General features: G+C 38.2%; 3 protein-coding genes, 2 long non-coding RNA genes and 2 other non-coding genes across 16 annotated transcripts; 4 read left to right on the forward strand and 3 right to left on the reverse strand.

The window, feature by feature from the left end:
* Positions 1-15,043: 15,043 nt before the first annotated feature.
* LOC104596162 (putative NOT transcription complex subunit VIP2) lies at positions 15,044-36,896 on the forward strand. Of its 3 annotated transcripts, none has more exons than XM_010257211.3 (16): positions 15,044-15,239; positions 15,356-15,442; positions 18,532-18,641; positions 18,935-19,034; positions 19,122-19,300; positions 19,420-19,468; positions 19,572-19,790; positions 31,707-31,916; positions 32,031-32,123; positions 34,973-35,061; positions 35,169-35,312; positions 35,411-35,833; positions 35,945-35,997; positions 36,104-36,145; positions 36,418-36,562; positions 36,652-36,896. In XM_010257211.3, exons 3-16 carry the CDS (start codon positions 18,624-18,626, stop codon positions 36,709-36,711), a joined length of 1,824 nt encoding a protein of 607 aa, XP_010255513.1. In that variant the 5' UTR covers positions 15,044-15,239; positions 15,356-15,442; positions 18,532-18,623; the 3' UTR covers positions 36,712-36,896. The 3 variants fall into 3 exon arrangements, with proteins under 3 accessions (XP_010255513.1, XP_010255514.1, XP_088751772.1); XM_010257212.3 differs by having other exon boundaries at positions 35,417-35,833; positions 36,652-36,891; XM_088895646.1 differs by having other exon boundaries at positions 15,099-15,239; positions 15,356-15,478.
* On the reverse strand, positions 18,954-19,034 carry LOC148804264 (small nucleolar RNA snoR35). The gene has a single exon (XR_016081794.1). It is a non-coding gene; the product is annotated as a small nucleolar RNA snoR35 (small nucleolar RNA).
* A 10,586-nt stretch (positions 36,897-47,482) lies between the features above and the next one.
* On the reverse strand, positions 47,483-56,149 carry LOC148804265 (uncharacterized). The gene is made up of 2 exons (XR_016080802.1): positions 55,637-56,149; positions 47,483-51,754 (listed from the first exon to the last, which is right to left on the reverse strand). It is a non-coding gene; the product is annotated as an uncharacterized LOC148804265 (long non-coding RNA).
* Positions 56,150-67,111: 10,962 nt separating this feature from the next.
* Positions 67,112-67,183, forward strand: TRNAD-GUC (transfer RNA aspartic acid (anticodon GUC)). Its single transcript has one exon. It is a non-coding gene; the product is annotated as a tRNA-Asp (tRNA).
* A 3,647-nt stretch (positions 67,184-70,830) lies between these two features.
* LOC104596163 (uncharacterized) lies at positions 70,831-74,495 on the forward strand. Of its 2 annotated transcripts, XR_735000.2 has the most exons (3): positions 70,831-71,405; positions 73,747-74,080; positions 74,191-74,495. It is a non-coding gene; the product is annotated as an uncharacterized LOC104596163 (long non-coding RNA). The 2 variants fall into 2 exon arrangements; XR_734999.2 differs by lacking the exon at positions 74,191-74,495 and having other exon boundaries at positions 73,747-74,163.
* Positions 74,496-77,536: 3,041 nt separating this feature from the next.
* On the forward strand, positions 77,537-90,655 carry LOC104596164 (plant UBX domain-containing protein 8-like). Of its 7 annotated transcripts, XM_088895649.1 has the most exons (13): positions 77,538-77,736; positions 83,622-83,683; positions 83,832-83,932; positions 84,104-84,229; positions 84,338-84,420; positions 84,525-84,608; positions 84,689-84,807; positions 84,959-85,211; positions 85,332-85,511; positions 85,591-85,755; positions 88,083-88,226; positions 88,646-88,702; positions 90,336-90,655. In XM_088895649.1, the coding sequence occupies exons 1-13, from the start codon at positions 77,653-77,655 to the stop codon at positions 90,441-90,443; spliced, it is 1,566 nt and encodes a 521-aa protein (XP_088751775.1). In that variant the 5' UTR covers positions 77,538-77,652; the 3' UTR covers positions 90,444-90,655. The 7 variants fall into 7 exon arrangements, with proteins under 7 accessions (XP_088751774.1, XP_088751776.1, XP_088751775.1 ...); XM_088895647.1 differs by having other exon boundaries at positions 83,832-84,229; XM_010257215.3 differs by having other exon boundaries at positions 84,104-84,420.
* A 14,613-nt stretch (positions 90,656-105,268) lies between these two features.
* LOC104596166 (putative methyltransferase PMT15) lies at positions 105,269-109,233 on the reverse strand. Its single transcript, XM_010257216.3, has 6 exons — positions 107,848-109,233; positions 106,853-107,063; positions 106,453-106,750; positions 105,973-106,365; positions 105,802-105,879; positions 105,269-105,682 (listed from the first exon to the last, which is right to left on the reverse strand). The coding sequence occupies exons 1-6, from the start codon at positions 108,553-108,555 to the stop codon at positions 105,433-105,435; spliced, it is 1,938 nt and encodes a 645-aa protein (XP_010255518.1). The 5' UTR covers positions 108,556-109,233; the 3' UTR covers positions 105,269-105,432.
* Positions 109,234-144,179: the final 34,946 nt, after the last annotated feature.

Raw genomic sequence — 144,179 nt, forward strand, 5'->3', positions numbered from 1 at the left:
AAACAATCATGTTATCATATGGTTTATTTATCTTTTTATTTGTACATGTTTTATAACTACCAAAATTTCAACTAATATTTAAAGATGTGGCTAGTTCACGTTTTTGTTGCAGCATGCATCGTATATTTTGCCATAAATCATTAAAAAAAGGTAAATTATAGATCATTACCTTGTATTTTAGGGGGTAATTTCCATTACCCTAACTTTCATATTTTGGCAAGGACCCTAACCCCTCCATTAGCATTCTGCCATTTAACTGTGAAAAAGATTCTCATATAACTACTTAAACTTTTCTAAATTCCCAAACTATCATTTTCTGAAGGTTTTCTAAAACAAGTGTTTGGATTCAATTTAGTGTTTTTTTTTTTTTTTTGGGGGGGGGGGGTCCATTTGTTATTGGTTTAGTTGATAAAAGTTGCATGTTGTGTTTGTTGCAATTCCAAGTTTTCATATAAGTTTCTCTTTTTATTTTTATTGTAGTTTCCATTTTATAGAAGCTTCTTTAGTGGGTATTTTGATGAATCAACTTCTTCATCACTCAACTTAACAAAGGGGGATTTGTTTGAATCTAGAAGTTTAAGGGGTCATTGTCACAAACGAAAATTCAAAGGCAATTGCCACTACCCCTAAAGTACAAAATAGTAATTTACCTGTAAAAAATAGGGTTTCTAGCTGATAAGGGCAACTTTTTGCCCTGAATATCAATATTTTTTATAAAATAATTAAAATATGGTAACTTTTTTAGAAAAAAATATCAAAAAAGGGCAGGTGATACTATTCATCGTCTTCCTTTACTGCTCTCTCAAGAGGAAGACGATGGAATGATACAAGCGTGTCAAACCGTGACCCTAATTATTGTATCCTGAATCACACCGCATAACTAAACATTTCTCTCTCCAGGCCCCACCCCGCTACAAAGGAATTAAAAGAAAATTACTAATTAGATGCTTACCTGCAATAGCAAATGGACGACCGTTTGCTGACAATGGCAGCCACAAGTGTGGTGCAATCTATGTTTGTGTGAAAAGAAGGCCTGGGCGACTATAGTAGCACCCAATCAGTGGCATTCACATCCACCCCGCACTGCCATTTAACAAGGCAAAGAGATTGAGAGGTAATACACCCAAACTGCGATCTATTCGAGAAGGTGATGCTTGATTTTGCACTTGAAAAGGGTAATCATGGGGCTGGTGGGTTCTATGCCTTGCATTGTGCAGCTCGCCAAGGCAATGTGGATGCAGTTCATCTATTAACCAGTAAGGGCTACGATGTCAATGTACCTGATAGGCTACGATGTGCCTTGCATTGTAAAATGGGTTTTTGATCGCCTATTGCTATAAAATATTTTCTTGGGTGAGAAAAGAGAAGGAAGATGATGAACACAGAGCCATTGCCCTTATTCAGGGCAAAAATATCATTCCATCATCTTCCTCTTGCGAGAGCAGCAGAGGAAGACGATGAACAGTATCACGATCCTTTTTTGATATTTTCTAAAAAAGTTACTATATTTTAGTTATTTTATAAAAATATTACTTTTATTGATATTCAGGGCAAAAAGTTACCCTTATCTGCTAAAAACCCTAAAAAGTATCTAAATCATCATTACTTGATCCATTCATAACGATACTAGGCCTATTCTATAATGTGCATAGTGAAACCAATTAACTATGGTTTATTTGGTTGTAGTGGAAACTTAGTGATCAAGTCATGCTAACAACAAGGGTTTAGGGGGTATGGTCATGAGGGTTTGCTTCCCTTGTGTAGCCCTACCCCATAGATTTAAAAACTTATAAAAAAAAGTATGGAGTGATTGAACTTATTGCTTTTAGGGTAATCAACTAGTAGGGTTAAATGGTAAACTCACGTTGACCCACTATCATGTTAGGTTAAGCCAGAATTAAGGTAAACCCATAGCAAACCTGGTCGGTTGACATTGTGGCATTAAAATATTTGACTGGGTATAGATGTCCTACATGTGAGGTGGGTCAAATCAAATTCATGTTTCATTTTAAATTTGATTGGCTATAATCTTAGATCATTAGTTTTTTTTTTTTTGTCAAGTTTGGGTTGAACCAAACCCATACCTAACTAAATATATTAACATCTCTAGTTACTCTTATCATTTAGTGAATAAATCATTAAGCTAAGGTGGCCCTCTAAACAGCGTGGAAAAAAACAAAGATGCTTTTTTAATCTTCAAGGGACATTTAATAAAACATCCTATTGACTATACTTTAATGATAACAAACACAAAATTGAAGGTATTAATGTGTTTGAACCCAAAAAGGCATGCTTCTATACCTTTTTGGGCTTAAAAGTTGAACGAAATTCATGTTTACATCTATTGGGAGGTAAGAACTTGTTTCCCAAATATTGAAAATAAAAATTTTCAAAATATCAATTATGGGAACTTAAGAAATCAAGTAATAAGACTAAGGAGTTGACTACATATGATTGGGTAAGTGAATAGTGCTCATATAATTAACTAGTTATAACAACAAATCGATTAGTTAAATCTGGAGAATTTGGTCCCATATAGGAATTGACTAATTATGCTATATAAATCAACTAGTTGATCAAACTATCAAACATGAACAATCAAGTAGTCGAGTAGTTAACATAACCAAACAATTACTTTGCACGAAAAATCTCTAGTAATACATAACAACTAGTTTTGAACTTCAATGGCTCTTTCCTCTTTGGATTGGCTTGAAATTACTTGGAAATCATTTCTAAACCTCTTTTAATGTGGAAACGTGATGAACTAATGGATTTTAAAAGATCATGTTTTTGAACGTTTGAATCATATATATAAAATACTGAATAAAATATGATTGAATAAGGAACCTAGTGTAAGATCTTGACATATCTTGAAAAAGAAGATAAAAATTAAAGGAAATAACTTAAGTGAACCAAAAGTTTTATCATTTCAAAATCCCTTGACCTAGAGAGAGAAAGAGAGAGAGAGAGAGAGAGAGTTAATAATGTGCGACTGAATTCCAATGAGTCCATTGAGCTAAGCTACACATTATCAAATATTATTTGTTGAATTAGTTCGATTATATTTGATATGTTTTCATTAAAGAGGCATATATCTGTTGGTTCTTATTGTATACATCATCATATGTGAAGGATTTTGATAGCATTTAGAAGATATTTCTTGTTAGGGTTTTACAACTAGTTGGTGTTTAGTGTGTGAATACCAGTACAAGGTTAAGTATCGCCTTGAATCTATCGATTAGCTAGGGGGATTCTTTTTTGTTAGTCTATAAGTTGTGAACACCGATGGAAGGCTTGAATAGTGCTATTAAACTATTAAGTTCTAAATGGTTTTGCAAGCACCCAATTAAGTCCAACTAATATAGTGGATTGGAATTATTAGGTGATGTGCATGGGGAGAGGGTGTGGGCCAAGAGAGCAAAATAGGGGCAGAGTCAGAATTTTTTATTGAGGGGGCCAAAAGCCAATATGATTACTTAAATACCAATTCAAATAAATCTAAACATGATTCTAAATATCAAAATAATGAATTCTATTATTTATCAATTATAAAATATTTAATTAGGTATTTATCTAATTTATATATTATATCATGAAAATTTGAAAGTATAATGAATACAAAAAAAGCCTCCTCACTTTTTAAATTGGGCTCATCGCTCTTTCATCAAGTAGAAATCATCAATAATCATGTCTACCATGAAATTTTCAGCAATTTCATTCTCAATGTAAACAATCAAATAATCTGTGAAAAAACATCATCCATTCTATTGAGAAACCTAGTTTTAACAATTTTCATAACTGAAAAAGCTTGCTCAATAGTTATTGAAACGGGAAGAGTCAAAATAAGTCAAATCAATCTATCAATTAAATGATAAACTTTCGACATTCCAATTTCCACAAATCCTCGACATAAATTACCAATGGTAAACAAATTCTGCAAATTTGGATGATTGGGAACATCAAACTTATAGTCCTGCAATTGGTATCTCAACCGAATTTTTTCTTGATCAGAAAAAATCTAGAGGATAAAATTTCTCAACCAAATTACATATATCATCAACTTTGAAGGATTTATAAGCATCAATAGGATCCATAATTGTACTCAAAATAAGAATATTCGTTGTTTGTTCATTGAATCTGTTATTTAAGTCTTGCAATTGATGATTTATAGCAGATGTGAATATATCTATTCGATAATGATGCTCCACTATCATAATATCATTTTGGCAACAAGATCAAATTATATATGAAAAATGAGCATTTATATCAGAAAATTAAATATCTTGACGTTGACAAAACGACGTCACACTCTCTAAAAGAATTTTCTAACCATCATCTCTTAACTTTTGTATGAACAATTTTATTGTAGAGACTAAATGCATAACATTAAGAATGTCTTGAGCTTTTCTTTTTGCAAAATCTGACAAAGTACATTAATGATTCCCATTATCTTCTTAATCACATGTAGAATAAATACAAAATCAAATGACATTAGCATTTTCACAGCAAAAGTAACTTCTTTGTACTGAGAATATGTGGATCCTTCAGTAGTTATATTTTTGAGAACTAAGAATATTGCGCTAAACATTCTTATTAGACTACAAATTGAATTAAAATGAGAACTCTACCTACTATATCCAGGTCGTTGCAAAGTGTCAATTTAATTAATCCCTCTTTAAGTTTCAAGATCATCAAGTGCAATCAAACATGTAATTTCAACTACTTGGATAGTTTGCAACTCATCATTACGCTTACAAGAAACACTAACAATGTTAACAATAAAAGTCAGATTCTGAAAGAATGTGTGAACATCATCTATTTCTCTAGATGCAACAATAAAAGGTAGTTGCAATTGATGAGTTAAGCAAAGCACGTAATATGCATAATGGCAATCTTAAGAAATAAAGCATGCAAGTTATTCAATTCTCCACGCATATTACTAGCTCCATCAAACTCTTAACCTCAAATATTTTGAATATTAATATTATGAATAGATAAAACATTTGAAATCTCTTTTTAAGAGTTAATGCAGATATATCTTTGACATGTACCAAATTCAAGAACTTCTCTCGTGCATATCCATCTCTATCAACAAACTTCACAACAATGGCCATTTGCTCTCTTATAGATTCATTTCGAACTTTATTAACAATTAAGCAAAATTTTGCATCTCCAATTTCCTTATGGCACTTTGTACATTTCTAGCAAAAATATGCAAAATTCACTTTTGAATTGTTGGTGATGTATATTTACCATTTTGTGGAGACGCATTTTCCAAAACAACTTCACTCACTTATTCATTGTATGATGCCAAAAGTTTAATTATTTCAAAAAAATTATTCTGATTTATTGAATCTGGATGTTCAGCATATCCTCTAAAAGCACATACCTGAAATGTTAATCACCGAACAACATATATTGAAGTTTTCAGGCGTAACAATTGTTCAAAACTTGTTCTGAAATTTGCTTCTCCATCACCTTTTAAATATGACATGATAGGTTTCTTAAGTTCTCATAACACCTAATAGCATAGTTATGGGCTAAACTATCATATTTCCCTATATAATTTAAGAAATCACAATCTTCACCAATATTAAATTTTCTCAAATTTCTAAATCCTTTAATAGTGAATGATGCAGCATTTCCAATTTGTTTCTTTGCAAATAGATAACATTGAAAATAAAAGGCAACATATTTTGTAGGGGAATATTTCAACCAGGGAAAGCTTTTGAATCATTCAGACGAAAATGACTTTTTGAACCAGATAATGGATACTCAAATTGAAAAAATTGATATGGCACAAGCTTAACGTATGTCATTCGAATTTCAAATTTCATCTTGATGATTAATTAGATAGTCTAAAATTTGTGGTCATAATCTTGGATCATGAATTAAAGAAAAAGCGATATCCACATTTTCTTGTTCGGTTCTTGAAGTTTAAGAATTGTGATTGGTAGGTGGTTGCTCAAGAATTGTACTAATATTAAATGCTGGAGTTGATTCACTAAAGTTTGATTTTTGTGAATGTGTGTTATCAATATTTATTTCTTTCCTCTTGAAGAATGAATCAATTGTTTTTCTCTTAACCATATCTCAACCTAAAAAAATATAAATCAATTCATTACTATTGACTAAATTTTAAAATTAAAATACTAGTACATTATGCTATGGAATAAAAAGAATATAATATCAAAAACAATTAAACATGACTATAAATCTTCAAAACAAAAAATATATGAAAGTTTGAATCACTAATTACAATTAATGAATTAGACAGAAAACAATTAAATAAGGGTACTTTATTTTTAATATATTAAAAAGGTGATATATGTTAAGCAAGTGGTTTTACATTTTCTTTGGGTGTAAATAATGTTTTTTTTTTTAATTTCCATTATTTTCAAATTTCAATTGATGTTGCCATGTGATGTTTAATACTTTGGGGCTTTATATATTTTTCTTTTTTTTTAAATTGATTTTCTATTTATTAAAAAATAATTGAGCTTTCATTTTTTTTCCCTTTTAATAACAAGGAGGGGGGTTGCCTAGGCCAAGTGGATAGGTTGGGACAAGGGGGTGGGCCAGGTGTGTGGGCTTCCTGTGGGGTGTGGTTAAGCAAGTGGTCTAGGCAGGTGGTTGGGTGGGTGGGCTGGGCATTGGGCGGTCGGGCGCACACGTGTTGGGCACTGGGCAGGTGTCTTATGCTTATGCGTTGCGTGCGCGCTGGGTAGGGCATGCTCACGCGACCGCGACCCACATGCATGGGCGCAGGTTTCTTTTGGACCTTTTTATCGAACATATGGAGATTATATCATTTATTATTTCTATTTATTTTTGAAAATGGTCTACATTCGTCCATTTGAATTAATAATCTTACATTGAGAAAATAATAAAAAAATGCATTAATAAATAAAACAAAAATAAAAAATCAAAGAATTTAAAGTTGTACCAAATATGTACTTCTAAATCTACAAAAACAATGCTGCAATTGAATTTCAACTTTCCAAGGTTTACAGTCTGTACAATGACAAAAAAAATTAAAAAACTAGTACAAAGTACAAACTCCACTTATCATGAAAGAAAATAAATAAAAACTAGCGATTCACTATTGAAACTTCAAAGTTTCGGTGGTTCCAATATGCAATGTTGTTGACTTACTGTTTGTCTATTGCAACTTTTTTGAGAGGTTTTAGTTTTTAAAGCATTTTTTTTTAATCTTCTTTATTCTTTAATTTTAATATATTATAAGTGGGTGGGTCCAATAGGGCAGCTAAACAATTTTAGTTTTATTTTATATCTTCTTTTTTATCTTTTCTTTTATTTTGTGAAAGAAAACAATTAGGGTATGTGACTACCTATACAAATATACTACTACATTTAAGTGTCATCTAACATTCTGACTAAAATTGATGACTAGAGTCTAGCCACCCCCCCCCCTCTCACCCTATCGCACTACTAAATCATAACATTTTTTTTTTCAAAATCAGGGGAGGGGGGCATAGCTCCCCTGGGTTCCCTTGGCTCCGCCCCTAGAGTCAAACCTCTATAAATCTTTATGATATTGCTTTTACTTTTTATTGTCCACTACATTATATTCACTGTTTAGCACAACAAATTTCATCAATCTCCACACACATACTCACATTGACTTAAGGAGACTGTAGGGAGAATATTGGCGAAAGAACCCAATTCACCCCCTCTTGGGTTCAACCTCTAGGCAACACATATCAATGCCACTCTTAAACATAGAAATTCCCACATATTTTCTTAATGAGTTTATTACCTCCAAAGGCACTCACATGGCAAATTATTATTATTGTAATCGTTGTTGTTGTTATTTGTTAAAACTTAAAAGCATTGTGTATTGATGAGCTTGTCTTCTATCAACCTAAAGGCAAAATTTTCATCCACTCTAGTTATATGAAGAAGTTTCTCTAGGATATTTATAAGTAGAGATGGCAAATTTCCCCATTTCCTCGATCATTGCAGGGACCTACCTTGAATCGAGCAAAGATGGGAATGATTTTCCCCCTGTGAGGATGAGGATGAGGAAATTTTCATCACTGATAGTAGGGATGGGGCAAGGACAAGGAGAACACTCCCTATCCCATGGGGCCCCCAATCTCCACCTCATGGGGATCCTTACATATGTTTACGTACATATGTATGAACATATTTGGGTCTTTTTTAATAGGATTATAAATTTTAATTATTTTATTTCTAATTTTTTAGATGAGATAAAAAACAAAATGTTAACATCATAAAAAAACCAAGGGGAGTGGGATCCTCCAAGGGGACGAGGATGGGATAACTTTATCCCCACTAGCAGGGATATGGACAATGATGAGACATGGATTTTTGCAATGAAGGGGATGAGAAGTGGTTTTCCGTTCTTTCCCCTGCCTTGTTGTCATTCCTATATGGGAAGTAGTTTCACGAGGGAGCGTCATTATGTAATCCTTCCTATTTGGATTGGGTAGCGAAAGTTAAACTTTCCTAGTTATATTGAGGAGAACGTAAAAGATAAGCTCCGAGGTTGAAAAAGAGCTATTATCTCTTTAGCAATAAGAGATTATGATAAAATCAATTACCATGGCCATGCCTTCTTGCGTCATGAACCATTTTATATACCAAAATATCTTTGTGATCGGATTAATTTAAAGTGTTTAGGCTGTAAATTAGAGGCAAATTATGCAAATATGAAATGTTCAAAGGCATGAGGTTTAATGAGATCTAGTGTTTCAACTTTACACTCTTATCCAAGATAGCCTGACATTTTATTCATGATACCTCTTCTCCTTAGATTTCAGTCTTGATGCCAAATGAACCAATAAAGGAGATTCAATCCAATGACAATGATTCTTGGTGTTGGAAGATTGTGTGCTATGAAATGGATCTCATTTAGAAATGTGCAAATTGGAGAATTTGTGATATCTAGAGAGTTAGCATTTCGGGCAAAGCTTGGATGCCATCCCTTCCCCATAAAAAAAATTGATCTATTAGACCCACCGGTTGTCACTTTCAAGAGATTAGCGAGCTCCTACTTTTATAACCCCTTAGGTGGTATTATAGATTATTAAAGTCAACATTCTATATAAATGAGTAACATTTGGCTAATGAATAGCCATGTTAGAGAATTCCAAAATGAATGGTGTTATGCCCTAGCCCATTTGGCACGGGATTTGGAGGTCGAACTTACACAGTAATTTTGATAAGGTAATGTGGTTGATGAGCCCATTGGCCCTAATGTTTGATGCAATTCAAGTCGAGCCTTTTGGTTAATGGATCATCTTATGGTTCATGGGCCCTTGCTTGTTTTGATGACAATGTTGTTAGGCATGTTGTTACTCTACTATTACTCGTAATTTTGGAATGCAATAAACTTTGAGATCTATGATGCTACCTCTATGAAGTCTTATCACGTTATCAATGGAACATACCCCCGGTATTGGTCCCTACCTCCTTATAGTTGGACAAAGGTTAATTGTGATGCCACCATATATACTTCCACTCGTGAGCTTGAATTATGCAATTCGATGTAGATTTTGTGATATGATGGTAGTCATGGGAAAGATGGTTGATTTTAGCAATGCTAAAGCTACAAAATTGATGGTTATCGAGTTATGGATCCATGAAGTTGATTGCCAAAATCTTTTATTACGTGAAAGTTGAAACTAACTCAATGGAGAGTCCATGGCATTTGGGGCATTGATACCTTGCCATTGTCACCCCAATTCAATATTTTTATAGACATTAGCTAAGCCATGGCAAGCATTTTTTTGTAAAAAAATAGTTATCGATCAATAAACAAATAGAAAGAAAAACAAAGCAAGATAAGAAAACTATAAAAAAACAACAAACAATTACCAATCAAGAAAATAGGGACCTTCCATAGTTAAAAGCCATCGTAAAGTCATCATCCAAAAGTTGAACAAACTAGTTGAGAGTCAAATAAGGTGGCCCATACAATGTCCCACTAGATGAGGGCCCACTATGTGTCTAATTTTTGTTACAAAGGATAATATTCATCGTTGTATTGTAAAATTGGCTCTTGAATGACTACCAACAAATTTATCCCTTGTATGAGTGAATACGATTTCTGAAAAATTGTTCAACTGTGATAATGGGAAAACATAATACTTAAAAAAAAAGTATTGTAACGAATCAATTAGTATCATAAAATGTGTAACCAACCATTTTTTTATTAAATTCACTAAAGGGTTTTGATTGGTCAAAAGCCTTTTGGTGTCATAAATCTCTCATTTTTTACATATGATACCCATTGATTGGCTACAAGTTTTTTTGGCATCATGACTTTTTGGAGTCATATTTGGACTCTGTAATATAATGTCTATCAATATTTGGTTTTGATGACGAATTTAAACCAATTGTCACTATTATTTGTATTAGCATAAGAGCACGTAATTTGCACATGTATATAATATAATGTTAAAAATGTATGGGTATATATTATATACATTCTAGGCTTTGACTAATTTGTCATGTAAAAAAATTGACAGAATTATTTTTTTCATCAAAAGAATATAAGGAAAAGATTTTCATATTTAAAAGTAGATTGAGTATTAAACATTGAATCAATAATCAATCGCAATGTGAAAACAATTTAAAGTCCAAAACTTATGTAAGTTTTAATTGATCGAGAAAGATCATTAATTTTATATGTATAACTAAAATCTATAGATAGAAAATTAAATTTTCATTTCCTAATCTATACTATATATAAAAGTGGAAATACAATGTGAAATTTTTTTTATACTAAAGTTACCCTCTACTTCTTTGTTTGAGAAAATGTATAAAACCATTTTATTACAGCTTTAATGCCAACTTTAATGGCTAATAAAATGCCCATAATTGTGTATTTAGTCAATCTCTAAAGGTAAGGGTTGAAAATGTAACTTCAATTATTACTCTCCACCTCATTTAATCCTTTCTCATTAAGTCATAATTAAATTATTAATTCCCATTTTTTCTTATAAAATCTTATAGTTAAGTTATTTTTTATCAATAAATTCTATTAATAATATTTGTGTCAATATTTTTAACATAAACCCATATATTTTAAAATTGGCTCAATAACAAAACCATTCATTTTCTAAGTGGTGGCTAAAAAATTCAACCATTCGAATCAAATTGATCTACCTACGAAGTCATAATTAAGTAATAAAGAGGTGATAGATTGGTGAAAAGGGTCATTTCAGCAACTTGAGTATTTTTAGTTTTCCAATTATACATTTTAACTGTTTCCATTTCCAGGAAAGGGTTATGCCAAATACTTGAGTAAAAGAGTGATCCCAACTTGAGACACCTTTCTTTTTTTTAAGGTAATCCATACACTGAAAGAAACTTGTTGTTAAAACCATTAAAATGAGAGATAGCCATAAACACACAACACCCCCTTATCAGTAGTTGAAAACATTAAAATATGGGATAATAACAGGCTAATTAGACTGTTGGAACTTTCACTGCAATCTCCCTAATGTAGGTACATAGCGCCCATTCAAACCCTGAGATAACATCAAACATCAATATTAGCACCACAAAGTTATGAGCGAGCGACCCGCAATCAATCCCCATGTTGCGATGAACCGACAACACACTATCAACCCTGCGATGAACTCCCAATGCGTATCGTAGAACCGCGATAAACCCGCAGCCCACCGGGCTTGCTTAGCACTCGAACCAAAGAAAACATCTATCGAATTCGTCCAAGGGACTTAAGCCTACTCGAGTGTGTGATAAATCCACGCCCACCAAGGTTTGCAATAAACCAACGACTTATAAACCCACTCGCAAACTAGACTGAGAGAAACCCAGGTTGAGCCCGTGGTAAGGCATGCATGGAACTGTAACCATGTGGAATGCATACCATCAAAAGATGTTGCGAGATGCTACATAGGGTTAATGTGACGATGCTCGCCAAGCGGTGATGTCATTAAACACCACGTTGGTTAAAACAAAGTGCACGAAAGGAAGTTGCACACGTGAGTAATGAGGGATCTTGGGGAAAAGGAAAGCCGATCCTCAAGAAAATCATCTCATGAGACACGTGGCGAAACCCCAGTAGTGCACTTAATGATCGATAGCAAATCCAATATTCCCTTTTCCCAATACGATGCAAATGTCTTTATTTCCTACCTTTTAGGATATTGGGACCTCCTCCATAAACAGGGGTCCTCTTCGTATTGAGAATCATCCTGTCTTTAGCATTCGTCACTCAACACCCCCAGGTACTCTCTCTCCAATTCCCTCTCTCATAGCCTTAATCCATAAATCTTGTTCTCCCCACTCACATGCCTCTCATTGTCTTTCAAAGAGACTGCTCCCCTCCAAGCCTTACTCCACCTACACCTATCATGAATGTCATCCAATCCACAAATAGTAATAAAAAGAATAACAAATAAGAAGAATGAAAAAGGAAACACAAATAATGGTGAACCGTGCACATACTTGATTGTTGAAGACAAAGCGTATAGATGTGGAAACTTGTCTAGATATGAGAAAGAAGTGGCAAAATAAAATGGAAAAAAAGTTATTACAGTCGAAACTTTTGTGTGCATTATATCTAGAGCCTAGATCTATTTGGATCCTAGATCTATGCATGTGAAGCTCAAGTAGTTGTAACATCAGATCTACTATTACCTTGGTTGGGTCTGGAAGGGAAGACTTCAGCCCAGATGAAGATCGACCTTACCTCATCGCAGGATCCTTACAACCCATATGAGATCTACAACATGAAATAGGACACAGAGTCATAAAAACAACAAGAGGAGATGGACAAAGGATTATGTTACCTGATTATTGATCAGCGATGATCATGCAATGGTCAGAGATGGGGGTGAGAAAGTTACCGTTCGAGGGCAGAATGTAGTAGATCTCCCTTTCACTCGAAACAACAGCTCTTCGTTCAATTGAACAACACAAACATATACCCTATTTACATCGTTATCCATAGAGCATAAGTTCGTATCCAAAAAATAGGTACAGTAATGCACTCTTGAAACGACACAAAGTTGCTTGTTAGAAAAAAACAAATTTACCTTCTTAATCGATACAGTTATATATGCCAAACAAACACAAACCCGGTTACATAAGATATAGCCTATGGTACATAAATACCCCAGTTCGGCATTTATATCATAAGCAAACAGAGCCTAAGTATTTACCCAAGTAATGGAGTTGGTTTGCAGTGATCCATTTTCTTTTAATGCTATTTCTTTTTAATTTCTTAGTGGCTTAGGTTGAAGTTTAGTAATGACCAATAATTTTACAGTTGTTGGTTAGAGAAACCTGAATTGGGTATATCTGTTAGGCTCAACAAAGCTTTGATGCTAAGCATGGGTAGAATGTCTATCTGCGAAGCCCAATGAAGCTCTGATGCTAAGCATGGGTAGTAGGTTCTATTTATGAAACTCAATGAAGCTTGGAAGCTTTGCTATTTATGAGGGAATCTATTTTATTATTTATAAAGTTTTTTATGCCTTTTTGTATATCTCATGTAAATAGAAACAAAAATATGAAGGCTCATAGTATATAGCCTATGGTGTGTATACAAAGGAGGTGGATTCTTTCCAACTTCCAACTAATAAACTAGATGTATAGAACTTCATAAACTAGCACGTACTTCCTAATGTTAGCATGAGCTTGTCCTTTTCTTGGTGGTATTAATGTAGAATATCAAGGTCCTTGCACTTGCATTACATAAATATTGTTGATTATATGGACTTTTTTTTTTTTAATTTTTTATGCTGTGTTTGGTTGCAATACAAGTAAATTTGCACTGATGCAAAACCATGAAAGTGCAAATGATTTGAATGTAAATTTTGACCTATTTCTGTTTCAAAATTTATCTTATTTTGTTTGATTGCAATGTAAAACCGAAAACATAACTAAATGAGAATTTGCATTTTTTCCATTTGCACTCCCACACATTTCTACTAATGCAAATAAAATTGCACTGCAATCAGGCGCAACCTCATGTTCATTCAAGCTTCAAGTAACTTTGTTTTACCATTCTAATATTTTCCTTATTTATTATATTAACAAAGGCCGTGCATGGGTTCCAACTATGCCAATAATTATGAATAACAATAATTTGTTAACTATAGTTAATAATAATTCATTGATTTTGTTAATTTTGTTATAATTAACTAATATTGTAAGATTATACTTGGCTTGGATCAGATGGCCAGTCTATAAAAATTGGGAATTGATAGTCTTTTTGAGTCCCAACTAAATGACAATTTTCATGGGCTTTTATAAGCTAAATGGGTTAATTACCTGATTAACCCTAAATGTTAGACCCTAACCCTAAATGTTCGGGTTAGGGTCAATTCAGGTCATCCCAGAAAATAGCTAAAATTAAAAAAAATAAAGAAAAATTATATAAAAAATGTCAAAATTAAAGAAATTAACTTAAAATTCTAAATATAAAATAAAAAACTTAAACATTTAACAATTTAAAGAATAAACAATAAAAAATAAATACTTTAAAGAGTGGAAAACTGGAAATAATCCCAGTTAAACTTAACAATTTGGTCAGCGGGTTGACCCATTACCCAACCCGTCTAAGTTTTATACATTGCAATAATCCGAACTCGTATTGTAAATTTGTAATAGGGTCTCAACACCTGCGAGGTCCATGCATGATATGGAAATGAGGGAATTACAACAACATGGCTATTTAGAAAAAGGGCAGTTGACGATTGGTCTGTTGATTTGTACCGGTGGATTCTGGATTCTGTCGTTGTTATGTAAAGAGGAAGGGAAATTATTTGCTTAGAGCGGCAGAGGTAGTTAACCGTACGATTTTCTGAAGGGCTCGAGCTGGTGTTGGGAAGTGGGATTGGAATACACGTGGACGCTACAGATGTTGCATTGCGCCAAATCATCGCTAATCTGCATTGGCTTCTCTCGCGTTGCAGTAAATCATGTATCCCAAGGATCCTACGGTCAATTTTCTGTCGCAGAAGACCTCTATCTGAGTCCATTCCCATATAAACAAGATTCCCTGCTAATTAGAATGGTTGCTTGCTCCAAGACATCATAGAGCCAATACTCGACACAGCAAACTATAAGACTCTCAGCGGACGATATATTGTACATTTTGGTGGTATTGGACTCCAGGATCGTTGTCGAGGGTTTCTTGAACCATTTCCCCATCCCATCCTCTTCAAATAGAAGAATTAACCAGCAAAGGCGTACGCCATTCTCCAGATCAAGGAGTACGTCCTGTTTGTTTTTCTCTGTTCTTAATTTTTTTTCTCAGATCGCGAACTACTTTACATGTTTCATCGTTTTATTTAATGGTTTATGCCTTTTCTATCCTTTAATTTTGTAGGGCTTGCAAATTCCACATGCAGTTACTCATATTTCTCTGAAGAGGAAGAATATACACTCGTTTCGTCGTTCATCTTTCGGATTCAAGGTTTATCCAGAGATCTGGTTTGAGACTCTTAATGTGGTAGTCTTATTGTCTTCTATAGTTGTTAAAAATTTCAAATGTTGGCTTCGAATCTAGTTAACTGAGGAAGAAAAGCCAATTTGCACATATGAAATCGTACTATGAATCTTTTTTTTTTTCGGTTATTGGTTACTTATCTCGGGAATCACTTTCCCCTTGATGCTTTACCAGATGAGTCTGCAATTCTAGGATCTATTTACATATTTTTTTTCCTTCCCGGTTTGCTGCTGTTGAGTTGATCTTGTGCAAATGCATGAATTAATATTGTTAAGTATATACATCATTGATTTGTGCTTTACCTTTGGTTGCGCATGTTTCCATGTAAAAAGGATAGAAAACAAAATTTTAGCTGTAAAAGTGCCAAAATACAACTGTTATTTCGTAGATTGAAAAAATTTTCTGCCCTTTAATGGTGAAACAAGTAGAGCCTTCGAAATTTATCATGCTTCGTTCTGAAAGGTAGTATACTGTCTACTGGCACAAAGCAAAAAAAAAAAAAAAAAAAAAAGACGTGGGGATCTATGTTGCCTCTTATGCTGTGAGTACTTACAATGAAACTTAACAAATGGTGTTAGATATATATATATATATATATATATATATATATATATATATATATATATATATGGATTTAACAAATGGGATATCCTAACAGCGTATATTTTGCAAGGGGTCCATTCACTCCATTGCTTGGTGCAATGGAGAAATCCTGGGTTGACAAGAGTGAGAATGTGGGTTTGGGACTGAGTCCTACCACTTTGTGCAAAAAGCCAAAGGCTAGGTCCATATCCAACACACCTCTTGGAGTACTCTGGATAGATGGGACTAACATTGTGTAATGGCCCTTTTTATATGGAGTGTTTTGCTAGTGCAATGGGAAGCTGATAGGTTGACAACATTTGATGCCAAGACAGGGAATGTGTCTACCTATTAATGAATGATAATTGCTGTTGTTGTCATTATCATAATCACTATTATAAGTTCATTTCGAAATACATGGTTTGGTTGAATTCTTTTATGTTTTTTTGAACTTTAACACCAAAGCTCTTAGATGTTTTTTGATTACTTTCTTAAGTATTATTGACTTTGTCATGCAGTAGTTGAGGCCTTTTGGGTATTATGGAAGGATCTTATAAAAGCTACTTCATTAGGCTGTTCTATGATGTTAATGGTGAATGTTTCGCACTTCATAGAAATGACCTAAATGGAGACGTTGTAGTTGGTTCCTTGGATATCCCCTTATTCTTTTTTGATGGTATTGTGCCTGCCAAGTGAAGATGTAGATATGTTCGTGTGTGTGTGTGTGTGTGTGTGTGTGTGTGTCTGTGGAAGCTTGGAGTTTTTGGGTGTGGAGTTTTTTTTTGTGGCAGTTTTAGCCTTTTGTGGAACACAATCTTTGTGTTGTTGTGCTCAGTTGTAGATGCATAGTTCGGTATCTTCAAATTCTGAGGTATATGATGCAAGGCATTCCATTTTCTTGAAGCATGATAAGCCTCACAAGCATCCATTTTTTAGATACACACATCTTTTATATAATAAAACCAATGTTTTCAACCCGCTGTTGAATCAGTTGGTCGAACCGTTTGAACTGTCACCTTGCCAAGATTCCAGATCCGGTTCAGTCAGGATCCGTCAGATGGTAAAAAACTGTTGACTTGGTCAAGAACCGTTCAACCCGGCCGGTTCGATCGTTGACCCATTCGACCTGGTCAAATTGAAAACTTTCGGAGGCCATAACTTTGCACTCTGATGTCCAATTGGGGTGTTTATTTTATTTTATTTTGGGTAACATTTCGAGATCTATGCATCCTAAGGAGCCGTAGACGCCTTGTCCTACTATTTTTGCTAAAAAACCCTTTTTTTGGCCTCAATCTGCAATTTTAATAATTTTTTATAAATAAAAAAATTAAAACTGAATTAAAAAACATAATTTAAATATAAAATAATACATATAACATATTTATACACATACACACACATATGCGATGATGTGGCACGGTCTTAACTGTTTGACCCGGCCAGTCGAACCGGTGACCCACGACCTGGAGGCAAAAACGGTTTGGCCTCTGGGTCGGTTTTTAAAACATTGAATAAACCCCCCGTAGTTGAATCTTGTACCCTCGATTGAGTAAGCTAACTACTGGTGTCTTTGGTTCGATGCTTGGACCCTCCAGTGATCCCTAAATGGTCTTTAATGGTTCCTAGTGTTCCCTCCAAACTTATAACAGAGGGGTTTTCTCAAGCCTATAGTGTCAACTCTCCAATCTCCATTGATGTTGGTAAAGTGAAAGGGTCTAAAGGTGTTGATAATTGATATTTATATGTTGTTATAACTTTCAATTATTTATATATTGATTTGGTGTAATGGTAAAATATCGGGCTGTCAAGCGTACGAATGCAGGTTCAAGTCTGAGAACAACCACTTTGTGCAAAAAAAAAGGACCTTATCCAGTATTATGGGTATAAGAACTTTGGTTAAACAATAATGATTATTTGAGTTAAAAAATAAAAGATAGTTTTCTTAAATGAAATATGGGTGTATTAATCTTTCACATAAGACTTGCACATATCTGGCATGCTTGATGCTTATGCCTGACATAGAGGTCTAATAAACTTATGCATAACATATGGGCCTTGGGATTAAGGAATGCTTTTCAAGGTTTAACCTCGTATACATCTGAAAAGAACGGTAAGGGTGTATGGTCTAGTTAAGTTGAGCATAGGAAATTAATGTTACTGTGCTGTAAGAGATTGTCAGCTATCTCATATCATTTGGAAAGTCAGGTTATTAACACAGTGTCAACGTCTTCTTCCATTGCATGCTGAATGGAGACTGAAGATATTATGAATGAGCTTGCAAAATCTGGGTTTTGGATATATAATATATAAGTGGGCATCGGTGATGTTGTTATCCAGCTATTTGTGTCGGTCTTTTTGTATCCCTTTTTTGCTAAATCTGAGCTTATGCTCACCCACTAAATAAGTTCAAGAATGATGTGAAGAGATTTTTTGCATTCTGATTCTAATTGGAATATCTTGTTTTCCCCTTTCAGACAGGAGCTATTCTTTCAAGAAAATTCAGGGCAAACAAGGCTTCTTTTCAGTGAGGAATGCTTTCCTGCAAATCTGTTTGATATTTTCTGCAATGGCTGGGATTATTAATGTATTTCCTCTTCTTCCAACCTTTCTTTTGACATTCTCAGACATTGGAATTTTGTTTTTGTTTTTGCTTTTGGATGGTAGGGGTATACTTTTGGTGTCAGTGGATAGTACAATATACATTAAATCATGCTCATGATGGTTGCTTTGAACTTTTTATTGAGTATTTTGATTTATGCTGGACTCAATTCTTTGACTTAAAAAATGTTCTTTTAAGCTACTTCCTTCGATGTTTTTGCTAGCTGCTTTAAATATTTTTGTTTGTCCGCATAAAATACATGGAATTTATGATTGCAGTCAGGGTCATCTTCAAATCTTCCAGACACCACTGGACGACCATATGCAACATCCTTCTCTGTTCAATCTGGTTCTTCTGGTCCTGGTTTTCATCACACTGGTTAGCAGTTTATGCTTTACTTGTTGTTTCTGTATATTGTAATATTTGTGATAACACTACATAATTGCAAAACATTATTTGTAATAGGAAATATGCAAGGATTACATAATATTCATGGGAGCTTTAATATTCCCAGCATGCAAGGCACACTTGCATCAAGGAACTCATCAATGAATGCTATTCCTTCAAATGGTGTTCAACAGCCTGCAGGAAGCCTCACAAATGGAAGATATACATCAAATAATCTTCCTATTTCTCTTTCTCAGGTTCTTACTAGAATTCTGCATGCTATGGAAGCCATACCTTGATCAATTTATTAACCAGAGAACAATGCAGTTTTAAATCCTTGTTTATAAGGGTACACCTTTATGCTTTTGGCATGCAGATATCTCATGGTAATTCACTTGGACATTCAGGGGTCACAAATAGAGGAGGTATAACTGTTGTAGGAAGCTCTGAACCTTGTAGCATGCTTTTATTATCTTTATGAGACCCCCTGAACTTCTATTGCCACCACTAACGGCTGTGTTTTTGCAGGATTGGGAGTTTCTCAAATTTTAGGAAACACAGGTCCTCGAGTTACCAGCTCAATGGGAAACATTGTTGGCAGCAATAGTGGCATGGGAAGGAGCTTAAGCTCTGGTGGATTGTCTGTGCCTGCTCTTGCTTCACGTATGAATTTAACAAGTGGCAATGGATCTGGTAGTCTTGGTGTACAAGGACCTAACAGATTAATGAGTGGTGTGCTTCAACAAGGTAGTGGCTTTGATCTCATTAAAGGCTGCCATTTGGTTTTGGATCCACTCAATACCCTATTGTTGACCCATTCCCTATTAATAGATTCAATTGACCATATGTTGATAGTTTGCATTGTAACTGTTGGTCTTTCAGTAATTGGTTGTGTATTGGAAAATTTTGAAAATATATATTGTGCATGGTACAGAGAGCCTTTTAATAATTTTTTACCTTTTAATATCTTGGCAAGTTTTTTTTCCTCCTCTTCTCCATAAAAGAGGTAAAATGTGTAGGCACTCATCATAAGATTACCACCGAGACAGAATCTGATACAACAGTATAGATGTGCTTCTAAGGGAGATTGAGGAATTGAGGATCAATTGTAAATGAGGGAATCCATTTGACTCACCTGCAGTTCATTGATGACATAATTCTATTCATAGAAACAAGCAGATACTTAGTAGCATTTTCTCTATATTGTTACTGGTGAAATGTCACTGGAAAGCTCAGTTACAGTTGTTAGATAGATGCTTGGTTGTACAGAGGGTTTGTTCCTTGATGGGCAATACAAGTTTGGAGGCTTGGTTATCTGAGATGCTAGAGCCATTGGAGGGGGCTCTTTCTGTTCATTTTGAACAAGAATGATGTTTATTGAATTCTCAAGAAAGAATGGCTGCTGGAATTTTGTGTTGATTGCTGATCTTGATCGTGGGAGTGCATCAGAAATGATAAAAATTCCACCCTGATTTGGATCAACATCGCTTGTATTCCTCTTCATGCACAATGTATCCAGATCTTCAAGGCAATTGGTGATGTATATTAGTGTTTTATTGCTATTGATCAGAAAACATTTCTTGGAATCATTGGAAGGGGAATGATTTTTATCTAGGCAGAAGATATGTGTTCTGTTCCTTCTGAGATGGATTTTGTTTTCACTGATGAAAATTATGTTTCAGAATATTGGTTGAAAGTGAAGTTCTTTATGTCTATTCGAATTACTTTTTTTAGAATAAAAAATAAAGAATTAAAAAAAAAGTCTATTTGATTACTTGAGTGGTGGTAAAATTTTAGATTAGGAGTAATCTTACGACTAGGGTTATTCTCTTTGTGGAGAATTTTGAATTGCGGGACCTCCCTCTTCAGCAAGCAAATTTTACCTAGTCAAACTTCCAAGAAAGCCCTAACTGTTGTTATTTAGATAGATTCCTCTTTACAGTGGATTGAGAAGCCGAATGGGGGATTTTAGGTGTTACAACATTGCCGAGACCTGTTTCAGATCATTGCTCAATCAGGTTGTCTCAAGAAAGAGTGGGTGGAGGCCCGTGCCCTTTTAGGTTTGAAAACATGTGGTTACTTCATCCAGAGTTTCTAGCTAAGGGAAAAGAATGATGGGAAGTGGACCAAGTGGAATTCTGGTGGAAGGGATGTTTTACAAGAAACTACAACTCTTGGAAGATAGACTCAAGATTTGGAACAAAGAGGTTTTTGGTAGAGTGGAGGAAAGGAAAGTGGAAATCAGTCGGAGAGTGTAGGAGTTAGATACACTAAAAGCTGAAAGAAGGTTGGGGGAAGAAGGTAGGGTGGAAAGATGGAATTTGAAACATGAACTGGAAGATCTTCTTAGGAAGGAGGAGACAAGTTGGAGGCAAAAATCTAGATGCAAATGGCTAAAGGAAGGGGACAACAATATGAGGTTTTTTCATTCGTTGGCAAATGGGAGGAGAAGGAAGAATTTTTTTATCAAAATTGGAGTGGGATGGGCAATTGCTGACAAGGGAAGAGGATATAGCTCAAGCTTTGGTTGATCACTCCAAATTAGTGTATGACAACCCAAGGAGACCTAGTGAGAGCTTAGAGGACTTGGAATGGAGGGTGGAAGATAGTGTCTCATCGGAATCTTTGGAAAAAAGATTTGAGGCCCAAGAAGTGAGAAATGAAATCTTCTCCATGGATCGATCTAAAGCTCTTGGGCCTGATGGTTTTTCGATGGCCTTCTATCAAGATTGCTGGGAGATAATTGGAGAGGATTTGTTGGAGGTTTTTGAAGAGTTCTATGAGAGAGGCAAATTTAATTCAAGAGCAAATGCATCTTTTATGGCCTTGGTTCCTAAGAAGAAGGACGTTCTCCAACCAAAGGATTTCAGACCTATAAGCTTGGTGGGAAGCATGTATAAGGTCATCTCTAAGGTCCTAGCTCTAATTCTCTAATCTCACCGTATCAAGGGTTCTTTGTAGAAGGAAGACAAATTGTTAGATCAAATACTTATTGCTAATGAATGTGTTGAGGTGAAGAGGAGGAGAAAGGAAAAGGGTCTGGTTTGCAAATTGGATCTTGAAAAGGCATATGACATGGTGGACTGGGACTTTGCACTAGAGGTTCTCAAGCGTAGAGGGCTTGGGGAGAGATGGTGTAGATGGGTAAAGGGATGCATTTCTTCATGTCATTTCTCAATACTAGTGAATGGTGTAGTTAGTGGTTTCTTCCCTACAAAAAAGGGGTATTAGGCAAGGAGATCCATTGATTCCTCTTTACCCTAGTAGTTGATGTTCTGAGTGCCATGATTTTGAGGGCTGATGCTAACAATTTGATAAGAGGTTGGAGGATTGGTAGGGAGGAGGTGGTGGTCACACACTTACAATTTGCAAATGACATCATCTTGTTTTGTGATGGGAAGGGGAATTACGGAATTTAAAGAGACTAGTGCTTCAATTCGGAAGGAAATCCAATCTTAAAGTGAACTAGGGAAAAAGTTGTGTGCTAGGGCTCAATTTAGGGGGAGAGGAGGTGGATTCCCTAGCTAGGATTTTGGGGTGCGAAGTGGGGGACTAACCTTTACAATATTTAGGCCTACCACTGGGAGGGAACCCAATGGTTGAGAGTTTTTGGTACCTTGTGATTGAAAGATTTTCCAAGAGGTTAGCAAATTGGAAGTGGAATTACATCTCTTTAGGGGGTAGGATAACCTTAATCAAGTCAACCATAGCCAACTTGCCAGTTTATTTCCTATCTACCTTTAGAGTACCAATGAAAGTAGCAAACTAGTTAGAGGAGATAATGAGGAATTTCTTGTGGGAAGTAGGGGACACTAAGAAGGATCACTTAGCGAAGTGGGAGGTGGTTTCTAGGAGTAGGGATGACGGAGGCCTTGGGTTAGGAAATATAAGATTAAGAAACACGGCTCTGCTGCGGAAATGGATTTGGAGACTACTGATAGAACATGATAGACTTTGGTCTAGAGTGATTGTTAGTATTCATGGATTGACAAATAACGACTGGGATGTAGGACATGACCCTAGGGCTTCTTAGTGTTCTCCTTGGAAAGCTATTCAAGGTATTTTGCCTCTTATGCTCCCATATTTCAATTATGATGTCTGCGCTGGAAATAAAGTCTTGTTTTGGGAAGATGTTTGTGTTGGTGAAAACTCCCTTAGAGATAGATTTCCTTCTGTTTACTCCTTGTCTGAAAACAAAAGAAAAGTGACCTCTTCAGTATTTGTTGATAACTCCTGGGATTTGGGCTTGAGAAGAGGTCTAAGGGATTCTAAAATGGGGATGGTTGATGATTTGATCACTCAGTTAGGGGAAGTCTTTTTTTATCAGTCTTGTAGAGATAGCAGAATTTGGAAACCTTCCCCTTCTGTTTTTTTCAATTGCTCTTCTTTTTACAACATTTTGCTTTAGACCTCTAACCCTGTAGGGAGCTTTCCTTCAAAAGAGGTGTGGGGTAGCCTTGTACCTATAACAATTCAGACCTTTTGTTGGGAAGTGGCACTCCAAAAAATCAATACCTTGGATTTATTGTAGAAAATGAGGCCAAATATGTGCCTCTCCTCCCATGTTTTGTAGTCTCTGCTTAGGTTCTAGTGAGACAATTCCAAACTTACTAATCTCATGTGCCTTTGTGTTCTTCATTTGGTCTTGGTTCTCTTCTCTCTTTGGCTGTAGGTGGACTCCCTCCCCCCCTCCCCCGAGTGTGGTGAACCTCTTTGATCCATCTTTTTGTAGGCAACCAAAGGTTCATGGAAGGCTTATGTGGAGAGCCACTAGAGCTGCTGTATTGTGGTTAGTGTGGGAGGAAAGGAACAATAGGATCTTCAAAGGTAGTTGTAGATCCAAGGAAGAGGTTGTGGAGGGAGTAACCACTAAGGTTATCCATTGGTTGAAATCCTGTGATCTTTTTAAGGTTTTCTCAGCTGAAGACATTTATGGAAGTTGGGGTATTGTGGCAACTACTACTTCTTCCAAAGCTATGATATAGGAAGTTTGGTCCCCACTGGCTCAAGAAAGGGTAAAATTGAACTTTGATGGAAGCTCTATAGGTAATCCGGGCCCATCTAGTATAGGAGGTGTTTTCAGAGATAATGAAGGCAAGATAATGGCTTTGTATTCAGGTCGAGTAGGACTTGGAGATTCCTTAAGAGCGGAAATCTTGGCACTACATCAAGATGTAAACCAGCCAAACAATTGGGGCTACAACAGATTGAGATAGAAGGGGACTCCAAATTGGTAATTGGGTGGATGCAATCAGGGAAGTTGGGCCATGTTTGGTAGTGCTTAAGTTAAAAACAAGTGCTTAAAAAAAGAATAAGCACTTATTTGCATTTGGCACCCAACTTTTTCAAGTGCTTATTTTTTAAAATAAGCACTTATTTTATATTGGGTGTTTGGTAGTCTTTTTCTCTAATAAACACTTAAATAAGCATTTGTGACTATTTTGTCCTTCATTTTCTTTCAAAATTTCTGAAAGCACTTTTATTTAATTACTTTTATAAAAACACCTTTCATACAAATGCTTTCATAAAATACTTTTATAAAATTCAACTAGGGATAATTTTATAAGTGGTATTTTAAAATTTAATTAGGAATAATTTTGGAAGAAAAAATTTGAATAAGTGCTTATACAATAAGCACTTAAAAAAGCTGGAAATTTGGGCTTAAAAAATGAGCCCTTATTTTTAAAATAAGCACTTATTTTGGGCTTATTTCCAAATACCAATAAGTGCTTAATGGTCCAAATAAACACTTATTTTTAAGCACTCCCAAACATGACATAACAAGGGAGGTGGGTGTTTGTTTCAAGTGGGTAAGGAGATAAGCAAATGGTTTTGCTGACACCCTTCAAAACAAGGGACTGTAAGGGAGAGACTTTACTGGGCAGTGCTGTAATGTTTGATGTTTATTGGATCAACCTTTTCTAATAAGGGTTGACTTCTGTATTTCAGTTTTAATTTATCTCTAATGAAAGTTATCGTTTCTGATAAAAAAAATAGATTAGGAGTTTGGGCAGGAGATTGAAGATGAAGTGTTGGTACTCGATAGACAAGGCTAAAATCAGTATTTCAAGGAAGGGACATGTGGAAGGGAAAATAATTTGAAGGAAAGCAATATGTGTTGGGGTCAAAATAGGCATTGGTTGGAACTTTGATAATAGTTATATATTGGAAGATAGAAACTTTTTATGGAAAATTGGAAAGGGTGTAATGCAGCATTATTAACAGGTATTGGGAAGGGAGAGCTTGGTTTGGAGATAGTTAATACGCTGCATTTATTAACAACATTTTTTATAGGAGGAATGCCTATGGCTGGTTCCACAATAGTAACTTATTTGGTTATGGTAAAAAGTTATATGCATATTGATAGAGATAGTAGTCAGCTGATGGTTAGGTTGCCCCATGATCAATAAAATCATTTTAATCCAGGACATGAATGCCTCAACTGGTTTTGGGATACCACTAGTCTCCCCCAAACCAAGTCTTTCTTTTCATATCCTTTTCAAGACATTATGCTTTAGCAAGCTTGAAGATTAATATCAGGGAAGGTCAAATACAGGTTAATAGGAGTGCTCTTTTGTTTTTATCCCCAATTTTGCATGACATAGGTAAGGTGGAGGATCTTGAAGAATGAAGATGGTAGAAGGAACCTTAAAGGTCTGTAACCTTTAGGTACTGTCCATAGGCAGTGGAAATGGAAAGGAGAAAGAAGCAATAGAGGTGAAAAGAAGACTATATTGAGGAAAAGGGTGATAGATCCATTTTGTTGAAGAAATTCACTAGTAAAATAACAAAGAAGGCATTTTTGGTGCACCAGAATACTTGGTCACAAAGATAAATAATGAAAATCAAAGCAGTTAGGAAGAATTGAACGAAAAGCCATGCTAGAAAGTAGGGGTGTAAATGGATCAGATCATGATCCAATCTGAATTTGAATTTGATCATATTTTGTTGGGTTTGGATATCCCTATGTCAGATTTTTTGGATTGGATTGGATTGAATAATAGGATCTGATTAAAACCCGGATCGAATTTGGATCACCCCAATCTGGTCCAAAAGATTTCGATATGATCCGATCCTATATATTTATATTATTTATAATGTTTCTATTGCATTTTTGTAATGTTTTACATTATTTATTTATTTTATAAAATGACATGTATACATGATAAAAATAGTTGAAAAAAATGCTTGTATTGTTTGTTTTTCTTTATATAGACTGTTATGCCTTTTCTTTTAATAATTTGTTAAATTTTACGTAAATTAAATCGGATTGGATTAGATCTAGATATCCAACATCCTTAACGGATTCGAATTCGAATCGACCTTTGTTAGATCCAATTTGATTGGATATAAGATTTATATTATTGGATTGGATTCAGATATACCCCAATTTGAATCTGATCCGATCTGTTTGCATCCCTACTAGAAAGTGACAATGTTGTCAACAATTGACATTCTTGATCTCATGGGAGTTGATTTGTTTGAGGGTGTTGACCTTCTAATGAGGGAGGGGAGAGGCAACAACCGTTTCCCTGATGGGAAGAATTCTAGTGCAAGAAAATGTAATGGACTGAAGGAGATGAGGGATGTTTGTTAGAGTCACCAATTGTTTACTTTTCCTGTTTCAAAAAAAAAAATGTTTGTTAGAGACTTAGAGGTATCTTAACTCTCAAGAGGGAGGATTCCTAACTGCTGGCAAAGGGGAGTTCTTGGGCACTGTATCTGGAATCTGAGTCTGCTCCTCACAGAGCACACCTCACACTGACCTCACAGGCACATTCCACCATGTATCAGGAACATCTCCCATACTTAATGTGTTATTATTCATGGGAGATGTTCCCAATGCACAGTGGGATGTGCCTGTGAGGTTGGTGTGAGGTGCACTCTGTGAGGAGCAGATCCCAATTCCTGTACCTGAGGTCCTTGGGGGAAAGGCTTGAAGGTTGATTCAATGATTAAAGACTTTAGGTACATCAATATGTTATCCATAATATTGATAGGAAAAATTTCTTGTATCCATTAAAAATAGGAAGATTTTCCAAAACCTATAGAATTGTAAAGCAAAATGTTGGGAAGTTTTTGAGTTATTTGTTGGCAGGATAGAGGTGGATTTTGGGGGCAAACAAGGAATTCATATTGGAGCATAGCAATGCAGGGATTTTAGAGGTGACCTATGAATGTATTACCACTATTAAAAATGAGAATGATTAATGGCTCTTCCTTGAACATCCTGATTTTTATTTCCAAATTTACCCCTATTAATAATACAAAATTATTATAGCCCTAAAAAGATGAATACATGGACATCCAAATTCTCCACGTAATGGTTACCCTATTAAGGTAGTCATAATGTTGGTTAAATTTTTATCAAATATCAATGTGGCTGAACCATGGTTACTGGACTGGAAAAAACAGGTATCAGTCAAGTGACTGGTTCTGTTTTACCCTAGAACCGTTATTTCTCCCAAAACTATAGATTTGGTCAGCAAACTGCTGACCCGGGTGGTTGAACCGTTCGAACCGTTCAACGGTTTGGCCGGTTTTTATTTTTTTATCAGAATGGGTTGCTCGATCGTTTCAAATGGTCGGACCGTTCGACCCGGGAATCGGACCCATGACCGGTTCGTTGTTCAGGTCAGTTTTAAAAACCTTGGGCTGAACAACTCTCACATTACTCTGGATTGTTTTCATGATATTAAATGGAATCAAATCATCAAGATAAGTTCAAAATTTCTCCTTCAAGGATAAACTTAATTGATAAGTTGAATGGATGTATCTCCCCATTTTTATAAAAATGTGATCATATTTATAAAAATCCTCCAAATTTGAACCTAAATAGGGGTGTAGTATGTTATAGGATTTGAATGCTATTTCGTTTTACACAATCAATTTAGAATCCAAAATAAGAGTTCACTCAACAAAGTAGTTAGTTTATTATTATTATTTTTTTATTTTGTCTAAAATTCTAAATTTTGATTTAACTTGCACTCTCTTTTGGTTTCTCTTTTATGCTGATTTTTTTGGTTAATTTGTTTTGGGTGTATAGCAGTTTATATGAAGAGAAAGGTGATTATACAACCCTATAACTTGCAACTGAGATAGTGGTTCGACTCTTCACTTTTAAACAGCTTTGGGAAGACTACTATTTCTGTTTTGACATGGTAGTTTTGGGCTAGTCTATAAGGAATGCTTTCGGATGGAAGGAACATGCTATTAAATTAGATCAAACAAGAAAACAAGAAGAGGAGTTTAATTTTTTTTTTTTTTTTTGTAATGAAGAGGAGTTTAAATTAGAGAATGATCGAAAATATTTGAACTTACATTTTCAATTTGTGTTATTTTTTCATGCTCAATTGTTAGGTGGTGCTGCTGAGTCATTTTCGTTATGTTCACTTGCTAGCTTAGTAGCTTTGATTGATTATTGTTCAAATAATGATTATAACGCTAAAGTTGGATTATAAATTCATAGTGATTTAGTCATTATTATTGTTGTCGGGTTGCTTTTGTGTATTATTTTTTTGGTATTTGAAAATCAATTCTTTTTTTTTTTTTAAATCACTTCAATTCAAATATGTTATTTTGACTAGCTAGGGGTGTTCGTTATACGGTTCAAATCGCAAAACTGAACCGAACCAAACCGAGTTTGCGGTTTGGTTTGGTTTGGCTTGTACCTATAAATGGTTTGGTTCAGTTTGAGAATTTTCTAAATTACGATTTACAGTTTTGGTTTGGTTTATTTAATTTTATAAACTGAACCAAACCGTAAACTGTCAACCGAAATTATATATATATGTGTATAATATGAATATGTGATATATAAATATTATATACAATATATCTAAATGGAATACGTAAAATTATAAATATATAATGAACGCTTTATTTTATAATAAAATAATAAATAGAAGTTTTTAAGTTTTACTTTTTAGGGGAGCTATTTGGGCTTTCTAATTGGGTTAAGCCCAAAATAACATAGAATGGTCCAAAGTCCCCAAACCGTATTAGAAACCGCACCAAACTGTAATAAAACGGTTTGGTTCGATTTAGAAAATTCTCAAACCGTAATTTACCAGTTTGGTCTGAGATTTTCTCTAAATCGCACTGAACTGGACCGTGAACACCCTAATTTTGGCAACTGAAACATACACGTGCAATGCACGTGCACCCCCACTAGTATCTTGAAATGAAAGATGGAAATGTGGCATCAATAGACTGATAGGAGGGGGTTCAAAATATTGTTGTTTGGTTTACATTTCCAAGGTGTTCTCTAGATTGAAGAGTGGGTTTTGTGGTGCAAGACCTTGCAGAAAATTTTAGAAATTTTATAAAGAATAGGATCGATGATGCATCAATAATTTAACAATGGACATGGCACTGAAGAGAATGGAATGGCAAAACGGTGTAGCTGACCCCATATAGATGGGGCAAGGCTTAGATGATGATGATAAAAAGGATGGAGACTATATTGTCTTATTGGCTGAAGGTAGTTCAAAGTAAATCTTTGTATGGATCACATTTGTATGTCTGAGCTGTTAATAATCCATTGTGTGAAGAATTTTAGTGAAATAAGATTTGAGGTGGGGATGTTGGTTCTCACTGGGCTGAAGATAGTTCAAGGTAAATTTTTATATGGAAGCACATTTGGACATCTGAGCTGTTGATAATCCAGTGGTTGTGAACAATTTCTAAGAAATAAAATTTGAGACAGGGGATGTTGGTTGCACTGGGCTCAAACAAGGATTGGGGTGTCTCACTTTTTGTGATGAGACGACAGAGGATGGTAACCATTTCCATAGAACTCTACTGTTCTTGAAGACTCTGGAGTTTTAGATGATGATGATGATAATGGAAGTTAGGGAAGAAAGGTATTAAAGAGGAGCTTGTACAAGAAATCTATTTGGATGAAGTTTCTGAAGTGTATAAAATCAAGGACATAGAAGTGGTGGGTGAAAAAAGAAGTTCAAATTGGAAAACTGTAAGGACCATTTGGTAAACTGGAAGCTGGTTTGCAGAAGTAGGAAAGAAGGGGGCTTAGGTTGGTTACTAGTGATTTTTCCCTGCTAGGCAAGTGGATGTGGAGGTTCCATATTGGCTCGATAGGTTATGGCACTGGGTGAAAAAAGAAGTTCAAATTGGAAAACTGTAAGGACCATTTGGTAAACTGGAAGCTGGTCTGCAGAAGTAGGAAAGAAGGGGGCTTAGGTCTAGGAAGGTTGGTTACTAGTGATTTTTCCCTGCTAGGCAAGTGGATGTGGAGGTTCCATATTGGCTCGATAGGTTATGGCACTGGGTGAAAAAAGAAGTTCAAATTGGAAAACTGTAAGGACCATTTGGTAAACTGTAAGCTGGTTTGCAGAAGTAGGAAAGAAGGGGGCTTAGGCCTAGGAAGGTTGGTTACTAGTGATTTTTCCCTGCTAGGCAAGTGGATGTGGAGGTTCCATATTGGCTCGATAGGTTATGGCACTGGGTGAAAAAAGAAGTTCAAATTGGAAAACTGTAAGGACCATTTGGTAAACTGGAAGCTGGTTTGAAGAAGTAGGAAAGAAGGGGGCTTAGGTCTAGGAAGGTTGCTTACTAGTGATTTTTCCCTGCTAGGCAAGTGGATGTGGAGGTTCCGTATTGGCTCGATAGGTTATGGCACTGGGTGAAAAAGAAGTTCAAATTGGAAAACCGTAAGGACCATTTGGTAAACTGGAAGCTGGTTTGAAGAAGTAGGAAAGAAGGGGGCTTAGGTCTAGGAAGGTTGGTTACTAGTGATTTTTCCCTGCTAGGCAAGTGGATGTGGAGGTTCCGTATTGACTCGGATAGATTATGGCACTGGGTCACGAAAAGTGTTCATGGTGCTCATCCTAATGACTGGGACGCAGGTCTGAATGCAAGAGCTATGTTAGCTTCTCCTTGGAAATCTATATCTTCTTTGCTGCCCTCTTTCTTGATGTTCATCAGGTATGAACATCTTTCTTGATGTTATTGGACAAAATGCCGGCTTTCCATCTCTTTTTCTGATTTTTGTATCTGAAGCAACTGGTATTGCAGTTTTGATGCAACTGTCTATACAGCAGTCACTTTCTTACCCTAGAAAGGGTTTTCTTTAGCAAGGAATTCTAAATCTGGGTTGCAGTCCAATTGGTCACCATAAAGGGGAAATACATGATAGTTTTGTACTTTTGTTGCTACTAAAATTTAAGCAAATCTGAAACCTACTATGTGGTTTATATTGGTATTGATATGATATGCTTTCATGATCCAAGCTTCTTGACGTTATGTGAGGATCAGATGATTTGGTCAATATGACATAGCTGGCCTTTATGTTACTTAAACCTGCTCCCTGCAAGACTTGTTTTCTTGAAACTTTCTTCTCTCATTTTTAGTGTGTTGTACTAGCTTTGAAACCTTTGTTAGTGAACTGGATATTTAGCTTCCAATTCCTGAATGTATCATTCCTTTGTGTTTTAGTCACTAAGCTTGCTATTCTTTTAGTTCTTCTATTCAAATATTCTTTTATGTTTTCTATCTTTCATAATGTTTGTTGGTAAACTAATTTGTAATGTATTTTATTAGATGATTAAACTCTGATTCTGTGCATGATTTGGTGGTTATTATGCTGATCTATTATGTGTGCAGTATTTATCTGCTATAATAAATGACATGTACTGAATTCAGCACCACAGGTGATATCTATGCTAGGAAGTTCTTATTCTGCTGCTGGAGGTACACTGCCCCAAAACCAACTGCAAGCAGGGAATAATCAGTTAAGATCTATGGGAATACTAAATGATGTTGGCTCCAATGAGAATTCTCCTTTTGACATCAATGATTTCCCTCAGTTGACTGGCCGTCCTAGTTCTGCTGGAGGTCCTCAAGGACAATTAGGTAGTTAATAAGTTAAATTTTTATTGATCAAAAAATAAATTATTTATTTATTTATTATGGGATGCTTGTCTGGAGTTTCTTCTCCTACAACTGAATGTCAGAACTTACTTGCAGGTTCACTGCGGAAGCAAAGCCTTGGTGTTGTCCAACAGAACCAAGAATTTAGCATTCAAAATGAAGATTTTCCAGCTCTACCTGGATTAAAAGGTGCTTATTGTATTTTTTTTTGGATCTAGAGTGAAAAGATGTTGTTTTTTGGATCTAGGTAGGGGTGTCAATCGATTGGTTTTGGATTGGATCCAATCCGATTCAAACCTTATCAAATCGGATTTGGACGGTCCATTATAATTATTGGATTGGGCCAGTCCAAAATAAATTGGTCCATATTCTTATTGGTCTGAATTGGACCTAAACCAAATTTCCAATAATCCGATCATGAGGTCAAATTCTTGTCCAATTTGAAACCGATCAAAACTGAAGCCAGCATAAATTCACTTTTATGAACGTACTTTTACAAAAGCACTTTTATAAAAATAATTTTATGAAAAGTACTTTTATGAAAGCACTTTTATAAAAGTACTTTTACACGAAAGCACTTTTATGAAATCACTTTTACAAAAGCACTTTTACAGAAGTACTTTTATAAAAGCACTTCTACGAAAACACTTTTATGGAAGTACTTTTATAAAAGCACTTTTATGAAAGAACTTTTACGAAAGCACTTTTATAAAAGCACTTTTACGAAAGCACTTTTATAAAAGCATTTTTATGAAAGTACTTTTATCAAAGTACTTGTACGAAAGCACTTTTACAAAAGTGCTTTTTCAATGCCAAAATGATATATTTTTGTAATTTTTATGTCCTGTTTTTTTTTTTATAATTGTTGATATTTCGTTTAGTTTGGATTGGATCCAATCCAGCCCATTTACATTTTAATGGATTGGATTGGATTTGGTTTGTATTGGATTTGGACTGGGTTGGGTCTAGTCCATTTGTAAGTGGACTCACATTGGAGTGGATTGGGTTGGACCAAATCCAGTCCAATTGACACCTGTATCCATAGGTGTTTATTACTTTCAGAATGCGCTTTTGCCACAAAATTATATCGCATTTATGGGCTAGTACCTTAGGCATTTTACCTTCATATTTGGAATATGATATCGTTGTTGAGTGCTAAGTGCACATGAAGGGGTAATTATCTAACAGATGTCCATTTGATGATAATAAATCTGCTTCCTTGAATGAACAATAGTGCACTTTTGCTATGGTTAGATAATGCACTAGTTTCAAAAGAACAAAAACTAATTGATATCGTCGGAATATGATATTGTTGTTGAGTAGGCATATTAAGTGCACATGAAGGGGTAATAATCTAACAGATGTCCATTTGATGATAATAAACCTGCTTCCTTGAAGGAACAATAGTGCACTTTTGCTATGGTTGGATAATGCACTAGTTTCAAAAGAACAAAAACTAATTGAGAGGATTGAGAGGCATGCAGAGAATATACATTATGAGTTTGATGAATCTTGCATGATTGTGACCATAGGGATGAGGTCCCACTTGGGGTGGAGGATGATCAAGCTGAGACTTAATGGCCACTTGATAGAGAACCTAAGTCCCTCATGAATAGGTTGTGATTTCCAAGATGAGGAGGGTGAGATAATTGTGGTGTATTTCGACCCCATCGGCTCAGGAGAATCAGGGCAGATATTTAGTAGTTAGCAGCTGGCTTTGCAAGGAAGAGATTCTGGCACTCCCTCAGGGTCGAGATTGATGCCAACCAACTCTAGAGCTTTCTTGAGTGGAGTTGGAGGGTGACACAGATTGTTATTGGGTGGTTGAGAAGGGTGACTGAGGATCCCTAAAACCTGCTATACCACATCAGGTAGGCAGGCTTTGGCTTCTAGAGTAGACTCCTCATTTGGATGGATCCTGAGATTAGCTAACTCCTTGTCATACAGCTTGGGTAGGGGTGGTATTGAGAGGAGAGAGTTGTGTTGTGGACCAATTTTTCTGAAATAGCCTTTTGGGTGAATGGGTTGATGGGTGTTATTCTTTTCTTTTTTTTTTTTTTCAAACTGGTCTTAGCCGGGTGAATTTTGTCTATGATTGGCTATAGCAGGATACTCCAATAACAGATAGAGGGAGGGAGGGACAGATGGAAAGAGGGATATCCATAAACACTATGGTGACTAAGAGCATCAATAAGTTGCATATAGGCATTGCATTTTCAATCTGTATTTTTTTCCTGTTATTTTTTCAGGTTTCTTGGAATCATTTGAAAAGGGTACAAGAGATATCAAGTTTTGGCTCTGTTCCTTATGTAAATCTGCTAGATGTTTTTTGACTGCACATGCATATTCTTTACACCTTTAGCATGATAGAGCTTCTTACTCAGCATCTGCATGGCCAAATTAGCCCATTTTCTATGGGCATGAGGACACATGCCACTTTTGTAGCTAGCATCTATAGGTGAATCCACAGTTCTATGTTGACACTACAACCATGAACCACCAAGACAGGTGGCATGACATAGAAGCGAGTGACGATAAATGCTGCTTTAGTCTTTCCCTTTCTCAACATTTTGAAAAAAAGTCCATGATTTTTTTTTCTTTCATTTTTGCTATAGGAATCAGCACTTGGGACATAGAGCAATGTTTTCTAAATTATAACAAAAAAAGTCCATGCTTTGTTTTTTCTTTCATTTTTACAGTAGGAATGTGCACTTGGGACAGAACAATGTTTTATAAATCGTAACAAAAAAAACCTTTTGACTACTGAATGTGTCTGTTGTCGCTGCTAATTTGCCCCGACACATTTGTTGCTGTGGATCACATTTGTAGATTATGTGCATATGATGGTATGTTGATGTATATTAGGATCTTCTGTACTACCATTTTGTTCTTTCATTTTTTTTTTTTTTTACTTTTTAGTTATCCCTTAACTCTTGATACAACTTATTTGTATCTCAATCACATTTGGAAGACACGTCTATCTTTCCTATGGGGTAAGTACTTTTCATTGTTATTGAATAGTCTGAATTGTTGTGAAGGTGGGAATAATGATTATGGAATGGATCTGCACCAGAAAGAACAACTTCATGACAATGCCATGTCTATGATGCATTCACAGCACTTCTCTGTGAGTCCTGTTTTTATGTGGAAAATTGAGGTTCCTTGTATATTGGAATTGATCTGTTCCCTACTTTTTCCAAGTCCATCCTTACATGCTTTTCTTAAATTATACAGATGGGGAGATCCCCTGGGTTCAGCTTAGGAGGGACGTTTTCATCTCATCGCCAACAAAATGCTGTATCAGCAACCAATCAAGATCTTTTGCATTTACATGGTTCTGATCTGTTTCCACCTTCCCATGCAAATTATCACTCACAGGTTCAGTCTTTGATTTATATCATATATTCTCACATCTGTGGAGATAAACCCCATAAAAGTTGTCTGTTTTGTTTGTAAATTTGTTTTTCTTGCCATAGGTTCAGAATAGTGGCCCACCAAATATTGGAGGAAGACCTATGAATTCTCCAAATTCAGTTTCAGGTGTAGGGTCATACGATCAGCTTATTCAACAGTATCAACAGCTTCAAAGTCAGTCCCAATTTCGATTGCAACAATTTTCAGCTGTGGGTCAGTCATATAGAGATCAAAATGTGAAGTCAATGCAGGCAGCGACTGATCGATTTGGATTACTTGGTTTATTGAGTGTCATAAGGATGAACAATCCTGATTTGACTTCCCTTGCTCTAGGAACTGATCTTACGACATTAGGGCTAAATTTGAGTTCAACAAATGACATCCACAAAAGGTTTGCCTCTCCCTGGTCTGATGAGCCTGCCAAGATACAACCTGAATACACTGTTCCAGAGTGTTACCATGCTGAACCACCACCTGCGTTGCATGTGAGCTGTTTTGATTGTTAAATATTAGTGTGCTTCAAATCCTCCCCATGTGTACATGATCGGATGAAAAAAATGAAAAACTTTCTGACCTTTGTTATGGTGTGGTTGCAGCAAGGGTATTTTGCAAAATTCCAGCCAGAGACATTGTTTTACATCTTTTACAGGTGTTCTCTCTCTCTCTCTAGACCTCTATTTTTTCTGATGTCTTTAGTGCTTTCTCCATGACTCAATAAGTGATGTTTTTTTTATCCTTTCCTGTTGTCATTGCAGCATGCCAAAAGATGAAGCCCAACTGTATGCTGCAAATGAATTGTATGTTCTTTGAGGTCTATTTGGTTTCTCTGTGTTCTGTCATTGACCTCTTTCTCCAAATCATTCCTGTATGAAGGCTCCTTTTCACATTGTATTCCTAGTATTCTTATATCGATTCATAAAGAGGGGTTGTATTGGTTACTTCAGTAGCTATTTATGCCATTGAAGTGAGGAGTCCCCTTTGTGCTTGTTATAATGAGAAATTTTCCTTTTTTCATATTTTCATTAAGTTGCAGTTACTAAGAGCAGCACTTTACGCGTTTGCTTTGTAGGTACACAAGAGGGTGGTTCTATCACAGAGAGCTCCGACTATGGTTCATAAGGGTTGCAAACATGGAGCCTTTGGTTAAGACGAATGCATATGAAAGGGGATCTTATCTTTGTTTTGATCCAAACACATGGGAAACAGTTCGCAAGGTTTGCACACACCTGCATGTTGGTTTCTATATTTTGAATATTCAGAACTAGAAGCAATTATCTAAGTCTTCGATGTCTTTTGGTTGCAGGATAACTTTGTCCTCTACTACGATTTGTTAGAAAAGAGACCAGTTCTACCTCAACATTAGCAGACTATAGTTTTTTCATTTTTTTTTTCTTATTCTTTAAGATGTAAATCAGCTTCAAGTGGGATTCCATTTTTTCCTGGTAATTTTGCATTTTGGTTAATTGTTACATTTTTCAAGCTGCTTTGGCTTTATCTTGGTAGCAATATCCAAAAGGGGATTGTGGCCAGTGGCCTTTTTCTTGCCTCCACGGCTCTAGCTCCTCAACTTACCATTGCGATCAATCAGGTTACATATAACAACAGAAAAACAATATTCAAGAATTTCCCCCCGATTAGCATTAGAAGCATCCAAGCTGCCTCTCTGCTGGTTCATATGATGGTGTCCTTTAGGCTCGGACCGCCCAGTTTGGAAGGAGTACAAAACTACAAATACAAATATGTACAGTGCAAAACCTTACATTTTGTATATTTTGTATGTAATTGTAAATTTGCACTGTAGTCTACATATTTGTATTTGTACTCCTTCCAAACTGAGCCTTATATTTATGAATATAATATGAGAATCCGTTTATTTTTGTCCCAACTGTACCCACCCGGGCTACCCCACCAATTGTTTCTAGATTGGAGATTTGGAGTTTGTCCCGACTCCTGAGCTTTTTGATTAGTTTTGACGTTGCGGTGGCAATATGTTGCATTCCGGCTGGACCGGCTGGTTGCTTGGGTCGTGGCTATAGCTGGGCATATTTGTTCCTGACAATGCCATCGCATTCTTCTGGTTGGCTTTGGCTGGGTACATTCAATGCCTCCTGAAATCCAGGCATATTCAGGCTCGGAACCAAAAACCTCTGGGGGCGAATTTGGTTGATTAGGCTTTAGCAATTCATCTCGAGGAGTCAAGGTTTCAGGATCATTCTGTAGTAATGGTACCAAGCTACCATTAAGGACTCGATGGAATTCAAATTTGTTTTTACAATGACATACATTTTGAGGTGGAAGGTGATAATGAAGTTCTAATTAATATAATGAAAGGTATGATTCCTCATCCTTGGTCATTTCTTACACTGTTAACATAATCAAATTCTTTGTTGATAGAATGGATGTTAATTTTCCACATACATTAAGGGTAACCTGTGTTCTGATTTTTAGGCAAAGGCATTGATGAAGTCATGAAGAGTCATTCTCTCTTTTCTGATGATTGTCAGCTTCCTCTGGCTTTCTCTAGGTTGATTTAAGAGGATTTTATTAACCTCCCAATGCTTTGTGTTGACTAGTGTTTTAAGTTTTTTTATTTGACGATGATTTTTTGTTTTTTGTTTTGGTTTGGGGCAAGGTGGGCTATGTCCTCCCCTGTACTTTTGGATCTTCCTTTAGTTTCATTCATAAAATTTAAGGTGGCTTTCCCTCCACCTGGAGTAAAGTTTGGGAAAAAAACTACCAATTAGGACTGAAATACCATGAGCCCATAATGGCGAAGAGACTGAATCCATGCTAAACGCCTAAAGCTGGAACCATTTGTTTTTAACATCCAACGTCAAATAGGCTAGAATTTTTGGGATGGTCGTAGGCTGAACTGGTTTACGTTTGATTATTTCCATATGGATGTTTAGATAAATTTCCCACTCCCGTGAATATACATGAATTTGAAATCCTCTTCCTCCATCCCTTTCAATATGAACCAATTCAAGGATGAATTGGTTTAAAATTGATTGCTTCCATTATTCCATATGAAATTTGTTAGATTTTGATGTAATTGCTGAATCGCATACACATCTGGTTTTCTCATTTATATAAGTATACTTCATACACATATTACCTTGTGTGGATAAAGTAAAATCACTTTGTCATGCCACGAAGGTTGCAATGAGTCCCCAAAAGAACTTCCAATGACCCTACTTTGTCGTGGTTGAAGTGTGACAAGTAATCCTTGGGTGATGGTAGAAAGTTGACATTGAGAGAGTTGCAAATTGGTCCAATCTTTAGGCTCAGTTTGGAAGGAGTACAAATGCAAATATGTAGAGTGTAAAACCTTACATTTTGTATGCATTTGTACTGTGCATATTTGTATTTGTACTCTTTTCAAACTGAGCCATAGGCTCAATTTATTTACACTTTTACAGTGTATATTTCATTTGAACTGGTGTAAATTTATAGAAATGCAATTTGGCTGAGTGTAAATTCCAGTTAATCATTCAATCTCTTATTGTGGGCTCATGTATTTTATATATTCCATCACAGGTGTGGGACATTATCAGTGGTTCAACAGCTCTACACAGCCATTGGTTCGGCTAATCTGAATTAGTAGTAGTATAGTAGTACTATGTAAAGTTGTTACCTCATTAATTAGCTCTTTGCATCTATGCATTACATGAAAACTGTGGAAGGATGCAAGGGGTTAATTATTGTGTAAATTACACACTGTACTTTGGGGGGGGGGGTGATGCTTTAAGGACCTAAACATTTTAGGGAAAAGTATGAATACACACGATGCAGAATTCTGAATTCCAGTCACCCCCTACAACTAGCCCTCTTCCCCTATAAACCACATCCTGTCCGTGAATTTGGCATCAATTTACGGTCAGGATGCATTCCCCCTGTACTTCGTGGCTAGTAAACTCTGAGCTGGGCTGATCGGTACTTCTCCCAACATTTTAACTGCAACACTTTAGCACACTGAACTTTCAAGTGCATCTATACACTCAAATCCAGCACCGTTAACAAATGTTAAATGTGTGGTAAAATTAAAGCACCCACCATCTATGAATTTATTCAAGATCAATGCTATAACTATGGTTTTAAAAAATTACCCAGAAATGAAATTATTCTGGCCACTGGTTTTCGGGTTGACAGTCCGATCATTCAGTTCGAATGGATGGTCTATTCTGATAAAAAATAAAAATAATTAAAAATAAAAAATGACCAAAAATCATTGAGTGGGTCAATGGTTCGACTGTCAGAGCCAATGGGTCATTGACTTTTTCAACAGTTGTTGGCCAAAAATCGGGTTTGGGGTCAAACGAAACTGGTTGCCTGAACGATTTTCGGGCTGAATGGCCTGACCGTCCCAGTCAATGACGGTTCAAAAACCATGACTATAACTTTGGAAAAAAATAAACAGATTATAGAGCCAATTTAGGAGGGCATAGTGGTTGTACTGAGATCGGAAACACAACTCTAAAATTTAATAATCTCTAAGAATTCTGAACTTGGGAGTGGAGGTTGCATTTATTATTTGTTAGTTTCAAACAAGTCTCCCATTTCTCATGCTCTCTTTATAGAAATAGAGACACGGATAAAAGAGAGAATACTTCATTGTTTGGATGGATGCAAATGAATTGGACTATATTTGAGTCGGTATATCTGAATCGGATCTAATAATATAAATCTCATATCCAATCTGATTTGAATATCTAATCGGATCTCAAAAAGGTTGATTTGAATTCGAATATGATCTAATCCAATTTAATTTCTTTAAAATTTAATAAAGTATTAAAAAGAAGAAAACATATCAGTCTATATAAAGAAAAACAAAAAATACAATATTTTTTTCAACTATTTTTATCATATATATATGTCTTTTTATAAAAAATAAATAATATAAAAAATTCTAAAAATACAATATAGACATATTTATAAATAAATAAGATATATATCGGATTCTTCCAAATCGGATAAGGGTGATCCAAATACGATTTAATTTTTAATTGGATCCGAATATTTGATCCAATTCGAAAATCTAGGTGGGGGTAAATCCGATAAAATAGAATTGGATTTGAATTCTGGTTTGAATCAGATCATGACCCAGTCCATTTGCACTACTAATTGTTTGTTGCTAGAAAAGGGGATATAACTACACAACCATTGTGCACAGTTTGTTCAACACTAAGAAAGAAAATGAAAATGAAGGTTGATGCACAAATCATTGTGTTGCTTCAACACAGAACTAAAATGGTAAAGGAGGGGTAATTTTAGGATTTTAAAATGTTTAGTGCAAGATAACCGATAGAATGCCGACGTTTAGAGTTGAGTTTATATTATGAAAGGGTTTGACTATGATATGTTTAAGATATGATATCTGAAAATATTTTGACCAATCAACTAGTATCATAAATGTGATAGCCAATCAAGTGTTATTTATCAAAATTCATGGATGGATTTTGATTGGTCAAAACTCTTCCCATACCATATCTTCCCCGCATCACAAATTTTCCCATTTGAAAAAGGGTTCAACTATGATATGAAAAAGATATGATATCTGAAAATATTTTGACCAATCAACTGGTATCATAAATGTGATAGCCAATCAAGTGTTATTTATCAAAATTTATGGGTGGGTTTTGACTGGTCAAAACCCTTTAACCTTTTAAGTGTCCTTACCCCCAAAGTGCAAAGTACCTAGAGTCCAATAGCTTGTTCAATGGCTTCCCATCAGCCTGAGCCTATCTCTTCCCATCGGCCTGAGCCTGTCTCTTCCCGTCGGCCTGAGCCTGTCTTTCCCCTGTTACAAAGACTCTTAGTCCTCACAATAGCTTACAAACCCTCCCTACGCACCCCGCCCAACAGTTAAGTCCCTGTTTAAACCTCGAAGCCCTGAACTGTTTGTATCACCTTGTCGTCCCATTCAAAACAACAGTCCTCTACACCAGATGGTTGCAAAGGATAATAAAGGAAAAGAAATAATGGTGGCGGATAGGGGTGATCATTTCAGCCCGACTCGGCCTGGAAATTTCATGCCTGGGCCTGGATCTTGTGTTCAGGCCCGGGCCCACATTAGGCCTAATTCGCATATATTTAAATTTACACATTTTGTGTATAATATATATGTATATATATATATATATATATATACATGTTATTCTATATTTTATATATAAATATTATAACATGATATATATAATTTATATATAAAATAAAAATTTATATGCATATTATATCATTTAATATAAAATATTATGGATATATAATGTTTTATATATAAAAGATATTAGCCCGGAATCAGGTTCGGCCCGACTCAAGCCCGTGTAGACCTGGGCTAAGGCTTTATATTACAGACCCGGAACCCCAGGCCGAACCGGACCCGAACCTAACCCGGCTCGGCTCGGCCCATAATCACGATAGTAGACAGAAGGGCAGTGGCGACATTACTCAACTTTTTTTGCACATGCAGTTATAGTGATAGCTGATCAGGAATATCCCTCATTTGACCCGGTAGAAGAAGTAGTTAATGTCACCAACCTCACTCTTAAAGGTCGTATATTCCCCAGAGAACAGGTAAACCAAGAAAATCTCACTGCCCATGTTAAACACCTATGGAGAATAACAAATGCTTTAGCAGTAAATTTTGTTGAGGGCGGAAGAATTGAATTCATTTTCGGAGAGCTAAACGACAAAACCAATGCTCTTAATGGCGGTTCTTGGTTCTATTGACAAAGCTGGATACCGATCGAAGAATGGAAAGACTCGAATACTGGAGTGGTAGACCAAATATGGTGGAAGATGCAAGAATCACAATTTCTTAGCGGCATTTGCTGGCAAGGTTTTATCAAATCAGGAAAAGACGTGTATAGGGCATCTCATCAGTTGCGATAGATCTGCGAAAACCTTTGTACACGAGTCGTCGCTTCATCTTCTATCAAGGCAAGCCACAAGCCAGTTTGGCTCCGTTATTGTTATGAACTTGTGCCAACTGCGGACTGATAGGCCATGCATGGACGAATTGCAAAAGACTGGGCTCTCAAGTACAAGATTACAAGAGCTTCTTGGAGGGTCGTTCTATAAGATAATCCGGGTGAATGGCTGCGAGCAGAGTATCGACCAGAAAAACCATTGATAATCCCCACATTCTCCTATGAAATCAAGAGCATTGAACCATGCAAAATACGTCATGGTGACCATGGATCTGATAAGGATTCTGAAGACGACACCGGAGGACACAAACCAAGATGCATAGAACAAGCCGACAACAGCTACAGGTTCTCACCTACTGGAGTTGCGACTGAGTCAACAATGCAAACTACCGAGTCAACTCGCCAAGGTGACACCATCATGCATGCTACACGTGTACTTCATGCAGATTCACATCGACGTGGCAACACTAGCATGCATGCTACATGTGTAGTTCATGCAACCACAACTACTACAGGTGGTTTTCATGCACAGAGAGACAGAAAACACACCTAACATGCAGCCAAGGCAAAAGCATTCAATCACTCTCTTCGGAAGCCAAATGGACTCAAACAATTGCAATCATACCCCATTGATCTTCGAACAGGAAAGAAAAAAAGAGGGTGAGCCCTTTTACAACCTTGCCGGGTGAGAATTCAAACAATATTCTAATGGTGGAAAATGGTGCTCTAGTAAATTATTCTCCGGGTCCAGCAAAGCATTATGATCAAATACAGTCACCTACAGAGCATCATTATTATCCTATGTGGCAATCAAACGGGTCACTACTCGATGGCAACAAGGCTGATACAAGCATGCCAACAGGGAATCCGGAAACTGGTGGGCACAATGATCCGAATCTGAACCCGAACCTAGAACCGGAGCTTTTCTACTCCATCTACACAGGCCAGGTATCATACTCATTTCTAGTTTATTTTTGCGAGTACTTCATTTATATTGAATTTTCTTTTATAACAACTGTACCACTACTCGCTCACCCCCCATAGATGATCATCTCTTCTCATGGAACATTAGAGGGGCAAACAAACCTCCAAATTCCGACACCTATGAAGCGAAAGACAAGCCAGACTTTTGTTTCCTTTGCAAAACAAAAATGGACAAACCTGGCGCCACAACTTTGGCACAGAAACTCAACTTTCAATCTTTCTTAATTCAGCCATCCATTGGGCAGTCGGGTGGTCTCCTCTGTTGCTGGTCCAACAACATTAGAACCAAAACATCTCGTACGCAACAAAATTTCATCATTCTCCAAGAGGAAACCTCCCCCACAACCAACCTTGGATCCTAATGTTTCTGTAGGGACACCCACAAAAACACCAGCGAAAATACATTTGGGCCCAGTTAACCATCATACTGCAGCAAATATCCCTCCCATGGCTATTGATAGGTGATCTAAATGACTTACTCACAAGCCGGGATAAAAAAACTATAAAAACCAAACACCTACAAAATTTCATCCAAACTTTCAACCTGCACGACATAAATTTTGTTGGCCCACAATACAACAAATGGACAACATGAGCCAAAATTTTGGAAAGATTGGATCGAGCCTTTGGCACGACTTCAGGGTTAGACCTGTACCCGGATTACTTGGTACATTATCTTTCCATAATATCCTCGGACCATGCTCCCATCAAATTGTGGACAGAGCCCATTTCCATGTACATACAATCCCACTTTCATTTTTTAGTAGACAAATTATCAACTCGGCCTGGTAGACACATCACAGGATCCCCTCAAAGAATGTAAAAAAAAATCTGCAAGGCTGGAATCACCACACATTTGGGAAAATACAGGATCACCTCAACAATCTGAAAAGACAAATATCTTCCCTCCAAATGCAAGATGAAAATCCTCATTAACTCCAAGACCTAGAAGCTCAATATTTGTATTGGTTGAGAAAAGAAGAGGAGATTTGGAGACTAAAATCCATAGAGCTTTGGCTCCAAATAGCTATAAATATATAACCCTACACTAGTTATCAAGTAGTATAATAATATCGTTCCCACGGGGATTTAACAAAATAAGTATTAGAATCACAGTTTGGTGATCACTAATCGAATATGCAAATGATGAAATTGCTAGGACTTTTGGTCCACCTAACCAATGTAATGAATATTGATGGGCCCGATTATCCAAGACTAATTGTCATTCCCATAAGCTGAGATTTTTTCAAATTTATTTAATATTCTCTCTCGAGATATACTAAAACTACGTCCATCAGGTAACCCTTCGATTTCTCGAGTAGAACTCTCAAGATGGAAGTGCATTAAGTCCAAGAAAAGCATTAAATTCAGATGAATCATGTATATATATCTCTATATACCATTCAATTCACATTATGAATTATTCTGTCAATTATGTGAATTCCTCTCTCGATTCATTCACATAACTCAAATCAATTAAGAGGTGGCCAAGCTCTTAATTGCATTAAGCATAATAATTCATAAACTATATGGAAATCACAATCTTGGATAAATCATAAAGATAAAAATATATTCATTAACATAATTAGGCTTTCCTCAGCCCTAGCAAGAAACAAATCAGTTCATGATAGAAGAATTAAAGCAAACAAAGGGAAAGAAAGAACTCATGAATTCGCCCATGGTACTGAGATCTCCTCTTCTTGCCGCCACCTTCTTCTTGAAGTTTCTTGAATTCTTTATCATTTCTTGACTGATTGCTCATTGCTTCTTGATTCAATCCCCAAGATTGAGTGATGCCCCTCTAGTCTGCCCCTACCCCTTTATATAGCTTAAGGGGAGGGGGTGGTCTCCTATTCTTTCTTGAAGTTAATCTCTCAAGATTAGAAAGTCATAGTCTAATCCTACTCTTATCTCTTTATCTAATGAACTCAATCTCTTTATCTTTCAGGGATTACATCATAAATTTAGATCTGGTAGGACTTCTCAGTTTCTTGTTCTTGGATTCGTATTAGACCTCCTCTGCGAATTGGGCTTCAGCTAGGCTTTTCTGCAAGTTGGGCTTCAGCTGCGGATTGGGCCTTCTTGCGAATTTGCCCCGACTTCGGGCCCGGATTTGACTTTGATGCAGGCCGAATCTGCGAAAGCCCAAAACACGAAAGTTGTGGCTTTTTCTCTTATCTTTCCAGTGGGTATTGAATCAGCCCAATCGGAGTTCGGATACGCGAGTTAGGCCCAGATTACTGAACAGTGCCGAAATTGTGAAAAATCATCCGAATTGCCTTTCTTTGCTCCTGATGCCTTCTTTTCATGTTCTGAACCGAAATACAAGACATATAAGTCCAATTAAGTACTAATTAGGTATGAAAGACAGAATATTTATGGATAAAAATATGATAAAGTCTACTCTCATCACAAACCAAAAGGTGGTACAGAGCAACCTTCATCAACTCCATGTATGAAGTAGGAGCTCTCAGTGAACAATTGGATATGAGGCTTCTATCCATGATACCATGTCCTACTCTCACAGACCAGCAAAGGGACACTCTCATGCAACCCCCAAGCTTTGAGGAAATATCCTTGTAGTAAAAGAAATGCACCCCCACAATGCCCTAGGCCCGGATGGGTTCACAACGTTCTTCTACCAGCATTTCTGGGATATTGTGGGTCAAGACATCCACCAAGTGGTGTTGCACTTCTTTTCTTTTGGGTATCTTCCCAAGGAAATCGACAACACAAACCTGTGTTCATTCCCAAGACCCTTGATCCTACGGAATCCTCACATTTTAGATCCATCAGCCTCTTGCAATTTACTTCACAAAATTATCTCTAAATGGTTAGTATCTAGAATGCAGCCTCTCCTTGAGGAGATCATCTTTCCTTTCCAATCTGGATTTCTCAAGAACAGGCAAATTACAAACAACATTATACTAACCAAAGAGATACTGAACTTCATGAAACACCAAAAAAAGGGAAAGGGTCTCATAGCTCTGAAACTAGACATGTCTGAAGCTTTTGACAGAATGGGTTGGCTTTTCATCAAGGAAACACTCAACAAAATGGGCTTTCCTATCCAATGGATCCAACTCATCCACAATGTATCTCCACTCCCACTTTCTCTGTTAAATTAGGAGGTAAATGTTATGGACATTTTAAATTGAACCGAGGCTTGAGATAAGGTGATCCTCTCTCCCCTTATCTTTTTATCATTGGCATGAAAATACTAACACAAATGTTAGTGTGTGCTGAAAACGAAGGCCTCATTGAAGGTGCCAAAATCTGCAGGATAACAGAATCACAACACATCAATCCCTAGTGGACCAGATGATGCTCAAAATCACTGCCTGGAACTCTAGATTCTTATCTCAAACCGGACGTACAATTTTAATTCAATCAGTCCTTCAAGCCATCCCGATTTACTCCATGCAGTCCACCATTCTCTCGCAAGGTGCACTACAACTAGACAAACTAATGAAGGATTTTTGGTGATATGCGGGAAACAAAAAAACAACACATACAATCTCTTGGAAAAAGGCATGTTAATCCAAGCAAACTGGAGGACTAGGTTTCCGAAAAAGCAAGGATATGAACAAGGCGGTTTTCCGGAAACGGGTATGGAGACTCATTTCCTCTCCTAATACTCTGTGGAGTCGAATCATCAAACAAATATACTTCCCAAATCAAAGTTCCTTCAAGGCAAGAATCACTCAAAAGTCATCTACATGGTGGCGTTCAGCACACAAAACTCTCAAAGAACTAAAGCCAAATGTAATGTGGCAAGTATGCATAGGAAGGGATATCTCAGCCTTTTCGGACCCATGGATTCCAACCATGACAGGGGGCATCCCAAAGCAAAAAGACAACACCATCGAGATCAGCAGCTCCCACTATGTGTCATCACTACTAAACCCAGATCGGAGTTCGAACCAAACTATCTTTGTCCCAGCTCTTTGATGAACCAACATGCTCACACATTCTCCAAATCACTCCCAATACAGATTCCTTGCAAGATAATATCTTGTGGAAACGTAATTCTTTGGGGATTTATACAGTGAAATCAACATACAAATCTTTTGAATCTCAACACCCATCATCCTCCCAAACATACTTCCCCTGGATGAAACTATGGAAACTAAACGTCCCATTCAGATGTATAATACCAATCTGGAAAATGCTATGGAATGGACTTCTCACCGAGTACAAATGTAAGAAGTGGCTTCCCCCATCTGAAATGAATTGTCCCTTTGCTACATCATGTACTAAAATGGCTCAACATATTTTCTTTACATGCCCATTTACAAGAGCTGTTTGGTGTGAAGCACAAGTTGGATTGAATCTAGAGGACATCAGAGAGGAGGAAGACATTTTTTATCTCCATTAAAAATTGGTGGGAAAAAGTGAAAAGACACCTACCTCCACATGAGGCAAACCAGCTCATTGGGAAAGGTTGTATAATGCTATATGATGTAACCGTTTTTTGTCACGTACCATTTTTTGTGATGTATAAATTTTTGGCTAAGTACCTCGTTGTTTGACCCTGTGGTGACGTGCCTTGGTGATGAGCTACTTGGTGGCGAACTCCCTGGGGGAGAGCTCCCTGGTGGAAAGCTACTTGGTGACGAACTGCCGGGTGGCGAACTGCCTAGTGGCAAACTGCCTGGTGGTGCTCCCTGGTGGCGAACTGCTTGGGGGCGAACTGCCTGGTGGCGAACTCCCTAGTGGCGAATTGCCTGGGGGCGAATTGCCTGGTGGCGAACTCCCTGGTGGCGAACTGCCTGGGGGCGAACTGCCTGGTGGTGCTCCCTGGTGGCGAACTGCTTGGGGGCGAACTGCCTGGTGGCGAACTCCCTAGGGGCGAACTCCCTGGTGGCGAACTGCCTAGTGGCAAACTGCCTGGTGGCGAACTGCCTAGAGGCGAATTGCCTGGTGGCGAAATGCCTGGGGGCGAACTGCCTGGTGGTGAACTCCCTGGTGGCGAACTACCTGGTGGCGAACTGCCTGGTGGCGAGCTGCCAGGTGGTGAACTGCCTGGTAGCAAACTGCCTGGTGGCGAACTGCCAGGTGGTGAACTCCCTGGTGGTGAACTGCTTGGTGGCAAACTTCCTGGTAGCGAGCTGCCTGGTGGCGAACTGCCAGGTGGTGAACTCCCTAGTGGCGAACTGCCTGGTGGCAAACTGCCAGGTGGTGAACTCCCTGGTGGCGAACTGCCTGGTGGCGAGCTGCCTGGTGGCGAACTGCCTGGTGGCAAACTGCCTGGTGGCGAACTGCCTGGTGGACTCGTCACTTGACTTGCTCCTAGGCGGCCTGCAACTCAGAGGATGGTGGAGCTCCCTGGTGCAACGCAACCCGACTACCCTCCGCGTGAGGTGATTTTCTCTCCTTTGTAGGCGGTGGGAGCTGAGGGACCTGCGAGAATTGAATCAAAGGACTCGAGGGTATTTTCCTGGCGGGGACTCTCCGATGCCTAAGTTAGCATTCTGATTACAGAGGGCTTGGAGAGAAATGAGAGAGCTAGAGAGCGGGGGTTACCATCCTTTTTCCTCCCCTTTGGCTTTGGGGGTCGGAGTCCTTATATAGTGGTGCCCTCGCGGGTTAGGTGGGTGAAAAGCCTTCAAATGGTAAGACATCATATCCCGTCAGAACCGGGGTACGGTGATGAACTCCTCGAGGTTGTCAGGCTGGCGCTTGTGACAGGCGGCTAGGTCGGCGCCTGGGCCAGGTTGTCAGGTCGGCGCCTGTGTCAGTCGGCGGGTCGGTGTCCGGGCCAGGTTGCCATGACGACGCCTGTGTCTGTCGGTGGGTCGGTGTCCGGGCCAGGTTGCCAGGTCGGCGCCTGTGTCAGTCGGCGGGTCGGTGTCCAGGCCAGGTTGCCAGGCCGACGCCTGTGTCTGTCGGCGGGTCGATGTCCGGGCCAGGTTGCCAGGTTGGCGCCTGTGTCCGGGCCACGTTGCCAGGTCGGCGCCTGTGTCCGTCAGCGGGTCGGTGTCCGAGCCAGGTTGTCAGGTTGGTGCCTGTGGCAGGCTGATCCGGCCAGGTCGCACAGGCCGCGCCAGGCCGTGTGCAGGTCGCGCCAGGCCAGCCAGACCGGTGCCCGGGGGGGGGGGGACACCAACTTGGTAAGTTGTTGCTTGGGTGTTTGCCTAGTTGTCACGAAGTGCCACGTGTCACAATTTCACTGGAGGGCCAAATCTGCCCTCATCAATTGCCCCCACTCCCGAGCTGAGAGTAACTCAGCGAAGGGAGTAGATTTCTTTTGGCCCATAAGTCAACGAGCTAGTAAGTTTTGATCCAATTCCTTAGGCTTTGGGAGCTGCCTGTATGTGGCGAGCTGCCAGTAAGACGAGGGGGTCTCCGCCAGTTCAGTAGTGTAGCCCTTAGGCTCTGGGGCAACTTATAGTTCACTTTTGCTGATTTTGTTCCTTCTGAGGAAGCGACTGGATATTTAGCAATAGTGTGGCCCGCAGGCTTTGGGAGTGACTCGTAGTCTACTCTTCTTTGACTTTTGCTCGTGCCGGAGAGGCGACCGGGCCTTAAGCAGTAATGTGGCCCGTAGGCTTTAGGAGTGACTCGTAGTCTACTCTTTTTTGACTTTCCCGTGCCGGAGAGGCGACCGGGTTTTAAGCAGTAATGTGGCCCGTAGGCTTTTGGGAGTGACTCGTAGTCTACTCTTTTTTTTTGACTTTTGCCCGTGCCGGAGAGGCGACCAGGTCTTAAGCAGTAATGTGGCCCGTAGGCTTTTGGGAGTGACTTGTAGTCTACTCTTTTTTGACTTTGCCCGTGCCGGAGAGGCGACCGGGTCTTAAACGGTAATGTGGCCCGTAGGCTTTGCCTGTGAGGTGTCGAACTATGGTTGTGCTGCATCAGCTTCGTAATGCCGGTCACCCACTCCTACAAGAAGCTACTAGGAGCTCGACCTTCGGGGGCAGCACTACTAACTTTAGGTCGCCAGCTCACACGGGAGCCTTGGAAGGCTCGACCGGTAAGGGCGCCTATGTAGTCTGTTGGCCGTCAACTCCTGTGGAAGCCACAAAGAGCTCATCTTTGTAGGGGGGACCTTGCGGAGAGGACTGATGAGGCATTATCTGAATTGAAAGTAAGGTTGGTAGAGCTACTTAGTCTGTTAGCTCTGCATAGTTTTTGAGTTCATAAAAAATGTAAACTATAAAGTGATAGCTTCAAAAAAGTGAGGACTTAGCTTTGGTAAGATGAGAACTTAGTTTTTCGTAGCGTGTTCCCACAGACGACGCCAATTGATGTAACCGTTTTTTGTCACGTACCATTTTTTGTGATGTATAAATTTTTTGGCTAAGTACCTCGTTGTTTGACCCGGTGGTGACGTGCCTTGGTGATGAGCTACTTGGTGGCGAACTCCCTGGGGGAGAACTGCTTGGTGGCGAACTGCCCGGTGGCGAGCTCCCTGGTGGAAAGCTACTTGGTGACGAAATGTCGGGTGGCGAACTGCTTGGGAGCGAACTGCCTGGTGGCGAACTCCCTGGTGGCGAACTGCCTGGTGGCGAACTCCTTGGTGGCGAACTGCCTGGGGGCGAACTGCCTGGTGGTGAACTGCCTGGTGGCGAACTACCTGGGGGCAAACTGCCTGGTGGCGAACTGCCTGGTGGTGCTCCCTAGTGGCGAACTGCTTGGGGGCGAACTGCCTGGTGAAGAACTCCCTGGTGGCGAACTGCCTGGTGTAGAACTCCCTGGTGGCGAACTGCCTGGGGGCGAATTGCCTGGTGGCGAACTGCCTAGTGGCGAACTGCCTGGTGGTGAACTGCCTGGGGGCGAATTGCCTGGTGGCGAACTGCCTGGTGGTGAACTGCCTGGTGGCGAACTGCCTGGAGGCGAACTGCCTAGTGGCGAAATGCCTGGTGGTGAACTGCCTGGTGGCGAACTCCCTTGTGGCGAACTGCCTGGTGGCGAACTGCCTGGTGGCAAACTGCCTGGTGACGAGCTGTCTGGTGGCGAACTGCCAGGTGGTGAACTCCCTGGTGGTGAACTGCCTGGTGGCAAACTGCCTGGTGGCGAACTGTCAGGTGGTGAACTCCCTGGTAGCGAATTGCCTGGTGGCAAACTACCAGATGGTGAACTCCCTGGTCACGCAGGCCGCCCGTAGGCTACGTGCAGGTCGCACCAGGCCAGCCAGACCGGTGCCCGGGGGGGACACCAACTTGGTAAGTTATTGCCTAGTTGTCACGAGGTGCCACGTGTCGCAATTTCACTGGAGGGCCAAATCTGCCCTCATCACTATATATTTTATAGCGGGCTAGGAATGAAATCATTTTCGAACATGCACACATCACTCCTCGTGATATCTTACTTCGACATCAGGAACAAAGGACATCAATAGCAAAGGCACATACACCCAACAAATATAACCAGGGGTCCTTCCACCTCATTATTCATTGATGGATTCTTTGACTTACAATCGGGTCTTGCAGGATGAGCTTTCATCATCGAATGCTCCGGTGGAGGCACAACACTTTTTAGAGGAGAACCATGCTGGGCCATCGACAGTTATGATGTAAAAATCAAGGACTAAAAGCAGCCAAACAGATGGGAATATCAAAGTTAAAGCTACACAGTGACTCTTTGCAGCTAATCGAGTTTTTGCAGGATAGAAGCCAACCAGCTATCCACTTTTGAGACACTCGATTTTGTACATATAAATAGAACATATAACAAGGTAGCTCATACGTTAGCCTACTTAGCATGCAAAGGGCAGGTTAAAATATAATACAACCCAGCACTATCTACTAATGTACAGTTATCGGTTCCTTAATGAAGCGTTTTGGCTGCTTCTCTTTTGCAAAAAAAAAAAAAAGAAGAAAAAAGTGCAAGGTACCTATTTATAATTTACCCTAATTTATTTTGAATTCCTAATAAAACTTGATTGAAATGCTTTTAACATCCCACTAAAATCTCTATATGCTCTCAATAAGTTGTGAACGTTAATTGCCTAAGCATCTCCTTACTGTAAACAAAGCCTAGGCATCCCATAATAAGCCCCTACATAAGAAAGAAGTCATTTCATTATTATTCGTGCAACACTACTAAGAAGTATTGATTGTAATTGTTTGTGTAAATTAAAGCATAGGTCTCTTAGAAAGTCATTAGAAGTGGTTATTAGAATGGTGTTTGGTATCTCGTAGCCATTTTCTCAAGAAAAACCATCATATTATTATTATGCAGTCATTTTAAGCAGTTTTTTATTTGGTTAATTAATATATGTAAATAGTGGTTTCAAGTATGGTGATGTTTGGCATTAATGATGATTTCTCTTTGATGATTATCCAGAAATCACATCAATGATTTTTGAAAAATCATAAAAAAATTGTTGTTTGATATCATTTATGCCATTGAAGCTGATTTTTGAAGAATTGGCTGAGTCTGTTGGTAACGTGGTAAGGCTATGGAGGTTGGTCAAGTCTCTGAATGTTTGGAGAAGGCGGCGAGAAAGAGAGAGGTCATGGGGAAGAAAGAGGAATAGATGAGAGAAAGGAGAGTCCCCTCGTGAAAAGCCCTAAGTCAAAGCTATATTGTCTCGTCTCTCCACTAGGGAGAGTTATTCCCCTTTATATAGAGAAATCCCTAAGGTCATAAGGAGAGGGATCTAAAGGAGACCTTTCCTATTAGAAAATGTGATCTTTTCTTTATATTAATTATTAAGGGGGCATTATTAGGGTTTTATCACGTGTCCGACGAGATCCTTCAAAGATAGGGTTTCCATTCCCTTAAGAATTTTCTACGTATGCTATTTCTTTTTGTGACCCTTTATACTAACGTAGTACGGGTGAAGTCGTTATTTGTATTGCTCACTTTTACTAGGCCCATGAGGCATCCTGTCACACACATAATTTAAAGACACGTGTATAATTTAAAGATGCACGCATAATTTAAAGATGCTCTGTGAACTTTACGTACATAAAATTTTATTTGGGTATATTGATAGCCCCCCTACTTATTGACAAGTTCATAAGCATTCTAATATTCAACTTAGTAATGTCCTTGGATGGGAATTGGGAGTGCTTGTTTTGAACTAACTTTTATTCATTTTGTGATTCAACCCCCCTATCTTTTGATAAGGTGTTATTTGTCATGTTCACTCGTACTTGTTTTCTAGGTCGCTTGAGTCATGTACAAAATTTTTGAAGATGCAAGTGATGGTAAAATCATAGGAGTATTTTGTAAGGTATAACTCAATACTTCCAATATTTTAATCCCTCTATTTCTCGATAGAAGTCATTGTATCAAGAAACAAGTGAAAGTAGTTGGCTAATTTAATGTTCAATCCCCATGTATCTTGATAGAATGTCTTTTATTAAGAAAAACTAAAGTGAGGTTTACTAGGTGTGCAACCTTCGCCATCCCCCTGTGTGTGTGGGGAGTGTTGCTTTAGTAGAAAGCATAACTAGTAAAGCATTGGGTAGGTAAAATATGGCACGAAAGAAAACCCCCTATTTATTGTGCAAGATTTTGAAATATACTAATGTTGATGTGATTTGAGCAGCATACTGATATTCTTGTGATAATATCGTGGATCATTTATTTGAACGTGTAGTGATATGAGGTGTGTTATATGAAGTCCTTTTGGATTGTTGCAACTTGACTTGGTTATGTCATTGCAACTCGGAGTACCAAGTGTTTGTGGTGTTCCCTCTCCTTTGGGTTTGCCAAGGGTTTTCTTTTCCCAAGGTCCGCTAGTGTGGCTAGGATTGTCGAATCTTTCCTAATCTAGCCAGGACATGTCATTAGACTTGATTATGCTAAGTATTGAGATTTATTGTCATGTTTATTTGCCGTTGTTTTTCATCGTCCTCGAGGTTTTCGAGGTCTTTAGTATTTGCCAAAATGTTTTAACACAGTCGAGACAACTAAATGTTATCGTATATGCGAAAATTGGGTGTTATTACTTTCGGAAAAGTTAAATGTGACCGCATATGCAAAAGTTGAACGATATCGCAACCGAGGGTTAATTGATATTGTATTTGAGAGAAATAAACATAGGTAAATATCATCACAAAAAAGGAAAATTAAAGTTTGTTGTACCTCTGAAAGCTAAGTATTGGCAAATCTCATCGCATTTAAAAAAATGTTTTTCTAATAGTGATTTCAACAATCTGACACATCGGTTAACTAGTCCTATTAATACTCGGATGGGAGAAGGGAAGGGTTAGGCACCTCTCTCCCATGTCTGATAGTTGGGGCCCACATGAGTGAATCTAACGCAAACAAATTAAAAAGGTGTTTACCACTAGCAACAAAAATGAAGTAAATGCATAAAGATGAACCATTTGAGAAAGACGAGTTTCTAATAATACCCAAAAGAGATTGTACACTATAAAAATTATTCAAGATAAGTAAGGTGACGAAAAATATAACTAAAGATGTGATCATCAAGTGGCCTAAGATAGATAATGAAGCAGAACAAAACAAGGAAAGTTCATATAATAAGAAGTAATCTCACTAAGTGAAGCTAAATCACTAACACAGAACATGCCAAACAACTCTTCGTTACACTCAAGGAACATAAACCTTAATCTGAGATCACAATTACCCCCTTTCATTAATGAACATTACGGAAGATACACAGAAAACATCTAATTGTCTTAAAAGGTTCTTCCGGATTTAAGCAAGTGAAAATTGTCAAACAACAAAATACCTGGTTTTTATCACATAGCCAATCACATTCAGTGAGTTTAATAGTAATAGAAGGAAAGAGGTAAAACTTTTACCCCTTTATTGTGCCAGAACCAGGAAAGAAAAAACAGTTTGACCATGACTATATTGGCCAAATAAAATGATTATTGAATGGTGTGAACATCGGAAATATCCGGCAGTTCACTTCATGGCCAGATAAATGAAGTCGCCATCCATCAGAATGTGTGACTGGGAGTGATGGGCCTCCCTCCCGTATTTAAATTTTGTAAATCCTTTAGGATTACAGTGACTCCATACTAATCAGTCAGGACAAGGCTTATCTGGGGAAATTGAGAGAGAGAGGGAAGGGGTCAGGCACCCCTCTCTCTTATCAGTGTGAATACCGATTTCTCTAGCTTCCTTTGGATTGGATGTGAGAAGCCGGGTTCTTAGTGACTCAAGAGGATTCAGGAGCTTCTCTCTTTTCCTCCGAACCAACCCCTTTTGGATGCAGGGGTCTAAGTACAAGGATGAATTCTCACCCATTTTCTATCAGACCCCCACCTTCGGACTCAGTCGGTTGATTCATAGGGTGAAAAGAAAAACTCCAAATCCTCTCGGATGCTGAGGAAGGTTCTCACATTCAACTTGGACTTTATACGAATGCCCAATTAGCACAGATATTAACAGTTGACAAAGGAAAACTTCGCATGAAATTGAAGAAGATGAGGTAAAATATCTTACCTCTGTAACCTAAAGACAGATGATGATGCTGAACTCGTATGCAGAGGTTCAGTATATAGTTAGGCGGCACTGAGGAAACCCAGTTCAGAATTGCTAGGAGTGGCGCTGGGGTTTGAAGAAGGTAAGATGGATGATAGCGGTCGAGGTGGCCGATAGAAGCAAACTAGCGGCACCACAATGAGGCTGACGATGTCAACACAGCAGCCACAATAGACGAGACGGCATCTCTGGTAACAAGGAGCAGTGTAGGAAGGCCAGGTCCGTCTCTGTCTCTGATTTTCTCGGCCCTCCTCCCTTTCGCAGCTTTTTATTACCTTTCTGAGAACCTTTTTTCTCTCCTCCACCGTTCGGCAACTTCCCAGAGGAAAACCACGAATGTTAAAACTCCCTCTCTCGAGTTCTCTCTTCTCCTCTTCTCTTCAAAAAGACCCCCTTCTTAATCTCCCTTCTTCGACCCCCTGTCAATGTGAATGGAGCTTATTATTTATAAGGAGAGGGAAGGGCGGTTTTTAAACAAAAACTGAGAAAAAAAGGGGGGTTACGGTAGGTAAGGTAGGGTTTGGAGGGTATTGACTTGGTGTTTTCGGGAAACTTCGGGTAATTTGGGAATTAGGTCATGCGGGATTTCCCATAACTTGGTCAAGGGTATTTTGGTAATTCTGGTACTTTTGGAAGGAGGGGCATTTTTGGGAATTTTGATAAAAGGCATTTCAGTAATTTTTGGTAGGGAGGGTATTTGGTTAAGGGCATTTTGGTAATTTTAGTAGGAAGGGTATTCTAGAAATTTTGGGAAATGGGGTATTTTGGTAATTTTGGCAGGAAGGGTATTCTGGGAATTTTGGGAATGGGGTATTTTAGTAATTTTGGTGAGAAGGGTGTTCTGGGAAATTTGGGAAATGGGGTATTTTGGTAGTTTTGGTAAGAAGGGTATTTTGGTAATTTGGTAGGAGGGAGTATTAAGTGAGAGGGTATTTTGGGACCTAGGTCGAAGGGGCAGTTTGGGTAATTTGGGTCAAGGGTATTTTGGGAATTAGGAATTTAGGATATTCGAAATGAAGTGTATTTGGTAATTTTGGTCAAGGGGTATTTTGGGAATTGGGAATTTAGGGTATTTGAAGTGAAAGGTATTTGGTAATTTTGGTCAATAGTATTTTGGTGATTTTAGGAAGGTTTTAAAAAGAGGGGCATTTTTGGGAATTAGGTCGGGGGGTAATTTGGTGGGAGGGGTATTTTTGTAATTTTGGGAAAATGGGTTAAACTGGGTTTAAGGGCGTCAGGCCGGGTTTCTGGTCCAATGGTGGAGTTTTTTTGGTCAGAAAATGGAGGGTTGAGATGGGTCTAACCACAGAGGGGGTTTTGTGTCCATGAGTTAACGAGATTGGCCAAAATAGAATCGTTTTAGATGAAAGTGTAAATGTGGGTATTTTTGGCTAAAATTTGACAAGGTGGGGTTTTTGGGGATTCTGGGTTGATTAGTGGGGTCAGATTGGCCCAATTGGGCCCAGATCAGGCAGATCTGGAAAGGGCTTGATACGGCTAATTTAGAGCCTTGGAATGGAATCTTTATGCGATCGAGGGGTAAACAAGGTTTATTTTGGGTGAAATTTCAGATGAAGGGGTTTTAGCCGTCTGATGTGATTGGTAAGGTTAGATTGAGCCAATTAGGCTTGGATCGGGCAGATTTGTAATCTAGTCAATCTGAAACCTTGAAATAGAGTCTTGGTGCGATTGAAAGGGTAATAGAGGTATTTTGGGTTGAGATTTCACAGGTGGGTGCTTTGGGAGGTATTGGGTCTGATGGTTGTGTCCAATTCAATGGTTGAGGTGCAAGTGGAGGTCGATCGGGGCCCTCGAATAGGTGTAGGTTTAATGGTGGATCTAAGGGATTTCACGGTAAAAGTTAGGATTTTTTGGTATTTCGGAGGGATCGGAAGGGTCTGATCGAGTGTTTGGGGTACCTTAAAGGTTCAAACGATAGACCGAACAAAAATTGAGTGTTGAGAAATGAAAATAATATATTAAGGGAAAATTAAATTTAAGATATTAACCTTAACCGTCTTTAGAAATGTTTGAGAAGATGCAAATTGTGGAATTAATCATGCCAATTAAAGAACCTTTACTAACCAATCTATTCACTCACTGACAGCAACATAAATGCATTAAAGAGTATATGGTCTGACTATCTAAATCAGAAAAGAGGAAAGAGGGAAAATAAATGCAAGACGAGATTTAAGATGTATTATTTTGCCAATTTTAACTAATTTAAATACTATACAAAATATTTAAATACTATACCAATTTTAACTAATTTATGGGGGATACTTTTCTTCTATTTATTTATTTACTTTTATTATATTTTTATTATATATATATATATTTATATTTTGATATTGATTTCTAGTAACTAACGCCCCCTTTTCCTTTTGAATGCCAAGGACGAGTGTTTACGTAGCCAAATTCATCCTTACTAATCTACAGAAATTACCATATTTTGTGTTAATTCTACCGATTCTTGTTATTTTATCACTAACAACGTATTAATTTCAAAAAAAAAAAAAAGGAGAAAGAAAGGTTAATTGAACAAACAATGACTTTCTAAATAACAATCGTCCTCCGACTAAAATTAGGGTTTCATAACGGCAGAACCTTCAAATAACAACATTTTTCAGTATTTATTGGAGATCATTCTTGAAAGGCGAGATGTACAAACATTTTCAACACTTGTTTTGCGAATTATGTTTAGAATCATTCGAATTACCTAATTTAATGGGATTTAATTTAAAATAATGTTTAGAATCATTCATCGTTCAGATCTATTTAAAACCTCATAGTTGTATCGTTATTAGTTAAAATATTATTTAATTTACATGGTTTAATAATGCTAGCTCACTAATGTCAAGTAATCATCAATATCAATAGCTATTAACAGCAACCGTGTATGACACGGTAAGACTCAAAACTGTGTACAACACGGTGGCATAATCTTTAGATTTTGAGGCGGGTCGGGCTCGACCTGCCAGGCATTTAGCAAGAACCGGTCAGCACCGACCCATCTCCTATCTTCTTCTTCGCCCGATTGGTGAAGATAGGCTTTCTTGCAACGTCTTGTCGTTGTATTGTATTTTGATTTGCTTTTTTTATCTTTCCTTTTTTTCGTAATCGCACCTATAGCATATATTCAAATCAGGAGATGGAAGGATACTTGAGTTTAGGATTCAACGACGATCTTCCCGCAAAACAGTGTCCTTCTTCAAAACGGTGCCTTCTTTCCTTAAGCCTTTGGTCTCGATTCTACAATGAGTCCTCCTCGTTTCAGATTATCTTCTCGAACGATTTCAGTAACTTCAAGTCATACGCATCACGGTTTCGATGGAGTAGTGTTGCCAGTGTTGGGTGACAATGATTTGCAATCATGTCGGTTATGTGAGGCCGAGCGAGACAGGGAGTTTGATGCCGAGTATTTGATTTGTCACTGAGATGTAACAGTTCGATGCCGAATTCTGCTTGTGACTTCAGGACCCGTCTGCTCAAGTGAACTTGATGAAAAGGGGACCGGTTCGGACTCAGGGGATTGAAGACGACCAGTCGGACCTCTGGGGGGATTTCTCGTTGCCATCGTCGAAAGAGGACGACGATGAATAGTGCCCCCTCTTCGGTCGGCTGGTGGAGGGGAGAGAGACATCACCGCCCTTGTTCGGTGTTGAGAGCAGGAAGATGAACAATAGAAAATTTGGGGATTTCGTTTGGCCCTTCATGAGTCCACCAACCGGCACTGCACGAAGAGGATGGTCCCTTCTTCGCTGGAAGAGGAAGACGACGAATAGCGCTCCCACAACGGATGGTTCAGAAATACTCGCTAGAACGTGCGGCTCCGTCGTAGGCCAAAGCGGCCTCTTCGGCGGTGCCGAATATGCCCAGCCGATGTCTCACTTCGGTTGATGGGTCTCTCTGCTGCGTATCGTCCCTATGACCTTCTTCTTACGCCCAAAGACCTCTCTACACTTTCGTGTTGCTGCTGCCTTCGAAGCTAAAGTGTCTTTCATGCCAAAACTAAAGATCGGATAACAAAACTAGAGATTCTAATGTTGGTAACGTGGTAAGGCTAAGTCTCCAAAAGTTGGAGAAGGCGGCCGGAAGGAGAGAGGTCGGGGGGAAGAGAGAGAGAAAGAGAGGAGAGAAGGGAGAGTCCCACCCTAGGTCAAAGCTATATTGTCTTGTCTCCATTAATGGGGAGAGTTATTCCGCTAAGCCCGGTCACAAGGAGACGGATTTGACGGAATTGAAGGTGCAAGGAGGAAACCGGAGACTTCCGGGGAGGAACCCGGTTGGAACACTCTGAAGCTCAAGTTAGTGCTCTTGAGAAAGCAAGGGGAAATAAAGGATTTCAAGACCAGAAAGCACAAAAATCACATACCCCCTTCTTTGGGGGAAATGGGCCTTTTATAATCACCCTGGTACACTCACTCCCATACCTCTGCTAGATCGGGTATTGTCACCTTCGCCAGATCGGGTGTCATCACCTCTATCAGATGCCAGTTCGGGTGTCATAACCTCTGCCAGATGCCAGTTCGGGTGTCATAACTGTCACTGTCTTCCTTGTCAGGGCCGTCTCTGCCACGTCTGAGATGGCGGTGGCAGGTGGCCGTTGGAGGGCGGCTGTCATGTGTCGGACCCCTAATCAGTCAGGCGCGCCGCCTCCGTGTACGGGCTTCCTTGGCATCAGGTACGGTTGTTCAGTCAAGCGACTTGGAGTCGAAGTGGTGTGCGATGTGAAGTCTTGAGTTCGGATAGAAGTGTGGCCCGAACTGCCCCAAGGTGGGTCAGCTCGGGTTTTTGCCCTTTGCGCTCCTTGTAAGGCTCAGGGCCTCTAAGGGAGAGCTCGGGTTCCTCCTTGGGGAGCTCGGGTCGTGGGTTCCTTTTCTGGAGAGCTCGGGGCTCCTTTTCTCGGAGCTCGGGTCGTGGGCCCGCTGTCGTGCCAAGCTGGCGCTCCCGCCAGGTCACTCTCGGTTGCTTCCACGTGTTGCGCGGCCAAGGGGTCGGGCCAAATCTCCCTCCATCAATTGCCCTCCACTCCCCGTGCCCAGGGTCCTGACCCGGCGTGGGCAGTTCACGGGATGATGGGTGGATTTGCCTCGTGACGCTTTGGCCTTGGTTTGGAGCTTCTCCGGTCTAACCTGCTTGTGCTTTCGGCCCGATCATGGTCGGCTTGGTTCGACCAGGGGTCAATCCCGGGTCACGTGCAGCTCACGCGCGGACGTCAAACGATTATAAATTTTCGGACGTAAAAAATTCACGCTAAACTGACTTCACCTCGGGGGGCGCGTAGCCGGTTTTGCTGGGAGCCGTTGGATGGTTTTGATCTTGGCCGTTGATGCGCGAGTACAGTGGCTATAAATAGTGGGGGGCCCCTAGTCACTTTCCTCCGCCATTCTTCAGCATTCATTCCTTGAGCTCGCGTCCAAGGCTGTCAGCTCGCGTCATTCTTCGTAGTCCGGTAGCTTTTCCCCGGTGAGTCCTCAGCCTTCTTTTCGATTCAATGTCCAGCTCGGGTAGTTTAGTTAGTCTTCTGGGGGGGTCAGATGCAAGGTCCACGAACCGAGCTACTGCCCCTGACAGCCTTAGTGAGTTCGAGGCGGGGCCCGAGGTAGAGCTCGAGTTCGAGCCCGTCGGCCGAGTCACCTCGGGTAGCTTGGCATCCACCTCCCGTTGAGGTCGGATGCCAGATAAGTTCGGGCCTTCCACTATGACGCCCGAGAGACTTCGGTCCCTTATTGCTCAATATAACCTGCCCAGGGAGTATACTTACATTTTACCCTCGGGCGACTTCCCTTGGGAGCACGGTTCGGACGAGATCGTGATATTCCGGGAGCAGCTTGTTGCCGGGCTGTGCCTTCCTTTCCATCCCCTTATCGTCGAGGTCATGAATCACTTCTGCGTTACTGTCGGTCAGCTCCACCCGAACTCCATTCATAACCTTGTCGGGACCATCTCCCTTTGTTGCGAACACTGCCTTCCATTGGACCTAGAAATCTTTTCCGCCATTCTTATGCTCAAGAAGCAAGCAGGTCCCCTGCCTGGGCGTAAGCGGGTCTACTACTTGTCTCCTCATCCGAGGTTCAAGCTTTTGCACGATCTTCTGAATAAGGTCCCGGCATGGAAGCGAGACTACTTCGTGGTTCGAAGTGCTATGGGGTGGCCGTTTCCTATCGAGTGGGGATTGGCTGTTCTTGATCTCGATGCCACGTTAGATAAAGATACGGCGAAGGGCCTCCAAGACTGGGCCCGGCTTGGGCTCGAATGCCAAGTCTACCTGACGGAGGCCAAGCTTATTCAGGCCGGTCTGAGTTCGGGTAGGTTTCTTGCTCAGAGGCTTGCTTTTGCTTTGTTTTTATTCTCGTCTTTTGACGCCGAGCTCCTTTTTGCAGGTGTTATGGAGGCAGAGAAGACTCGAGGTGCGAGCTTGTTTGATGGTATGAGGAGGAGGAAGCGAGACGCTAAGCGGGTCCGTGCCGATCCTTCCCGGGTTGAGGAGCCCAAGGCACCGAGCCCTCCGAGAATGGAGCCTCCTGGGGAGCTCGAGGTGGCCCCTCCAATTTAGGAAGCGGTAGGGGTCCCTTATGCCGATACTGCTTATACCCAGGCTGTGCCTTCAGGCTCGGGAAGTCAGGATGGGGTTGAGAGCGTGCTAACGCCGAGCTACGCGCTCCGAAAAAAGTAAGAAGGCTATTTGCCCTAAGGAGGTCACGGCGTGGGCCGATCTTCCTCCGAATCACATAGGCGCGCGTGCTGCTATTCACGCCATGGTGGTAAGTCGAAATAGTTTTTTTTCATTTTTTTTTCTTGTCGGGCTGATTTGTTCTCGTTTTGGCAAGTGAACTCCTTTATCCACGCTCTAACAATCCAGGCGGAGAGGGGCTTGAAGCGAGTGCAAGCTTCCGAAAAGGCTTCCCGCGCTGCGCAAGTCGAGCTAACGAGGTCTCGGAGGGACAACGAGGCCTTAGGATTGGTGGTGAAACACATGGCGGACCTGAAGCTGGACCTAGAGCATCAGGTCGAGTACCTTCAGGATGATATCAGGGAGAAGATTGAGATCCTCTCTCAGGCCATCGAGGAGGTGAAGGTGAAGGCCGTTGACGATTACATCGCTTTGCCGCGCTTTGACGACATGATGGTGGGCTCGTACAGAAGGGGTTTCAAGTTGTGCCGATGGATGATAAGGAATACGTACCCCGAGCTCGACATTAGTGCCATAACCACTTCGCGCATCACTCCGGAAATGGCTGCCGCAACTGATGATGATGATGCGGATTCCGAAGACGAAGCGGGACCTTCGGGTATTGTCGAAGTCCCTTCCGAAGGTGAGGAAGATGTACCTTCGGGCCTGTGAGCTCATTGCTGTTGTTGTTTGTTTTTTTTTTTTTTTTGGAACGAAATGTAAGCAAAATTATTCTGCAATGAATAGTCCCCTTTTTTGGTTAAGTGTTGGGCAGTCATTTTCCCTTTTCGCCGAACTGCTAGACTTAGGCCCCGAGGCGAGTTAACATAGTAAGGCTATATGCCCGATCTGTTCTCCGCCTGGGCTATGCACCTCGGGATCCATACTTGTCTAGCCTGCTTCGTTGATGAGGTGCCGAGGTCATCTTCAGCTCGGCATTCTGGCCCTTACGGTGCCGAGGTCCTTGTTAGCTCGACATTCTGGCCCTTAGGCTCTGGTAGTGGCTCATGGCCTGCTTAGTTTGATAATTTATAGGTAATATCGTCTTAAGTTGACGATGTTCCCAGTTCGGCCTGAGTTTGCCAACGTCGGGCTCAGGTACCATGACCTTGCGGAGAACCAGGTTGCCGACGCGGAAGTTTCATCTCTTAACTCTGGCGTTGTAGTACCGAGCTACCCTTTGCTGGTACGCTGCGGTCCTGATGTATGCGAGGTCCCTCACCTCGTCAAGTAGGTCGAGGTTGGTACACAGCTCGTCGTTATTAGTATTGTCGTGGTATGCTTCCAACCGAAGTGAGGGGATTTCGATTTCGGCTGGGATGGTTGCCTCCGTGTCAAAGGTGAGGTTGAAGGGAGTTTCTCCGGTGGCGGTTTTCTCTGTAGTTCGGTATGCCCATAGGACGCTGGGCAGCTCGTTTGCCCATAACCCTTTATCTCGGTCTAGCCTGGCTTTTAGTCCGCAGAGGATAGCTCTGTTCGTGACTTCTGCCTGACTGTTTGCTTGTGGGTGCGCAACCGACGTGAAGTTTTGTCGGATTCCCATGTCTTGGCACCACTTTTGGAATTTGATGTCCTTGATCTGCTTGCCATTGTCGGAGATCAGCACCCGAGGTAGCCCGAAGCGGCACACTATGTTCTTCTAGAAGAAGTTCTGGACGTTTCGATCTGTGATGGTTACGAGAGTTTCAGCTTCAACCCACTTGGTGAAGTAGTCTACTGCCACTACTAGGAACTTCCTTCCTCCTGTTGCTGGCGGGAATGGCCCGAGTAGGTCGATACCCCATTGTGTGAAGGGCCATGGGCTGGTGAGGTATTTGAGGTCGGCGGCGGGCTGGTGGTGAATATTGGCGTGCTTTTGGCACTTCTCGCACTTTCTGACTAGCCTGACGGCGTCTGCTTTCATTGTTGGCCAATAGTACCCCTGTCGTAGTGCTTTCTGAGCGACGGCCTTGCCCCCCAGGTGTCTGCCACATAGGCCTTTATGAATGTCGCAGAATACGAGCTCGGCTTCGGGAGGCCGCAAGCAAGCAGGTAGGGGAGCGTGTAGGATCTTCGGTACAACCGTCCGTATATTATGACGTACTTGGCTGCCTGACGCTCTACCCTCCTGGCGGCGTTGCGGTCTATGAGGAGGGTTTCATGTAGCAGGAAGCTCGCGAGTGGATCAATCCAGCTCGGTTCTGCTTGGGCGACAGGAGCGACCTCCTCTGCCCCCCGGAGAATGTTAGGGCAAGGTAAGTCCTCTATGTACACAGTTCTCATGGTGTTGTCACTGGTGTTGGCTAGCCGGGACAGGGCGTCGGCCTCAGTGTTCTTTGACCTTGGGATTTGCTTGATGAAGTGTGACTGGAAGCTAAGTAGAGCCTCTTTTACCTTTGCCAAGTAAGCGATCATAGTTGGCTCGCAGGCTTCGTATTCTCCTGTAACTTGGTTGACCACAAGCTGGGAATCGCTACAGATAACAATGTGTTTTGCCTTTACCTCTTGCATCAGGGCTAGCCGGCTATCAACGCTTCGTATTTTGCCTCATTGTTGGATGCCGCGAACTCGAAGCGTAGCGCGTACTCCAATTTCGTGCCACTCAGACCGTGAAGAACTACACCGGCTCCGCTGCCCTACTGATTTGAGGAGCCATCTACGTGAAGGATCTTAGGCTCTTCATCCCAGTTCGCGCTCGGTCAATGGGGACAATGATTTGGGATTGTTTTGACGGAATGGGGACGAGAATTAATAGGAATCCCCATTTTGGGATGGGAATTGAGGTCCCCGCCCCGCCCCGACCCCGATTATATATAATATTAAATGTTATTTATATTAAATATACTATTATATTATTTATATATCAAAACATATTTAAAATATTATTTATAACTTAAAATGTTTATTTATTTTATGTAAATTTATTTTTAAAAAATATTGTTATTTGAAAACATTTCAGGGATTTGGGTCCCCACAGGAAACCCATCCCTATTAGAGATTGGGGATGAAGGACAAATTTTATCCCTGACAAGAATCAATGACGAGAATAGGGTTAATTTCAAAGTCGAGATCAGGAACAAAGAATATGATCCCTGCCCCGTTGCCATTCCTATATCCATCTTCTCTTTTTTTAATCAAAAAGGATCTTCATGACTAGACTAATGTCAATAAAGTCTAAACCCAACCTGATCCCACTTAGATGGGTTAAAATACAGAAAAAACCTGTTGGAGGGAAGTGCATTAAACCGAGCCCTGAACAAAAAAGCAATAGATACACCGATAAAAATCTTAGAGTGTAGGGTTTAAGTTGTGTCAGAAACCTGAAGGGAGGTGTAAGAATTTGTGAGAAACCTCAGGGAAGGTTTAAGCCTTTTACCCTAAAATCTAGTACTTACAAGTGCCTGCCTTGTCGAGGGCAATCTTATCATACCTTTTGATATCCCCAGGGGTCAGGGCAAATGGTAGCTAATTCAGAGGCACGATTCTCTCATTTGACGAGCAGCTTTGTAACTTTCTCAGTTTGTACGTTGGACCTTGATTCCATCTGCTTTCAGATCCAATCATCTTATATATTCAGTTCATAATATGCAGTAATTCGGTGAGTAAACAAGAAACTGGTTCTCTGTATCATATAAGTGAATAATACAAGCCTACTGCTCCTCGGATTTTGCAATGGACCAATGAGGGATACCTTTGACAAATTTTTTTCCTTGGCCAATGATATATCGGTTATACATCCACACTCATGATTCTCGCTCGATATACATTGTGGGTCATGTCGGGTTTGGGGTTTAGGTTCATGGGCCAGTATGATTGAGTGGGCCGTGTCATTTATGGCCTGTGGCATGGCCCATATATATTTTTATATATTATGTATATATAATATATGAAAAAGTACGGAAGGCCCAATGCAAAATTTTGAATTCTGTTGTAGAGCTATAAACATTCAAAATGTCAAAAACCCCTATTTTATACACTAATACTCACCCGTGAATTGGCATCAATTCCGAGCTGGCACCTACCCCAACTGTACTTTGGGCCTAGAAATTCTGACCCTAGGCTGAACCGTCATTCTCTCTTTAATATATTAATATATTAATATATATAATTTTATTTTCAATTTTATTATATTATTTCATATATAAACAATTATATGCATTAAAATTCATATAAAATAAAATTTTAAAATATTTTTTAAAATTTTGTCTATTTTTTAATTTATATTATTTTTTTTTCAAAAATTTAAAAAACATGACTTAACCCAATTTACGACTCGATCCATGAACCAGCCTAACCCGCAACACGATACGAATCCACACAAACTCGGGCAGACCCCTAATAGCTAGGCCTAACTCAACCCGTACTTTACACGGACCGTGTCTGATTTACACCTCTATGCACGATGACAGATAAGTCTTCGTCCATAAAGTCTCAATGGTTGGCTCGTATCTTTGGACGCTCCTTCCTAATTAATTGGGAAGCCATTCGTCTAATCCAAGCAACGTTGCTATGGTTAGTACATATGGATTAAAATGATTGTCTTCCGATGACTATTCCTCGCTGAAGAACATTCCTGGAGTGGATCATATAGTAATTATTGAGAAATGAGATATATGCTTGCATTGTTTGATCAGATTTATTTTTTGACCAAGGTATTTCAGAAACATTATTCAGAGTAATTTGATTAAACACTCGAGGGAAGATCTTCAGTACTGAAATGCTTTCTTATTATAGATTTATCGAAAATAAATTCAAATTAAATGACATTCGAAATGTATCAAGTCGTTGTAGTATAGTGGTAAGTATTCCCGCCTGTCACGCGGGTGACCCGGGTTCGATCCCCGGCAACGGCGTTGTAGTTTTTAAATAGATACTGGAATAGTATGCATCATAGATTAGCAAAATCATCCCAAGAGAAAAAGAAATTATAAGTTTTCGCCACTTGGGCGTATGATTGATTGATTGATATGCGAACAGCAAAATCATTCAAATTAGCAAGTAAATCCATGCAATGTATAAAGTTACTTAAAAATGGGAAAATTACCTTGCAGTTCATTGCAGAATTTTAAATTCTATTGTAGACCTATAATAATTCAAAATGTCAAATACCTACATTCTATACATCAATACCTATCCGTGAATTGGCATCAATTCTGAACTGGCACTTACCCCAAATATACGTTGGGCCTAAGAATTGTAACACTAGGCTGAACCGTCATTCACCCCTTAGAAATTTGGTTAGATTTAGGTTTAATGCCTCAAGACAAGGCTGCCCAATTTGAAAAATATCAACTATATTAGGTTTGGATCATGGGCCAAATTCATGGAGAGATGCTTGTTGAAGTCGTGGCTTCGATTCAATGACAACATCACATTGTAATATGCAAGGGTATCTTTGGCGTTTGGAAGGAGTATAAATACAAATGTGTACAGTGTAAAATCTTGTATTTTGTATTATTTTGTATGTATTTGTATTTGTTCTCATTCCAAACTGAGCCTTTGGTACAATTTCCAACCTCCCTAATACTTAGGATAGGGGTGTTGGGTGCAAATGGATCATATCATATTTGAATCAGAATCTAATTCAATAGTAGAATTCAAAATCCGATTTATTTCCAAAGATTTGATCATATCTCATAAATGGTGATTCAAATTCGAATCCGTTAAGGATGTCAATATCCACATTTGTGTTAGATAAAGTATGTCCTTATATCTAATCAGATTGATATACATATACATTTATTGTAAATGAATAAATGTACATTATTGTTTCATGTTGACATTGGTATGTTTCTTTGAAATTACCCCTTAAAGTAGACACTTATGAGACTTGTGTTAGTTTAGAATGTTCTCAGCCATTGGATAAACTTGGGGAGTGTATCCCGCCAAGGCTGACACCGATGTGTTGCCAAAAAAGTTGGGGCAGCTTGTCTCAGCTGCTAGGGTTAGACCTAAAGCACATGCAATGTGTGTTTGGTTAAAACACTTAACCCCGACCATTTTCCAATTATGCCCTGGACCTTGGAGATTGATGGGCAAAACTAGAAACTTAAACATAGCCCCTATACTTGATTATGACACTACAGTAGGTGTTGGATTGTGTTGTCTTTGATATGCCAATTAGTAAAATCCATTAAGGGTCAAAACCTGAATATGTTGGGGGAGTCTAAGAATTCACTTGAGTGGGTGATCGTAGTGATAAGATTGGCTCTTTTATTAGACAAAGTGACTGATAGGCTTACACTCCTCTGATGGAAACCTATACTACTTATAGTGGATTTCAACTATGTTTGATATTTGGTTTTGCAAAGTATATTTATATAATATATATTAATGTTGATGTAGTGCGATCCAGTCACTCCTAGCTGGCACTCACGTGGCTCCTAGAAGGTACTTGAGATGAAGAAGAAGAAGAAGAATCCCCGGGGGCTTGCCCGACGGGAATACTCCGATGTTTAAATTAGTACTCTGTAGGAGAAGCAAAGAGAAAGCGAAGGCTAAGAGTGCTAATAGCGCATTACCACTATACTCGAGAGATTAGAAGTCTCTAGACGTTCCTCTTCCGCCCTGGGGGCTTTTATAGGGGCATTCTTGTCAGGTCGGGCATAACCGCCACTGGGTTCCTGCCACAGCCGTTACTTGCCAGGGCTGCGCAGGTGGCTGATGTGACGTACTCCTCGTCTGGGTGAGTGACACGTCCCCAAAGTGGCAGGCACGCCTTCACCTGCTGAGTGATGTGAACGCAGACTGTCGAAAGGATATGGATTGTGCCGTCAGTAAGGGACGTGGCGCAGTCTGATCGTATGGCCTGTTAGATAAAAGTTTCCTGAGGAGTGCTCATGCGACTTATTCGCGAGCTACTTTGCAGCGAGCTCGGAATACTTCAAGATTACCCTTAATAGAATTGGTCTTTGGGATGACTTGTCTGCTTGGGAGCTCGGGCGGGCTAGTTCCCCTAGCTCGCGAGCTAAAGTTGCATCGGAGTATCCCTTCAAAGGTAGCTCGGGGAACCTGGAGCTCGTGTTGTGGCGAGCTCCTCCTTTTGTGAGCTACAACGTAGCGAGCTACTTTGTGGGCCCATCACTTGGTTGCACTAGGCTACAATGTTGAGTTGTTGATCGTGTTGAGTTAGTGTCCACGTGTCACCGTTTCTTAGGTCGGGTCAAATCGTCCTCTATCAAATGTTTTATGGAAAAATGTTTGCAAAAAGGTTTTAATTCCTGAGCTTCGTCCAAGTAGAGAGTGTGACATTGTACATTACAGCTAGGGGAGAGGTCCTTTCCTGTCAGACAGTCTTTGACCATTATGGGCCGAGAGGTTAAGTGTAAGAGACCATTAAGGGCTAATTACCTGATGGTATGGTTGAATTCAATGATCATAGTATGGTTGAATTCAATGATCATTTAAGTGTAAATGTTGGGTTGAGCCCAATAATGATATGCTCAGGGGTTCACTGTGTTTAGTAGTGAATTCGACCAAGCCTTTTTATAAAGGTCGGCTGAACCTATGTGGACTTATGTGAGATCATTGGCGGAAGGAAGAAGATAATGAGTATTGCTTTTTGGGAGTGGGGGTATTTTAGGCATTATAGAAGTTTATTAAGGATTGGTCCATCATATTTTTTTGAAGAAAAAAAAAATCTAACTTGAAGTCACTTTTTTAAAGAAATACTTCTTTAAAAAGATATTTTTTCTCCACTTTTTTATCAAACACCCATAAATACTTAAAAATCACTTAATGTGTGGTCTCATGTCTTAAAAAATATATTTATTAAAAGAAATAATTCTTTTAAATGTTTTAAAAGAGGCCTTAACCCGAAGTGATTCACATCGTTCGCTCCATAGAGCAATGACCGGGTGACGACAACATATCAGGGGCGATTCGAACGAAAAAAATAAACTGGTTTATACCTCATCTAAATAATACATAGGTGAAACAACAATAAAGTTTCAAATAAATGGAGAAAAATAAATGAAAAATAAAGAAATATACCTAGTTAGCAGATCAAAACAGTCGTTTAGTGGAGTTCAGTGGAATTGAGCGGCAGAGCGTGTGTCCAAGTGTGATGAGAGCGGAGAGTTCGCTTAAAGCAGTACGCTCACCTCCAATCCAAACTGGCGATGAGACAAAAAAAAGGCTGGTCAGAAGAAAAAAAAAAAACAGGAGAAAAAAAATAGAGGAACCAATAAACGCCGCGAGCGGCATGAGCAAAAAAAAGCAGGAGAGAAAAACAAAATAAATATAATGAGCGACGTGTGAAAAAAAAATCGCTAGACAAACCTGTATGAATTTTGTCTTCATCTCTTTCGATCTCTCTATGACTTTGTCTACACCTCTCTTAATCTCTCTGTAAACATATAGTTACTGTATGAACTGTATGAACTCTATCTACACCTTTGTCGATCTCTTTGTTACTCTTTCTATACCTTTCTCGATCTCTCTGTAGTTTCTAACTATTATAAGTTAATGGTCGTAGGAAGACCTCATTGCAAAGGTATAGTTGGTGGTTGTTGAGGTTGAGAAGCGTGAACAAACAAATAACCGAGAGATAGGCAACTATCTCATCAATTATGACTTGAGCAAGTACATGAATGGGTGGGAGAGGAATGAAAAGGCAAAGCCATGACGATGTGGCTTAATAGGAAGCGAGGATAGGAGAAGGGAAGAAAGAGTGAGAGTGAATGAGAGACTAAGAAAGGGTAAGGGAGAAAGGAGAGGGGTTTAAGGAGAGAAGAGAGATGAGGGAATGGAAGAAGGAGAGCAGTGGTGATGTGGAACGCAAAGACGTTTAGACTTCCAAAACGTCTCCCGCCCTATCTTCCCTTTTGTTTTTCACCAAGTCTCGAGGGAAAGGACCTGGAACGAGATCCCTCTCTCTCACCTCCTCCATGTGTCTCTCTTTGTTCCATCTCCCTATCCTCTTCTCTCTCTGTTTCGTTTATATTGATTTCTTCTTTTCAAGGTTCTCTTAGGGTTTGAGTACTTATTTGGAATGTGCTTCATTCAGGGATTGTCTAAATTGGCCAAACGACATGCAGGGCTATTGGTTTTTTGAAAAGTATCTTTGGCCATCTGGTGGGTACATGAATGTTTTTGTTTTCTTATTTGCATTTATTTTGTTTAATTTCGTTCTGTTTTCTCTTACAAGGAAAAGAGGGTTTACTGATGACAGAAATGCTAAGGATTGCACGAAAATGGATGATTATTCAGTTTTGTATGGATTTGCCTTGGAGATGTCGATTATTAATTTTTTTTTTTTTTGGATGATTTTGCATCTTTTTTTCTCTAACGAGATTGTCTCTATTGTCATGGTTGTGGTTTTTCTTGGATTTGATGGGATTGGCTTGCATGTATAGTACTTGGTTTATGCGTGTTAGGGTTAGTCATATTAATTACCTTTTTTGTTTTTCTCAAGGGTTTAATTAGCATGTTTTCAATGACGAGGTTATTCCCTGCTGTTGTCTTGGTTGTGACTTCTGCTGTTCAATAGGGTTTGGAGACTTATAGTTTGGTTAATCCTATTCGGCTTAGAGATGTTGATTTTACCCTTTTTTCCTGGTATTTTATTACCGATCTTTTGTTTGATTGTTCATTGTCTCTTTTTTTTTTTTTTTTGCAAGATGGGTTTTGTTCATGGTTCAGCTATTGATCAAGCAGACATGGGTGTTTTTGATGCCATCAATTTGATGTTTGTGTTGGGGTTTAGCAGTGGCTTTGTTGGTTTCAGTGATGCTCTTTATTGCACGGTGACAATTATGTTTTATGGGTGGTGGCTATGTAGGTTATCCAAATGTTGATTGGATTAGCTATTTTGTGGTGTGAGTGTGGAGGTTCTATGGTGGATTACGTGATTTGGTGTTGTTATTTGGGAGTGGTTTGGTGGATTATTGGATTGTTGACCAAAATGACTATTTTTTGTGTGGGTGTGGAGGTTCTTTGGTTGATTTGATGATTTTCTACAACTATTCGGGAGTGGAAGGCGATTACCAGAGTCTGGTATGTTCAGAGCTTGGTGGTTGGTGTTTGGTTTGAATCCTGTGGTGGTTGTGGGGGCTACCGATGTTTGGTTTGGTTAGATTTTAAAACCAATGTTTGTTTCGTTATATTTAAAGTGTCATCCTTTTTGTGATGTTATGTTTATTAGATTTATGAATTTTTATTTTCTTTTTTTATTATGATAGGAGTTTAGTCTGTTGTTATTTTTTATTATTTTCTTTTTTGGTGTTGTTGTCATGCTTACCAAGTTAGTTTTGTATATTTTGGTTTCTATTGTTCTTATTTTTTTTGCCAATGTTTCCTTTTGTGGTTCAGGTATGTGGCTTTGCTATTTGATCTTTATTTGGTTAGGGTATTTTCTTTTTGCTGCACTGGTTAGGATATTAAGACATTTCTTTGTTTCCCTATCTTTATGTTTGGTAAATAAGTACAATAATCATCAATTGTAGTTTACACCAGATTTGTTACTTCCATGGACTTCAGTAAATCAATAAAATTGCTCCCATAGGTAAAGAAGCACTTCCCATGCTCATATAATACAAAATTTGTGCCTTCACTTGGAAAGATGTTTTTTTTTTTTTTTTTTATCAAATATGTTGCTTGCTTTGCAAATTTAACAAAGAACCCAACCTATATAGGACACCCAATATTGAATTCCTGTCTCCAATTTTTTAAATCAATGGTTAATTCTTTGCTATATATACAATATAAGTTTCATCAATGGCAGACACACAACAAGTTGGTTGGGTTTTTGGATGTTTTAAAGGAATAACACATCTTTATGTTGTTACTGTTCAGTAAGTTGGTTAGTATTTTGTTGGTTTCTAATTTTTCTTAGTTGTGTAATTGGATTCATATTAGTGTCTTTGAAGCTCCCTACCTGGCCCAATATGAGTGTTTTTTTTTTTATTTTTATTTTTTGCATTTATTCTATTTTCTTAGAAATGTGATGTGCTATTACTTGGGGATGCTTTTGAAAATGTCTTATTTTGGGTATTTCTATCTTTACTTATTTGTCCATAATAAATTAGAAAAAATGAAAAACAAAAATGAAATATGAGGTAGCTAGACTTACCCGTAATAGTTCCAAATGGACAGGACAAAATAGAGCACATTTTGGTTTAAAAATTTCTATGATAAACCAATAACCAGGTGAACACTTGCAGAGTTAGAATCTCAATTTGACGATAATTTCTATAATAAACCAATAACCAACTCCCTTAAGCTTATGAGAAGCAGGAGTCTTATATTTATATCATTTTCTTTATCACATTTATTTGTAGATATTTAATGGTAATTTACAGTTTTCAGTTATTTTTCTTTCATGGCATAGATTTGCGGTGAGCAATATGTAGAATATTTGAATGCTTCATTATAATTGCCATTCTAATGCTTTATGGCTTGTATGTATTGCAATTAGCTTTCAGTAGAAGATAACCATAGACCTATCAGAGCTTAGGTACTTGGAGGATGAGGAGAAGATAATTAAAGGTGCAACCATGGGTTAAGTTGTCGATACCATTTGGGAAATCATGCACTTGGTAATATTTTCCAGGTGTTGAGAGAACCGTTGCATTTCCTAGATTGAAGACCATGAAGATGACAGGATAGCTATGGGCTGACCTTTTCTTCAACTGGAGGAGTTTGTATAGATTTGGAGCATTTGATACAGAATTACAGGATGAAGAGATGGTGGTTTTGATGTTGGAGTTTCTACTTTGGTCAAATATAATCATTTATTCCCTCCACAATTGGTATGTAGTCTCCAATTTGTAATATACAATAAAACAGTATAATCCAAATTAAGTTGCTCTAATACTAACTTTGCACATCATCATTTTTCTTTTATTTGCCAATTTTATAGGAAATTGCACATCATCAAGGAAATTGGCCTCTCACCAGGAGATTGAATCTCTTGAAAGCAAAAAACGTTCTAACACTTAAGAGCATGAACATTCAACCATACATTGGGAATATTTCCGGTACATGTATGCAGGTGGTGTTCCTGTTGTATGGTTGGATGCCCACACTCTCAGTTTAATGCTTGGATTGTATTCAAATTGATTTGGTTCAATTGAAATATAATATTGTTGACTTAAATAGATTTATGGTTTTTTCATTATTTTTTTCTTTAGACAAAATGATGTAAGATTTACATTTTCTCTTAATCACTTACGACATGATATTGGATATTGGGCTTTCCTGAGCATCACACAGGACCCTGCGAGTATATATATATATATATATATTAAAAAAGGAAGTCTGAAATTTTCTCCTTTTTTTTGAAATTTTTATTTTTTTTAATTTCATGTCATTAATGAGATGCACTTTCTCAATAACCTAAATAATTTCTAAAATTCTTCTTAAATACCTCCCCCACTTTCTCCAAAATTATTTATCTTCTAAATTACCCCTAATTCCTATTTATCTCCAAAATGATCTCTAATTCAGTAGAGTGTTTCTCTCCTAAATTATCTCTAATTCCTATTTATCCTCTTCCCTACTTTTTATCTATATCTATCTAAATTAAAAAATTTAAGAATTATTTAAATATTGTAACAAAACTATATAATAATTTTAAAATATTTATTAAAAACACAAAAAAAATTTTTATATTTTTACAAAATATATCACGAAATTATGTACTAAGGATATGTAATAACTTTATATAATAAAATTCAAATAATAAAAAAATATTAAATATTTTATAGATTATTTAAATAACTAAATATTTATCATAACTAGATTTTAAATAGTTAAAATAACAAAATTATGTAATAAATTTTAAAAATTTATTCAAAGTAAAAATAATTATAACATAATATTGAAATTACAAAATAATAGTATAAATTATGATTTTATGGATAATTAAATTCAATAAATAATTAATATTTTAAAATTTAAATATTTTACATATTATTTAATTATTTAAATAAATAAATATTTTATAATAGAATGTTTAACATAACTAGATTTTAAATAGTTAAAATAAAGAAATTATGTAATAAATTAAAAAAATCGAAAAGTAGAAAAATAAATATAACATAATATTGAAATTAATAATATTTAATATTTTTACATAATATTGTAAATAACTAATTTCACTTATATCAAGTAATATTTCGAAAAAATAACTTTCAAAAAAATTAATAATTATTGGAGATTAAACTATTATTATTAAAAATTTTAAATTTAATTTATTGTACTTATTGTATTTTTGTTATAACTTATTGATTAATATTTATTATAGATTAAACTATTATTTGCGATTATACTATTTATTGACTAAGTTTATATTTTTAGTACATATTGTATTTTCATTATCAATATATTTTTAATAATTGTGTACTTTTGCTATAAATTTTCAATAATTATTGGAGATTAAACTATTGTTAATTATCAGAGATGAGACTATTAATTTAGCTGAAATTATGAGTGTTCATGAGTTGGTTCGATTCGGTCGTAACCTATTTGGCCAACCAAATTGACCTAGTTAGGTTGGGGAGTTGGTCAGATGAAACCGACTGACCTTTTGTGAAAACCAACCCACTCAAGTTATATCGGTTTGGGTCGATTTTTTGGTTTGGTCAGTTAGTTCAAAAGATTTAAACTTAAAAATTAAATTAAATTTTAAAAATTATAGTGCAATTATTGAAAAAATAAATTTAAAAATTAGATTTATGATATAAAACATTTTAGACCAAGAAATATGGGAAATTTCCTACTTTTCCATATTTAAAATATAAAATATTAATATATATCCATAGTTAGGTCGTTTGATTTTGGTCGGTTTACAAATGACCAAAGTAAAATTGATCTGACTTGGTTGGATTGGGAAATTTTTGAACCAAAGTCGACCTAAAATACTAGAAAAGCGACCAACTCGAGTCAAGTTGATCGGGTTGGTCGGCTTCATCAGTTTGATGAATAAACCTAACTGGAATTAACTATTTTTATTTTTGTATTATAAAAAATTTATTAAAAATAGTATATAAAATATGAATAATTATTAATTATTTAAAAAGTTGAAAATATAAAACAATTGTATACTCTTATGTGTTTCTATTAGGGTCATTTTGACCAAATATTGCCAATAGAGTAGTTTTCCCGTGTCTTATTAAGGGCAAAAATGGTATTTTTATTTTTATTTTATTACGATTAAATTTATATAAATGAACATTAGGGTCAACACTGTCATTTTTCACTATCATCTAATGGAAGATTGATTATTAAATCTATTGCAAATTATAAGTGATGTTTTAGTAAAATACTAATTATAGGGTAGATTTTAGTAAATCCATGAAACTATAAGGGGTATTTTAGTAAATGATCCTTTCTATTATTTAACTTTCTCTTAATAAATCCCGTGCATTGTACAAATTCTCGCTAGTAATAGTATAGAAGATTAATAAGAATGCCTATAATTAACCACTGCTATTATTTGTACAAACTTTCATTGATACAACTCAAAGGGGTTGGTTTTGAGGTGGGTTGGACCACCAACCTCCCAATATCTATAGAAAACATTTGGGAGAATGACGGTTCAGACAAGGGTCAGAATTTTTAGGCCCAAAGTACAGTTTGGGGTAGGTGCCATCTCGGAATTGATTCTAATTTATGGGTGGACATTGGTGTATAGAGTGGGGGGTTTTTAACATTTTGAATGTTTATAGGTCTGCAGTGGAATTCAAAAATCTGCATTGGGCCTGTTTTTACTTTTCTGAAAACAATTTTAGCCCAAAAAATCCAACCCGCCCTCCGAAGCAAGGTTCAAAGTATCGATACGATATGAGTTTTGATCGTATCATATCGGCACTTAAAAACTGCCAAAACTCTTTTTTTTTTAGTTTTTTTTTTAAATTTGATTTTTTGGAAAACTTATAGCCTGTTTTTTATTATTAAAAAAAATTGGGAAAATAGGCGTTTTAGACCGTATCATTTTCAAAAGATATGATAAGATATGCCTATGGATACTTTGAACCTTACTCCGAAGCAAGAGGTCCAAGACCAGGGTTGGGTTATGTTCGGGACAGGTCCAAACAGCTCAAAATACTGAACTGGGACCGGCCCGACCCGGGTCTATCTCTGTGCGGAATACGGCATCGGCATTCGGCAATACGCACCGAACCGTCCTAATTCGTAATTCCTGAATAGGACTCAATATTAATCTAAAATTATTCCACGCTCCACGTGTATATATTAAGACTCCAGTTCAACTCCACACCAACTCAAAATATCAAAGTTTCCAGATTTCTTTCCGCACATCCTTGTGCCTGTCCTGAATCTAGGAACCGGTTCTATCTCTGTGAATTCCGACTCCAATAAAATGGCAAGAACCAATCAAGAGGCAGTGGAGACTTTCATGAATATCACCGGTGTCTCCGAGGCAGTTGCCTTGCAGAAGCTTGAAGTAGGCCTTCGTCTCTGAATTTTGAATTCCTATGTTATTTTTTTTGAATTCTTTAGGGTTTCTGGATCAACCACGGATCTTTATCCATGTCTGCTTGCTCTTGACTCTGACAAAAAATGTCCTAATCTGTTATTAGGGTTTACGTTTCGTTGAAACTTTGAATTGCATGGGAATCAGGGAATGCGATGGTTTTACTGCGTTAAGATTCGGGTTTCTAATTTTGATTTGCCAATCTAGGTTTATCTGACGTAATAAATTGTCTGCACGAAAATCACAAACTTGTATTCATATTTTTGAACATACTAGAAAATCCATGTGGCGGATTCTCCATCTTATTGCAAACGGTCAGGTTAGCACTATATTTGATTGGCGAAGTGGCATCTCCTACAAAAGATAGGAATAAATATGGGAGCATAATTAATTCTGAGAAAATTGATTGGGTGTTTAGCCGTATAAAGCTATAAGTGAATGGAACTAGAGTTCTTTCCTGACTGAAGTTTAAAATTTGACTTTATGATTCCCAAGATCAATCTTTCATGTATAGGTCCACGCTTGTGGTGGCTAGCCCTCTCCGTGATGATTAAACTGCGTAGGAAGGTGATAAAGTGGGTGCCTTGAGAGTGTTTACTGACTAGCATAATGGGATTCTCGCTGTCTGAGAAGTTGTGAAGTGGTTAGTGGTCCACTTGGACATCATAGACGTAGGTTGTCTTTAATGACAAAGAAGGGATGCCGATGTGGTTTCTTTTAGATGTGCAATTGCATTTGCAGTCTATTTTGGATGGTTACAATATCTTTGACAGGTATCTGCAAGTATGCACAACTTTATGTGCAAATTTCCAGATTTGATACAATCCATGGGAATCCAAATTATATATTTCGTATTGATGGCCAGATCCTGGATTGCCTGGTTCTCTTGTTATGTTTCTATTATCCATTGAATGAGCATTTTTGATGTTTGCTGCAATTGTATGCTGGGTATGTCCAATAATTTGAACTTTCTCTCAGATTATATATTATCAGCCATAATGAATATTTTTTGGCCGAACAATGGTAGTCTCTCTATTCTTCTGTGTAAAATGTCCTTACTTATTGGACAATGGGCCATGACTGAAGTATCTATTGGTTTTCAATGCAATAGGATGAAGGTTTTTATATGGTTCTTCACAATTACAAAGCCTGAAGCCCAAATATATTTTTTCACCCCTGAATTTAAAATTGCATTAAATTTCTACTTACTCCATGCACTTAGGGACCAATTGATTGCGGATCAAGTGGCTGAATTGAATGTCTTATTGCTTTGTCTTTTAGTTAATAGGTTATTAAGTAGATTGTGAGCTCCTTAATGGTTGAGTGACATGTTGGTTGCTTTCTAATTTCTACATCCCTAAATATTTTATTATATGACTATCAAAAGACTAAGGTGGTGTTTGTTTGTTTTTGTTTTGAACTGACCAATGAAGTTTTGAAATATGACTTTTCAGAGGTTGGTTCTTGTTTGGTAGATCGTCTGAATAAAATTGCTGAAGATAGAAAATGCTTCTTAGTGGCTCAGTGATGTCTCCTCTTAATGCAATCTGTGATTTATTAGATTATTTTTCCCAAAAATTATTTCCTCAAATCTCTATTTGGCACATATTATCCTTATTTGTCTTCACACAACCTTTCCCAAAACCCTTCTCTTTCATGAACAAATTCTCTTTTGCTTGTGGAGACCTAATGACAGTGACAAGCATGTTCAAGTGATATTTCTAGCTTTCCATGAGTGATTTCTTCCATCTGAACTGATTTTCTATTGCTGTATAAATTCTATTTTTTTTTATTTTAACTAGATATTCTAATATCACAACTTTCAAATTTGGTTTTCCTCCGTTACAAATCTATCCTGTCAACAGTGAACAGAGGCAACCTAGTTTATATTTCAGCTTCCCTTTTTGTCCTCTTCCATTTATTTTTTACTCTGTCTCAAATTTAAGTATATTTGTGGTGTATCTTGATTGCATCTAGAAATTTTTATTCTTCTGTTGTATTTATGCTTTCTTCTTGGTTTTTCTTCTTTTCTTGTGTTTAAGTATTCTTTGTGATGTCATTTTTTTTTAAATGAAATGTTCATTATCAAACTTTGTTCCTTTTTGGTGACAATGAAATGGCTTAGCACAGGCTGGAAGCGAAATCTGAATCCAACCTTGTTGATAATCTCAGTGTCATAAGCCAGACCTTGTTTCTGGAGTAGCACAGCTTGGTCTAATTTGTAATTGATAGTTCTAGATCGTCAAGTATTAGTTTCTGCTTTTTCCGTAGATCCTAATTTTTACAGGATGCAACTGGTACTTCTGGGGTTCTCCCCTTAATAAAGATGAGAGCTGGTTTCAATACTCTAGATCATGCTTAAATTAGCAGGAACCACACTATCTAGCCATCTAGATGATGTTTGTGAGGCACAATGGACCCAAAGGAATATTTTCCTTTGGTGATTCTGCTCCTGCTTTTGGGTGGACAATTGAACAGCTCATTTAAGTGTACCAATACCACACCAAGTTTTGCAAATGTCATGGCTGATGCTCTGGCAAAGACAGAGGTGTCTAGGGATGGTCTTCTTTGGGGAACTCCTGGGCCGGGCTTGAATTTGTAATTTTTGATTGTGCTTGTTTTATTAGTTGCCAAGGCTTGCTTTGTACTCTTCCTTTCTGCTTTATTTTTTGAGCAGCCTATGAATGAATACAATTTACATTATTAATAAAAGAAGAAAAAAGTTCGCTCCTGTTTTTCATATGTTGGTTGTGTGGTGGTTGCATTTGATAGGGAGAGTTGTGCCAAGAACCTGCTTGTAAAATAATGCTTGGGAGAACTGACTTGATTCTACATGGTTGTGGTTATAAACCTTTACACGCTCATATTTATATCAGTGGAAGCATCTGCTGGAAGCATAGTAGTAGTTGGCACACAAATGTTCTTGATTAGACACTCTTTGTTAAAAGTTCATCATCATCAACCAAGCCTTATTGAAATTATATGGGGTTCACTATGCCATATCCATTGTTAAACTATTAGTGCTTAAATAATTTCTTACTACTTTGTCCATGCCCCCTTTTGCTCTATCCTTAGTCCTTCTGCCCCCCTTCAACTTGCAATAATCCACTTCTTACAAGAGCTATTGATGGTCTTCTATGCACATGGCCAAACTATCTTAGTCTACTTTCTCCCATTTTATCACCTATTGGAGCTACTCTTATATTCCTTCGAATGATCTCATTTCTGGTCCTATCCTTTTTGGTTTTTCCACTCATCCATCTTAGCATACACATTTTTGCCACACTCATTTTTTGGACATGTTGTTGCTTAATTGTTCAACACTTTGCTCCATACAGGAAGTGAAGGAGTGTATCTTAACAATGGCTATCCATTGGCTGAAAACCCTAGATTCTTTTAATTCATTTTTTCTTTGATGACATTTGGAAGAGTTGGTCAGTAGTAGTTAATATAGAGCTTTGTCAGTTTGGACACCACCTCTGGAAGGGTTTACTAAACTGAACTCTGGGAAGCTAAGGCAATTCGGTATTGTTGGGTGTAGGAGAGGTTTTGATCATGGTTTGTACTTTTGATACTGATAGGCATTTTTCCATGTAGAGATGGAGATATCTCGGAGATATTTTGCTAATTTCGCTAAGATATTTGGGAAATCTAAAAATCAATGAAGTTTTTAAAAATATGGAATTAGTTAATAAACCTTTAAGGAATCATTAGAAAAAATATAATTGCACATTTAAGGCTCAAAAAACCATAGCAAAGGACTGTATAAATCAAATAGAAGAAAATTAAGAGACTTTAATAGGTACCCTCTCTATCTCCCTTGTTGCCTTTTTACCATCTTCTCTTCATTAAATATGTCAATTACTTGCCACTTTGACTCTGCCTTTTTTTGTCACTATTGTTTTTATTAATTGAGAATGCTCTTTTATAGTTATATGCATTTTTCTACTTCTTTTGAATTATAGTGGCTTAGTGAATCATATGAAAATAGTAAGCCAATTATCCAGTCACAAATTCTCCGTTGGTTCTTTTAGGAAAATACTTTTAAAAAATTATGTTGGTTGTAATAAAATATCGAAAAGTTTTTAATAATATTCAAGTTTTAAACCTTAAATATATAGTTTATTAATGAAATCTGAAATATCGCCGACATATCGGAGATGTTTTGAAAAAACGATTCCTGGAAATTTTCGTATCACAACTTGGCAAAATGGGATACATTGGGGATTTTTCACTAAATATCTCTGATATTGCGAACCATGGTTTTGATAAATGTGGACAGCAACATCATATCCTTATTCTCAGGCCTGGTGAGAATAGGTGATTCGACAAGGGGTTGGGTTATTAGCTGCAGTACAAGGGATTCAGATTGCCAACCAAGAACCAACTTGGGGTGGAGAATCTACTAATTGAAGGAAACTCAAAGGTGGTTGTGTGATGGTTCTTGGACCCAGATTCTGTCATTTGGAGTTATAGGATGTCATAAAAAGAGTTAAATGGTTAACAAGGCACATGACAATTAGACTCCATTGGGTGGGCAAGTCGACAAATTCAATGGCTGATTTTCTTGCTAAACATGGGACTTCTTGGGAAGTATCATACCGGGCAGCTTTGTAATCTTTACTTTTTGAGAACATTGCTTTAGGAGAGGTCACCTCGTGCCCCTCCAAGGGATACTTGTAAAAGTTTGTTCTCTTTTATTAATGAAATTATCAAAAAAAAAAAAAAAACAAAACCCACATTGCTCCATACAGCATAGCTGGCCTTACAACTGTTTTATGGAATTTTCCTTTTAATCTAGGTGGAATTCACCTATCATTCTTTTTAAAAATTAATAATGTCAAATATAGTATGACTTGAAACCAAACCAGGGAAGGCAAGGGATATATGATGTCTCCTTGTCTTTAACCTAATATTAACATTGATAATGCTTTTCTTAACTATACATAGATGAAAACAGAATTGCAAACAGAAACTAGATGGTACTCATGTAGGGAAACTCAAGGCATGGCTGAGATATCATATAAAACCTTAATGTAAGGGGGTCTGGTAGGGTAAGGCAGTCTGGAACCTCTGAAAGTGTTGGGTGAGATGCGGTTTGGGCTTGTTTTCTTGGTTTGAGGTGCTGGGAAGCTTGTTGTTGCTATGTACTTGTTTGGGAACTGAGTTTCCTCTTGTATTGGTGATCTGAGGGCTGAAAAACTGGACTGGATGGGGCTTTCCCCTGAGGTGGGAACTAGTGGGGGAAACCTTGGGAAGGAAGAAAGGGAAAAGGGAGAAGGGAAGAGGAGAAGAAAGAAGAAGTAGGGAACTGAAACTGAGGCTGGGATGCTCTGTTGCTCGGGACACCGAATGGGGGAGTTCTCCATCTGTTTTGGGGATTTGTTTCCCTTTTATAGCTGTTCCGTGGCTATTGGGCCGAAGCTTTTCCAGAACTCTTGTTTTCCTGGAAAATTTTCCCTTTGTAGTTTTGAAGCATCTGACATTGTATGTCAGGATGTTGTCAAAATCTTACAATTTACAATTTGAAATCTAACATTATATGCCTGCAAAAAGGGGTCTAAATTGTTGTCTTTGTTACCAAGTAAAATTTGATATGAAAGATGCCATTCATCTTGAACATTATCTGTTCATCTATGTCATATAAGCTAGGAGATAAAAAGGAAATGTTACATAGATGTGTCCTCAAGAATCTGTGGACTCTAATGCATGCCTGATATGGAGACGTTATTCATTTTTAAGAATCCATGCAACACTGGCTGCTGTATTCTTTTCTTATTCTTTATGTTGATTGTATAAAACCCATGCATTCTCTTTAAACATTTCTGCTGTCTTATACATTAATTGATAACCAGGAACATGGTGGTGATCTGAATGCAGCTGTCAATGCACATTTCAATGAAGGCAACAGAAGCATGTATGCAATACTGAAACTACCTTTTCCTTTTTCTTCTTATTTACCAGTCGCTTTGCACTCTCTGGGAGTGCTTCTTTTCAGACTCTCTCTCTCTCTCTCTCTAAATTTAACTTGGATTATTATAATAAATTTCCTGGTTGATGTGCAGTGTGCATCAAGCATCTCCGCCTGCTGCTCAAAATGATCTCATGGTCATTGATGATCCACTTGAAATTGAACCCCAGGGAATCTCTTCATTTTTATCAGCTGGTAGACATTTGAACTCATTCTCACTTCTTGACCCTAGCTTCCGTAGAAGTTCTTTTGAGGGAAGGGGTGCTTCTAACTTTCCCAGCCACGAACAACTTGTTTCTCATCCAAGAGAAGTCAAGGAGATTCCCATTGAGGTAAAGGATGGGGGTAATCATTCTGGTTTTTCAGGATCTGGGCCTATCATTGAGGATGCCACTGAAGCTGTTCATGCTCATGTCCCCAAAATTTGTGGCAATGTTATAATTGATGAGGAGGATGAAGATATTCCAACTGCTCTTCCTGCCAATACCTCAGGTCAGAATACAAGTCAAGACAGATTTTCAGGTGGCAATGTTCATCAGAGAGATCATAGACCTAGTGCTCTTGTATTAGACAGTATGACTGATTATAGCAATGATATAGAAGAAGAAATGGTACAAGCTGCCATTGAAGCTTCTAAGTGGGAGGTTGAAGAGCGTAACTCAAATCAAAGAAGTGCTCCAGATGTATGTGAAAGTAATCCTCATCATCATTCTCAACTTCTTTAGTTCTATGTTGGTTTATGCTCCTTGTCTTCCATGTATTTTGATCCTTTTGCATCTTTCTGCAGGATTCAACTGGTATTGGTACTGAGTCAAGGCACTCTAACTTGGAAGATGCTGAATTTGAACGGGCAGTTTCATTGTCCTTGAAGGTTTATAATCCTGCCAGTTTTCATTTTCAATTTCCTTGTTTCTGTACTTGTGCACTCCTTTGAACATGATTTGATTTTAGACAGCAGAGCAAGAGAAAGCAATGCATATGCAGGAAGAGCTAGTTGGAGTGGAACAACCAAGTATATGCAAACGAGTTAATATTGAAGAATTGGGAGAATTAACAACAACAAATGGAAGGTGTGTATCTTTTTTTGCTGTTGCACTTATGTGCATGTATGCACATGCATGCATGTAAACATAGTCATGTAGTCATGTAACATCTATCTATATGCATCTTGGCTTGTTGGAATGTGTTCTTGATTTGTGGTTTTTCTTCCTCCTGCTGGAGGCAAGGATCTGGTTCTTTTAACAGGGGAATCTCGGATCAATTTAAGTTAGAGGCAGGAAGCTCATATGTTCAAGATGAGACTGAAGATGCAGAAGAGCAACCATTGGTAAGGCATAGATCAGGACAGCTCGCATCAGGATCTCTGGGTTCTGTAAAAGAGGTTGTAGAAATTGCTGATAGCCCACCATCAAGTCCTGGACATGCTGTCAGCACTCAACCCCTACATACTGAAAATGGTTTTGAGTCTGATGAGGTAGCATCCATATGCACATTCATTTTCACTATCCAATTGGAGTTTCATTTTTTCTTCAATTTCTACATGCACTTACACTAGATGACTGTTGTATATTCTTATTATGATAATTTGATAAAGTGGGGAGGTATTTCTTCAAATGAACGTGATGAAGCAGTAATGCTTGAGGCTGCACTTTTTGGTGGAATTCCTGAAGGGACTACTTATTGTTTTGGTAGAGAAATGGGCCTTTATCCTCGGCATGTACCACGTCCTCCATCGCCCACTTTGGCAGCCCAACGTTTACTACGAGAACAGCAGGTTTGTCTTTTCTATTGAGTGACAATCTGCAAACTGGTATCAATCCATTGGATCATTAATGCAAGAGACAAGCTTGCAGGATGACGAATATCTTGCATCATTACAAGCAGACAGAGAGAAAGAATTGAAAGCCAGGGAGGAAGCTGAAGCTCGTCGTTTAGCAGAGCAAGCTGCCAGAGAAGCTGCGCTTGAAGAAGAAAGACGCAAGGAGGAAGAACATCAGAGGAAATTGCTAGAGGAAGAGGTAATGCAAATTAAATTTCTGGATCACCCATCACTTGGTATGAATGGTTATTTTTAAGGATAATTTTATTTCTTATTTTTTTTTACCAAGAAAATTAATCTTCTTTTAGTTTTTTACTCTTTTCTTTTTGGTTGTTTTTGGGGAGGGGAAGGGAAAACATTTGTGTGCTTGTGATTGATCCAGAACTTGCTAGTTTGTAGAATTTCTGTAGGGTGGTGTGGTGAAATTTCCCTCTTTGAAAGGAAACAAGTCATGACTATCTTCATTTATTAGCTCCTTCACACAATTATTTACATGCATATTTCTTTACTACCTTTTTTGTAAGTAAAATTTTACCCTCTTGGGAGATGAAAATTATATCCCATTGGGTTTCATAATTTGAGAATGAGTGGTTGCACTGTCTGCTGTCATCCATCTCAGTGTTTAAATTATGAAAATTGTTGTGCCCTGGACTTGACATTGAAAAGCAGTTATTTTTTCTACAGAGAGAACTCATGACTTTTCAACAAACAAAAGCGACTTGTGGTGTCAGTGTTACTACTTCGCTACTTCATGTGTTTCTTCTTGATGAGTTTGTAATCTACTGAAGCAACATTTTTCTGATCAGTAATACATTTTCAAAAGTCATTTTTAGCATGTCATACAAGGGGATCCCCTTCACTTGGAGCTAATCAAATGGAGGGGAGAAAGAATACACCAGCTGGAAGTTGCCCTCTTTCCTATTGTACTTTTTGTTGTTTTCTTTTAATAAAATTTCTGTTAATTATCCAAAAAAAACTGATCTGACAATGTTCTGTTAATTTCTTTTAATGTCTACCAAGCAAAATTTGACTATGTTCTGAATTCTGATAATGTCTTCTAAAGAAGGGACCTTTAACCATACTGAAGGCTATTTGAAATGTCTTGACATTCTTCTGATGCACTATAGGTAGGGGCATAATGTTGAATTTTACTTTTTCCAGGATGTCATACTGGAGGAGTTAACAGAAGAACTGCTCCTTGACCAATTGGTACTTTTACAAGGGGTAACATTATCTAGGATAAAAATTGAGCCATTGCACAATTGAGGAAATGACATGTTTCCTGAATTTATTTGGGTCTTATGCACAATTGAGCCATTGCATAAACTGTTCTTAAAAACCAGAAAGTAGAGAAAGAAGACCAAACAAATCAAAACATAGATACACAGTAAATGAAAAAAAAAGAAGAAACTAAAAACAATTTAGTCTGACTTCTGCTTCTCCATCTAGTTTGCAATCCTACCAAGCAGTTACAATGGGAGGCGGACACTGTGGGAAAAAACCTTTAAATGACTACTGGTGCCAACTAAAAAGAAAGGAAAACAAGATGCATTCTTCAAACAAATTGGAAAGTAATGACGAATGAGGTTTGTTGGACATGTATTTCCTAGGGATGAGCAAATAGGTAGGTTCTACCTGGAACTTAATGGAACTGACCTCAAATCAGCCTTGCACTGACCCTACCCAATCTGTTAGCAGTAGGGTCTGGTTCTAAATTCTTGGAACTGGCCCCCACCCATGTCGGTTCTAGGGTCCTTGGGGTTTAACCTACCCAATCTGTTTAGTGGTTTGGTCATTTTTCTTCAATTTAATATTTAAATGTGTAATAAATAATGTGGAAGTTAATATTTACAAAATTTGAATTACAATGATAAGTTTTGCTTTTTGAACTATATTATTATTATTATTTGAAAATCAAGTTTTTAAAGAACATGCTCCATTTTTTTTTCTTTGGAGGTGAAGGGTAAAGAAAGAATAGGTTCCATGGGTAGACCCTGGAACTGATCTTGACAGGGTTGGTTCTGGTTCCAAAAACCTGGAACTGACCCATACAGGGTAGGTTTCAAGTTCTGCCTTGGAACCGAACCGAACCAACCTATGCTCACTCCAACTGTTTCGAACTAGATGATAGTTTTCATCTCTTTTTGTACGGGGTTCTTGTTTGCGCAGACATTGTTTAGCTTCTGAGTTGGTTTTGTTGGTTGTCTCGGAGCATTTTACTTTCTACACTTATATCATTACATGCCCTCATTTTATTGTCTTTTTTATTTGTTTTCGGGGGGGGGGGGGGGGGGGGTTGCCAAACTATGTGGGAACTAAGCAGTGTACTAAAGGCATGGGAGGTGTACTCCTGGAAAACCATACTTTGTACCCCATGCTGCTTCCTAGTTCCTCATACTGCTTCCTAGGGTATGCCTGGAAAACCATATTTTGTACCCTATACATCTCTTGGAAGAGAGATGTACTGTCTGGTATTCTTCATTGGCCGCATTAAAGATGTTTAACCAAGTTTCTCATGAATGGCAGGAGCTTGAGAGATTTTTAGCTGCCAAAGAAGCTTCTCTTCCTCAGGAACCCCCTGCAGATGATGAGAATGCTGTAACTCTTCTTGTCCGTTTGCCAGATGGAAGTCGCCATGGTCGTCGCTTTCTCAAGTCTGACAACCTGCAGGTAGCATCTCATGGAAATGATTTCTTTTTGCCTGTATGCATTAGAAACTACCAATGGCTGCCCGTTGAAAAAAAATGATGTTGCCTTGCTGCCTCAAATTTTGGAGACAAGGAACATCTGTCTTGTAACTTCTGTGATATAAAATGATCAAAGTATCCTTAGTTAAAGCAATTTCCTACGTTTTGTGCTTCTTTCTGATAAAAGGAAATAGCTTCAGGGCTTAAGAGTGCATTTTAGTTTTTGTTTTCTTCACTTCTCAGTTGCAATTGATTGTTAGACTTTGAGATGGTGAATGGTCACCATCTTTATGACATAGATGGCTGCAGGTGGTAATGTGCAGATCAGAAATTGCTTTAACTGCCTCATCGCTTGTCTCAACCTGATTACTTCTTTCTTCTTTCTTTTTTTGTGCTTTGCAGTTGCTTTTTGACTTTATCGATGTGGGTAGAGGGGTTAAGCCTGGCACTTACAGATTGGTAATATTTCTTCCGTTCTTCCCTTTCTATTGTTTCTATATTAAAATATTGAATAGCCAAAGTCGCATGTTGTGTTGGCATGTTTATCATCTAGGTATCAGGTACTGCACACATTCACAAACATCATCCTGGCACTTTGTTATTATTTATTTATTTATTTTTGGTGAAGAGCATTTGGTACTTGTTTAGTGCTCTATTTTGCATGGTTTAATGGTGCATCATTTTCATGCTAAACCTTCTTTTTATTTTTTGGGGGGCGGGGTGTTGGAAAAAGATACTCTATTGAATTAAAGCCTGAAAGCTTTAGGTGCCTGAGGGGTTGTTTGTTGGTGCAATGGAAAAACCTAAGGCAGAAAACGTGAGAATGTGGGGCCAAACGTTAGACCTGTATCCAGTCCACCCTAGGGCTGCCAATGGTTGAGTCTGACCCGATGGACCCAAACCGATTGTACTGCTTCTGGTTCCAGGATCTGTATGGATGGGTCGGTTCCAGTTCCTGATCTATTGTCCCAATTGTTATCGGTTTGGAACCAGTTCTACCTAGTCCTGAACTGACTCAGACCTGACCCAAGCCATATATATTAAATGTATAATATATTAAATGAATTATTATATATTATTAGATGTATAATGTTTTCAGAAGGTTTATTATAATTGGGTCAGACCTGAGAACTGATCGGTTCGGTTTCAGTTCCTCAATATTTCTTGTCAGGTTGGTTCTGGTTCTACCCTGTCCCGATCTGGACCCAACTGCCCAACCTGGGTTTTTCCAAATTTTGGCCTTGTCCTGGGCCCAAGCGGGGCCAGATCATAGCTTCATCCTGATCCATTGTGAACTGGCCTGGCCATACATGCATCTATTCTTGACTAATGCCTAATAGGCACAGGACCAACATTTACGGTACCTAGCAAAACTATAATTTGATTTGATTTGTTTATAAAGTCAGCAGATTAAAGACAGTAAGGAGTCAAGGCAGATATAAAAAATGTATAAGCTGGATTTTCCAAGCACTGGAGGGCTCACAAGTAAACGCATCACCTTTTTCTCTTGATGGGCGACACTTGTTTTAGCACTGTTTACTTTGTAATTATAAATTAAGGTGGTATTTTTTTTTCTCCAAGGCTCCTTTGGGAAGAATGCAGATACAAATATGTTCAGCGCAAAACCTTATATTTGGTATTTCTAGACCTTGTATTTGCACTCTTCCCAAACTGAGCCTAAACAAGTGTTTCATAAGCGGTTATAGGATAGTGTGTGGGAACTCCTGTCTCCCATCTCTGGAAGTGGAACTATTATTGAGTCTAGGGAGAAACAGAAAATTGAGGGAAAGTTCTTAAGAGTGTTTCATAAAATTTGTTAAGATCTTCCCTCAACTTTCTGTATCTTTTATTTTCTATGAAACGAAATATGGCTTAAATCAATGTGTTCATGTTTTCTTAATTACCATGCTTTAATGAGGTTGTGTCTCAGAAAATCACCATCACTTTAATAATTTGAATATGTTGAATTATAGAAAACCATGCATTTCAATGGAAGCTGAAACGCACGTGTTTCTTTTCAGTAACAAGTTATCATTACCGGAAGTTGTTTATTTTTAATGTGACACCTTTCCTCAATCTCCATGTTTGGCAGGTGCGACCATACCCTCGGCGCGCATTCGGCGATGGTGAGAGCAGTCTGTCTTTGAGCGAACTTGGTCTAAAAAACAAACAAGAAGCCTTGTTCCTAGAGCTGATATAGAATGTCAGCGTTTAGTTGGAAGATAAAGAAAAAAAAACTTGTATCAACAATTCAAATAGATGGGAACTGGGAAGTCTCATTTAAATTTATACATGGAGTAGGAATCAAACTCAACTTTGTGTCCCACAAGAAAAACATACATTTGGCAGGAATCAAGAGGGGATTCTTCACCCGAAACTGAAGAAAAAATTGAATATGAAACTGCTTCTCAACGACCTCCCACGCTTCTATTTCTGCATTTGTGGTCTATAGGATTTATGGTTCGTATTAACGGTGTTGTTGGTTGGTGGATGAATCTGTACATACACCAAAGTTCACTATCAAAATGTTTTGCCGGTAAAATGGAAATCTATGATTTGCAGTGGCATCTTTATTGGCCTCTTTCTCTTTGAAGTTGGAGTTTGAGCATTGGCAAGGTAAGCATCTTTGTGTACCTCAGGTGTTTGATATGGTGTACAAAAACACACCCGAGAAAGGGGTGAAAGCAACAATTGACCTGAGGTTGTCAATGGATCGGATGTTGCTCCGGATCTAATCCGAATCTGATCTTGTTAAATTGGATTTTGATTTACTCTGTTATTTAGATCAGACCCGATTCGAATTTATTTATGTAGTGTGATATCAAATTTATTTATTATCGCCTCCCTCGAGACCATCAAGCACAAGCATGTACAACATAGTCTTGAACTTGATTATATCGTCTAAGTCTTCGGGAGTTATTTTAGCATTTATATGTATATACCCCACACACATACAATGGATTGCTGGAATATCTATTCTTAAATTATCGTTTTCCAACAATTGTCTCCCTTGCTATTAAAGTCTGTAAGTATTTTGCCACATTCTGTTCACATGTGGTGTAACGAATAGATTTTTTTATTTTTATTTTAAATCCAATATTACCTTTTTGTGACCTTTCTTCAAGATTTTTATTCCTAAAAGTCTTCAACTGATCAGCTCTTCACCAAGCAATCTCAGATTCATAGGTCACGACTATGTAGAGGATGGAGCTGTTTCGCGCGCATAGAGGACTGAAGAAAGGGGAAAAACAAAAGAAAACATATAAAGAAAACAAAAAAGAAAAGAGAGAAAATAAGGAACCCCAGAAATTTGCCAATCGGACATCACAAAGAAAGTTCTCGCGGCGGGACACTAATACTACTCAAAACCCGCTGTTTATGTTTCCACATCTACTTGTTCCAAAGGGTTTGAATCATCTAAGTTCATACTGATCTGCAAGTTCCATGAACCTCGTGCTTAGTATCTGCCTCGGTTTCAATTGTTTTTCTCTCCTATGACTGGACTCGGTAGAGCTGCCTTCATGAAACTGTGAATCCCTTCATTTTCTAGTATGGCAGATTACGGAGGAAGCGCTAGGGCTTTTTCCACAGATGAAATCACGCAATTGTGCTCTTTTAGGACTTCCACTTAGGCAAAGTCTAGTAATCTGAGGTTGATTTGAGTAGACTTCATACAAAAGAAGAGGATTTGAGGTTGGTTGTATAGTCAAGTTGGTTCTATGCAGCTTAGTCTTCCTCCCATTCTGAAAAAGTAAAAATACAGCAGGGTTATTTTTATTTTGAAAATTTAAAGTTGAAGGGTAAAATAATATTTTCAATCTATTTGTTAACGGTAACCAACAATTGTCAATTGTCAGTTAGATAGTGTATGCCCTTAGCTCCAATCAGAATGATGTACATTATGACATTTATTGTAAATGAATAAAGTACATATTTGATTCATATTATTATGGTATGTTTCTGTGTAATACCTTTAAATTGGACACATATGAGATTCGTGTTAGTTTAGAATGTTTACAGTCGTTGGATAGATCTGGGGAGATTTATCCTAATAAGGCTGACACTGATGTGCCGCCAAATTGGTTGAGGTAGCCTGTCTCAACTGTCAAGGTGAGATCCGAGGTACATGAAGTGTAGGTTTACTTGAAACACTGAACCAGACCAGAATTCCAGTATTGCCCTAAACCTTGGTGATTAGTGGGCAAAACTGGAATGTTACACCTGACCCCTAGACTCGATTATGATACTGCACTAGGTGTCGGATTTGATTGTCTTTGATATGCCAATCAGTGAGATCCTTAGAAGGGGTCAAAACCTAGGTATGTTGGGACAGTTCGAGAATTCATTTGAGTGGGTGATCATAGTGATAGGATCAGCCCTTTTGTCGGACAAAGGTAATGATCGGGGATGCACTTTCTCTGATGGAAATCAAAGCTGCCGGCAGCTGATTTCAATCGTTGAAATTTGTTTTTTGCAAAATATATTTATATAAAGATATACATATATATTACGGTTTCAAAATGTTTGCAAAAATGTTTTAATTCCCGGGATCCATGTGAGTAGAGAGTGCAACACTGTTCCTTGCAGCTGAGGGAGAGGTCATCTCTTGTCGGGCAGTGTTTGATCATTATGGGCTGAGAGGTTAAGTATAAGACTATTGAGGATAGTACCTGATGGGCTAATCTTGCATCTGCCCACAATCCCTGGGTTTTAATAAGATGGCTTGGCCCAGGGACCACTTAGTGTAAGTGTTGGGTCCATTAAGGGCCCATGGTGATGGGCTCAGGGGTTCACTGTCCATAACAGTGAATTCGGCTAGGCCTTGTAACAGAGGCTAGGCTGAACCCATGTGGCTGATGTGTAGATCAATGTTTGAGTCCCACGCCATACAAGGAAACCCAACTGGGCAATAGTCTGGAAGGTCAGTGAGCACATGGACCTGATGGGACTAAAGCCCAAATTGAACTGATCTAATTTGATTAGTTAAAGAAGGGGCAGATCTGGGATTTGGATCAGTAGATAGGATAGGGAGTTATCCCTATCCACTCAGAGAGTCCAGATCCAAATACAGATTTGGATTTGGAAACTCCTAATAAGATTAGGAGGGTTGATCTAATCTACAGATAAGATAAGGGCTTATCCTTATCTCTTAAAGGGAAGTCCTGATCCAAATACAGATTTGGATTATGAAACTCCTAATGAGATTATGAGCTCTCTTTAAGGCTATAAAAGGAAGAGGAGGGCGAACCTCCATTTATCTCAACGATCAGATCTTAGATCACAAAAAGAGAGAAGACAACTACAGTAAGACTACACCATCTTCTGCTCTTGCGCCCTCCTCCTCTTGCTGCCATTGCTAGTTCGTTCTTTACTGTAGGAGCAATCAGAAAGGGTTTTTGATATCAATTCTTGATATCACTGTAGGAGCGATCAAAAAGGGTTCACATACCCTCCATCGAAATCTTGCTGAAGGATTCGGTTCTTGTGAAGAACCTGCTTATTCTGCTCCACCCTACACTGTGTCATCTTCAGTGGAAGCAGTCTTTGGAGTTTTCCTTTGGTGTGAACACCTTCATTGGGAGATATTGTTTTTTCGTATCAGGTACTTCCCTCTCCTACTTTTTGGTTTCAGATCTAGTCCGGTTTAGGTTCAAGATTGATCATTGAAAATGTAGATTTTCTAAAACCGGGAATGTGATTCTCACATAGGAGAAAGAGAAATTTTTGAAATTTTGCCCTACCTACCTGCAGGATTCAACTATCCATATGATAGATCTCTCATTCTTTCAGTCAAAAAATTGAGGGATACTTTAAGCCAATTTTTAAACGGTAGGAATGAATAAGTCAAACCTTAGAGATACTTTCAGAAATTTGCCCAAACTAATAATACTGAGCATAGACATGAGATGAACATATTTCCAAAAGTGAGAGGGGAAGTCCCATGAGCCTTCTTAGCCTGTTTTAACTAGTTTCAACTTGTATTGCTTGTCATGGCTTTTCTTTTCTACTACTAATAAACTCCTCAAAAGAATTCCTTACAGATCCGTCCAAGTTTAAAGAATGATATTAAACTTAGTCCACTGAAGTGACTGATCATTTGGTGAGGCCTGAGGGATCTTTGGCTGCAGTGCGAATTTATTTGCATTAGTACAAATGCATGGGAGTGTAAATGAAGAAAATATAAATTCTTGTTTAATTTTGTTTTGGATTTTACTTTATTCTACTTCATGTCTTAATTTATTTAATTTTTACTGCAATCAAACAAAATAATTTAAAATTCAAAACAAAAATAGATCAGAATTTACAATCAAACCAATTTGCATTGCCATAATTTTGCATCAGTGCAAAATTATTTGCGTTGCAACCAAACACAGCATTACTGACCGGTTAACTAGTAAGTCCGTGACCCAATGAGAATTTGGGTTTGTATCCAATCCGGGTCCGACAACGTTGTCCTAATGAACTTTTATAAAATAATATTAAAAATTAGAGCAGAATAACAATCAGTTACTATTGTATGCGTATCTTACTAGTATTGGTGAGTTTTTAAATGCGGCTTCTCTTATATAATTTCTAATTGCGTGCACATTTCTTATTTCTTTTGAAGATGTTAAGTGGGCTCCACTGCTCTATTGACAATGTATAGTGGATGAATTTAGGTATTACCTGAATTGAAAATAAAGGAAGGTTCTATGGCTCCACTTTTTTTTTATTGTAAAATAAGTAAAAAAAAAAGTTAAAAACATCAATTTATAAAATGCCAGTTATTACTTCTATCTACTTTACAGCCATAACTTTATTTATAACATCCTTTACATAAACCATCCTAAAGATATCTAATAAACTTGAGTTTTAATTAAGACCTCCTTAATAACAAGGCCTCGTTTGGCACATTTTTTTGTGCGGACTGTTGATCTTTTAGAAGTTTGGCAGTTTGTATTTTGGTCTTTTCTTGTTTGATTGGGAAAAGATTTAGTCATCGAAAGACACAGCCTCGAAAAGATGTGGAAAGTCAATTTCAGGCTATTTTTTGGAAATTTCAAATGAAGATTTTCTCCTTTTTTTTAATTCATTTTTGTGCGAAAAGATGTGCGAACAGACACACCTTAACCAAATGGTCTTCAAACTATTAAGATCTTGATGCAAAAGCTCACACCATCTTTGACTGTTAGAGCTTTCAACCGATCTTTCAAAAAAAGCTTGCCAAATGGCCCTATAATTATTACGGACTAGACCTTTTCATGAGTTGGGTTTCGAGTCCAACATTACACTGTTTTGAGCTTAGGGTTCAGGCCGGGCCCATTCAGATTTTGGCAAAAATTATGCCTGAGCCCGACCCATGAATAAATATATTATGAACGCAACTCATAATTTAATCTTATAGTAAAGTTGGTAGAGGTAGAAGGAAAAAAGCCATTTAGTCTATAATTCATTCTAGTTTTGTTGCCAACCCTAACGTTTTGGTTGCACTTAGATTTTCATTCATGTAACCTTTAATTATAATTTATGGGTCATTTACATCGATATCCTTTATAGTTTCACGTATTTATTAAAACATACCCTATAGTTTGCATAGTACAATGCACCCCTATAATTTTGTTTTCGCTTTATCTATCACTGTTTTTCTTAGATGGGTGTGATGTTTTTGACTTTAATGTCTATTTGATCAAATTAATCAAAAGAAAAAAAAAGGTTGATTTTACCCCAGGTGGATATTTTTGGAATGAAAAACTCTAGGTCCATGATCTTTCATATTTTCTACTCATTTTAAGCGGTAATGTGAGCATTCACAAACGAAAACACAAATTGATGGAAGGTTAGCTAAGCAGTTGCAAATTATAGGGGGTGTTTCAGTAATATACGCACATACACTATAGGGTAGGTTTTAGGGAATATATGAGACTAGGAGTAGGGGTGTAATTTGGGCTGGGTTAGGCTTGGATTGAGAATTTGTTAAGGGTCTGTTTGGTTTACAGTCGGAATCAGAATCAAAATCAGAATTAGAATCGAAATCCCTTAAAATCAAAATCAAAATGATTTATTCCCATAGTCTATTTGATTCAGACAAGAATCAGAATAGGAATTGGAATCGGTTGAAATGGGATTTCATTCCCAAGGGAGGGAGAGGGAATGGCCATTCCCTCAAATGGGGGAATGTCATTCCACCAGGAATGGGAATGAAATTCCGATTCAATCTAACCAAACAATTGGACATTCCAATTCCAATTCCAAACCCTTATTTCTGTGACCCAAATGGGCCCTAAATTTTTAATGAGCCCAAACCCTAACTTGATCTTTATATATATATAATTAAATTTCTTCAAATCGAGTAACCCAACTGAGGGGTGTCTTAAGTAAATAACCCTAATTTGTAAATACTTTTACTCTTTCTTTTATACTAGTCCACGTTTACCTTTGTGTTCTAGAAAGTATATAGGAGAGTGTGTGTAGAGGACATAAAGGGAAATAAGATAACTTAGGGGTTTGAAAAAGGAAAGGCTTTTTTTTGTTGGAGGAAAGGAGGAGTGTTTGAGAGTAGACAGAAGTGGAGTGAAAATAAACTCCTTCAAGCTATTTTTTTTGGAAGGTAAACAAAAATATATTAAAAAATAGAAATATGTACAAACTGCTCAACTCTCGGGATCCCATCAGGATAGTCATTACATTCAAAATAAGGCAGAGGATGAGTTTTTACCTATAGGGAAACCTTGTGAGCAGGAATATTAAAAGTTCTTTTTGCATGTTGGAAGGTAACATGAAGATTTAAAAGGAAAATTAAATTCTTGGTTCTTTGCAAAAGCCAGTGGAAGAACCAAGGTAGAGGAGAGTCCTTATGGAGAGCTTGTATAACTTGTAGATTAATAGAGTAAATGCAAATTTCTTTTTGCCTCCAATCTTGTAATTCCAAAAAGACTTGCAAGATAGCAAAGAGTTCTGCTTGATCAATAGCAGAAGGATGAGATGTTCGTCCTCCAATAATTTTTAAACATTGAAGATTTGTATTTAAAATCACAATGCCAAAGTAAAGGAAAAATAAAAAATTTTGCCTACATCAGTGAAAATGACTACTTTAGTAGAATAATTGATAGACAGATTTAAAATATTACTATGAGAGGGAGAGTGCAACAGATTTTCCAGTGAAGAATTATGTGAGGAATTTTGAAAAATTCTATTGGCTATAGAGAGGATTTGCAAGGGAAAAATTTGTTTATTTTCAATAATCTTTCCATTCCTTGCATACCAAACATAAAAACACGCAATTGCAAATCAATTTAAAACTTGGAGGAATAGCTGATTGTTTGCAATTTGATTGTAAAGATTTATAAAGTATGTAGTCCAAGAATGTTGAGGAGTAATGCTTAAGTCAAGATTCCAAGGATTACTAAATAAGACAGCTCGAGTAAAAGAGCAACTAAGAAAAAGATGAGCAGTAGTTTCTTCAGATTGACCACAAAGAATGCATACCTTGTCATTAGGCTAAAAAGAGAGAAGCTTTCATAGGAATAAAGTTATTTAGAACTCGCCAAAGAAAAAGTTGATACCTTGGAGGAATTGACAACTTCCAAATTTTAGAAAAGCAGAATTTAAAATCATATGAAAGTTGAGGAATAGAACTTTTCTGTTTAATTTTATATTCCTCCTTAACTGTATACTTTCTAGAATGATGTTGTGTCCAAATCCAATGAAGATTACTATTGAGAGGAAAAATGGGAGTTTGTAAAATTTCCTTAGCCTCTTCCCTTGTGAAATGTTGATGAATTATTAGAGGATTCCATTGACCTTCAAAAACGAGGGAAGAAATATTAAGATTTCTCAGGTGAGGAGAAATGGGAAAGGGAATCCAGTGGAATGTTTGATTTTTTTGGATCCAAGGAAAATTAGAGATTTGGAAATCAGAATTTTCATTGACCAGATATCCTATTTCAAATGCTAATTCTCGAAGTTTTGGACAGATGGATTTCCAACAAGCAAAGGCAGTAGATGAAGTGGTGTAAGGAATTATATTCTTTGGTTTGAGATATTTGGATTTTCAAATTTGTGCCCAAAGTTTAAGCTGTTCATTCAAGAATTTCCAGGCAATTTTCTTGAGGAGGGCATGATTTACTAGAGTTAGATTTTTGAAGCCCAAACCACCAAAAGCTTTTGGCAATGAAAAGAGTATTCCAAGAGCAATGAAGTATTCCACCAGAAGTTTTTAACTATTTTATTTATTTGATAAATAGATTTATGGGGGAATTGAATGTGACTCATTGAGTGAATAGGTAGGGCTTGCAAGACGGATTGAATCAAAATCTTTTTACCAGCTTGATTGATAGCAAACGCTCTCCAATTATTTAACTTAGCTTTCAAATTATCCAGGATATAACTAAGTTGGGTATGTCTATTTCGGGATCAAAGAAGAGGAATGCTTAGATATTTAGAGTGCTGATTGAGGGGGCCTATATGAAATTGTCTTTTGATCATTTTTTGATGCCGCGTATGAATATTTTTACTACATAGACTCCAGATTTTTCAAGGTTTATTAGTTGACCAGAGTCTTTTTGAAATTTAGAGAGAATTAGATTCAAATTATCTAAGTCTTCTCTATGAGCTCTTAAAAAAAGCATAACATCATTTGCAAAGAAAAGATATGAAAAAGTTGGAGAATTTGAAGATAAAGTTATGCCTTGAATTTTGCCTTCAACCTCAGCTTGGAATAAGAGACGACTCATCCTTTCCATTGCTAGAATAAAAAGGTAAGGAGATAAAGGATCTCCTTGTCTTAAACCTCTAGTGAGATAGAAATGACCTTTAAAAGTACCATTAACAAGAATGAAATAAGAAACTAAGGAGATACACTCCTTAATGAGTTGACAGAAATCCTCAGAGAAACCTAAGGAAGATAGAATATTTAAAAGAAAATTCCAATCCAGGCAGTCATAGGCTTTTGACATGTCAAGTTTTACAATAAGATAGCCTATACCACGCTTTTTATATTTTAAATAGTGAAAAGCTTTTTGGGTAAGAATGGTGTTGTCAAACATGTGACGAATGGGAATGGAAACTACCTAATTGGGAGCTACACATTTATCGAGGATAGTACGAAGCCTAGAAGCTAACAATTTAGTAGTAATTTTGTAAATGGCATTACATAAGCTAATAGGCCTATAGTCTTGGACTTTAGTGCAATCAATCTTTTTAGGAATATGACAGATAAAAGTGTGATTTAACCTTTTGAGCAATTTCTTATTCCTAAATAATTCCTGAACTACCTGCACAATTTCTGATCCCATAAAATCCCAACATTCCTTAAAGACTAAAGCTGGCATCCCATCTGGGCCAAGGGATTTTAGACTACCAATACTGAAAAGAATTGATCTAATTTCCTCATCAGAAGGGATCTTTAGTAACATTGAGTTATCTTCTTGAGTAATTACTAGAGGGAATAGGGATTGCAAGTATTCAATCTCCTGGGTTTCTTGGGAAGAGAAAAGGTTCGAAAAATAGTCTTCAAAAATATTTGCTATCTCCTGATGATTAGATTTCCATTGATTATTGTTATCCATAATTCCTTCAATGTAGTTCTTTTTCCTCCTACAGAGAATACTTTTGTGGAAAAAGTTGGTGTTTCTGTTACCCAAATGAAGCCATGTATGGCGAGATTTTTATCTCCAAAAGCTCTCTAATTGTCAATTTGCTTATTCTAATTGTTTGTACAGACTATGGATCCTTGGATAGTCTTCTAATTGCTCAGCTTGCATAATATATTTCTCCAAGTTATCTATTTTTATTTTTGGGTCAGCAAAATGAATTTTCCTCCACTGAATTAAATTTTTCTTGATTTCATCCAACTTTTTTGTCAATCGAAAAGCTGCATATCCATTAACTTGATGATTCCATCATTCCTCTAATAATTGTTTACATGAATCATTTGATAGCCACATCTCAAAAAATCTGAAAGGTTTGGGTAATTTCTGATGTTGAGGGTGGAGGTTTAAAAATAATGGGTGGTGGTCAGAACTTCATTTTGAACCTAAAGTAAGAGTGGTATTTGGGAAAAGTTGAAGCCAGTAAGGAGATAAGATATCTCTATCTAAGGTTCTATGGATGTGACCCATTGTTCTTTTATTTGACCAAGAGATACCACAGCGTTGGAGGTTAAGTTCTAGAAGGTTATGATTTAAAATTAAATTCCTATATTGAGATGATGTGAGATGATTAATATTAGAGGTAGAAGAAGGATCAGAAGTATCTATTGAGGCAGCTTCATTGAGATCACCAATTAAAATAAAAGGAAAATTAATTGTTTGTAACAAGACATTTATATTCTCCCAAAAAGCATTTCTTCGATGTTTAACTGAAGAATCATATATAAAACCTAGCAACCAATTTTCGAAGGCGGAATGAATTTTCAAGAAGACATACCTAGAATTTGACCAAAAAACAGAAGCATTTATTGTAGCTTTCCAAATGATTGCTAATCCGCCTGTTCGGCCTTCAGGATTAATTATAATAGAGTTAGGATAGCGCATAGTATTAATTAAAGAATTTAATTTAGTTTCTTGGATTTTAGTTTCACATAGAAAAATAATATATGGGTTAAAGTGAGAGACAAAATCTATTAGCCCTTGAACTGCCTTGGGACGAGAGGCCCCACGGAAGTTCCAACTCATGATCAACATGGATACTGGTGGGGCTGAATCGGGTTGGCCACCTCCGCCCATGGAGATAGTAAAAAGAAAATAAGGCAGAAAGGAAAATTTACTAGTGCCTAAGGTTCTGTATCAGAGTCCACGTCTCAAGGCAAAGCATTGTCCACAGTAATGATACAGGCAGAGGAAGAAGAAGGTTCTGACATATCATGCCGATCATAAGTAGGGATAAGATTTGGATCAATATCAATCTGCAGTCCTGATAGCAGATCTACGTGAGGCCTTTTACCTCGGACACTAGAAGAAGGGCCAGCTTGATCATCCAGAATACGGTTCAAGAGAGATTGAGCACTTTTGTCTAAGTGAAAAGTAGCAACAGAAGCTCTGATAGAAGATAGGTTGGAAGATGAGGCCATCGCCAAGAGATTTGGTGACTGAGTAGTTGGAGAAACATGATTCAGAACAAGAGTCACAAAATCAGTTGGCGGTGTAAAGAAATCTTCATTGTGAAGGTTTGTATTTTGGGGTGGGGTGGTAGGTGGTAGTTCGACAAAATCACTGAAGTGCGGCTTTTTCCATGTTTTCCGAAGGGTTTGTTCAGCTTTCAGCCATGATCCAGGGTGATTCATGGTTCTCCTGTTAAAGTAGTGATCATAGGATAAATTATTTGTATGAGGAATTGGTTGCGGACAACGTCGAAACTGATGGCCAATCTTCCCACAGATATAACAAACTCAGGGTAAATCCTTATAATGGTAAGTTACCCATTGATGAATGCCGACAAAACAGACAGTTTTCAGAGGCCTATCAACTGAGATGGTAACCTTAGCACATATGAAATTTTGAACTATAGAAACGAACCTAGTGGGTCCTAAGCATTCAAACAAAGGACGACCAACATCTAAACAAAGAGTTTTAAAGGGTAAATTGTGAAGCTGGACCTAGATCTCAATTTGCTGAATATTCCAAGAATACTGGGGTCTACCAGGTACCAAAGGCTCCATTAGGATCCACTATTCGTTGAGAGTCCAAGGACCATTGTTTCGGACTCGATTATAATATTCTTCATAACGAAAGTTTAAGCGAAAATGACCTCTGTGAAAAGGGGCTAAGAGTAATTTATTAGCATTAAGGTTCTAAAGATCATAAAGGCCCTGAACAACTTCTTCAAATTGATCGGTAAGTCTAGGAAAAAGACGACAGATTAGGAAAGGTTCTAGGCCTCATGAACAGTAGGAGGGATCAAAGGTTGGATATTAACGTCTATATTTCTTGGACCATTACCTTGGAGTATGTTTTGAAAGGCCATGCTGAGAGCTTCGATATTCTCCATGATAAAAGGAAGAGGAGCACAGGAGTAGACAAGAGATAAAAGAAGACAAGAAAAGAAAGAAGCAGGAAAGCAAAACGGAAGAAAGAAAGAAGTAAAGAAACGATTTAAGCAGAAAGGCTAACGAGAGCAAATATCTTAAAGATTTAGCCTTAATTCTGTAGGTTTTGCATGGGAAGCAAGTGCAACGTGTCCAACACGAATATCACATTAAGTTCTTTCTCCCAAAGTGCAATACAATTATTGAGGGGTATTAAATTTGACCCATAATTTTCGATTTTGACTTGAAAGCTAGGTAGAGAGACAGAGATTTGTCTTAAGTCTCAGGCATTAGATCATTGGATGTGAAGAAGTATGCAAGCTTGTCAAAAAAAAAAAGAAAATATAGTACCAGAACCGAAGGCAATCAACATCTGCCATCTGTCTGGTTCAAAATCACACCTCACAAGGGAAATCTAAGATATCAACTTCAACTAAAATAATATAATTATGTAATCAGAAGATAATTCCAATGTCAACTTCAATGGAATGGAGATGCCTTCTAGCCATCAATTTGATGGGTTTACTTTATAGAAGAAGAAAAAAAAAAGAGACAAATAAAGAAGACACAAAAGTAAACAGTTTTGAGCCCAACACTAGACAAGTAGACAATTTAGAGTTTTGTAGCAAAGAGCACTACTTGAGTAAATTAATAAAGTAATTTGCAGAAAAAGTTCTTTGATCATCGTGGATCACATGCATTTGGTAAATGGTGCCTTAACTTGGGCAAGTAAGTTAATAAATATTCTCAGGCTGTTTAGTATTTCTGTATGAGGGGCTAAACTCTAAAACAGAAATCTGGCAGTAAAAGGAAGCATATGTATACTGGAGTTTTATAGATTAAGCCTTTTTTGCTTATTTTACAATAAAATTAGAGCTTTTGATGAGTTTTAATTAACCATCTTTGGTCTTTGGTAAGTGGCGCCATAATTAACTAGACCAAACTCTGATATTAAAAGCAGCTTTAGTTGTTGGGCCACATCCTGAATTTGTCAAAATCCAAAAATGCAGAATAGTATCCAATTTAGTGCCTGCCCAGAATGGGCCGGGATGTCCAATTTGCGCAGAATGTTAAAATGAAACTCTTAGCATTTTTAATTTCATTTATCTTTGGTGTCAGATCAGATTTAGCAGAATTAGAGGATCAAAAAATCCATGCACGTACGGTAATTGATTAAGCACATTCAATGTCCTCCTCACAAAGGAAAATTTTCTTTTATTTTATTTAGTCTCTTATATATATCCCACTTTTGCCCAGTCGGTCACATATCATATTGGCTAAAGAAAAAGGAAAAAAAAAAAAAAAAACGGAGAAGTACGAATACACCCGAAAGACTCTGACTCTGATTTTATTCGGTGATCCCTCCCACGGGCCACGGCTAGCTCCTCATGCAGTAGCTGTCCATCAAATATAGAAATATAGAAATATATATATATATATATATATATATATATATATATATATATATATATATATAAAGTTAGTCAACTTGAATATGTTCTATTTTATCAAATAAAAAACTTGTAGTCTGGAGATTTTGGACCCATCATCGATCATACAATAAATATACTCTCTGAAAGCCTGAAAATACTTACGACAAGTCACGGGTGAGAGATTGCATTGAGCAGGTAAACGAGAAATAATTTGGAGAGTGGTGCAGAGGCAGTTCTGGTCAACTCCGTGGAGGGCGTTGCAGCATTCAACGCTAGGTGTAGGTGGCGACGTGCGCGGCACCGGCACAACGAAGGGTGCACACGCAGTAAGGTTACTGAGCTCGTTGGCGCAGTTTTGGGATCGGCCCATCTGGGTCTGGGACGCCAGAGCCATGAGCAACAGCAGCATTGCAGCTCGTGAGCCTAGACAGACCAGACACTTGACGCCACCCATGTACTCACTCCTACCTCTGTCGTCGATTAACTGCTTTTTTTGGTATGTCCGTCAGGCCAGGAAGGTTGAACTTGTAGCCCCTTCCCTACTTACTACTTATAGGGTAGGAGGTAGGCAACGGCAAGTTAATTTGGATGATTCAAACTGCCCCATGCACAATCAATTATTGTCATCTTTGGCATGACTTACCTACACACTCTACTACCTACTTCTTTAACCCCACCCAATCAAATGAACCAACTAACTTGCAGTTGCAGGAGGAGGCCTGATCAAGTGATGATCGATGTGGGGCTACTCCTGCTTGGTCTTGGTCTCTATCTAGCTATTCTTAATTCCCAACCGTCTGATCCAGCTAGAATGTTGCATTGATCATTGAATTATCAAGATATCCATTTGATCTAGTATAGTAGATCTCCCCCTATATGATGGATGGAACTCTAAAATCTGCCAATTAAGAAGAATAAAATATATGGCCCTAGCCCTTAGAGATATTGATAATGAATTGAAGTCATATGCACTCTGACCACCATCTATGGGAAAAAGTCGGGTTCATGTATATAATTTTGTTCTTGGGTCGTCCAAATTACCACTACAAATCTGCTGCATGCACCGCCCCACTGAAAAATTGTCATGGCCACCAAAGTTGAGATATCAAATATGTTGCGTCTGAGTTCATCTACCTTAATTCATCATCAAATAGACAAATACGCTGTGACATTGGACAATGAAGCGTGTGTTAACTTTTATAATAACCATCAAGATGACCTTAGACCTTGGATATAGGCAATTGAAAATAGATTGTATTAGTTGGGTTTTGCTAGCTTTTGCATGAACACTTGGAAAGCAACAGCTCTCCCACATTTCACCAGCAATCTCTGACTTTCTTTCCTCTAGGCTCTAGCTAGCTAGTTTCAATCCAATAGTGGGTGTCATGGGACCTTTTTTTTTTTATGCAGAAGCAGATTCAATGGTCACCGGCCTTGCCATATTACGTACGCTGTATGAAAAGCAACACCACTGAACTGAAATCGGTATATATATGGATGTTTTCAGAAAATCAAGACCAATCAATCACTAAAAATTAAAAGGTAGTCCCCTTGATTTGGTGAGGTTGGACCACGTCGTTGAATTCCCTGTTGGGAGTAAGCATCCGTATTTATTCAACAATCTTATAACCTAAGCAAAAAGAGGCTTAAATAAATCGTACATATTGAAAGAATTAATCAGTAGTGAACCAATCAGAAATAAATTAAGGAAAACAATTGAGACAAGAAATACAGAATAAGACGACAAAATGGTGTTAAGAAACCGTTTTGGGGTCTTGTTGATCCGAGGCAGGGGCTGAAGCCGTCCAGTACCTCTTCACTGCAAACAAAAGCTTCTCCCTTTGATGGGGTCCCTTTTCATGGTCCACAATATGGCTATCCCAGTTCATTCCATCCGTGATGCTCTTGGTTGTCACCAAAATATCAACATCATCTCTGAAGATTACAGTACCTTCAGGCCTTAGAATTCTGTCCATCTCCAATAGAATATCTTCTATTTCACATCTGTAAGTGTTACACGGTGTAGTAGTACATTGACTGTAAGTACTAATTAATTAAGGACTACTGATCATGAACCATCCAAATGTTAAAAAAAGCATTCCAAGTGATGATGTGGGTTTTACCTGTCCTTGTAGAGTGTGAGCACTGAATCGGCATGAATGAGATCGTATGTCCTTGGATATGTAGACATGGCTTCACACCTTCAATTCAGGGGAACAAGATCACCATTTGCATCTCGTGTCGTCAGTTTTACTTTGAATTACTGGGAATATGCGATAGAGCAGAGAGCTTACCAGTCCTGATATGTTCCTATCAATCCACGCTCGTAAATTGCTCCAAGTGTGTTGATCTTCGCCTCTGTTGGAACAACATTTATGACCCACACCGGATCATCGATGAGAGCAGCAGCAAACCCTCCCAGGTGAGCATTCATATCAAGCAAATTGCGGTACCTTCCCTTCTGAGCTAGCTGATTGCTGACTGCCTTGTAATGAGCTACTCTCTTCTTCCAGAGCTCTGTATCTTCCCTGAAGGTCTCTGCTGTAACTCCATCTAGGCTTCCGCTACTAATCCTAGGCGGGACTGACTGTAATCTGTTCGGCCATTTTTCCAACTGTCCACCGGCAATTTCTTTTATGTCGGACACCTCAGGCAGGGGAGTTAAGCATGTCTCCATCTTAGAGTACCTGCATTGCCCAATAAGCACAAATTCAGCCACAGAGTAAGGTGGAGAAACTACAGAACAACGGACAGAGAGCAACAGTTTCTTTTACCAGGCCCTGTCAGGATCCTGCGCCTGGCAGAACTGTGGTTGCTTGAAGACTTTCCGAGTCTTCTTACAGTAGATATGATTGGTGGGTTTTTGCCAGATTGCAATGTCACCTTTCTCTACCAATTTCTTCCAGCAGAGGCTTTTAGCTACGGCCTCGATGGCGGACTGTTCGGCGGAGAGATCTTCCTGCGTCCTCTGCCATCCCTTCCAGTGTCGCTTCCAGTTGATTGGGGGACCCGACAGAATCCAGTACCCACCTGGGCGAAGAATTCTGTCCACTTCGATTAGGTAAAGCCCATCTGTTGCGCATTCATTCAATTCAATCAATCGTTAAAATCTAAACCATGTTTCATCAATTGAGATCCAACACTAGAGAACAATTTTTGGTCCAACTTATTCACCATAGACTCCCCATGGAATGAGGCAGCGAGAACAGTGAGCCATGTCGAACGCCCTTGACGGGTAAGGAAGCCTCTTGGAAGCAAGTACTCCTATCAATGCCGGAACCCCTCGTTCAAGAGCGAATTGCACCTGCGCTTCATGGGTATCCCTCGGCGCAAACGATATTGCTAAAATGTTTCGAGATAGGAGGTAAGCTCCCCAGCTTGCAACCTGTAGGATTACCAACCGGATTTCAATTCACTCATCAGCTGCAGGGGATCGCCAAACGCCAAATCCCCCTGATCAAAACTGTCTTTGGCTCCGAGTGCATTTACAGAAGAAAACAGCAAATCAAAAGGCACCCCATTTTTTGGGAGAGCCGATGATGGTGAAACGTGGAACACTTTCCAAGGACAAACAGTATAAAGATGGAGGGTAAAATGGGTAATGGGCGTACAGGATTTTTTTTTAATAGAACATCGTTACATCGGACATGGTTTTCTGGTTTCCCCAGTAAATCAACAAGCGGGGTTTGTTTCTTCTAATTCTGACCAAGCGTGAAGCGACCCCGACCAGTCACCAGCTAATCCTAAATCTATTCTTATTAATCAAATATCCCGATTTTTTTATTAAAAAATTATTTACATTCTTTTCTAGAAGAAGACGACTATTTTTCTTCAATTCCGAAAAATTGCTTTCTCTTACCATCCAGTTGCCATCAAATAATTCAAGAAAAACAGGGAAAAAGAAGAAAGAGAGAGAAGGAAGAAGACCATCATGGGTACCCAATACCCAAAGATGGCCGGCACGGAACTGCAACACCGGGGGAAGCCAATAGCTCTGGTCGGGTAATAATCTGAGAAGGTTCTAGGGAATTGGAAATTGGAACCATCCTACACCGAGAATTTCAACTTGCCGTCACCACTTTGACCAGTTCGGTCTGTTGGTGAATATGCCGGACTCAGTAGTAGTCAAGAAATAGGCGAATATGCAAACAAACTAAATACTTGCTTACCCCACAACCTGTATCAATGGCGGTTCTAATAGACCCATCTCTGAGATTGATCAACTTGCCGATTTCATCAATATAAGCATCGGCACCATTGGGAAACATGGTCCCACCACCGGGAAATCTAAATCGGTCCCCTTCGAATCTAATCCAATTCTGACCCGCCTTCTCCACCGTCAATTCCTTGTGTGGCACGTTGGCGTACCAGGCGAAATCGCGACTCTCCGGCCACGTAAACGGACTTTTGTAACCGTATGGCGCAGGCACACGACACTTGAGTAGCTCTGCTTTCTGGGGACAGTGTCGTTCTCTGTAGATCAACCTATCCCGTTCAAACTTCAAGGACCTCTTCGTGTCCTCGCAAGGTGTGTACTCGCTATACTTGACATCGCAGGCAGGGAAGTACCTCGGACCCCTCGGCGGCGGCAGGGTGATCGTATCTTCCGCCGCTTGGTGGGTTGAGAAATCTAAAACCACAGTTGCTGTCGGAAGCTGGGTGGCGTTTTTCATCTGAGCACATCGGATTGTTCCAAGAAAGTCGGTGGGGGAGGCGGTCATGACGTCGGAACCACCGCTGTGTTTCCATACACCGAAGAGGTAGGCAGCAGAGCAAAGAAAGGTGACGCAGACCATCTTGAAGAGACTGGGTTTTTTCAAGTAAGGGTTGTAGGGCCTGTACGAAGCAGAATAGGATGGTGGGTTAAGACTCGCCATAGCCACCACCGCTACAGAGCACTGGCTCTCTTTCTCTCCTTTTCTATGCTTATTTATTATCTTGGTGGGTTTTGAGATTGGAGTGACGAAGTCAAAAAGATTGATTGGAGAGAGAGATGGTCATGTGGGTCGTGAGAGAACCCTCTGTGTTACTTCTTTTTGAGGGAGAAAGAGAGAGGGGAATTAATATAATAAACAGATGTGGCCTGTGGGTCTTCAATTGCTATGGTAAGGGAGGTGGTGAAGACTGAAGAGAGAGGGAGGGGGGGTCAAAGGAGGATGAATCATAAGGTGGAGGTAGTATTCGGCTTCATGTTCATCTAAAAACAAAATGGGTGGATAATCCACGTGGCCGTAGGTGGGATTTGGGGGGTGAAGTACTTGCACAACGTTTGGGTTGTCGTATGTATTCATAAAATTATTGTGGATTTCTTATTTATTTTTATTTGTCTTTCTCTGCGAATCTGCCGCTGGTGGTGGTGGACTGGTGGCGGTTGTGGTCTCTGGCATACGTTACAAAATATGTGGAATATATATAGGAAGTGAAGTTTGAAGTTTCAATCGGCTCCTTCATAGAAAGAGGAAGAAGAGGAATGCGATTTGATGGAAAAGATGAAAAGATTCGGGAAGCTTTTCAGGCTTCAATTCTTTAATGGGTTTCAGGTCCTATTAACTCTAAAAAAGAACAACAGTTTCACAGCCAAACTGGTGAAAGTGAATCGAGGATTTGAAGCAGTAGGCTGGACAACTGTTGCCGTGTGCCATCACTGGGTTTTCCTTTCTCCACTCGGTGCGTGTGCGTGTACTATGAACAGTGTGAGTGTGACAGTGAAGTCAGAAGTGTAAGGGTTTACCACCAATGAGATGGAAATCAGGGAATGAAACAGTTTGTGGGTCTAATGGGGCCACATTCTTTGATAAGTAAGGTTCAACGTCTTCAAATTGTATCGTTTACATTTTGTGGTTCAGGCTCCATTAAGCCCACTACTTAATGAGCCCTCCTACTCCTATGCAAGAATCATCATCGTCATCATTGATGATTTGTTTTTTATTATCATCTACTTTAATTTTAGGCCTATTCTAAACAACTCAAGCTCACATTCTCAAATATCTTTAGGTTATGTCTCGAATATCTTTTCATCCCTCAAAGATTTATTTAGGAATTCAACATTAATCCGGATTTTCTCTGTACCTATTTCACAGCCCTTGCAATCATGTATTGGAAACTAGCGGGGACCTGTGTAATGTATGGGAAAATCTGAAAGATTGAATAATTTTATTTATTATTAATTAATGAATTAATAAATTAATAATTAATTAAAAATATTCAAAGTTATTGTTATTATTTAAACTTTTAACAATTGTATTTTTTATTTAATGTTGATTTGCAAAAAATAATTATTGTTAATTTAATATGAATAAATATTTTTTAATAAATTTAATTTTATTAATCATTTGTAGTAATATTAATAACTATTATTATTTTCATTATTTTTAAATATTTTTTATTGGCTTTAAATAAATAAAATAATTACAAAAGATGACATTTTTTTTAGTTTCATTAATAATTAAAAATTATATAAGAATGGCAACAGGACGGGACACCCCATCCCTGTCCCTGCCCTGTAATCAAGACACTCTACCCCATCCTTGCCCCGTCCCTAGTGTCAAGCGGGTTCGGGGAAGGATACCACATCCTTGTCCCCGCCTCGTAGCCAAGGCACTTTACCAGTTTACCCCACCCCGCCCTGTTCCCAATGTCAGGCTAGTTTAAGGCAAGACACTCACTCCCTATTAGGGATGAGGAATCCTTGAATTTTCCCACCTCGTCCTTAGTGTTAGGTGAGTTTAGGGCAAGGCACCCACTCCTTGTCAAGGATGGGGAATTCTCAAATTTCCCCACTTCATCCCTAGTGTTGAGCGGGGCCAAGGCAAGGCACCCCCGTCAACCCAATATTCAATTTGATGACAAAAATGATCTAAAGGATATACTGAGTATCAGACACATGGTAAATTTCTAAAAGTACACATAATTTGTCTTTAATTTTCAAAAATGTAATTTTATGAAAATTTTGGAAATTTTATTCAAATTTAATTTTAAATTGTTATTAAATAATTTATTTTCTTTATAAATGGTTTACTTTATAGAAGTACACTAATTTATCTTATATTTTCTAATATAAACTAATCAATAATTTCCTTTTTCCAATATTATACTAATTTATCTTAATAATTTGTGTAATTATTGGTTCAAATTACAGTTTTCCAAAATCTATCAAATGTAATAAAATTTCCAAAATATTCCAATAATTTCAATAATTATTTAATACATTTTAAATAAACTTTCAAAAATTTTCCCAAAGTACAATATTATATCTTTTAATTTCCAAAATGTTAATTTATGAAAATGTAGTTTTATGAAAAATTTTGAAAAATTTATTACATTTGTGTAATTATGGAGATTTATTGAAAATTAGTTTAAATTGCTATTAAATATTTATGTTTATTAAGTACCTTACTAACAAAATTACACTAATTTATCTTTTATATTCTAATATAAATTAATTAATAATTTCATTTTCCAACATTATAATATTTTATTCCCCATCTGCATTCGATTATTAACTATAATAGTAGCCATAACTAAAATTTTATACTTTTTGATAATTGTTAAATTTAATTCTCAATTTTATAAAAATTAATTCAAGAGTTTTCAATTTCTATAAAATATTGTTAATTAAGATGAATATAACAGTATTTACCTAAAATACTTTAAAAAGCCATGATGAATTAATTAATAACAGTAATCGTGGGACGAGCCAAAACTGGGAGGCAACCAGCAATTTAACCAAAACGTGCCTAATAAGATATATAATTCTTACTTAATTAATTAAATAACTTGTTTTTACTTGAAACCAATTGTAAGGGTATCATACCTAAACGTGCCTAATAATACGAGTAATCATGGGCTGAGCCAAGTTTCTATTTCTATGAACTTATATAAGATATATAATTCTGGGCTGAGGCTTGGTTTAGATGGACACAAAAACTAGGCCCAAGCTCAGAAATTTACAGACCAGGCTAAGAATGATCTTTCCTTCCTAAACTCACATGTTTGGGCTCATAAGTCTTGAGTCTTAACCTAGCTCAGGTCATAACTCATAAGCATGGGTGGCAGGTATTTGATAGAACGTCACATAAGTTCAGATGCTTGTTAGTAACAGTGATTTTTTTTTTATATAGATAAAATCAAAATATTTATTAACTCAGTCCAGCATTACAACCATCATTCAAAATCAGCTCTCTTCTCATGTCTAGGTATAAGCTTAGACAAAAAAATCCAACTCGAGTAAATGAGATTTAATATTAAGATGAAAGGAGCTCAGCCATCGCTCATTCGATTGTTGAGGTAGTGGGGTCTGTACCAGCACCCAACAATTCCTACCAGGACATCATATATAATACATGCATGCTTTCCTAACTCAAAATTGAAGAAGGATTGTGAAAAATAAAATTCTAACTGTAAAGGTATCATAATATCATTGTATTTTATCAAATAAAAACATAATATCATTGTAACTGTTTCGAATATATTTCTAATATGCAGTTAAAATATCTGCAAGAAAAAGAAGATGAATCAAATAAATTGGTGTTTCCTCCCAAGAGCAATATTGTTTGTGTTTCATTAATTATGAAGAAATGTAGCTTAATCAATTATAATTTCATTAAAAAATTAACCATATGTTTAATTATAATTCTTAAGGGATGGAAAAAGCTAACTAGCCTATCCAATCATAAAATATGCATTGGCAATAACTTCTAAATGAAAATATAAATAATATATTTTTTCTTGTTTAAATACTATTTATTTTTTATTTTCAAAAATTATAAAAAAATAAAAAACATTGTACAATATATAAAAGAATAATTATTGAAGAAGAAAACAAAATAATTTTTGTTAGTTTATATTTTTCCTATATATTCTTCATAAAATTTCCATAGATCTACTCGTACCACAAAAAAATGTGATTTTGAATATAAGAAATATAAATCAACATAGATTTAAAAGATTTAAACATTTTCAAGCATTCAAGCAAAAAAAAAAAAATCACAAGATATTATGAAAAATTGAAAAAAAAACTTACCTATTTTTGTAATATTTTTCAACACTTGAAAAACTTCAAAAACATTAATGATTCACACTTGGGGGGAGGGTGGGGGGGGGGGGGGGGGGTGAAAGAAGGCTTATTTCAGGAGTATGGATTTCCTACCCATGGCAACTCTACCCACATATTATTGCAGCCATACATAGAGAACATTTCATTCTTTTACATGTTATTATGCATGGTGAGATGTTCCCAATTCATGGAGGTAGCGATTTGTGGGTAGGCATGGATAAAGTTGTGGGTAGGAGATCTGAAGTCTTATTTTAGTGGAAAGAAGCTTCTTTTCCCTTTTTATTTTTTTATTTTTGGTTTTTGTATGTATATTTTTGTAACGTATCGACTAATACTTGTTATAAAATTTGTATGTCACTAATTTTCCACTGTATCTCGTATCGGATATTAAAAGATACAATATGATACACCTTGTATTGGGCATATTGTGTCAAAATTTGAAACCATACTTTTACTTGTTATAAAATTTGTACCTTTTGTCTCTCTTACAGTTACTAGCAGTATAAATTTTATATCCCAAAAACTGATGCAAAGTTTGCACCATCTTCCTCCTACCTCAATTTTTTATCATTTAAAGTGGAGATCATATCATCTTGCATTCTCCCTTATTTTTAGACAGATGACCCTCTTAGGTCTGTCAATTGGTTGGGTCTATCTGACAGAATTGAACCCACCGAACCAGTTATGGTAATTAATAATTTGGGTTGAGACTAGGTCTTACTGTTTTGAATCAATTCAGACCTGAACTCAATTGTATTATTAAATAATATATATGGGTCTCCTGTTTTTATTGTATTTTTTATCACATTTTATGTCCAAAAGGGTAAATTTCATAGATAGCATAAAAGATAATTTTGGTTAAAATCATTTGTTTAACATATAAACAGTTTACTATTTTATTGTTATTTTTATTAAGGTTATATTATCAAAAATAAAGTTCTGAATTGTTATTTTCATAGGTAATTATAAATTTCAAATATAATTGGGTTAGACCGGATGGTTTTGGGTCTAGCATATGGAACTAATTAATAATTGGTTTTGGACTGGTATACCCTGTCTCTGACCAGATCTGACCTATGGGCAGCTCTGATTCTCTTCCATTTAGGCTGTGTTTGGTTTGAAAGAAAAGGCATAGAAAAGTATGCCAAGTTTCCCCACCTTTCTCTATGTTTGCTTTCAAACCAAACACAGCCTTGAAGTGGAGGCTACTTGCCTATTTTACTTTTCACAAATAAATAAGACAAAGTCAAATATGGAATTTTGTGGTAACAAAATTTATCCCTCTATATTTATATTTATTGATAAAAATGAGGGAAAATAGGGTAATTAGTTTTTGATATTAAATGAATTGAAAAGAGTTCATTTCAAGATATTCAAAGCATTCAATTATCTCTCATTAAATCCAACATTTAAGGTATTAAATTTTCATTCACATTCATTGAATCATATATTTAAGGCTTTTTTTGTTTCTTCTCATTATTAAATTCTATAATTAAATACATACATAATAAATTAATAATTTCAATAACATAAAAACTTATACTTTTAAAATCTACCTAGAAAAAATAGTGTTTTCATCTAGGTGGTGGTAAGAAATTAAACCATTTGGGTCAAATGGGCCAATCCATGTTGCCACAATTAAATGATAAAATTCAAAAATATATAAAATACAAAAAATATAGAAATAAAAAAAATGGGAACATTTTTAACCTCATATATTTTACATATTAAACAATAATAACTATGATAAACAATGTTTTAAAAACCTACCCAGAGGCCGATCTGCTTTTGCCTTCGGGTCACAAGTCACCAGTTCGAATGTCAAGGTCAAATGAGTAAAACCACTCTGCGTCAACACTATGTGTGTGTGTGTCTATATAAAGATACATATTTTATCAATAAATAGTATAATTATGTTTTACATATATTACATATAATACATGTATTATGTTACATTTATTTATATTTTTTAATTCTGTTTTATATTTATTATTTATAAAAAATATTAAAAATTGCAATTTGGGGCCAAAAAAGGATTTTTTTCCACAAAAATAGCAAGACAAGGCACATAATGCCCTTGGGACATATAGATCTCAAAAAGTTAATCAAAATAAATAAAAAACATAGCCCCAATCTGACATTGGAGTGCAAAGTTATGGCTTCCAAAAATTTGCACATGATTAAGTGCGCAACATGACTTGGTTACTAGGTCGAATGAGTCAATGGTTGAACCACCTAAGTTAGAAGGTTTTTAACCAAAAGGGGGAGTTTCAACAGAACCAAACCTAAAATCAAGGCCGAGTGATGGTTCAAACGGTTCAATTAGTGGCTAGATCAACAACAAGTTGAAAACATTGATGATAAATAAGAAATGTTTTTATTAATGATGGAAATGAAATGTAAAAATTAAAACCAATTGGAAGTAAAACTATTTTCCTATTACCTCTCATTAAATCCCATATCTAAGGTATATTCTCTTATTAAATCCTATATTTAAGATCTATTTTTCTCATCATTAAATTGTACTAATTAAATCCACAACATTAATTTTAATAATATACAAATAAATATTTTGAAAAATAATTTGAAAACAAAACTACTTTCTTCCTTCTCGGTGGTAGGTAAGCAATTTAACCATTTGGGGTCAAATCCGTTAATAAATAATGCCATAATTAAATAATACAAATTAAAATAACTAAAATATATAATAAAAAAAATAAAAATAATTGGGCATGCCATTAATATTGTATGTTCATTATACTGAACAAAAATAAGTATGAAATGTGAGAAGTATTTTTATAAATGATGAAAATAGAATGCCAAAATTAAAATCAACCTAAAAATGAAATGATATCATAGTCAAGTAATATAACTTTTATAAATAGAAAATACAAAGAATCACAAAAATAAATATTATACATAAGATATAATGTTATATATTTATAAAAAATAAAATATTGGATACATATATAATATTATACATTTATTGAAAAATAAATAAATATTATGCATAAGATATAATTTTATCAATAATGGAAACGTAATACAAAATTTAATGTCAACCTAGAAATCAAACTAGTTTTCTTTTTGCGTTGTGGGTTAGTGGCTTGGGTTAAATGGATTAATCGATGATATAATAGTTAAATAATAAATATTATAAAAATAATAAAAAGTATAATTAATAGTTAATAATAATAATAATAATAATTGTAATTTAAAATTTCTGCAGGTGCACATTTGGTACAAGTATTAAGTTTATTTTTAACTATATTGTTACTTTTATTAATTTTCAATTTCTATCCTAACTATGATATATCTAAAATTCAAGTAATTAATATGAAAAAAATTCATATGTACAACGCATGTGATTAATTACTAGTATGAAGTAAAGTATAAACCAAAATTTACACTTATCACAACCATTGTTTTTGTTATTAATTTTCAATGATGATTCAATCTTACAATTGAGTTGATCATTCCATATGGTAGAATAGATTTTCAGGGTTCAAAGTCTTTAAAATGTGTATATTTGAAAAATTATTGTCTTGAGAAAAGAAAAGGATTAATATGAAATTATTTCCAATTCTAATAAAATTAAGGGAAGAGAGAGAGAGAGAGAGAGAGAGAGAGAGAGCACTAACCAGAGACAAAAGATTGATTTGATCATCACTAAATGAAATGCCAATCATAACATCTAGAAAATCCTGTTGCTTTGGAGTGGGGCAATCAATTTTTTCTATGTCTTCTTACTTCGATGATGTTCTGCCATAGAAAAAAATTCTATCCATTGATTCCAAGGTCTTCTTGCGTAGACTCTGAAGATCCGATCCACTTAAAATGGGATAAAAACATCTAGATTTGGAACTGACACCAATTTTGCTATTTTCCTCATAAGTTGTTTCATCTCTCTACCAACAGTCTCAACCTCCAATTGAATAAAATCTTTTGAGATCAAAAGGTTATTCATTGTGTAAAATGGTATAGAAACAAAGTATTTGTGAATGAAAATGTTGTCTTTGCATGAGATTCATGTTAAATATTTATAGACAAGATTACACGTATAAACAACCAATTGTACATTTTCGACAGGTTGTAACTAATGCTAACAAACTCACAAGGAAGTTGTTTGGACTAGATAAGGTAAATAAATTGCGATATGCATTTGAGGCCTGAAAATCATGTAAATGGAGTGCAAAGGAAAGTTTCACAAACCATTGTCTTGAAGCTGGCTTAAGACCATAAAGGGAGTGCTAGAGTTTGCAAACTCAAGTATCACCATCCTTAAGTAACCGAAGGGGGGAGCATATAAACTTCTTCATGTAAATCTCCATATAGGAATGCATTATTTACATCCATTTGATGGATTTGCCACTTATGAACCACAACAATGGATAAGAGACATCGTACGGTAGTAAGCTTGGCTACATGAGCATATGTCCCATTTAGTCAATGTCTTCATTTTGAGTACAACCTTTTGCTACAAGCCTAGCCTTGTACCGTTCTATAGTTCCATTAGGCTTGAGCTTGACTTTATACATCCATTTGCATCCTATGGGTTGTTTGCCTATAGGTAATTGAGTTAGGTCCCAAGTATGGTTGCTTTTAAGAGCTTCAAGCTTACCATTCATTGCTTGACACACTTTGGATATGTAATATCTTGAGTATTATGAACGATGTTCAGTGGTGTGTAGTAGGAAAGTAGTAAAGGTGAATGGATGCTGTTCAACAAGGCCTATCAATGGATGGGGTATAGCAAAATTGGTGGCTAGTAAAGTGGGGAAAACAAAGTCTTGAAAATTTTTGGGAACTCAGGTGGTCCTAGTAGATCTGGGATTTAACTGGGTGAGTTCAGGTGGCCTCAAAACATGTTGAGGTGATTCAGGTGGAATTGGAATAGGCTGAGTGGTGTTCTCAGTATAGGACTCAGTTGTGGGTTCAATGGATGAATGAGGAAGTTGGGTGTTATCCACAAAGATTGGATTAGGATTTGGGGGAGCAGCCATGTTGGGTAGATTCAATTCAGCTAAACTTCCATCCTCAAGAAAGGGAAACTGGACTTTATAAAATTGAACATCTCAGGATGCAGATATTTATTTAGTGTCCAAATCATAAACTTGAAAGCCTTTCTGAGCACGTGGATATCCAAGAAATATGCACTTGGTTGCTCGTGGGGAAAATTTATCATGAATGTGACCATGAATCTGGGCATAACAAAGACATCCAAATACATGTAAATGATCATAGTGCAGTGGTTTACCAAATAGCATTTCATAAGGTGATTTACTAGTGAGAAGCAGTGTGGGCAAATAATTGTTTAGGTAGGCTGCTGTCATTACACATTTGCCCGAAAACTGGATTGGTAAGCCTTCATGGAATCGGAGTGCACGTGCCATTTCCAATAGATGTCTATGTTAGCCAGTGGGTCTGGGCGTCGGACCATTGGGAGTGCATATCTGGCAGGGGGTTTCTTGGGTTTGGGCCCTATAAGTGAAGTTGGGTTGATTTTCCCACCCAAGGTTATATGGGCTAAAGAATGGCTTAGCATTGAGTTGGAAAAATCTATTGGCCGCATGTACTTGGTTTGGATTGACTGGTTGACATGGGCCTACCACAGGGCACTGGCTAATATGATGGGTCGGGCTTGGACAGATGGAACATGATGGATAGGATGACAATGTTGGGTATGGGCCACTTTGTTGACGACGTGCAAGGACTTCGTCAAGTCTTTGGGCCATACCATTAATCTTGTTCACGTGGTTCCAATCAATTTGTGGCTCAGGGTGGAAGTAGTTTCTCATTCCACAAACTCCAACCATTGAATTTATTTTCTCTTATTTTGTTTTAACCCCCTTTCTCTTCTTCTTTTTTTTTTTGAAATTTAAATTTTAAATTTTGAATTTTAATTTCAAATTTAGATTTTGAAATTTAAATTCTGCAATTTAAACTCAAATTTAAATTTTTAAAATTTTATTTTATTTTTTGATGTTTTTTATTTGAAATTTAAATTCAAATTTAGATTTTGAAACTTAAATTCCTGAAATTTAAATTCAAATTTGATGTTTTTGAAATTTAAATTCAAATTTAGATTTTGAAATTTAAATTCAGATTTGAATTTTTTAAATTTTATTATATATTTATTTTTAAATTTTAAATTTTAAATTTTTTAAATTTTTATTTTTTTTTAAATTTAAATTCAAAATCAGATTTTGAAATTTAAATTCCTAAAAATTAAATTCAAATTTGATTTTTTAAATTAAAAAAAATGCAAGCAAATCAACCACACGACCTAGGGGCTGACCTAGGGTTTCCTAAACTAATGGTTCAACCAATGTGAATCCTCTTAGGTTCACTTGGAATTACACCACTTCCTTTGGTTAGCCAAGTAAGAGGTGGGGATGTGGGCGGCTCCCCTTGCTCTCACAAGGACCTAATTAAGTAACCACAAACCCGCTTAGGCATAGCTGTTTAGCCTCTTTCCTTAGCCACAACTGCCGGTTAAGGAAAGTAATTACAAGCTTTCCTAAAATTCAGCACACATTTGAATCAAGTGTGAGGCTTCCCTAAAGGATCTTGCTATCCAAAATTTAAATTAGGGTTAGGGTGAACCGCACGTAAGGGTGGTGATTTTTTTTGGGCCAAGGAAGGGCGATGAAATCCCTACCTTATCTTATTTAAGTTGGATGCCCTTAGAATGGATTAACGGAAAGAAACAAAATATACAAAGCAGATACAACTAATTACAATGCATGCACAATTATTTCTAAAATGCAATTCAGCAATATAACATAAAAGAATAAAATAAACTAAGCACAAGAAACAATTAAAATAAAAACAAACCTAGCACATTCATAACTAACAAAATAATTTCAGCAATTAAATAATCCTATATGATGCATGCTCTAAAACATATCAAATCCTAGATGTTGGAATGCAAATGCAAAACTTTTAAAGTATTAATTATTTTTTCTAATATTCTTTTCGATTTTTTTATTTTTTTTGGAAATTCAAAATTTTAAATTTAAATTTCGAAATTTGAAATTCAAATTCAGATTCAAATTAAAATTTAGATTTAAATTTAAATTCAAAATTTAAACTCAAATTAAAAATTAAAACAATTTCCTATTTAACGATTAATTATTCAATTAAATAAGTAAAAGAAAAAAAATTAAATAAAACAACAAATAATAGTTGCAAAAAGAAAATAAAACAACAATTAATTGTGCTAAACAAAATTAACTACCAAAAATAAATTCTAACAAACTAATTGCTAATCTAAAAATTAAACTGAAAATAAAATGATAAAAAAGAAAATTATGCAAGAAATAGATAAAATAAAGGAAGAAAATGCAAATCTAAAAAAATTAAACCCAAAATAAAATAAACAAAAGAAAAAATATGCTGAAAATTTTTTTGTTTATATTTTTCGTTTTTTTAATAAAATAAAAACACAAATCTAAAAATTACTACAAAAAAAATTAACGAAAGAAAAATACGCTGCAAAAATAAATAAAATAAAATAAACGAAAATTTTTTATTTATATTTTTTGTTTTTTTATCTGAAATAAAAGAAAAAATGAATCTAAAATTTAAATAAAAAATAAAATAAACAAAAGAAAATTATGATGCAAGAAATAAAATAAAATAAAATAAACAATTTTTTTAAATTTGAAATAAAAGAAAAACACAAACCTAATAATGCAAAAAAAATCGAACAAGAAATTAAAATAAAGAAAGAAGAATAGATCTAAAAAAAATGGAAGAAAAATAATACTAAAAAAATAAATAAATCAGATCTAAAAATAATAATTAAAAATTTGAAAATCACTATTTAACAAAAAATAGAGTTCGAAAATAAAAATAAAAAAATCAAAATTAAAATGGAACGACTACACCTGAAATGCAATCCAATTTTTCTTCTCTTCTCTTCCATCCCGCAGTCTTGCAACGCTCCGGTACCCTTTCTTTCAATATTTCGTCCTGCAAAATCAAAGAGAAACAAGAATTAAACTGAGATAACAGATCAAGTAATAAAACGAAAAAGAAAAAATTATGAAACAGATCCCGATAAAGCAAATAAGAAATTTTCTTCGTGCTTCCCCAGCAACGACGCCAAAAACTTGGTGTCGTCGGAAGCGCATCGTTAAACACCTCGGAACACTAGTTTAAATATTTATAAATTTTAGCAATTCTCAAACAAATACAAACGCAATAAATGGGTGAGAACGGGTTGTATCCACAGAGAAGTAAGGGAAAAACCGTTACGTACTTAGATCCGGGAAAGAGAATACAATCGAGAATTGCAGAAAATAAGAAAATAGAATCTATTATTACTGAAATTAAATGTTTCAAATTTAAATAAGACAATAAATAAAAATTAGAATTTAATAAAGTATGGGAATCAACAAAGGAAATAAAAGAAATAAAAAAAATGACCTAGAATCCAGATCCAGTGGCAGTAGCTGCAAATCCACCAGACAGGTTGCAGAAAACCCTCCTGACAAGAACCAGACGTCTGTCCTTTCTACAACCCTCGAACCCCTCGAGACAACTTAGCTTTGAACTGAATGAATTTAGATCTGCAAAACAGAGAAACAAACAAGAATTAAATCCAAAAGATTGCAGAAATAAAAATAATAGGAAAGAAAATGAAGAAAATAAAAAAATGGTTGATAAGATCCAATGACGGTAGTTGCAAAATGGTTGAACAGCTTGCAGAAACCCCTCCTGACAAGATCTGGGCGTCCTCCCCTTCTACAACCCTTGAACTCCTCAAGAAACCTTAGCCTTGTAACTGGGTGAATTGACCAACCCCTTCTCCAGGGCATCTCGGGTCCTTTTTATAGAAAATGGTGGATATAACTGGAATTAGAGAGAAAGAGGGGGTGGAAGTTGGGTTTTAGCAAAAATATGGGTGCCCTAGGGTTTAGAATGAAGGGTTAGGATGGTTCTAGGGTGATCCTAAAGCTGGGAAGAAAAGGAGAAGGCACCCAATATTATATAAGGCTGAAATTAAATGGTTGAAGGTTGAATGGTGAAGATTAGAAGTTAGGTGGCTCCTAGGGTTAGAATGCTAAAAAGAGAGTGCCCTATAATGGATTGTGGAGATTAGGGATGGAATGTTTAGATTTAGCAGTTAGGTGTGACTAGGGTTTGTTAAGAGTGAAAAGAATAGGTTAAAAGGCGCCCTAGGGTTTGCTAAGGCGTGGGGAGCATGCTAATACAATAGGAGGAGTGCCAAATTGGGTTTAGCAGCTAGGAGGCACCCTCCTATTTTTAGTTTTTTACAAAACACCCCCTCTCTCAGCTGGACTTCACACAAGCTTCCCAAAATTTGTATTTCTGCTATGAAAACTTTTCAGTTTTCTCCAGAATTTGCATAGAGACCCTTAGAGGCCACAACATTGCATTTAACTAGAAAAATGACACATCTTGACTATAGTAAGGCTGAAAATACCCTTGAATTAATGCCTTTAAGGCATCAAAATGCAGAGTTATCACCAACCCTCCATTCTTTTTTGACATAGTTGCCTTACTCATTTTTCTAGGTAACATGGGTTGGTTTCTTGGGCTTTGCCCCATAGACTCATTTGATATTGAACCATACTGCCAATTACAACTTTAAGTAAAGTTATTCTCCCACTTGAGGATAAGGTTCTACTCCTCCACCCTTCTAACTTGCTTTTTACATTTTCAGTGCATTCATTAAGCATTGACTTCATTACCCTCCCACTTATCAAGGGGGCACCCAGGTATTCAAACCTCACCCATCCTACCCATTTGCCACCCTTATTATCCAATAACATCACCCCATAGATTTAATGGCGAATCCAAAAGGTTTCTTTATTTCCTTTTACCATTTCCTTATGACTCAAAAGATGCATAGAAGAGATGGGATTGTGTGGCATTTGATGGAAAGAATTGAGGAGAGATTAAGGAATTCCATCTATAGTTACTTATAAAGGAAGTGATGGTGTTATATGATTTGAGAAAACCTGAATTCTGTGAAGCCATGTTTGGTAAAAAAATTGGAAAGTCAAAAATAGGTTTACATGAACCGTAAAATCAATTTTCTATTGAAGCTATCTAAGGTAGCTTCTCCAACTGATTTAGTCAATGCAGCTTGATCAATGCAAAAGCTCTCTCAAATGGGCTTCAATCTAATATAGTTTTTGAAGCATCCTATATAGGAATTTGAGACATCTCGAATCTAGGGATGCAAATGGATCGGATCAGATTCGAATTGGGATATATCTGAATCCAATCTGATAATACAAATCATAGATATGATTCGATCTGAAGATCCTATTGGATCTTGCAATGTTAATTTGAATTTGAATATGTTAAGAATGTTAGATACCTGAATCTAATATGATCTAATTTAATTTTTAAAAAAATAATAAATTATTAAAAGGAAAAAATATAACAAAAATAAAAAATATAAGTATTTTTCAACTATTTTCATCATGTATATACATGTATTTTTATAAAAAAATAATATAAAAATTACAAAAGTGTAATAATATATAGGGGTGATTGGAATTCGGTTTGGATTTTTAATCATATTCTATTATTTGATCCAATCCAAAAATGCAATAGAAATATCCGAATATGACAAAATAGGTTTAGATTTGAATTTGGATCATATTGGATCATGCATTTTGCACCCCTAGTCGATTTGAAGAAATAAACCCAAATTTGTTTTTTGGTCTTAGTGGGCCCCATGAAAAGAATGAATTTCGAACGGATCATTTACCTGGGGAAGTAATACTCTCCTCAAACCTGAGTAAATTACTTACACATGCACGTTGAAAATCACTAATATGTGATGGGACAATGGGACACTACTATCCCTTCAATAATGTCACTTTTTTGGATAAATTGATCATTATACACATTTAGTTGGGGAATAGAAGAACACTGGTAAGTGCTCTTATTCGGATAAACGTTTCTCAAAAAACACTTGCTTGGGTAAAATACATTTATCTAAGCAAGTCATTTATCGAGATGTAAGTGAGGCCTAAATTCTTTCATTTTGCATCAAATGTAATGTTGTTGGAGCATTTAAAGAAAAAGACCAAGTTTACATAATTGATTTTAACATAAAACAGGGTCTTCAATGGCTTGGTCTGTAACAGAGTTTGGCATCTAGGCCTAATCCTTCGAGCCATGTGAGAATCACAGGTATAACTAGGGGTGTAAATGGATTGGCTTTGGATTTATCAAATTGGATTTGGATGGTCCATTTTAATTATTGGGTTGGACTAATCCAAAATAAATCGGTCCATGTTATTATTGGTTTGAGTTGGACCTAAATCATGACATCAAAACCTTGTTCTATTTGAAACCGATCAAATCCTTACTATTTTTATTGTTCTTTCTCATGGATTTAATCGATCAAATCCTTCCTATTTTTATTGTTCTTTCTCATAGCATTGACCAATCAAATCCTTCTTATTTTTACTATTCTTTCACATGGCATTCTCTATTTCTATAGGTAATGGTGGTTTTACCATGGTTTTGAAAACCTGATTGGACTGGATAGTCAGTTCGATTGACCTGAGAACCAGTTCCATTTCACCCTAAAACCGCTCTTGGGCCAAAAACCGTTGGTCAACAACACACTAACCTAGATGGTCGAACTGTTGACCCATCGGCTCAGACAATGGTTTTTGGCCATTTTTTATTTTATTTTATTTATTTATTTTTATTTTATTTTTTTAGTCAGAACAAGCCATCCGTTTGAATCGGATGGTCAAACCATTTAACTTGGAAACCAATGGCCAGAGGAGTTCCGAATTCGGTCCAATTTTTAAAACCTTGGGTTTTTCTTTTGGAAAGAGTTTATACATATTGGGCTCAAATATGTATACTTTTTAAAAGTTCAGTTTTACACTACATTAAAAAGCCCAATATGGATTTTCTGAGCTTTCTCATGACAATGGACCAGATATTGGTTCAATCCAACCCAATCCAATATAAATTCATTATTGACGGTTCAGATCTAATCCAATCCAATAAATACTTTGGACTATTAAATCTGGATTGGTCCAATTCAATATGGTTGTTGTTCCATCCAATTCGTCCAAATTGATTTTGGTTTGGATGGGATCCAATCCAAAACTGGTCCATTGACACCCTTAGATGTACAGTTATGCGTTCAGTCTCTTGCTTTGAATTTGATTTGTTGGTTTGTGTTTTTTTTAAAGTTATCATGACAAGCTTTCAATATCTGCATGTTTGTGGAGAATGTAAGGAGTCTAGGGTTGTTTAGCATGGTTTTATTTTTGTGAGTTTAAGGTTCTTGATACATAGAAATAACAAATTTAAGAAAACATTTTATGAAAAAGTTTTGATTTTCTTTATTTTAATATATTTTTATGATTTTTAATATATTTCTATAATTTTATATTTTTTGGGTTTTTTATATAATTGTTTATATTTCACTCGGTTTGGATTGAATTGGTTCCAACCCCATCCATTTACATTTAAATGGATTGGATTGGGTCCCGTCCTTTTATAAATGGACTTATATTGGATTGGATGGGATTTGACCAAATCCAGTCCAATTGACAGTCCTACCCAATGACAAGGAATTGTGATCCTAATTCTAGTGAGAGGAGTGGGCCATAATGTTGGGCTAAATGAGTAAGGCCATGTTTGGTAGTGCAAGTTAAAAATAAGTGCTTATTGTGCTTAAGAACAAGTGTTTATTCGAATAAGCACTTATTTGCATTTGGGGCCCAACTTAAAATAAGCACTTATTTTATATTGGGAGCTTGATAGTCTTTTTCTCTAATAAGCATTTGTGACTATTTTGTCCCTCATTTTCTTTCAAATTTTCAAAATATACCCTTTGAAAGCACTTTTATTAAATTGCTTTTATAAAAACACTTTTATGAAAGCACTTTTGCAAAAGTATTTTTACAAAAACACTTTTATAGAAGTACTTTTAGAAAAACACTTTTAAGAATGTACCCTTACGAAAGCACTTTTATTAAAGCACTTTTGTAAAAGTACTTTTATAAAGTATTTTCGTAAAAGTGCTTTCATAAAAGTATTTTTTTAAAAGTGATTTCGTTAAAGTACTTTTCTAAAGGCGATTTTGTAAAAGTACTTTCATAAAAATACTTTTATAAAAGTGATTTCGTATAGTGCTTTCATAAAAATGCTTTTATAAAATTCAACTCGGGATAATTTTATGTGGTATTTTAAAATTCAACTAGGGATAGAAAAAAGTTGAATAAGTGCTTATTGTATAAGTACTTAAAGAAAAGCTGAAAATTTGGGCTTAAAAAATAAGCCCTTATTTTTAAAATAAACACTTATTTCAAGCTTATTTCCTAAATACCAATAAGTGCTTAATGGCCCAAATAAACACTTATTTTTAAGCACTCCCAAACATGGCCTAAGAGTCAGATGAGGCTTCCTTCCTAGTTGGAGAACCTTGCCTATGACGACAGGCCATGGATATAGACCTGGTGGAAGAGGTGACCCTTGAAATGAGGGTGAAAGTCTAATAATGTGCTTGATATAGAAAAGAGAAAGAGGGAGAAAGAGAAGACTGATTTGTTCTATTGCAGGCATCTCCTCCATATGGGTTCTAGAGACAAGGGCAAAGAAGTAAAAGTTACTCTTTTGCTGTTTAATGTAAAATCCTAGTTAACAATTTACGGGAAAATGGTGCTAAAGTGAATTGGCCAGTGCCAACGCTGGAATCAACAATTTTGCAATCCAATAGCCAGTAGCCTCTCATAGGGTGATGCTGCTACGAATTTGGATTAGCTGAACACGATGGCTGATGAGGTTCCATACCAGTAATAAATTCATGGGCCCTACTGTAAAAGGTGTGGACTATGGGTACCGATTAATTGATATTATCAAATATTCAAATTTCACTCTCTTTTCTATTCTCCATTTCACAGTTCAAATGAACACAGTGAAGTGTGGTGATTGATCTTTTGATTTGTGCTATTGCAGGCGCCTCCTCCATGATATCCTAGAACTGTAATATTTTTTGGGCCACCCACAGTATGGTGGGCCATGCCGTATTGGTATGCGAGCCATGGAAGGCCTTGTATAAATTTGTCAAGAGGAGATCCCGTCATTAGGAGTGTAAACAGATCAAATTCGAAGCAAATCAAGATATATCCGACTTCGAACTCAATTGCATAAATAAATATTCGAATTAGATTCGATATCCATCGAATATTTAAAATCAGTAACTGAATTTGAATTTGAGTGAATAATCGAATATTCGAACGATTCGAATTCAACTGTTTAGGTTTGGCATAAAACATAAAATTCTAATTCTAATAAAAATAAAGAAATTGGGGATAAATGAAAGATGAGCACTTGAAGCAAAATCTCGTTGTTCCAAACCCAAAAAACAAGCTACCTATTTCAGTTTGAGAATTAAAATACAAAAATATTACTTAGAATCAAAATATGGTAGCTACAATTTTGACAAATCTGAACCTAAATTCGGCAACCATTCCCATAGTAAAGTTTAAGCAAAAGAAGAAATAAAAAAAAGCTACAAATACTAGAAAATTTATAGAAGAGAAAGCAAAAAGAACAAGTCGGAATCTGACCTTAGTTGATCGATTGATCTACCATTGCTGCTAATGCTCCTTGTCGCCCATCACAAGTCGTCGACAACAACTGTATCTTAGACAAAAACGACCTCAATGTGGACATTGATCTTTGCTGAAAAGCTGCTAATAATACTGAACTTTGTGAAGAATGTTGCAGCAGTAGAGGTTTCTCCAACTTATTCATTCACCATTTTGCTTGTGCAAATGTATTAGCACTAAACTTTGTGAAGGAAAGTTGCAGTGGCAAGATTTCTCAACTGCTGTTGCCATTTTGGCTTTTCAAAGAATACAAAAAAGAGAAGTACAGAAGAAGGCAATGATGAGGGTTAGGGACTTTCGGTCTTGGGTTTAGAGTTGGATTTTCAAATGAGAAAGGAGATTTCTTGGACAGTTCGCTGATTTTTTTGGGGAAGGGGATTTGTTGGAGGATGTGCTAGATTTTCGAATGGTAGAGAAGATTTGTTGGAATGTGTGTAGGGAAAATGGTTTTATCTTTATACCCTTAAACTATTAAAGAAACATAGATACAATGGGGTTACGCATGTAAATTTATATAATATATTAATATATGCAATTACAATCGGTTCAGACATATATCGGATCGAATCAAGTCAAACGGATATGAAAATTAAATTCAAATTCGACTGTTTATTTGATTCAAATATCCAAATTCGATTCGTTTAAGTTGAATCTCGAACTCGGCATCGAATTTCCTGATACCGTTTATAGGCCTACCCGGCATAGCTGTGTTGGGTTTGGACCAGATTGGTTCAAAGGCCTATTAATAGTTTTTTATTTACTTATTTGTTTTTTTGTTAAGTAAAAAAAGGAAATTTAAAAAAATTAATAATGAATTAATAGTATAAACTTATCAAGATAAGCAATAAATTTAAAAGAAAAATATAAAAATTTATTTCATTTGAATTTAATGTGTACAACTGATCATATATCAAACAATAAATTGTATTAAAAAATTACAATAAAATTCGAATAAAATAGTATAATAAAATTTAAAATGGTAATTTACAATGAGGTTGTAAAAAATGACAAATAACTTTCAAATAAAATTGAAAATTAAAGTTTACAATAACATTAAAAAATCATTGAATATCTAGATGCCAGCAACTCCCTTAGATTCATCGAAAACCAAACACCTAGCTTGTGTGAATAATTTGGGATAGAAATAATGAACATTACAAAACCACGTGTCTTTCTTAGATTGATTATATGGATTTCGTTTTGATGATATGAGAAAGAAAGGAAATGACTATGTTTGTTTAGAGCTTAACCGAACCACATTTATATCGAACATACCTGTTGTTGAATTCAATCCTATTACTACCTTTAATTAAATAATATTTTACTTTTTTTATTATTTTAATTAGTATTTATTGTTTATTGTGTATAGGGAAAATGGGAAATAAAGTGCTTTTATTTTTAAAATATTAAAAATCAGTTTTTATTTATATGCATATCTCGAAAAATTACCCAAAATAAAAAAAAAAATTCACCTCAATCGGACATTGGGGGTGCAAAGTTATGGCCTCCTGAAATTTGCATACATAATTAATATTCAACCTGTGACCCAGTCACCAAATTGACCGGGTTAACGATCCAACCATGTGGGGCGGATGGTTTTTGACAAAATCAATGGTTTTGACATTTCTCCGAGTTTTACTCGAACTGAACTTAAAATCTTGACCGAGTGATGGTTTGAATGATTCAACCAACTAAATCAACAATAGGTTGAAAACACTATTTGATCAACAGCCACAAAAGTGGATTATGCAAACTCAGACTATTGGATCAACTCTAGGAGAGACGCCTTTGATAATGAAATTGTACCATCATCACTTGTTGCCAAAAAATCAATCCCAATGTGAGGATCACTTAAAGCCTAAAACTTAGGTTAATTCTAATGGATCAAGAAAGATCATTTTATAAGTATAACTAAAGTTTATACAATATACAGAATTTAAATTCACTAGAATACCATGCTTTAATTATTTATTTTTTTAATTGGTTTTCATAATGATTTTGAATTTATTATTATTATCTGAAATTATCCTGTGCAACGCATGCGCATATTTACTAATAGCCTATGGAGCTTAAAGGAGATCCAAACAAAACTCTAAATAGTTTAGATTATAAATGGATTTGATTTATGAAACTAAAATCCAAATTCAAGCCCCATCTGAAAATTCGGTCATATTTGAAAATTTCCAATATAATTCAAATTTAATTTAACTTTGCTTCATTTTTTAAAGTAAAAAAATTAAAAATGAATTACTTTCTAACGTGTATATATATTAATATAAATATGAAACATTAAATTTGTTATATATAAATTTATATATAATATAATATAATATATAATTATATAAATTTCATATATTAAAATCAATATATATTATAATTTAATTGAATTCAGAATTTAATTTAATTGTATGGATTTAAATCTGCACCAATAAAATACATGGTGTAGAGAGATAGGCATTAATTACAAAATAGATGAAAAATACATAAAACCGAATTCAAATAGGGTTAAATGAATATCCAATTCATTTGCAGTACCCTTGGATAAGGCCTTTTCTTATTTTTATTTATTTATTTTTTTTCAACTGCAATGGGTAGGCCCTTATTTGCTTATCTGCCGCGTTTACCAATTCACGTCCATATCTATATTTCTGTACCATTTATAAAAAAAATGAGGATGGTGATAACGTTTCATAAAAAAAGCCTGAGTTTTTACTTTTCATTTTTACCCTTATCATGTTTTGTATTTTAAAGCTTATTTTCACTTTCTGTTTTTATCCTTTGTATTATTATGTTTTTATTTTTCTAATTTTATTTAATTATACCATTTATAAAAATGATGATGGTGATAATGTTTAATCAAAAAGCCTATTTTTCACTTTCCATTTTTACCCTTTATCATATTTTTATTTTAAATCTTGATTTTCATTTTCCATTTTTACCCTTTGTTATATTTTTTATTTTTCAATTTTATTTAATTAACGGTTAGCACTTGTAATTGGATAAAGCAAATAAAATAATAATAAGACTGTTGAGGAACCTACTCTTTGTCTTATCTGATCTTCTCTTGAAGCACCTATTTGATGAACCTCTTCATTGATTAGAGCCAACACATGTCAAGTATTGAATGGTTTGCCCAAACCACGAATTTGAATTGAAGGGAGGAATGAATTTTTTCAACCTATCTCTTTTCATCATGGAACAACTGATTAGATGATTAAATGAAGCTTTTTTCTTTTGTTTTCTCCCTGTTTTTTTTGTTTTCAATTGTCTCCGTTAACATAATAAGTTGTATTGGATCAGAAAATACTCTTATCATTATATTGATTCATTTTAGGGTTTTTTTCTCAACAATATTGGGCCAATATGATAATCGGACACCCTACCAACGTAATACCGTAGGGGTTGTACTTGGTTGGACCATAGGGATTTGGAATGCATTTTGTTGGTACGATATCCAGACTTCTATATAAATCAAATGGATGTTCGATTCAAATCTAAATATAAATGAATCAAGATCAACCTACCTATATCCTGATGCTAGTCATTTGATATGTAAATAACAGCCCCACCATTGACGAGCAGAACGGTAAGAGGCCAAAGGCCAAATGTCATCATTCACACATTAAGCGAAGACATAAATTCTAAAACCCCAGTTTTCTCCTTTAAACCCCTCTCTTCATAGTGTATATCTTATCCATTTTAAACCCGAGTTTTCTCCTTTAAACCCCTCTTCTCATAGTGTATGTCTTATCCATTCCCCCCACGTTACAGCAGGAAGGAGGAAGCGGAAATTGCGTCTTTCTTATCCTACGCACCTTTCTCCTCAAAATAAAGAAAACAATATAAATTACAAAGAAATACACAAAAAAATTTACAAAAAATATAGAAAATCATAAAAATTTCTATACCATACTAAAAAAATGAGAATGTTGCAATTGGTTTGGTCAAAACACCCTAATTTTAATTTTCAACTTTACTCTCGGCTTTCTATTTTTCCCCATTGTATATATTATCATTGCAAAATAATTATGAAAAACATAAAATGAAGAAAATAATATAAATTACAAAAAAGCAAAGAAATACATAGAAAATTTACAAAAAATATAGAAAGAATAGAAATTTTTATACCATACTAAAAAACAAGTGTTGCAATTGGTTTGGTCAAAACACCCTGATTTTACTTTCCAACTTTACCCTCAACTTTCTATTTTTTCCCATTGTATATATGTCATTGCAAAATCATTATGAAAAAACACATAAAATGAAGAAAATAATATAAATTACAAAAAATAAAGAAATAGAGAGAAATTTTATAAAAAATATAGAAAATCATAAAAATTGAAGAAAAAATAAATTACAAAAAAATAAAGAAAAACCATAAATTATAGAAAAATGAAAAAAAATTGTAGAATAAAATAAAAATTTATATCTACTACCATATATAAAAAATGAGAATGATTCGGTTAGTGTGGTCGAAAGACCTTGATTTTTCATACTAATTCTATCCCTTAGTTTTTTTGTTATTCTGACATCCCAATTCTATATGAGGGTGCACGATAGTTGTTGGCCCAAAAAAAAAAAAAAAACATTGTCTTTTCTAAAAAGAAATCGGGTGGGTTAGGTATTTAGGTTTGGGTTGAGCTTCAACCCAACCCACTTGACCTATCAACCCACTAATGACCCATTTTTGGTTCAACCCAAACCTACCATAACCCAACCCAACCTGCCCAATCCATTAATTTTTCACATAATACGTAAATTCTAGAAAAATATAACTATAAAAAATACACAATATATAAATAAAGATATAAAATGTAGAAAATAACATAAATTGAAGAAAAAATAAAAATTACAAAATAATTATAAAAAACATAGAAAATGAAGAAAATAATATAAATTACAAAAAAAACAAAGAAATACACAAAAAAATTTGTAGAAAATCATAAGAATTGATGAAAAATAACAAAAATTACAAAAAACAAAGAAAACCATAAATTACAGAAAAAATTAAAATATAAAAATTTCATTCCATGGGCCCCGAACATATTAATCAATTAGGCCTAGGTCTTCTGAGGGCATTTGGCCACTAAGACTATATGTTATCATGAGTGCGGTTGTTAAGTAGGACTTACAACTTATGCCCTAAGTCGTATGCAACACTATGACACATTATAAATTGTTCGATTGTTTTATTCTTGGATAAATGTGTGGAGGTGCTTAACATGACTAGAAGGTGTTTGCATACATGTTACTTTAGTGGTTGGTTGATAAATTTTTCTTCCAATTAATTTCTTTATCTCCTCTTAGTTAAAAAGTAAGAAGAAAATGTTTTTAAGCTTAAATGTAAGTCATTTAATAGTCATCTTAGATAATAACTTCTGCTATTCAATTATTACTTGTGTAAATTAGCATAATAGCTTTGTTTACTTCTAACCATTAATAGTAATTATTTTCATAGGTTTTATGTTATTACAAAACAGGAGATCGGTTAAGAGTGACATCTCCTATTCTCCATAAATTTTGTGTTTCATTGGGATGAACTGTATTAATTTGCATATAATGTTGGTATATGTAATTTTATCATTGATTTGGTGCACTAGTGTTTTAATCTGATGCATTTGCAAGTAACATTATATGCATATTATAAAATTTAGATCTTGGCATTTTGCGTGGACAATCTTTTTTATGTATTATATAATTATCGTAGGACTTGAACAATATATAAACTTTCATTTATGCCTGAGATATAAAAATATAATCATTCATTACCATCAATATCAAATACCCCTTGCATGGCACGCGCCATTCCACTAGTATGGTTATAAAAAAATAGAATGCAATTACTATTTTACTCCACTCTATGCAAACGTGGCATTCTGCTGTTGGGGAAAACAGCCAAAAGTTTTTCCCCATCTATTGGGCCTCAATAGTCAATATTATCCTTCTGCCAAAATAAAATAGTCAATATAGTAAAAAATAATCTTCCGCCGAATGGCCACCACGGACGAAGGTAATCCAACCTCCCTTTCAAATATACCATTTTTTTTTTAATTTTTTCTATTTCAAATCCAAACCTTCCATCTTTAATTCTGCCATTCTGGTTTTAGGCTGTTTAGAGATCGACCAACCGGCAACCATCATCTCCAATCTGGGGAACTGATTCACAGTACTCTTCATTAATTTCCATGACCTCTGCATCTGCATCATCGTCCATAGCGCCCCCAGCCTCAAGTGCAGACTCTTCCGTCCCACCCCACTAGCAGCAGCAACCTCAATAGGTTGAAAGATTCGAAGCCCGAAATTGTTCAATCAACTGAGGGTATCTCTCATCGGTTCTTGAGGCAGGAAATAGGAACAAAACATGCACAATTTGGCCTGTCTTAGCTGTCAATGATCTTGCCTCTGAACTGAGTAACAGGGACCTGAAACGGAAGGAGAAGAGAAGCTCCGGGGAGAACCCGGCGTAAGGGCTCCGAAGCTTAAGTTAGGATCATTCAAAGGCAAGATAAACCAGATAGCGCAAAGTTAGCATACCTCGTTCCTGGGGGGTAGGAGCCTTTTATAACCACCTCGCGCACTCACTTCCAGGCTTCCGTCAGATCGGGCATGATTACTTCTGAACTCCTGCCAGTTCGGATGTCATTTCCTCTGGCCGGACAGAACCGCCCTGTTCCTTTTGTCGGAGCCGTCTCTGCGGCTAGTGACGACGGTTGCAGGTGGCGGTAGCAGGAAGCCGTTTGAAGTGCGGCTGTCAGGCGTCAGATCCCAAATCAGTCAGGTGCGTCGCCCTTGGATACGGACGTCCTTGGTGTCGGGTACGTTTGGTCAGCCTGGTGTTTCGGAAGCGAAGTGTTGGAGTGGTGAGCGAGGTGTCTTGAGTTCGGTTTGGAGTGTTCCGAGCTGCCATGGGCCAGCTCGGGTCAGCTTTGTGAGGCTTGGGGCCCAGTATAGTTCATGCTCCTTGCAGGGAGCTCGGGTTCTCAGTAGGGAGCTCGCTCTTAATAGGGAGCTCGGACTTAGGGAGCTCGGGTTCTTACTTAGGGAGCTCGGACCCTTAACAGGGAGCTCGCTCTTAACAGGGAGCTCGGGCTCCTAGTAGGGAGCTCGGACTTAGGGAGCTCGGACCCTTAACAGGGAGCTCGCTCTTAACAGGGAGCTCGGACTCAGTAGAGCGGTCTGGAGTTCGGGCTCGGTAGTGAGCTTGGACTTGCTTCCGATGTTCGCTTCGGGCACTCTACTATCCCGAGTTGCTTGCCTTTGCCACGTGTCGGGCGATTGCGAGGTCGGGCCAAATTTCCCTTCATCAATTGCCCCCCACTCCTTGCGACAACGGTCCTGTCTTGGCGCGGGGAGTTCGTAAGGTAGCAGGAGGGTTTTGGTCCGTGCTGAGGGCGCTCGATTTAATTTGACTTTCAAAAAAGGGCGCGCGTTTGGGAGACGTGACGGCAGTCGTTCGAGAGTTGGGCTGCAGACGCTTTTATTGCGGGGAGACGTGCGCCGACACCCCGTCAGTTTCGAGAAGGTGCGTGCTGACACCCGTCCTCTAACAGGACGTGCGCGACGCTCCGCCAGTTTCGAAAAGATGTGCACTGATTGGCTCGGAAGACGTGCGGTTTAACGCGGCTGTGGGCCGTTGGATTGGCTTCAATCTGGGCCGTCGCTTTCTGGCCGCTGTGGATATAAATAGAGCGCGGTGGGGGGGGGGGGGGGGGGGGGGGGGGGGGGGGGGGGGGGGGGGCGTCCTTGCTACTGTTGTACATCTTGAGCTCGCGCCTAAGTTTCAGCTCGCGTCCAGGCTTTTCAGCTCGTGTTCCAGGTTCCTTGCTTGTTCGAGCTTTCGTGGTCTGCTTCAGTCTTCTTCCCGGGTGAGTGCTTTTGGAATCCCGTTCCGTTTCCCGATGTCTAGTTTGGAGGGTTCAGACTGTTCAAGCGGGTCTGATGTAGGTTCTACAAACCAGTTTGCGTCCCCCGGTAGTTCAAGTGAGCCCGATGTAGGTCCTGAGGAAGGGGTCGGGCCTACAGCCCAAGGTGCTTCGGGTAGGTCGGCGTCCACCTCCCGTCGTGGCCGGGTTGTAGATCAGTTCGGCCCTTCGACTATGACGCCTGAGGAACTTCAATCCCTCGTAGACTACTACGACTTGCCCGGGGAGCACGGTTACTTCATCCCTACGGGCAGCTTCCCTTGGGAACATGGTCCTAATGAGATCGTGATTTTCCGGGAACAGCTTGCTGCGGGGCTGCGACTGCCCTTTCATCCTCTTCTCGTCGAGGTTCTAAACCACTTCGGTGTGACGGTCGGCCAGCTTCACCCGAACTCTATTAGAAATTTAGTGGGGACGATCTCCTTATTTTGTGACGAGAACTTTCCTTTGGATCTGGAGATTTTCTCCTCTATTTTAATGCTGAAAAAACAAGCGGGTCCCCTTCCTGGGCGTAGGCGGGCATACTACCTGTCTCCTCGCCCGAGCTTCAAGCTCTTATACGGACTCCCCAATAAGGTCCCGGCGTGGAAGCGGGACTATTTCGGGGTGCAAAGTGCGCTGGGGTGGCCGTTTCAGACCGGCTGGGGGATGACCGCTCCCGATTCCGGCATCACACTTGATAAGGAGACGGCGAAGGGCCTCCGGCAATGGGCGCGGCTTGGGCTGGATTGTTAATGGTATCTGATGGAGGCCAAGCTTATTGCTGCGGGCCTGAGTTCGGGTAGGTTCTTTCCCTAGTGATCCTGTCTTGCTCTTCTTTTACGTGTCTTACTGATGCCGAACTCCTTTTCGCAGGTACGATGGACTCTCGAGGGACCCGAGGTGGGCACTTATTCCAGGGCATGGAGAGGAGAAAGCGGGTGGCTAAGCGAGCTCGCGCCGAGCCATCCCAGGGTGCGGAGCCCGAGGTGCCGGACTATCTGGTAGAGGAGCCAGCGGGGGCTCCTTATGCCGAAACCACACACACGGGGGCTCCCGCCTACTCCGAGTCTGCCCATACGCGAGCTGGGCCGTCGGGCTCGGAGGCCCCGGGGGACTTCAGGAGCGTGCTGTCGCCTGTTCATGCTCTTCAACGGAGTAAGGAGGCGATGTTTCCCGAGGAAGTTGCGGCGTGGACCGAGCTCACTCTGCACCAAGTGGCCTATCGTGTTGTTAGTCATGCCATAGTGGTAAGTGCTCCCTTCTTTAGAGTTCGGCTTTTATTCTTTTATTCGTTCCTTTGATCCCGTTTTCCTTTGATAGGTGAACTCTTCCATTCACGCCTTGGCGAACCAGGTGGAGAGATGCTCGAGGCAGGCGCGAGCTGCCAAGGAGGCTGCTCGAACTGCCGAGGAGAATGCTCGTGCTGCTGAGGCTGCTGCTCGTCGCGTGCGGTCTAGGCAGGTGAGGTCTCAGAGAGATGCCGAGGCCATGGGAGTGGTGGTGAAGCATATGGCGGAATTAAAGCTGGACCTGGAGCACCAGGTCGAGTATCTTCAGGAGGATATCAGGGAGAGGACTCAGATCTTATCTCAAGGCATTGAGGACGCGAAGAAGAAAGCTGTCAGTGATTACATTGCTTCGCCGGATTTCGATGATCTGATGGTGGACTCCTACAGGAGGGGTTTCAAGCTAAGCCGGTGGATGATCCGGAATACGTACCCCGACCTCGATACCAGCGCCATATCCACTTCGCGCATTACTCAAGAGATGGCTAATGCTGCGGATGCCGAACCGGACTCCGAGGGGGAGGCAGGTCCTTCGGGCGTTGTCGAAGTGGCTTTTAATAGTGATGAAGTGGCCCCTGGCTTGTAATGGCTTTTTTTTTTTTGAATGTACACATCTATCTGAAATGAAATGGCTTTTGTTTAAGTCTGGTTGTCTTCGAGCTGCGTTTTTTGCCGAACTGACCATTTTGGTCCTTCAGTTCATTTTCTGACATGGCTGTTTTTCTGGTCGTCGTCGAGCTGCGTTTTTTGCCGAACTGACCATTTCGGTCCTTTAGTCCGTTTTCTACCTAGGCTTCGGGGTGCTTGCCTTGGTGGTTTATAGGTAGTATCTTCTTAAGTTGACGACGTTCCATGCTCGGGGTACTTGTTTTCCTTCTAGGGTTCCGAGCTCGTATGCTCCCCCACCGAGTGCTTTCATTACTCTGTAGGGTCCTTCCTAGTTTGGTCCAAGTTTCCCTACACCGGGTTCGGGCACCATGACCTTATGGAGAACCAGGTCGCCGACGCGGAAGTTCCTCTTCTTTACTCGCGCGTTGTAGTACCGAGCTACCTTTTGTTGGTAGGCCGCAGTTCGGATGTGTGCGAGGTCTCTCACTTCGTCCAGTCGGTTGAGGTTGGTGCGTAACTCGCCCTCGTTTGTCTGTTCGTCGTACGCTTCTAGTCGCAACGTAGACACTTCGATTTCCACCGGGATCACTGCTTCGGTGCCGTAGGTGAGGTTAAAGGGGGTCTCACCTGTGGCGGTTTTTTCCGTGGTTCAGTGTGCCCATAGAACACTTGGTAGTTCGTCTGCCCACAAACCTTTGGCTCGGTCCAATCGCGCTTTCAGTCCGCGGAGGATGACTCTGTTCATTACTTCTGTTTGGCCATTTGCCTGTGGGTGTGCGACCGATGTGAAGTTCTGACTAATTCCCATACTTCGGCACCATTCTTGGAACTTGATATCTTCGAACTGTTTGTCGTTGTCGGAGATCAGTACCCGAGGTAGCCCGAAGCGACATACAATGTTCTTCCAAAAGAAATTTTGTATGTTTCGGGTTGTAACTATTGCCAGGGGTTCGGCTTCTATCCACTTTGTGAAATAATCTACTGCCACCACTAGGAATTTTCTCCCGCCTGTCGCTGGTGGGAATGGCCCCAGGAGGTCGATCCCCCATTGGGCGAAGGGCCATGGGCTGGTGAGGTATTTGAGGTCGGCAGTGGGCTGATGGTGGATGCTGGCATGCTTCTGACACTTGTCGCATTTTCTGACGAGCTCGATTGCCTCTGTCTTCATCGTTGGCTAGTAGTATCCTTGTCGAAGTGCCTTTTGGGCGAGGGCTCTACCCCCCAGGTGTCCGCCGCACAAGCCTTCATGGATGTCGCGGAGTACCAGCTCGGCTTCGGCTGGGCGCAAGCATCGCAGATAGGGGAGCGTGTAGGATCGTCGGTACAACGGTTCGTCTATCATGACGTATTTGGCTGCCTGGCGCTGCACACTCTTGGTTGCGTTGCGGTCCGCGGGGAGGGTTCCGTCTAATAGGAAGCTCGCGAGTGGGTCGATCCAGCTCGGCTCTGCTTCGGTGACGGGAGCGACCTCTTCTGCCCCACCGAGAATGCTGGGCCGAGGTAAGTCCTCTACGTACACGGTTCTCCTGGCGTTGTGGCTCGTGCTAGCCAGTCAGGACAGGGCGTCGGCTTCAGCGTTCTTTGACCTCGGGATTTGCTTGATGAAGTGTGACTGGAAGTTGAGTAGAGCTTCCTTTACTTTTGCCAAGTACGCAGTCATAGTGAGCTCGCGTGCTTCGTACTCGCCTGTAACTTAGTTGACCACGAGCTGGGAATCACTGCAGATAACCATGTGCTTTGCTCCGACCTTGTGCGCTAGGTTTAGCCCAGCTATCAGTGCCTCATATTCTGCCTTGTTGTTGGACGCCGCGAACTCAAAGCGTAGTGCGTATTCCAGTTTTGTTCCGCTCGGGCCGCGTAGCACTATTCCAGCCCCGCTGCCTTGTTGGTTCGAGGAGCCATCTACGTGAAGGATCCAGGGCTCCTCATCCCAGTTCGCGCTTGGTCTAACTAGGAGGGATGCCACACTGGCTGCTACTTCACGGGGTTCGGACTCGTTTGGCTTGGGAGCTCCGAGTTCGCCCGAACTGGGGATCTCGGGCTCGACCAGCTCGGGGGCTTCGAGGCTAAACGTGCATTCTGTGATAAAATCTGCCAAGGCTTGGGCCTTAATGGCAGTTCTTGGCTTGTATTGGAGATCGTACTCACTGAGTTCGATGGCCCACTTCGTTAGCCGGCCGGAAACCTCGGGTTTGAGTAAAACTTGTCTCAGAGGTTTGTCAGTCAGGACGATGACGGTGTGAGCTTGGAAGTACGGGCGGAGTTTCCGTGCTGCTACCACCAGTGCATACGCTAGCTTTTCTATCTGCGGGTACCTTGTCTCTGCTCCCTGCAAGATTTTACTAACATAATATATGGGTCGTTGGACCCGGTCTGCTTCCTTTACTAATACCGAACTGACCACCTCGTCGCTAGCCGAGAGGTACAATTCTAAGATTTCGCCTTCCTCGGGCCTAGCTAAGGTTGGCACATTGGCGAGGTAGCCTTTTAGCTCGTCAAACGCGAGGTGACAGTCTTTGGTCCATTCGAACCCTTTGCCTTTTATTGCTTTGAAGAAGGGTAGGCAGCGATCTGCCGACTTGGACACGGCTTAGAGCGGCTATGCGGCCGTTTAGCCTCTGGACTTCTTTTATTTTCCGAGGTGGTCTCATATCTAGGATGGCTTTTATTTTGTCCGAGTTAGCCTCGATACCGCGTCGATTGACAACGTAGCCCAGGAATTTGCCCGAGGTGATGCCAAAGACACACTTGTTGGGGTTCAATTTCATGTTATACTGACGCAGGATTTGGAAGACAGAATCTAAGTCTTGTATTAATTCTTGTGAAAACTGTGTTTTGACAACCATGTCGTCTACATAGCACTCTATCTTTTTGCCGATCAGGGGCCGAAACAGCCTATTTACAAGTGTTTGAAAGGTCGCCCCAGCGTTTTTTAACCCGAAGGGCATGACCTTGTAACAGTACAGACCGAACTCGGTTATGAAGCTGGTTTTTTCCTTGTCGGATTGGTCCATCCGGATTTGGTTGTAGCCTGAGTAGGCATCCAGGAAGCTTAGCAATTCATGCCCCGAGGTCGCGTCCACTAGGCGGTCGATCCTAGGGAGGGGGAAGCAGTCTTTCGGGCAAGCTCGGTTCAGGTCGGTGTAGTCGACACACATGCGCCACTTGCCGTTCGCCTTTTTCACCAGCACAGGGTTGGCCACCCAGCTCGGGTAATGGACTTCCCTTATGAAGTCTGCCGTGAGGAGCTTCTCGACTTCCTCGTCGACCGCTTTCCAGCGCTCTGGGGCTAAGTTCCGTTTCTTCTGTCTAACGGGTCTGACTATAGGGTTAGTGTTAAGTTTGTGAGTTATAAGACCAGGGTCAATACCGGGCATATCGGCCGCGGACCATGCAAAAATATCTAAATTTTGGAGTAAAAAACTTACCAGTTCGGTCCGTAGGGGCTCTTTGACGGAAGCACCGATCTGGAGCGCGCGAGTTGGGTCCGCAGGTGAGGTTGGGATCACGACTATTTCTTCTGTGGGCGAGGCTCGTTCTTCGCCTTGTTCCATGGGCCGCTCCAGATCGAGGTCGCCGGCCGCCTTGGTCTTTCCCTTTAGGGCGGCAACGTAGCACTTGCGGGACTCGAGCTGGTCGCCCCGCGCTACCCCCACACTGAAGTCCGTAGGGAACTTCATGGCCAAATGGTAGGTGGAGACCACCGCCCGCAGAATATGCGTGATTGGCCGCCCTATTATGGCATTGTATGGGGAGGGGGTCGCGACCACCAGGAAGTCGTGGTTGAGTCTGACCGCACAAGGCCACGTGCTGACTTCCACAGGCACCGTTATTTTTCCAAGGGGCCTGACTTCCTCTCCACTGAATCCCACCAGGGGAGTGCTTGCGGGCTTTAGTTCACTCCGCGACAGCTGTAGCTTATCAAACGCCGATTTGAAGAGGATGTCCGCCGAGCTGCCTGAATCTACAAGTACGCGCCTAACCTCGAAGTCGCTGATCATGAGTTTAATGACAAGTGCGTCGTCGTGAGGGTAGCGAACTCCTCGCGCGTCGTCTTCTGTGAAGAGGATTGGCTCTTCGGTCTTTGGCCTTTCCGGAGGGTTCCGCTCCTCGAGGACCGCTTCGCGAACTGAAGTCCGGGCTGCCGCCGATGTGCACCCCGCTACTATCAAGCCTCCCACAATTACATGGATGGTTCACCGAATTGGCCTCTCTGCCGGAGGCTGTCGTTGCATTGGTTCGGCAGGCCTGCTGCTAGTCTCGGGGGCATCCTTTTCGTGCTCGCCTGGCCGATTCACTTTATTGCCATTATTGTTGTGCTGTATGAAGTTCCTTAAGTATCCGCGACGGATGAGCCCCTCTATTTCGTCGCGGAGGTTATTGCACTGCTCGGTACTGTGACCATGGTCCCCATGGAAACTATAATACAAATTCTTGTTTCTTTCGTTCGGATTTCCCTTTAGGCGAGGTGGCCATTTCACGTACGGGGCGTCCTTAATCGTCATTAAGATCTCGGTCCGCCTCGTGTTCGGTGGCGTGTAATCCGTCCGAACTGGCAGGGGAGCTCGGAACGACTGGTTCAGTTTCGGGTCCCGGGCCGAGTTTTTTCTATCGGTTGAGTTAGAGGGCTCGCCATCCCTCTTTCTTTTCTCGCTCCCGCCCTCGGTTCGCTGGTTGATTTCCTCCTCCGTTCTCATGAACTTGTCCGCGAGCTTGAGGAACTCGGCCACGGTCGCGGGCTGGTTGGCTACCATGTGCCATTTGAACTCCTTGTGTGTCACCCCTCTTTTTGCTGCGGCGAGCTGCACCGCGGGGTCTAACCGCGGTATCTGTAAGCATGCTTCATTGAATCGTTTGATGTAGCCCCGTATGGGTTCTCCTTCCCTTTGGACTACCCCGAAGATGCTTTCCTCTGCTTTGGGGCACCGTTTGCTGGTGACAAAGTGTGCAGTGAAGACTTGTACGAACTGAGCCCAACACTTTATCGATCCGGGGGCCAGGTTCCTGTACCAAGTGCGGGCTACCCCCTTGAGGGTGGTGGTGAAAGCCACGCACATGCATGATTCGCTGGCTCTGGTGAGGTGCATTTGGGACTGGAAAGCGTCAACGTGGTCGTTGGGGTCGAAGGACCCGTCATACTTGTCTAGAGGCGGGAGCTTGAAATCTCTGGGCAGGGGGGACTGCCAGGAGTTCTGACGCGAGGGGGGAAGGAATTGAGAGAATCGGGGCAACTCCTACCTCGTCCGAGCTCGTCTCTTCTTTGCCTTTGAGATCTGACAGGACGCGGGTGGTGGTTCGTCGACCTCGACGGCGCCTTCGCTGCTGAGTGGGCCGTGTACTGGCGCTGCTGGCCTCCGTGTTGCCGAGCTCAATGGGCCCGGAGTGCTGGTAGTCCGCTGCTGCCATTGCGCCGAATCGGTTTTCCGCGAGTGGGAACTCCGGTTTGGAGCCCCGAGGTGCCGATCTCGCAGGCGAGGTTCCTGACCCGCCTGCGAGCTGCGAGGCGGGGATGACTTTTCTCTCTCTCCGGCCTGGGGACGAGGCCTGGCTGTTTGGGGGGATCTGGAGCCTGGAGGCCTTTCCTTGGTGGAAGCGTCCATCCTGCGGAGAGGCCTTGACCGGCTTCGGAGCAGGGTGGCGAGGTGGAAGTAATGGTTGGTTCGGTGGCAGTTGGGGGAACTGCTATTGATAGTGATATTGGGAGAGGTTGTGCAACACTTGGTGCTGGTGAAGCTGGTGTTGCTAGAATTGTTGCATCTGGGCTTGCATTGCCCGCATGCACTGCATTAAGTCGTCCAACCGATTTTGGCTGGCTGCTAGGGGGACGACGGTTGGTTCAGTGAGGGTAGTTTCGATGGGGAGAGGAAAGGGGATGTTTGCGGCAGGTAGGCTTACAGGCGCCACTGCTTGTGGCATAGTCAGATTGGGGATTCCATCCACCGAGAGGGGGATGGTGAACTGCCCAACACACACCACGGGAACTTGGGGCTGTTCCCCGGTGGTGTTTGTCTCTGTGCCGCGTCCGGCGTTGCTGGATGAGGCCATGAGTATTGAGTTTTTCAAAGAAGAAGAAAAGGGTATGAAAGTTTTGGAGGGAGGCCTTTTGAAGCGTTCCCACAGACGGCGTCAATTGATGATGCACAATCTGGCCAGTTTTACCTGTCAATGATCTTGCCTCTGAACTGAGTAACAGGGACCTGAAACGGAAGGAGAAGAGAAGCTCCGGGGAGAACCCGGCGTAAGGGCTCCGAAGCTCAAGTTAGGATCCTTCAAAGGCAAGATAAACCAGATAGCACAAAGTTAGCATACCTCGTTCCTGGGGGGTAGGAGCCTTTTATAACCACCTTGCACACTCACTTCCAGGCTTCCGTCAGATCGGGCATGATTACTTCTGAACTCCTGCTAGTTCGGATGTCATTTCCTCTGGCCGAACAGAACCGCCACCGTTCCTTTTGTCGGAGCCGTCTCTGCGGCTAGTGACGACGGTTGCAGGTGGCGGTAGCAGGAAGCCGTTTGAAGTGCGGCTGTTAGGCGTCAGATCCCAAATCAGTCAGGTGCGTCGCCCTTGGATACGGACATCCTTGGTGTCGGGTACGTTTGGTCAGCCTGGTGTTTCGGAAGCGAAGTGTTGGAGTGGCGAGCGAGGTGTCTTGAGTTCGGTTTGGAGTGTTCCGAGCTGCCATGGGCCAGCTCGGGTCAGCTTTGTGAGGCTTGGGGCCCAGTATAGTTCGTGCTCCTTGCAGGGAGCTCGGGTTCTCAGTAGGGAGCTCGCTCTTAACAGGGAGCTCGGGCTCCTAGTAGGGAGCTCGGACTTAGGGAGCTCGGGTTCTTACTTAGGGAGCTCGGACCCTTAACAGGGAGCTTGCTCTTAACAGGGAGCTCGGGCTCCTAGTAGGGAGCTCGGACTCAGTAGAGCGGTCTGGAATTCGGGCTCGGTAGTGAACTTGGACTTGCTTCCGATGTTCGCTTCGGGCACTCTACTATCCCGAGTTGCTTACCTTTGCCACGTATCGG

The sequence above is a fragment of the Nelumbo nucifera genome, chromosome 1, assembly GCF_055504915.1.
Source record: "Nelumbo nucifera cultivar China Antique chromosome 1, China Antique-T2T, whole genome shotgun sequence".
NCBI classification, from domain to species: Eukaryota; Viridiplantae; Streptophyta; class Magnoliopsida; order Proteales; family Nelumbonaceae; genus Nelumbo; species Nelumbo nucifera.

Bases quoted from the DNA above. Each gene is read 5' to 3' on its own strand.
- LOC104596164 (XM_010257213.3), top strand. From the start codon at position 77,653: ATGGCAAGAACCAATCAAGAGGCAGTGGAGACTTTCATGAATATCACC. The intron at 85,512-85,590 runs GTTTGTCTTTTC...ACAAGCTTGCAG, and splicing joins GTTTACTACGAGAACAGCAG to GATGACGAATATCTTGCATC. The intron at 88,703-90,335 runs GTAATATTTCTT...CATGTTTGGCAG, and splicing joins AGCCTGGCACTTACAGATTG to GTGCGACCATACCCTCGGCG.
- LOC104596162 (XM_010257211.3), top strand. The intron at 31,917-32,030 runs GTAGTTAATAAG...ACTTACTTGCAG, and splicing joins AGGTCCTCAAGGACAATTAG to GTTCACTGCGGAAGCAAAGC. The intron at 35,998-36,103 runs GTGTTCTCTCTC...TTGTCATTGCAG, and splicing joins TTGTTTTACATCTTTTACAG to CATGCCAAAAGATGAAGCCC.
- LOC104596166 (XM_010257216.3), bottom strand. From the start codon at position 108,555: ATGGCGAGTCTTAACCCACCATCCTATTCTGCTTCGTACAGGCCCTAC. The intron at 107,064-107,847 runs GTAAGCAAGTAT...GTAATCCTACAG, and splicing joins CCATTGATACAGGTTGTGGG to GTTGCAAGCTGGGGAGCTTA. The intron at 105,880-105,972 runs GTAAGCTCTCTG...CCTGAATTGAAG, and splicing joins ATAGGAACATATCAGGACTG to GTGTGAAGCCATGTCTACAT.